A 136,604-nucleotide genomic window follows, 5' to 3' on the forward strand; every position below is an offset into this window, starting at 1 on the left:
TCAATGATTATATCTATGTTAATTTCTTTGTTAAATAAAGAGTATTATTATCAGAAATGCCAATTAATGTTATTTATAAGTTATCTTTTGATTTACTGGAAGTTATATTAATTTGTAGGTGCTAAAATTTATTAAACATGAAGTAAAAATAGAAAAAGAAATGGAGATGCGGGGTATCGATCCTCGTACCTCTCGCATGCTAAGCGAGCGCTCTACCATCTGAGCTACATCCCCATATGTTTTATGTCATTTTGTTTGCTAATCAATATCCCAATTAAGGCAATTTTACTGCATATGTTTGTTGCTTTGAAAAACAACTTAGTGAAAATTAAAGTACCATTTAAGTATAATTCAAAAGTTTTTAATTTGATAAAATTGAAAGAATACATAAAAGATTTATGTGATCTCTCATCAAGGATGATAAGCTTCAGAAATTGTTACAAAAATATAAGTTAGAATTTTGTATGTAAATGTATCATTTTCATAGAGTATTCTTTGTAACTATACATGCTCAAATTCTTAGAAATTATCTCACAGATAATTGAAATCAGATAAAGCCTCTTTTTTTTTAAATCAACCATTAATTTGAATGGAAAGAAACAAATGTATCATATAAATCATATAATGGGCACATTTGGAGAAAATTACTTGCTTTAATCTATTAAGGTAAGTTTAGAGTCGTTCAATTAAGCATGACATAACGACAAAAACATTATAAAATTAGGAGTGTTTACTTTGTTACCAATCACACTCGACATACTACGAGATTAACTATTTTAAAAGTAATAGTGAAAATATTAGGAAAAAATATTTATTACCGAACCAACAAACAAACATTACAAAAAAATTTAGAATTAAGAAACTCAAAAATCTTTAAAAAAAAATTAATGATTTCACCATCTCGGTTAATTTTCTAAAAACCTTTATTATAATATGTAATATATGAGAATTATTGTAACTATGGGTAAGCTATCAAGTGAATTTGAAGATGGTCTCTCATATAGCATATATATCAAGTGAATTATTGTAACTATGCAAGATATATAGTATTTATCTGTAACCCAATTTATGTTTTTCTTTAAAGGAAACATTGATATTATTCAATCACACACACACACACATATATATATATATATATATATATATATATATATATATATATATATATATATATATATATATATATATATATATATATATATATAGTTATTGGTATCACATTCACAACTCCATTCAATTTCTCCAATGTAATTATGACTCAATTTTAACATTGTGTAGTGGTCTATATATATCTCTTGCATATTTGTTCTCTAGGTTTTTTTTTTGGCTTGTGGAGAAACATCGCTCTTTATATTTAAATCTAATATTTTATTTTAAATTACGAAAATCATTGATAATTTCTTGACATAGGATTCCGAACTTTTGTAAGCCAACTTCTTCTATGTTGTATGAGTTTCCTTATTCTTATGGCATTGACTTTTTGAATGAAAATGACATGCTTATCTTAAGGTTTATAGTGGTCAAAAGTGATCAAACATTCACTAATGTTCTCCTACAGCACTCCATTGATTAGGTTAGCTTTTGGTTAGATTCGTGTTCCCTTTAAGCTAGCTTTATGTTACTTCATCATCATGTGCCCAAGTACATTTTATGGGTCAGCAAAATTTGTCTCTACCAAAACCATTCATTCAATCCTCTCCTCTTATGTTCTCCATAGTGTCATCCAATAACTTATGCCCTTTTCTTCTATGTAGGGAAGGATATAGGTTAGGACCATAAGAGGGCTCAAGCCCATCTCAGGATTTTTCCTTTTGTTTTTTAGGATAACATGGTGACATGACCCCTAATTTCATAAAAAAAAAAAAAATTATTATTTGTTTATCTAATTCTGATTAAGAAAACAAAATATATATTTTTTCGTCAATCTTGAAATCCACCCCCAATTTATTTTTAATTTTAAGCCCAATTCAACTCTACTCCCTAGATTCGTCCCTACTTTAATATATATATATATATATATATATATATATATATATATATATATATATATATTAATTTACTGGGTTATATGATAAAATTACAAATTAAAAGGGGATAATGTTAAGTCTTTGTATAAAAAACATCATTTCAAAGTTAGGTCAAACAAGGTTTTAAACCATTAGATTGAAGGTCGCATATGAGAACGCGTTAATTTAAATTGAAGAGTCATTACAAATATAATATTATGTTATACACTTATATGATGAATAAATATTGATAAAACATATAATTATGAATTATCTTTATGGCATGATTTAATAGGTTTGATAACTCATTGAAATCACAATGTTTAGACATTTTAGACTTTTGGTTATTAGTTAATTAGACTTTTTGTAACTACTTTCTGACATTTGGTACTAGAAATTATTTCCGCCCATTTTATTGAAATAAGTAAAAACGTATTTTATCATAACTTATTCCTGTTAAAAAAAATGCATGCAGCACCAATAAATTCATGTAAGATTATCTGTAAAATGACTCCATTAAATTCGTATCGATTATAGAACCACTTATAATTATGAAAGATATTATCACATAAATACATTATTTAGTGAGTTAAAATATTGAATAAATTAATAAAGAATAGTACTTTTAGACTCAAAACCAACACTAACTTTATACAAATTATTATTATTGCTTTTTACTTAAATTGAGAGTTGAGACTTTGTTCTCAAATATAAAACTTGTACTCAACTTTTTAAATGAAGAAAAATGTTAACTTGTTTCCCAAATCAAACAAAATAATTTCGCTTATTCTGAGTGAAACTCAACAACAATTTTAAATTATATATATATATATATATATATATATATATATATATATATATATATATATATATATATATATATATATATATATATATATTAACCCATATTACACAATAATTTAATCAATATAACTGTATAGACCATTTTAAAAATTAGCTCATTGTACAAAATAATTAAATCAATATAATTGTATAAACCATTTAAAAAAAATAATACTTTCATTTTGTACTAGTACTTTTGTTTCATTATTTTCTTTGTTGATCAACATTATTATTTTATATTTTATACTTTTTATAGTTTGTTGCGTTAACAATATCTTTGAAATTCATTGAATAAGTTATTTAAGTATTTATACAAGAATAAGAAGCTTGGAAGAGGCATTGAGATTTTTCAAGAACTTTCAATTTTTTAAAAAAAGTTTGTATTTGTTATTTAATTCTAGTTAATATTATCAATTAATTTGTGCTATTTTATTTTTACTCTTAAATATTGACTGTTTAACTTTTAATCTTTATTTTCTAACATTTATTTATCTTTTACCATTTTCTAACAACTATTTCATCAATTTTCAAAATAAAAAAAATAATAACTGAATAAAAATTTTAAAACTATTTATTGAGTTAATATTAAAATTACTTCAAATTTAATTACATAATTTATGTAAGGCCATTTAAATGTGAACATTATAAATGGATGTTAGTGGAATGACAATTTTTTTATTTATCTTAAAGCTTTTTTTTTTTGTTGGCAAATTGTTCATAAAATGAATTTATTTTAATAAATAATCTTTTTTCAATGTTAATTATAATAACAATGTTAAACACCATAATCAAAATTATTTCACAAACAACAAATGTGTTCTTTTCTTTCTATATTTTGTCTATATTATAATTATCACGAAATTTTCGTTCGATATTTTATTCCAGGTTGTATTATACAAATACGACTAAAATATAGTTAAAAATCGCCTCTATAAATCATTTTTAAGTGAAGAGAAAACTTATTTTTTGTTGAAGAGTTCATTTCTTAACTCAAATGTATCTTATTATATAAGTTTTTACAATTAAGTGGTTTATATAATTTTAAATTTTATATTTTTACAAATTCATAAATTATTTTAATTTTAAAATTTTATAAAGTTATATGAAATTAGCTAAATTATATTATTTTTTAAAATATTACTTATTTAAATAGATAAACTCTTTTCATTTGTTTATTATTATTTTTTAGATTAAATTTATATTTAATTATATATATAAATAATAATATATAACTAATATTATTTTTAAATAAACTTTCGAAATTGTACTTAATTTAGAAATAATTAATAATTTGGAATAATATTTTTAATTTAAAACCAATATAATAAAATATGCTAGGCCTGTTTACTGACAGTTTACAATTAAATCACACGTTTATAAAGCCCAAATAAAATTGAGGCGTCAAGGCCTCAACATACATTTTGAATTTAGACCGGCCCAAATAAATTTCAAGATAACTATATAAGTCCAAATATTTGTTTTGTTCATTAATCAAATTTAGATCACTATATAATATAGTGGTACTTCATAATTCGTACTATTCACTCAAATATTCATAACTTCAGTTGTGGTTAATAAATTTGAGTAATTCAACTTGGGTTAGAAAGTTGATATATCCATCTTTCAAATGGAGACAGTCTTGAGCCATGGTTCGACATTTAGAGAATCCTCATTCTCCTCAATCATGATTATTCTCTCTTGGGAAACGTGCATCATCATCTTCTTTGCTTTAACCTTGTCTATGTCTCATGATTATGATTAGTTCCTTTTGTAAAATGGTTAATTTTTTCACAAAAACAAAAGAGTTCTGAACTCAAAACAAAAACGTAACAATTCTTCAAATATCAACTGGTCAATTACTTAGGGTTAGAGTTTGTCTATGAAGACATGAGTATGGGACATAACGTCATTGGCTCTTTCCTAATACGTAAACAAACACCGGACTCTTAAAACGAACCTCTGGTTTTCTTTTCTTTAGTTTATTTCAGAAGAAAATTAAAGTTGCGACTCTAAAGTCAATTAAATCGATACATCCGCTAGTGAATCGATTTGAAACATGTACGGGTTAATTCAAAAATCCTATTTTAGAGAACTCTATTTTTGGTTCCTCACCTCTTTCCATTTTTTTACGAGATATATAGTAATGTAAGTCAATGGTTCTCTAACACAGCTTGCCTTAACACACGAAAATTGTTTTCTCATAAAAAACAGTGCACGAGTCGAACGTAATATAAAAATCTTTTGTCTCCTACCGCGGGAGCACTTGAGAAAGGTAAGACATTGGATCAATAATTTTTGGATCGCACATACCACCCTTAAAGACCATGTAATTATTTTAGGTTAAACAAAACGAAGGAAAAAAATGTGTACAAAAGTAGAGATTAATAACTCTTCTAATCTATATTTTATTATTTAAAAAAAGGAAAAAAAAAATAAGTTAGATAATTTTCATAAGTATTTTTTAAAAAAGTTCTATATTAAAAATAAATAAATAAAATTATTATATGATTTTTACTAATAAGTTTTTATTTACATAATTTTAAATTTATCATTTTATAAGTTTATAAATTATTTTAATTTTAAAATTTTATACAGTTTTATAAAATTAACTAAATTATATTTATTTTTAAATATTAATTTTTTAAATAGATAATTCTTGTTATTTATTTATTATTATTTTTTAGATTAATTTTATATTTAATTATATATAAAAATAATAATATATAATATATAACTAAAACTTATTTTCAAATAAACTTTCCAAATTTTACTTAATTTATAATTTTTTAATTTAACACCGTTATTATAATAAAATGTGATAGGCCTTCAGCATACATTTTGAAATTGGACCGGCCCAAACAAACAAAATAACTATAAGTCCAATTGACTGTAAATATTTATTTATTTTTGTTCATTAATCAAATTTAGGCCTCCACAATATTTACAGTATAATATAATGGTACTTCATAGTTCATACTATATGTCTTCTTTTCCTTTTTAATTGAGAGTTAAATTGAATATAAATATTAGGTAATTTTTCATATTTTGTAAATAATTATATTTGTTTTGATAGGAAATAATGATAATGAAATGGTCTTTGCTAAAATGAATTTAAATTGTCAAAAAATGATATTTGTTTAGCTAGGAAATAATGTTTTTATTTTTAAAACGGTTAATACTATTTTATTAAAAATTTCAAAAGTGAGAAGGTCAAGAATCAAATCTAGACAAATCCTAGTCAGGTTAAAATATGGCAATCAAAAAAACTCTAAAGAAACATATAAATAGTATTCTTAAAAACAAACAACAAAGATTACAAACGAAAAGAATACAATTAAAAATATATCATAATTACCTCAATCATGGTCTTTATTTTTATATAAACCAGTTGTATCATAAGACTTTCTTCCCCTTCCCCCTTTCTCTTGCGATGTAAGCAGATTAAATTCAAGAAGATGATGAGCCTTGCTTATTCACATTGTGTAATCTTTCTTTGTACGAACCCCGTGCTAATCTGATAGAAATGATTTTTTTTCCAAGATTTCAAGGTTCTTATCTCTGTTGTCCTCTACTTAAATTTTAGAATTCTTGCCTTTGTTTCTTTCAGCATCAGTTTTGGTATCCTTTGCATCAGCATTGGTATCATCTACTTCAACTTGATTAGTTTAAGTATCTTTCTCTCTGATTTCTTTTACTACAGTTTGACTTGTTTGATAATCAACTTCATTTCTTTTTTCTCAACCTTTGTTTCATTAAAATATTTATCATCTTCTTAATTAGAGTCTCCTTTACCTTTTTTTACTTCAATCACATTGCTTTCTTTCTTTTCAGAGTCCTTATTGACTTCAACTTACTGTTTTTTCTCCACATTTTACTCTTTGGTGTTAGACTCTTTTGTTTTATTTTCCTACTTTTTTTTTCCTGCATGTCTTTTCAGTATTCTCTGCTCTTCTTCCTTAGCCTGAACACATTTCATGTTGGCATATTGGAAACTATTGCAAAATGAACACATGTGTGACCTCCGCTCATAAGTGATTTCCATGACAGTATATTTTTCTTTCTTGTCAATCACTGTCATTTTATCTAGAAATGTGCTTCGATGATGCACCTCCATGCTAATTCTAAAAAAAATACTCGTTTCCTTCAATAATTTGGTCCATATATAATGGTCTACCCAATAAACTTACAAAATATTTTAGAGCTTCTACATTATACATGTGTGCAAGAATATTCCAAAGTTTGAACCATATCTATGTTGTTTTCTTAGGTTTGCTTAATATGTTCAAATCTTTAGTCCATCTTTCCAACTTCATGTAGTTGGATTCAATATATATATATATATGTCTATTTTTTCAGAATTTCTCTAGATTTGATCATTCTTGAATTTCAGAAAGTAGAGATCATATACATTTGTTCAAAAAAATTTCAGTTTCTTTCTCTCCTATTGCTTCATAAGTGTCTCTTTAGTGACTAGGAAGGAGACTCTATTATTTCCTTGTAGTTCCCCACCACTACATTTTCTCATTCTTTAACATAATTTTCTTCTATTACAACAGGCAATTTAAATTCAAAAGAAGAATTCAGTATCTCCATTTTTGTTTGTACATTGCCCAAGTAAAAAATTTCTTTTTATGCATGATCTTTAGCCTTTTTCCAAATGTTGTTCTTTCACACCTCATTGATTTTCCATGTATAATTACTTATGATAGTGTATGTCTTCGATTTAGGAGCCTTCATTAATTTCCTCATTGTTGCAACAAACCATTTCACTATCACTTCATATTCATCATTCTTGAGTAATTTTCAGTTTTGGAGATAGCGAATGTTAAGCTAGAATGTTGTGTTTTTCATTTTTTTCTCCTTGTTAAGTACCGTCTCTCCTTTTTAGAATGCATCAGGAGTTTAGTGATTTGATTTTTAAGTCCAAATAAATTGACTCTTTTATTATACTCTATCATCCAAACTCATTCCTTCTTATCCTTGATCTCTACATTATTTTCCAAAAACTTTTTTAGCAGCAATTGAGTCTTTGTTGCTTTCTTGCACTTTTTCATTAATTATTTTTTTAGCTATTCTGTTAATTTTCTTCTCTGCAGTTTCTTTGATTCTTTAATAACAAAGTCTTGCACTTCTTTCGCCTTGTTGTTGCACTTCTTTCGCCTTGTTATTTTTTTTTTTACCCATATTCCAATAAGACTTCAGAACAAGGGTTTAAAGTCAAGGCAACAATCTTAAACAACGAACTTGTTCAAATCATAATCAATGTTTATTGATTTCGCAACTTATAACCCTATAAGATTTTTCTCCGATGTGTCGAACGTGCCATACGTGTTGATCTTTACTCCAACCACGTTTCCCGTAATCGACCACCAAATCAACTGAATCGTGTGATCGTGCTAACTGTGTCGAACGTGTCGATCGTGCTAATTGTGTCGAATGTGTTAGACGTGCCGATAATATTGATTCCGACGCAATTCTTGTGGAATATAAGAATGTACACGTTTTTTAGGGGAGAAAATTTAAGATTCCATTGTTAGAAAATTTTTGCCGAAAATCTCCAAAATATTTATCCCTCTAAGGTTCATGCTTTTTGTAAGACATTCTAGGAAATAATGTTGTTGTAGTGTTCTTTGGCTAAAATGAATTTAAACCACTTAAAAAAAAATGTTTTTTAATCTCCTAATTAATTGATATAGGTTTTGGGTTTAGAACGTCTAATTTGTCACCAAGAACAACTGTGAGGCACCATCTTTTAAATCCTAATCTCTATTTCCCAATATGCATTTTAGTGAATACATAAATATAAAAAGTATCAAATATATTATTTTAAAATTAATATTTTCATTTTTTAATAAAAAAAAAAATCTAAAAAGAGAAATATCCTTTTAGAACTTTGTTTATTAGAAAATGAAATTTTGTTATTGTCATTGCTTAAATAGTGAGCTTTTATTTGTAGTATCCTTACAAGATTAAAGATTTTTATCCATATATTCAAATTTCACTGCTTAACTAAAGAACTATGATTATCATTAGCACAATCATAAGTTATATTACATTTTATTTTTCTTTCTAAAATGTCATTTTTTTAAAAGGGTGGAAAGTGTCAATGTAAATTGTTTATATTTGATATTTATTTAGAAATAAACACTTTAACCGTCGTCGCAGTCGTCATAATCATGGTCAAAGTCGTAGTTATAGTCCTAGACACCTGTTTAAAAATGTCAATTTTAATTATAAAAAACAATAGTTCTACTTGTAAAAAAACATATATATCATTTCAAACAAGCCTTTACAACCTATTTTTTCAAGGAAAAGTATGAACTTTGTAATCTTGCACTAGATTTCACAAGGTTTAATCTATTTTCATTTTAAATCAACTGAAACCTAAGCAATCTCCATTGTGTATCGGCGATCGATTTTGCTTATCTTCTTCCCTACGATCTTTCGCTTCCCCTTTCATATTCATATAATCGTGAGATTCTCGGCACTTGTTGTTAGTTTTTTGGTAAGATTACTCTATTCGAGTTTCTTTGAGTTTGATTATATCTTATACATTCTCCTTCATGTATGTAGTTGAATCAATTTTACTTTTTTTCTCGATTCTATATTTGATTCGATGATCAGATCTTTATCGTGATTTGTATCTATTAAGGTTAACTATGATTTGATTATTTCGTATTTTTTTCTCGTTTATTTAGGTGGTTGATCGTTTCATTGCTCATTCAAGGTACGCAATTATTCATCGTCGTATCATTGAGTAGACATTGTTCCAAAATTTTGTCCAATTTCATTGTTCTCGTATTTGTTAACTACTCTGTGAATTGCTAAATTTCTTTATTTGTTAAGGCTTCGATTAGTTACCTTGTTGTCTATTAAAATGCAAATCAACAACCGAGTCATAACCGTCCTTGTCAAATACTAATATATAGCAACATCAATTTCATATATAGTTTTGGTATAACCATGTAATTATATTTCTATTTTGATTTGGTTAAAAACACTTCTTCTTAATTTACAATCACTTGGGTAGGTACATTATGTATTCTTATTGATTTCATCTATTTTCCCACTATGTTATGTACTAAAAGGTTAATTGTATCTTGGTTATTGATATTTGTTGTTTTATAGTTTGTTTATCCATGGTTGATTATTGTGTGACTATACATATTTGTTTGAAGATAACTTATCTGTTCATTGCATTTTAAATGTCATGTCAGATTTTTTATGTCTTTGTCAACATAATTAAGTTATGAATTTTTAATAATTTTTTATATATTGAAACTCATTAGAATAGTTTAAGTGACATAATTTTTTTTAAAAAGATCAAACATGACAATCTTAAATGGAATGAAAATTAGGACAGTACATGTTAACTTTCTACCATGTACCAAACAAAACAAAGTTTTCTATACATAATTTGTTAACATATTTATTTTAACTACATAGTTTTGTACCTACAACATTATTCATTTCCCCTTCGTATGATTTTTGTTTCTTATATAATTTTCAGGCCTACCATTACCCTGTTCATTCTGATTTAGTAATGCTATGAATTTTATTATAATTATTTCAGCAAATTTTATCACATTTATCAATTAAATAGTCATTGCAAAACATTTTTATTAACTTTTTTTCCTGCTTGGGATATTAACTTTGATTACACCATTTCATCTTCTAAACTAATTAACTTATTTTCATTTATTTTTAGGTCTCCCCTCTTCTAGAAGGATGCCAATATCTCCAACCTTAACTTCCATAGGTATGTTTATACACTTTTCAATTTCAATATTATGTATTTGATCAATAATGCATTCGAATTCTATACATTTAGAAGGTAACCGTCTGAAAAATGTGTTACATTTAACAAATTTTTTAGTTCATTTTAATATATTTTTTAAAAACAATTTAAAATATATAATATTATAACATTTTTATAGACATAAATAAATTTCAGGTGGTTTCACTAATTTATTCCAAAGTTTTGGATCTTAGCTTCAAATTATATAAATATTTATTTCTATCTGTCTTTTTATAGGTCCTCCAAAAGGGGTGACCTTAGATAGAAGAGTTTTATTATATATTCAAAATTTCATAAAATATTTACTTTTAAAAAAAAATCTAAAATTTAGTATGTTTCAAATAACTTTGAAATTATATTTGTATACATCTCCTCGTTTGGTTTGAGGAGGTGGTTATTGAAATTTTTCTTGACATGTTTGATTCATTTTTTTAACTAGTTTTTTACGATTAAATGTTAAAAATATTATTTTTTAAAAAAAATAAATTAGTTTTTAGGGTTAAAAGTCAAAAATATTATTTTAAAAAAAAATAATTAATTTTATATGATTAAATTAAGAGTATTTTTTTATTTTATATAAATGAATGATTAGATTGTTGAAATGATGACAATTTTGAAATAAAATACGCAAGAAAGCAAAAAAATGTCATTTATTTGAAATGTTTTACCCAAAAACTCAAATATCACATTAATTTTAATAGATCAAATCATTATATTTATTAATCAAAATATTAAATTACTCATTATTTAAATATTTGCATAATTTTATTATTAAATAAAATAAAAATATTTAAGTAATACATACTTCCAAATCTTTTTTTTTTTTCAAATCATATCAAAACTTAATTTTTTTTTCTCATTTTCCTTGGAGGCTAATATGTCTGGTGAAAATAAATAAATATTTTTTATCATTATTTTTTAAAAAAAAATTGAAAATCAAAATTTTCCCAGAATTAACAACCAGAGTCCAGCCGGCAAGAGCTTTCCGACATTTTTTTTTTCCAAAAAAAAATATCGGACTCCAAACCTATATATATTCGGCTTTGACTCAAAAAAAAAAAAAAAAAAACCTATCTTTCTTACAAACATATATAAGATAACAAGGGGGGGAAACAAAGCGTAGTGACTACGCCTTCTTCAGCCCAGTTTACTCTTTCTCTTTCATTTTCCGGTCGCCGCCACTCTCCTCCGCCTTCTTCCCCATCAGATGTCTTTTGATCTCGGTGAAAGGCATCATTGGTTACGTCACTTCGCCTTTTGTTTCATGAATCGCGGTCGTTTTTGTTGTTCACGGAAGAATTTGTTTCGTCACTGGACTTGATCAAAGGGTTTTCTTTGTTCAAGTCAAATACCCATTTGATTTCCTTTTCCCCCTCTTTATCTTTATCTTTCTTTTAGAATATTCTTCAATTTTGTCTCTATCGCACTCAATTTTACTTGTTGACTGTAAAGGATCTTCCCGGGGTGTGGGACGTTCTGATTCGACTGTACCAATGGTGAAGAAGACGTCCCGTTTTCCTGGAATGAGATTCTATCCCACTGATGTTGAACTTATTAAGTTCTATCTGAAAAGAAAGATTATGGGGAAACGCCTTCCTGAAGTTATAGCTGAAGTTAATATTTACAAGTTTTCTCCATGGGATCTTCCAGGTATATATATCTGTTTATCATTTGAATTGTCTGATACTGAACTTTAGCTTTCTCAATTGCTTACTATATTATATCTCTTGTGTCTTTAGATAAAGCTCTTTTAAAAACTGGGGATCTTGAATGGCTTTTCTTCTGCCCTAAAGAGATGAAATATGGTACTGGAATTAGGTTTAATCGTGCTGTAGAAGGTGGATACTGGAAATCCACTGGAAGGGATAGGCCTGTTAGGCAAGATGAAGCCGCTGTGGGGATGATAAAGACTCTGGTTTTTCATATAGGACAAGCCCCAAAAGGTGATAGAACTAACTGGGTCATCCACGAATATAGGATTGTAGACCCATTATTGGCTGAAGCTGGGTTTATCCAGGTACTGTTTGAAACTAAACATTTGTATATTATGATGTTTCCTTGTTTGATTATGGTTTTCCTTGAATGCAGGATGCATATGTTTTATGCAAATTGTTTCAGAAAAGTGGGTCTGGCCCCAAAAATGGTGAACAACATGGAGCACCATTCAAAGAGGAAGAATGGGACAGCGATGATGAAGGAGATGATCCCCTTTTGGCATATTACAAAATTTCAGAAAAAGTTCTTCCTGAAGTTCAACGGGGAGAATGCAGTGGTTATGCTACAACTGAGGTTCCTTTACCTGAACCTGCTGTTCAAACCTTTGTTGAGGATGACAGTCTTACTGTCATGATGGGAAATTTTACTGCTGAGGTACAATGAAATATATATAGTTTTGATTCACAAATCATGATTTTATTTGTTGTGAAAGCTTTAACCATTTTTTCTTCTATTTGGGATTTGTTTCTTGATAGATGCCTGGAGGTAATGAAACTAGTGGTGGCGTAGTTCTGGAGGGACCTGTTCTTGAAGATGGCAATGACATCTTTTCCGGGCTAGCCGATTTGGGTGATTGGAGGGGTTTTGATGAAGTAAGCCCATCACCCTTAACCGTGGCCTATGATCATGGTCTTTGTTTAGGTTTGGACGACCTAAAATACCCATTGGAGGATAGTTCTGCACCTTCCCATTAGAGTTCTTCTTTCCTTTTTTTTTTCTTTTCTGAAACAATTATCCATTTGATCTCCCATCTCATCTCATTTATAAATATGCAAATAAATCTTTGAACTGATTCATATGTGTTTTTGAACTCTGTATATTGATGCTCAACATTGACTATTTTTATCATTTTTAATGCTTTTTGGTCATTTTTTAAGTTTTGTCATAATCTTTGAATTTGCTCTATTGTGCTTGAACTTATTACAATATTTACAATTGTGTTAGTAATAGAGATATTTTACTCAAATTTCAGTAAAATTTGATTGATTTTTTTTGTAAAACAGTTATATAATTTTTTTTTATTATTTTTTTTAACTTGTCGTTATGTTACGGACTATTTTAAAATATTTTAAGTTAAAACAATTAATTTACTAAAAATTCAAACAAATAGTAAAAACATATAGATAAAACAATAATTGAAATAAATATAAACGGATGGTAATAATTAAGAAAAACAATAGTTTGAACTTTAAAGGATAAAAATCACTAGACTGGAATAAAATTGGGGGCTAAATTTGAAAAAAGTGAGTCCTAAATGGATGGTCGGAGAGTTGCCACGTCATGTCTTACGGCTCCTGTCCGTTCATCGACGTGGTTATGTCAGTCCCTCACATTTCCACTTTATGCACTTTCCGGTCCCTTTTCTGGTTTTCATTGCCGGTTCAATAGAGATCATCTCTGTAGAAGCTTCTTGCTGTAAATTGAAGACAGGAGATCTCGCTAACAACCAGGATTATGCGAAAAATCCATAAGATCACGTCTCTTCTTTCACTAGGGTTCGCTCGCCGAGCTACTACGTTGCAGAACAATGTCTGTCGTTCATTCTGTGATCAGTCCCATTCAACTTCTCCTAGACGCCCAGGTTATTTCCATTTCTCTTGATATGACTACTGTTTGACGATATCTTCATGTCTCAAACATAATTTAGTTGCTTTAAGGTTTCACAAGCTTTTCCTGTAGTTTAGCAGGCTGTTAGACACATTTAGTTAATGAGCATTGTCAATGTGAAGAAGTTTTCAGCTTGGTTGCTTTGGTTGAGTTGTCATCAAAATAGCGGCCATTTGGTTGATATACAAGTTGAAAGATATATACCATAATGGGTCAACATTAGGGACATATCAAAATGATCAGAAAAATTATGAACATATATCTATTTTCTCAATAAAGAGCTTTCAAATGTGATAATATCTCTCTTAAAGAGGTTGATCTGAACAACTTAAGTATCATAAAATAAAAATACTCAACAATTAGCATGTAATACTGTTAAATAGCAATGTATTTGTAAAGGCAGCTTGACTCTGATGGATATATATGTTATTCGCAAGTTATGATGCTTTGACTTGTTTGTGGTTGGTAGTGGTAAGTGTGTTCAACGGTTTCGTTTTCATTTCAGGACCCTTAATCCAGTACAGGCAACTTGTAGATCAAGGGAAGTTACAGCATGACCCGTATCAGGAAAACGTAGCTATTGATTTGGAAAATCTTCTTGGAAGATTGGAGCAGTATGGGAAGGATATGGAAGAGTATCATGTGTGGTTGAATTTATCTTAATTAAATATTTTACTTGGGGAAAAAATTAATTGGATATGTATTTTATTATTATATTTTGCAAATGTCCAACATGACAGGCTAAATTAGAAAAATGGGAGGAGGCAAGGGAGAATGAGAGGCGCAGGCTATTGATGGAGGAGGCTAAAGTTAAACAACAAGAGGGAATATGGGCATCAATAAAGAAGAATCGGGGTAGACTTATAGATAGATTGGTCTCAAGGTAATGTGTTTTTGTCATTGTACTTTCTCTGAGAATTCTTGCTAGGATGCAACTTAATTTCCTTGTTTGTTTTGAGTTGCTTATGTAAGAATGTTTGTGCAATGAAAAGCTATTAAATATAACTAAAAAAACATCAATGATGACTTAACTAGCTGCTAGCAACATAATGAATGGAAGTGGTACTGAAAATGGATCTAAAAATATAGTGATTATTCCAAGAAGCAGACTAAAAAGACAGAAGGCTCAAAACAAATAAGTCCTGAATGTTTGTAATAGTGTTTTTTATAGGATAGAACCATTTCATTACTCCATATTTTTGCAAAATATGTTTGCAATTGTTACTGTTTGCAAAATATGTTTGCAATCTCCATAATGTTTTTTGCTAAATATTATGGGATCAGATATTCTAAACCTTTGGACATTTGGACTTTATCTTAACCTTTACCCACTTGTATTTGCAATTGATAGTAGTTACATCTACTCAGGGGGAAATCATTCGGTATAGAACCTGGAGTAGGTAGATGGGTATCATATATTATTCGAGAGAAGAAGCTGGATTCACTACTAGGCCGGCGTCCAACTGCTCCTCCAGCCCCCAAGGGACTTTACCTGTATGGAAGTGTTGGAAGTGGTATGTTGCAATATATGTATATGCTTCAGACTATCTGATTTACTTACAGAATACATGGTATGTCCAGAACCAAATTACAAGCTTTGGTGAAAATCTAAAACTTCAATTAAGTTTTAATATATTCACCTTTACATGGATATGGTGGTCCATTGACACTTAGCTATCCTTTGATGGCCAGATATAATTAAAAAAATGTTTCCTGAACTAGTTTTTCTTGGGTAAAGCTTCAAAGAATTATCCCTGTTTGAATCCACCCTGGTCGGGTCTATATATCTCAACATGTGATTTGTATGAGTTGTCATTTCCTTTTGCAGAACGGTCAGGCTCTACTTCCCTGGGTTTCTTGTTTTAAGTTTCTTCACCATTAAGAGAGGGCAAAATATTAATGGAAATTATTTCCGGAACTAGGAATCGATCAGAGATATATACATTCCTTATTATTTCGTTTATGAGATTGATTTATCTTGGTTATGTTTTCTTGTGAGATTCTCCCTTGGTGTTCCTTGTAGCTGTTCCTCATTCTTTTCTGCATTTTCTTCTCTGCTTGGTCATGTTATTGTTCATTAACTGACAGCATTTCTTACTTTATAGGCAAGACGATGCTTATGGATATGTTTTATGGTGCCACCGAAGGAATTATTAAACATAGAAGAAGGTTTCATTTCCATGAGGTGAGATTTTCTTGCATCTACTTGTGACGTCATTACAAGAAATTTGTGTTTCATTGAATGTAGTCTTCTCTTAGATGGATTGTGTTGTCTGATAGTTATGGATTTTTTTTGTCCTATCCAAACTCTGTCACCTTTTGTGTCAAGCATTTGATGAACGTCATCCTTAATTCGAATTTAGAAGTGGTATTGATTCTGCATTTGTTGACTATATAGCTTGCTTATAATTTATTGGTGGTGATGTAGGAGCAACCAAAATAGAGAGAAATTCTATTGGCAGAACATTTATGCATGGGCCTCATATACCTTATAACCTGTGCCATATGCTTTTGAAAATGATCTAACGATCCAAAAACATTTGACTAACTGAATATCTGATAGCCTATTATCATTATTAGTTATTTGGAACTCGATGCCTGTATGATCTGCACAGATTTCAGACCAGACTTTTGTATTACAATTGTTCAGTTATTAACGCCATAGAGACCTAATGAGATCATTGATAAATCTGTTAACATGATTTAAGTGATGTTAGAAATTATGATGATTCTTGATGCTAAGTGTTCCAATGTGCCCGCTCCAGTGGTTTGATTTTAACCAATATACATATGATGGCGAAACCCCCATAGCATGAATAGTACATATCACTTGAAGCTAGTTGAAGAAATTGATGTTGGGCCATTTGGAAAAATAGATTGTTGAAGAAACTCACTATCTAAGTTCTGATGTAATATGTAATTAGGATCTTCTTGTGGACTACACATTTTTTATTCTACTTGGAAGTGGGTGGTGAGAGACAAAGAGTTCAGTTCATAACTCCATATCATTATGTGAATGGGATTTAGGATGGAAAATTTAACAGATAAAGAACAACTATGCTCCAATCAAAATAGTTTTATGTCAAATGTGCTCTCTTTTCCTTTGTTAATGTGTTAACATAATTTTGCAGCCACAAAATTTAACATTTCTTTGTTACAGGCTATGCTGTCAATACATGAACATATGCATAAGATATGGGAGAATCAAATGGAGGAGAAGACTCAGAAATCAGGGATTTCTAGTTGGATCATGAATCTTCCCTTTGATGCAAAAGTTAAGGAGTGGATGGTTGCTGAAGAAAAATATAAAGAAGCAACTCAGATGAAAAATATACTTCCAGAAGTTGCTGATAAATTTCTCATTGATCATCAAGTACACAAAGGAGGTGCCAGCATCTTATGTTTCGATGAGATTCAGGTAAGATTAACAGGGTGATGGTTCATCCATGTCCTGTTATATTCCAGTTGTTCAGTGGCTTGTCCATAAAATCATGTCATTATGCTTGATGCATGTATCATACATGGAACTGGCTGTTTATGATAATCCATATTGAGACGTTTCACAATGAAACTTCTTGATATTCCAAAGTTTTCTATTTGTTCCTTTTTAGATTGTTTTATCATTGGATATAAGGTGTTGACACAGTTACATGATTTGATTATTTTATTTGAGATTGAATTCGTTGATGCTTGCCTAATATTTGTATATTTCAACAAGTTGCTCTAGACCATCTTTTTCTTTTTTTGAAAAATTAATGCCTTGTATTATAAATAAGATATTATGAAGACCACCTCCTCATTCTTGAATTAGTTTAACAGTATAAATATTCTTGGTTTGTATTACAGACAGTTGATGTGTTTGCTATTGTGGCCTTGTCTGGAATTGTAAGCAGATTGTTGAGCACTGGAACTGTTCTTGTGGCAACCAGTAATCGTGCACCTAGTGACTTAAATCAGGTATTTCTGTAATGAAACTTTGTACATCTTTTTTCTGGTATTGTTTCTAGTTTGTTGAGGTGCCAAGTTAAAGAAGGGGAAATGGAGTAGATTGACAATTGACACTCAATCTAAAATATTCATCTAGTTCCTGCAAGTATTATAATGACATGTTTTTTTCAGGATGGTATGCATTGGGAAATCTTTTTCAAGCTTGTTTCCAAATTGGAGGAACATTGTGAAACTGTGCTGATAGGAAGTGAGATTGATTATCGTCGCCATATAGCAAAAACATCTGGTGAAAAAGTGAGAACTTGAACAACTATGTCTTCTGAATTCAGTGCCTTGTATATTGCACTCATTCAACAATTTTCTTGCATGAACGTTATGTGTTTTATCCTTAGATCTATTTCTAGAGAAATGAATGTACAATCATAGGACCCAATGATGACAGGTTTAATGACCCTATTGAATTTCAGAAACCACAGTTATTACCCTTTAACGGGCAAATCCTCATTGTGTCACAATTCTTTCAAGGCCTCATACTATTGTTTAAACACAAGACAATCTATTCTGTCAAATGCGAATACTTTAAAGAAAGATAATCTTGATTACTGGTTGTTATTGTGGTCACAATGAAAATGTGTTTCGAGCCTAAGCAACCTCTTGGGCACCAGCTTCTGCCTGCGCCCTGCGGAAGTGTAGTTTCCAAAACTTTATTGCTGTTAAAAGATTGGTATATATATATCTTATTGGTCCTGAAAAAAGATGCTGTAGAACTATCTTACTTGATTTCAACAAATCTATTCTCTTAATAAAATTGGTATATATATATATATATCTTATGGTGATCTCTTTTATACCAGTTGAATTTGACGAGTAATATGAGAGTCTGATAAATAGGTTCAGCCTTTCAGGATGGAGTAAATGAATGTTCATTAATGACTGCATTTGTAATTTAATTATCAACCAGTTACCATGTGTGTTGAGATGCCAGTTACTTAGAATTACTACTATGTAGCTTATATATGTTCTTGAGTTTATGTATTATTGTAGGTTCGTTACTTTTGGCCACTTGATAGCATTGCTGTAAAGGAGTTTGAGAATGCCTGGAATGAGGTTGTCATGCAATCTGGAGGAGTTATTACCAGGGAAACTATTCCGGTGATGTTTGGCAGGTACTTCTATTCTGAAAGTAAAACTGTAACTGAATGTAACCATTATGAATTAGATCTGATTTTTGCTATCAGAACTCTGGAAGTTCCACAAAGCTGTAATGGAGTAGCAAGGTTCTCATTCGAGTATTTATGTGGAAGACCGGTATGCATGGCTAATGAGTTCTAGTGAAATATTTGGATTGTTGAAATCGAGATGAATAATTTTGTAAATCAATTCTCACACGGGTTAAATTAATGTGTTTAGAATACTAAGAATCTAGTCATTTACTATCTTGAACCTTCAGGTTGGAGCAGCAGATTACATTGCCATATCAAAAAATTACCACACAGTATTTATCACCGACATTCCTATTATGAGCATGCGAATTCGCGATAAGGTGCCATTCTTTTTCTTATTTTTAACTATCTTTAATTTATTTATTTTCCTTTCCCTTCGGGTTCTAATTTTCTTCTCTCATCTGCTCAAAGGTAAAGTGATCAAGTTGTTTGTTTATCATCTGTGATTAAATGACATGAATATTGACAAAGAGTTTTAGAGAATGTTAACTAGTTCTACTATGCATTTCTTTTATATGGAAAAATGAACATTTTGAGAAGACTTAGGACACTGTAGAGTGTATAGGATAGGATAAGAGGAAGAGGGTGAGATTTTAGAGAAATAGGAAAGACTTATATTGATATAGGAGAGAAGATAAACATCACACTATTCATTTCATACCAATAAATGGAGAGTACATGATTTTGCTGAAGACTCAAAGGAAATCCAAGTTTATCTGTGTGGAATTTTTTGAATGGAGAGAGCAAAGAAGTGTTTTTGATATATTATACAAGTGGGAAAGTAATTATCCTTAATTAGGATAAATCAGAATTCTTAAAGTATAGCAACTAATATATTCTAATTTCATCTATTAAGGTAAATCAGAATCCTTATAATATTTCAACTAATTTATTTTAATATATTTAAAAATTAATTAGAGAAAAAAATTAAATCCTTCTGAACTTTTTATTATTATTGTATAAAGATTGTAAAAAGGTGATTCCTTGACAGGCACGAAGATTCATCACACTCATTGATGAGCTATACAATCATCATTGTTCCCTTTACTGTTCTGCAGCTGCGTCTATTGATGAACTATTCCAGGGAACTGAAGAGGGAGCACTTTTTGATCCGGAAAGGTGTGTACTTTAATCTGGTCTATTCATTTAATGACTTTGGTTCATACCTAATGGTTGCTAGTGTGAGTCTTTTATACCATTTATGCATGTAGTTTAGAAAAAATGCACTGCCTTATAAAAACATTGACAAAGACTGAACGATACAAATAGTGATTCTATTGGTAGCGAACTTTGTACTCTGATAGACCAATACATGCCTTTGTATAGGTTATGATAGAGGCATATATGATAAAATCTCTTAGGCTATGATTGGTTCAGGCAAAATTGGAATTGTATTGGGGTCCAATTCCAAATCCTCTTTGTTTGTTTGATGACTTAAAATAAGGAATTGAATGAATATGATTTCTTACGTTTCAATTCCATCATTTCTACTTTAAATTGCAATTCTTTCTCCTTATTGTTCGTTCCAACTATACACATCCATTGTATAAGGAAGTTTATAAAACACTGAACATAATAAATACTAGACTGAAATTAAATAAAGTTGATAAAACCAGACATACTAAACCTAAAATCTGTAGTTATTATTGTCATAAGTAGCTGCTTCTATCAAACTGATGATTTCTTTTTTCTGCTCAACCAGTTTCCAGTTTGAGACCGAGACAGAAGGTGGAAAGCTTCGTAGAGATGTTTTAGCAGTAGGTAACGTGAGTTCAAGTGGTGCACCTGCTGGTATTATCTCTATGCTCTCAGGTCAAGAAGAGATGTTTGCTTTCCGTAGAGCTGTAAGCAGTTTCTTTTCTCCGTGTACTTTTTCAAGCTAGTTATTTTCAATCTTTTATAAGTTCTGTGTTGTTCATATATCATTGTTATCTTAGTTTTCTCTAGATGCTTGGCTTTCTACAAAGAAAAAACTTGAGTAGATTTCATGCATTATCGTTTATGCAGGTCTCTCGCTTGATTGAGATGCAAACACAATTGTATATCGAAGGTGTCAAATGTCTTCATCCCCATTTTAATACAAGGAATTATTCTCATACATTAGCATCATGGTCTCCGCAGACTGTAATTTCAGCCAAGTAACTGTTCTGGTTTAACTGTTGTATTAAAAAAACTCTTTGTATAAATGGGCTTTTGGAAGCACTTCTATATTTGGATTTGAATAATAAAACAACAATAAAGTGGTGTCAAGCTAAGTTGAATTTTCCAGTGGTCAATGTTTCAATTGGCAATTGCCATCCCTTGTTTATTAATTACATGCCTTCATACTTTGATGGAAATCCTTTTAAAAATATATAGATATATTTAGCATAAGGATTCCAAATTTCTTTTTATGTTTTTCTAGAACGCTGAGTTCCGCTTCTCCTTTAGAATGCGATTAATCCCCGCGGGTTAAGTAGGCTAGAAGAGGGGATTCAAAAAACTTGTATGTGCTAAAAAAAATAAAGAGGTAAAACAAGCTGGAGCTAGTAGCGATGAACTGACCTATATGTTATTTACTTGTATAGATTGGGTATCATTTACAGGACTTGTTATACATGCAAGAAATAATTGCAGCATTTTCAGATACAAATGTGCATGGGATAATACCATATATGATCATTTCACCTTTTAGACTAGACCAGAAGGTTTATTCAAACCCTAAATTCTGGAATTACTCCATCACCCTGATGCAGTCCATTGTTAGACAGGTCCTCTAAACCTCTTATCTCCCTTTGCAATCGTGTTGCATTCAGGATTGCATGATCGAGGACTAGAGGATCATCAGGAACATTCTGCAGAAGTTCAAGTAAGACACGTCTATAAACCTGAGCCAACATGACCTCTGGCCTATTAGCAGTTTGATGGTCTTTACAAATGATTGCCACCTTGATTAAGTGTTTACAGACATTCCCCAGCCGAGCCCAGTCACAGTCACAAAGTGAGAATTCTGAACCTGGGTTCAAAATATTATAAGTCACATCCTTGTTTGTCTGAGAAACCACTTTAGCAAAATGGGCATTTGTGTCATTTTCTAAAAGCACATCAGTATCTGGAATTTGCACAGCCTGATACCAAGAGTTGGTGGAAAGGGAAAGGGATGAATTGCCTGGATTTTCTGTCTCCATTTTGTACTGATCAAGCCAGTACAGTGAATGAATTTCTGTTGTCATAATGTGAATCAACCAATCAATTCTCTGCCGATGGCTGGAGATTTTGAATTTTAGTTTTTGATGATAAGCCTCTATTGCAGCATAGAAATCTTGACTTGCTACAGGAAAAACCCTAATGCTATTCATCCATAGTTCTGAAAACCAAATCAAGAACAAAGTATCAGTAAGAATAATACCACCTAAAAGCATGCAACTCAAGGAGAATCAAATAATCCATTTTTTTCATCAAATGAAAACTAAAAGACAGTAGCAATACCTATCCTATTTAACCACTTGGTTCGAAAATAATCCATGAATGCAGACTGATCAACAAATACATGGACGAACTCTTCAACTGAATCAAATGAGTTTTCCCCATTTCTAGTGCAATACAAAACTTGGCCCAAATGTTTAAACATCTCCCTTTGTAGATCAACGTTAGAGCAGCTCTTCAATATGTGTTTTAAACATGCACGTCGGACATGCCAAAGGCAAATTAGAACACAGCATTGGAAAGAATCCCTGAAAATGTGATATCAGAATCTATATAAGTTCATTAAAACTCAATGTGTTACTGGAAAAGAAAGTTGGTCATGAATATCATACCGAACAATGGATACATCAAAAGAAGGATCGTCTACAAAAAATGCATTAGGTCTCCATCTAGAATCCTTTGCCCGGATTCTCTCAACAAGTGGCACCATCCATTTCTGCACACAATGAAGTGCATGATGGGGAGCAACAATCCACGCAACAGGAATTGGATTTCTTGTTGAGTCAAATGTAAGCAAAGAACATATAGGATACTGTTACAAGGTAGATAAATTAGTTATATAGAGTTTATAAACACAATCATGACCCCATTTATAGAAAGTAGAAAATATATATGACCCCATTTTTATTTTCATTTAGATCAGTGTTTTCTTTTCCGGAAGGAGGTTGCACAATCAACATTATTCGGACTGATCTGAGGCATGTCACATGATGAGTATATTAAATGCCCATGATGAGGAGACAAATATAACTCTATTTTTCAATTGTCCAGGTATAAATTCTCCAAGAATGTAGTAGCTTAATTTTGATATGTGAAATAGATGCAAAGTTCTCTACTGGGGTTTGAAACTGGAATTTAAAAACACGCACGAAAAAAAGGTACCTTAAGTTGTTGTTTCAAGCCAAAACCAGAGTGAGAAGCTATGACATTATTACGTCCATAGCGTATCATCTGCTGCAACTGCCAATCAGATTGGATCCCAAGAATAAATGGTTCTGATTCAGACTCCTCTTGAAAAACAAACACATTCTTTTGGTTCCGTTGCACCCACATCTTAATGCTGGATTCATCATTCACATCCAGTTCATGAGATGCACCTTGAGTAAGCCTTTCCATGTTGCGAACATCATTTCTAGTTAGGAAATCATCTCTGTTAATAGGACCACCATGTTTCTGCACCTCCTCCATATGGTGTTGCATAATATTGTCCAAAGACATTCCAACATAAAGCATAGACATCACTTTCATGCGCAATTCCTCTGAAATCCGAGGAGCATACATAGCTCTAGTTCCCACAGCATCCTGGTCCAATAAACCATGGCATGGAGCCCCGGTTTTATCTACATGATCTCTCTGGTTGAAGATGATTAAGGCAATGAGCGGACGATTATACAATTGTTTAACTGTAAAATGGCACATGCATCCTCTCAACATGTGACGCCTCCCTGGACGACTCCCTTTGCCAGATGGAGGCTTGATGTTTGTAACATCAGCAATTCCAGATTCGCTATTGCGGTAGTCTTCTGGCCCATAAGAACACCAATAGCTAGAAGAATTTAGAAAACAAAAAGACAACAATGTCATATCTTCTTCAAAACAACACAGAAAACCTTAAGAAACGAGTAATTAAGGCATATATTACAGTGTATATTCAAGGCAACAATCAACTCTGGGTTTGCTAATGCTCCCTTTAGATCTTTTCCTCTTGGATTCAACCCGAAAACTAGCTGGACACTCTGCATTAACAGATTCTCCTTTTACAAAATCTGCAACTCTAGCGTATGGAATCAGAGCAATATCATCCACTCCCTGTCGACCTCCATCTACTTTAACCCAATCTAAATCAGCTGCTGAAAACTCTTCACTAGTAGGATCTTGTACAGGAAGGTTTAGAATGTCTTCCATCCTAGCAACCTGTTAAAGAAGCGAAATTCAATAACAAGCATAACAGTCGTTTGTGTTGTATTGTATACCTTTGCTTCGGGACCCTTCATTGTTACAGTTCACCGCAGCTTTGCCTAAGAAAAAAGATGATGATGATAGAGGAAAGTGAGGGGAATTAGGGTTGAGTTGAGAAGAAATGAGAATTCAATCTTTATCGATGACAATTGAAGCTATATGATCAACTAATTGATCAATCAGTGATTCATATATGCAATGTTTAATCTTAACTTGTTGTAATAAATACAAGTGATCTTACAGAATTGGATTGATTCTGCCTGTTATTCTGACTCCGATTGAAGTCTGACAACACAAGTATTGAAGATTCCGGCGACCAAACAATTAATTGTTTGATATGTTTTTGTTTTCAAATATCTTTTTATTTATCAATAAAATTATTCTTTTTAATGATATTACTAATTTCATATATTTGTAGGAAGTTAAAGCTCGACTTGAGTTTGATTTTACCAAATTCGAGTCGAGTTCGAACCGGTCCGTTTAATATTCGTCTCGAACTCATATAATACTTGTTCGATATCTTATCAAGATTTTTCGAGTCTAATAATAAATAATATATTTTTTATTATTTAATATTAAAACATAAAATTTTAAAAAAAAATATTTTTTCTTCACAAATATTTACAAATTTAGTTTTAGTTCAAATTTTTTGAGCTTAAAGATAAATAGTTAAGTCGAGCTCGAACTTAAATTTATAAACTCCTTCAAATTCGAGTTCGAGTCGAATTAATAAATATTTAATCAAATCGAGCTCAAATTAAATCATAACTTTTTTTCATACATTACATTAATACGTGTAATATATGAGCCAGTTTGAAAATACAAAAATAGAAATAAAAATTCTGAACATTATTTTATTTAAATTAATCTCAATAATATGTTAAACTAAATAGGTTGTAAAATAAATTAAAAATAAAAAAAATGTCTAAACCCAACTGAGAGTTAGGAGTTTTCAATAAAATGATTAATGTAAATTTATTAATAATTAAATTGTAATATTAAAATAAAATGATATTGTGTCCTTATTCCCTTTTTAATAAAGGATTTAGCTTTAGATGATGCTTGTGATAATGATTTAATAGATGCAATGTCACCATTTAGCTCATATTAATGCACTTTTAAGGTTCATTTAATATAATAAATGCAATTTTCATGTTTTGGTTCATTTCAATGTTAAGTACAATTTTTCTTTATGTAACCTACTTTATAGTTTCCAAGCTTAGAAACAAAATTAATATAAATAAAATAAATATAAGGACCAAAATTGAGTTTTTTTTTGTGTACACAAACACTTCTACATGTTTAAACCATTTTCTTCTTTAAGTTTGGGTATTTAAAAAATTAATAGATAATTGGGGGTTAGAAAGTCTTAACAAAATTGAATTAGCTTATTCCATTTTTAAAAATAATAAAACTATTAATATTTTAATAATTGATTCATAAATATAGAGCTCCAAAAGTTGGATATTTATTCATGTATAATAATTTAATATTAAAATTCAAAAAAAAATAATTAATTAAGCAATTTTTTTAGTTGGTCAGTTATTATATTTTATAAGTTAATTGAGAATAAGTTAAAATTCAAAATTGGGGAAAATATTTTTTTACATGACCCTCCTATTATTGAAATGAGATCCTCAAATCCCACATGTTTCGGTGTTCTTTCTCAGAGTTATGAATATTAAAAAAAAGTTTGTACTGATTTGTCCGCTTTCCCCAGAAGAATAGGGGAATATGAAAAATTAGCCGGAGAGGATCTTCCTACAGTTATTATTGGGTCGAAATGATATTTGTGTTCCCGTCCCAATTTCATCTTAATTATGCTCCGAAAATTAATAAAGATAATTAAATATATAACATCAATCAGTATATTTATTTATTATAATTTTATAAATATTTTAAATTTATTTCTTTATAATATTATTTCTTTATTTTATATATTATCGAAATTCCTCAAACCTAACCAGACAAAAATGGTAGTAAAATAATCTTCGAGTAGAATAGGGCAGAATGGTAAACGCATTTCTCGTTCCGATTTGTAATCCCTAATTTTATAACATATATGATATAACCCAAAAAAAATATTTTGAAATTAGTAATTGTGGAGTATCTTACAATTTTCTCTACATCTGAACAAAAATAAAAATTTTACCTAACCAAAGCAACTTAAAGTAAGAAATTTATAACTACAAACCATATTGTTTATTTTTCATTAAAAATATAAAGGATAGAAAAACTATACATAGATTTGATTTGAAAAGAAAAATGCTGTCAATTTTGTGATTGAGATTCCTTCCTAATATAAACCAGATTAAGAAACACACATAGTTTTAAAAAACAAGTTTATAAAATAAGAATGGTAGTTATCACAAGGCACAAGTTGGGTTGGGTGGTGGGTGGGGACTATGGAAAGAATAGGAGCATTGAATTGAACATCATCATATAACGTATTTTGAGAAAATGAATCTTCTAAGATTTAGGTTCATTGCATGTAAGACTCCTTTTCTTCTTTCTCTCGCTTTCCCATTTCAATAATCAAACCCAATCTGTCCCTACCACCACCACCACTAACACTTGACAATTATCAAAACCAAAAAAGCAAGCTGGCCTCGTTTTCCATATACCATATATCTTCTATAATCTATCTTTCTACCTTCCATCTTCATTCACCTCCTTCTCTCTCTCTTTCTCTATCCGTCTTTTTTTTGCCCTATCTCTTAGGGTTGCAGATGCTCTCATCACCTCTTCAAGCTATCTACGCTTTGTTGTTCTTCGTGATTCTTCTCTTTTTTACTCTCCATAGAGGGTTTTCTGTGTTTGATCAGTTCCTTTGTGGTTTCCAGCTGAACCCATGTCGAAGATCTTTGATTTCAACGGTAAGATGCCTTCTTTTTTATTTAGTATAATCAATTGTATACTTGAAGATCTGGGTTTTACTTTTTAGGCCTTTTTTAGTTGACAGATCTGTTTATTCGATCTTAGATCGTAGATCGTCTATTCACATGATCTAGAGGATGGGTTTTTCTTTGTATGTAATTAGTTGACTGAATTGTTTGATTTCTTCTTCCTTTCAGGAGGAGATGATCTTTTTTGTTCTTGGGGTTCTTCAACATACGCAAAAACTAAGGAATCCACTATCTATTTTCCTCCTCTCAAGAGATCTCGCGTCAACGCCCCTTTCATATTCGAGATCTCGAAGAAAGCTGAATCTTCTATAGATGTACTTCCTGATGCGTGTCTCTTTGAGATCTTCAGACGTCTGCCTGGCCCACAAGAGAGGAGTGTATGCGCATCCATTTCTAAGCGATGGTTAATGATTTTGAGCGAAATCTGCGCCACTAAAACGACACAATCGGCCGAGACTAAGAGAACCTCGATCATCTCTCCATGTTTGAAGGACGAGATACTTAAGTGTGATGATAAGACTGGAGTTGTTTACTCCTGTGGAAAAGAAACAGAGGTTTTCGTTAAAGGAGACGACTATTGTGAGATCGATGGTTACCTTACTCGGAATCTACAAGGGAAGAAAGCTACAGATTTAAGACTTGCTGCTATTGCTGTTGGAGCTACCGGCCATGGAGGGTTGGGGAAGCTTTCTGTTCGTGGAAGCAATGGAGTGACGAATGTCGGCCTTAAGGCAATCGCAATGGGATGTCCTTCTTTGAGGGTTCTTTCCCTGTGGAATTTATCCTCTATTGGAGACCAGGGAATCATCGAGATTGCTCGTGGATGCCCCCAATTGGAGAAGCTGGATCTCTCTCATTGTGCGTCGCTTTCAGACGATTCTCTACTCGCTATAGCGAATAGCTGCCCAAATCTGGTCTCTTTAACTATCGAGTCTTGTCCCAATATAGGTAATGCCGGTTTGCAGGCTATTGGGAATAGCTGTCCCAAACTATCGTCGATTGAGATAAAAAACTGTCCGCTTGTTGGAGATCAAGGAATCACGAGTCTGTTATCATCCTCGTCTGGAAATTTGTTGACGAAGCTGAAACTGCAAGGTTTGAATGTGAGTGACATTTCTCTTGCTGTTATTGGACATTATGGTAAAGCAGTTACTGAATTAGCGCTAGTTGGTCTTCAAAATGTTACCGAAAAGGGTTTCTGGGTAATGGGTAAAGGTCGTGGCTTGGAGAAGCTTAGGTCACTTACGATATCCTCTTGTTCAGGAGTTACTGATTTAGGAATTGAGTCAATGGCCAAAGGCTGCCCGGATTTGAAGCAGTTTTGCCTTAAGAAATCTACACTCTTCTCAGACAATGGATTGGTGTCTTTTGGATCACTCGAGAGTCTGCAACTGGAGGAATGTCACGGGATTAGCCAATATGGGTTTCTCGGACTCCTTTTCAAATGTGCTGAGAAATTGAAGTCTGTCAGTTTCTCAAACTGTTTAGGGTACAAGGATTTTGGAATCGTCCCTCCCATGGCTAAATGGTCGTCCTCCCTTCGTTCTTTGTCCGTTCGTAACTGCCCTGGATTTGGCGATTCTAGCTTGGCTATGTTGGGTAGGACTTGCCCGCAACTCCAAAACGTTTCGATCTCGGGTCTTCATGGGATAACCGACGAGGGTCTTGTCACGGTTCTTGAAAACAATGAAATCGGTCTCAAGAAAGTCGATCTAAGCGGTTGTGTGAATCTGACTGACAAATCGGTCTCTCTATTGACGAAGTTGCATGGTTCCACCCTCGAGGTTCTTAACCTCGACGGTTGCAGGCTTGTGGGTGATTCTGGTTTGGAAGCGGTTGCTGAACATTGTTCGGTTCTTAGCGAACTTGATGTCTCAAAATGTTCCATAACTGACTCCGGAGTGTTGGCTTTGGCTAGGGCAGTTCATTTGAGCTTCAGGATCCTATCTATCTTCGGTTGTTCAATGGTGTCTGAGAAGAGCGTTGGTCCTTTGTTGACGCTGGGCGAGAATCTCATGGGATTAAATGTTAAGCAATGCCGTGGAATAAGTGGAAGTGGGATTGACGCTATTCTGGAGCGTCTATGGAAATGCGACGTTCTCTACTAAATGCGATAATGTCTAGTTAAGTCACGTTAGCTATAGTTTGCAAGTTTACGGTTTGGTTCTTTCTACTTTAGGGAAAAGAAAAAAAGAGTAGTCTTTGCATCCGGTTACCTATATTTTTTCCCAGGAGGAGATATGGCCTGATTTGTTGCGGTTTCTTCGTAAGAGAAGCTGTTTGGAGAATTTTTGCTTGCCCTTTGGAGGGTTTGCTGCATTCTTCTTCATTGGCCAATTTGAGACCTGTGGTTATGACATTAATGGGTAAATGGTTATGGAGTTCTCTCTTTTTCTCTTCTTATATTTAAATTATAATGTCTGGTTATTGATGTTTTTTAGCATAGCCTTGCAATGACTAGTATCATGCTTGGTTAAGTTTTAAAGTTTTCAGTTGCTTCATGCAGCAGCTGTTTCCTAAGTCTTTTCGGTTTGTTTTAGAGTCTTTGTCGGCCATGGTTGCTTCTCATTGTTCAAGCTTGTCTCGGGTTTTCTTGGCTTTGGTTGTGGGGGTCAGCTTCTTTATGTAGTCTGCCCCCTTCCGACTCCTTTTAGGGGTTGTTTTTATGGTGACCAAAGTTTAGGTTTTGCCTGCGTTGTTTCCTTGTCCATGAACTGTAATTACAATGGCCTTGTAATTTATTTTACTACCTGCTTTGTACTCGAACTCTGCTGTTTGTGTAATAATGCAAATGAATAAAATGTGTGTTGTTTGGGTCTTGGCCCTTTGTTAGTGATTAAACTGTTTGTTTTGTTGGATTATGCACTTCATATTGGTCTTTCTTATACTTGTAAGAAATTGGATTATGCACATTATTCTCGTGTGAAGCTAATTCGACGATTAATAGTGTTATATTAGGCCAATTTCTTCTTCTTCGAGCAAATCGCGCCGAATTGGGAATGTTATATTGATATGAAACTATATTACAACAATAAAGGCACAATTCTTTATAGAGTTTCACAAAAATGTTTTCCACTTGGCACCTGAATCCACAAGCTTGATATATGCTTTCTTAAAATCCTCAAAGAACAACTCCTCATTATCAGCATATTTGGAAATCCACCTACAAATATTTCCATTTAAGGTCATTTTAATTCAAATGCTGCTACAAAACCATCATCTTATTACAGCTTTTTTTCCGACTATATATGAAAGGAAAAGCCATGAAAAACATGCCAAATTATCGGCAAACAGCAGTAAAGGAAAAAATACCTTAAACATTCCTTATCATCAACAAGCGATCTATCTGAAGGAAGCCCAATCATGCTTCCCATTCCACCTGCAAAATCGGAAAAAACAAACTATCAGTTGTGTTTCCTGAAAATTTCCGTACAAGAGATAATTTGTTCACCTGAAGATGTCGACCATAGCTTCTGTTGAAGAATTTTAAAATATGAATTATCAAATGTATTTGGGTTTCCAAAACCTTTGCTTCCAAGAGTATGAGCACCAGACAGCACAACAAGTTCTTGAGTACTGCCAAAAGGAATACATACTTGTGGTAAACAAAAAAAAAGAAAAACATCTCAAGAGAAGAAACAAATGAATCGCTGAAACTTACTTGAATCCTTTCTTCTGAAAACTCTGTTTCAGTTCAATGGCATTCAATGATTCTGAAGGAAGTTTATCTTCCTGATCAGGCACCCTATAAAAAAGCATATAAAAGGTGTCTAAAGGTAAAACACTTGAGTCATTTTCTTCGTTGACAACAATTAGTAACTTACAATGCATCTATTCGACCTAATCTAACTGGGATTTTCGGACCACCACACAAGGAAACAGCTTCAGCTCCTGCCACAGCAATCATATCTGCCCACGACACTAAAGGAAAAACACACCACACAAAAAAAATTAAGAAGAAATGTCAAATGGAAGCCTCTATTTGTCCATCATTTTTGTAAGAACTCACCTGGTTTCATCATATCCACTTGTTCTTTAGCTTTCTCTAAAATCTAAACAAAGATGCATCCACTGATGAGAAGTGGTACAAAAGTTGATCAGTCTGGATTATGTTCATGCACAAAATATAAGAACTCGAAAATAGGCACACTTGTCGGACTTAAATATATTATACACGGAAAGGGATTTCATTCAAATGAAAACGTAAAAGTGAGCAAACTTGCCTTGACAGACTTCTTAAGTCCTTTATTTTCTGGTCTGTCTAGTTCATATATTATGGAACCATTCATACCTCCTATAGAAAAAATAAACAAATATCAGATGGTGTATCATTCTTGACAGACAAAGAGTGAAAATTAACACAAAAATCTTTTGAAGATTTCATAATGTAGACCTGTATTTGAATCAATTTCGAAAGTTCCTGCATCATGAAAAACTAAACGAAGTATACCAGCTGCCTTTCCTTTGGTCAGAATCTTCTTTATTTCCTCCACTAGAAAACTATCTCTGAAACTCATATTACCAACCCACAATCAGATTCCAATTAACAAGAACACCATCTTAAACTATGACTAGTTACAAATTCCTAGTTCAGTGAATCTTCAGTTAATAATATATCCAAGTTGAAAAAATAACATGGGAGAAAACCCTAATAATAAAGTTGAAATATTCTGAAAGAATTATTCACGTACTCATCGGCATTAGCAACTGTTCCCATGAACGAATCGTTAAGATGAAGAAAAACTGGAATTATCCCCATTGACATAACCAATCTCCTCCTTTTATGGTCATTTTCTTCTGCAGGTAAAACCGGCAACATTATAAATCGAAAGAAAAACACGGCACGAGATTGCAAAAGAATATGGATATCTAACCAGGAGGAGGAATAGAGGATGCGCAAGAAATCGCCGGAGCAGGTTTTCGAGAAAATTTCAACTTTGATCTGGAATTGGATATGAACGGGAAAAGGTAGAGCTTTAGCTCAGTTGAAGAGAGAAGCAGAGAAGCGTTGTAGATTCCGCCGGTATTCATGGCCAAGGCAGTCAGTCCACTGGTAAGGGATGACAAGTTTCCACTTTTACTTTCTTTCTTTCTTTCTTTCTTTTTTTGGTTTAATAGAAAATGGGATGAAATTAAATCATTTAAATTTGAAATAATTTTATTATTTTATTCTTATAGTCCCAATTTATTTAACTAGGGTGCCAGCTTTTAAAAATTCTTTGAAGATTAACCCAATTCCTAACATATCCTCTTACATCATCCCAATTATTTAATATAATTCTCAAGTTTTTCTTCAATTATTATTAGAAAAAGTATAATTACAATAATTATTATACAACAACAATATGGTGATAATCATAGACTACATAAAATGTTTGGAATAGTCAAAGTAAACACATGTGGTAAAGATTCAACTAAAATCTTCTCCGGATAAGATTTTTTTAGGTCATCACTCTTTTTTACAAGTAGTTAATTTTATTTAGGTCATCACTCCATTTCCCATAAGTCATTGGCAAGATTTACTTAAGTTATCACTCATTTCCATAAATGGTTATTAGAGATTATTCATATTTGGTAGCGGAGATCTTCGCACACACTTTTTTAATATATTTTATAAGAAATTTCTACACAAGTGTTATGTTTTTATCGTTGTGCTTAAACGACTATCTATTTCATAATTTCGTTCCAACGATAATTTTAAAAAAAATGAAAAGTTGTTAGCTTATCTGGAAAAAAAAACACTGGTATATCCATTGAAAAACTAAGAATATAACAAGCCCCATTTTATATCATCAAGGATTAAAACAACCCTGACTATATATAACAACAGATTTACTATCATGATCTGTCCCAAAATTTCACCTCAGAAATATCAAATCTGATATTTTGTTTGTTACTATAGTAAAAAAAAAAGGAGCCCAGTTTTCAGGCCGGGACTTGTATTAGAGAGCTAGTTATACTGTAGTAGCAGAGCATGTTATATAATCAACATTTACACTACTATTAGAAACTTTTTATAAGAAAGTTGAGTCACCAAAGTTACAAAGATAAATTAAGCATATCTAAATGCCTGTATCCCGTATTCCCCCACATCGCCTGCTGTAATAACGTTGATGAAATAGAGCAAACTCTATCCTCTAAAAAGTAAGCTAGAAGAGTTTTTCGAACAGTTCCAGAAGCAAGATAGGAAGTTCATCATACCAGCCTCTGTGGGATGCCCAATATCTCTTACCCTTTTATGTAGAACTCTTAACAGTTCAGTGGAGCTTAAACTTCCATCACGGTTTGTATCAAATATGTGAAAAATTATATCAACCACATTGTCTGTCAAGGAGATGCCGCATACCTGTAAACAACAAACAATTCAGATTGAATTATAAAGGAGGAGGTAGCACAACATCCCAACGCCATGAACCCAATATTTCAATCAAGGGGCTTTCAGTAAGAGTCTAACTTGAGACCTCAAGCACTTAAGTCCAAACTCTTTACACTTAGACTACAGTGGGTGAGTGAGCTTCTTTCCAATTTAAATGTTAAGAAAGTTAAGATGTTTAACCTGGGAAGCAGCCCGCTGGAAATCCTCTCTTGTGAGTAAACCATTTGATTTCCCAAAAGTAAAAAGGGCTAGAGAAAATGACTCCAGGTGTTTTCGTAGATCAGCAAAGCTCTTGAATTCTTCAAATGAAATGCGTATTTTACCAAATTCTGAATCATTGCTCATTTCTTCAACTCGATCAAGCAGCTTGCTTAAATGCTTCATATCAGCCGAAGCAACAATGGATAATGCAAAGTCCTTGGCTGACATAGTCCCGCGTGACTTGTAGTCATAGTGAGCAAATTCTAGCTTCACCATCTTCATCAACATAGAATAGAGAATAAAACAACTTAAGATAACACAAGGCACACACACAAAAAAATAATTGAATTAGGACAATGAAACTATATTTTATTTTTTGTTTTTGCAAAACCAGGTTTTTTTTTTCCTGGAAGAGGCTAGCAAAATAATGTTGGTTAATAATGTTTGGGTATTATAATACCTATGGAATATGCAATCTAATCACTCAAGGGATAAAACAATTCAATATATAATGCACACCTTAAAGAAGAAAACAACAAAGTAGTGCAGAAATTAGTCACTGTCGCATGATGTCCTATATCACTAAAATAGTATGATTTATGTTTCATATCCAAATAGTCATTTTTCTTCATATTTTTTCTTGGTTAAAGTGTAATTATACCTCATCATGAAGAGACTTCAAGAATTGGACAAATTTTCCATATTCGAGATGCTGCTTTCCGTCTTCACCAAAGAAGTACTCAACCAAACCTCCTTCTTCTACTGCTCCGCCAACTTTCATCCCAGGTCGACGCCCATTACTATGGAAAGCCCCTTGTCTATTGTGAGCGCGCATCAATGTCATAATACGCTTGAATTCCTCTCGGTCTATCTCTCTATTGGTGAAGGGAAATAATGAAATCACCAACATGCAGGAGTTGAATACACAAATGAAACAGAGATACAAAATGGAAGAAGGAGCAAGTAAACTCACTTACAGAAGAATAATCTTGAGAAAGTAATGAATACTAGCGATATAAACGTTTTTTTTTTTCCAAACACTCACCCGTTGCAGTCACTGTCGAACATTTTAAAAGCTACGGTAAAGCTTGTCTCTGGGATGCTTAACATTGTAACGAAGAAAATGTACCTGTTACACAAAATTATAAAATATGAGACTAGAAATGAAAATGTCATGGGAGGAAAAGGAAACTTGGGAGAAAGAACTGCTTGAAATCAATTATGCTATGTCCACAACATAACTTACTCTTTAAAGGAAATAAGGCCATCACCGTTCATGTCAAAAAGCATAAATAACTCTGAAGGAGTACAACGTAGGTGTCCAGGACTCCTCTCTCCTCTAAGATATCCATCTCTCACCAGGTTTGATTCAGATGGTGGAAAAACTGGAACAATGGCTCGCATTAGATCATCCGGTGTCATGAAAATATCTCCTTCTGGGGTACGATAAGATGCAAAGTACTCAAAAACCTTCATAAATAAATAAATGTATGAGACATCCATTAAAAGAATATGATGCATAACATATATATTGAAGGCTTTGTCATCGTAGATAAAACAATATTCATGGATATAAAATTAAAATAAAGCATTAAAGTTGCACTTTAATCTCAATATATGCACCTTTTCCGGGGAACTTCTCATCCTTATACGCTTCTCATAGTTGAAGAAAATTTTTCTCCTGTATGTCTCTGCAATGGTGATAAATGATTCATCAAATAGACAATATTGACGAACCAGTTACATAAAATCCTAATGTTTATCAAGTGTGGTCTCAAAGTAAAGGTCATTACAATTACAGTGCTGCGTGTGCCTTTGTCTGCTCACTTTACACAACACAAAAATTCAGATTAAGTAGAAAATATAATCTTTGGAACATAGAATAAGTGTCTCAAGATATTAATACTGTAACTGAAAAGGGACAAAATTTGAAGTTCAACAATAAAATAAATCATTTTTTGGAATTCCCTAACGTCTCTGCCTCAATTAAGCAGAAAACCTTATCTTTGAAAATTTTGATGCAACAGCTATGTTACTACAGGCAACTCTTAAGAACCAACTCGTTACAGTATAAGATAAGATACCAATGAAAGGTTAGGGTTTTACCATTATGGCCATTGTTCATATATATAATTGACAAAGGTATATTGTAGCTCTAAAAAAAGTATACGACTTGAATCTCACTGAAAGTATGAGATTCTAATGTGATGTTTAATAACCCTTAGTTTTCCCAAGTGTTAGAACTTGGCCATTGCATCTCGCAAATGGAACTAGGTGATGATTCTGGAATTGCAGTGTTCACACAGGGAAGGATGATTGTGCATAGCTAACATGCATAAATGTCAATCCAGGTAAGTGGTCAGGGTATTGGACTTAGATCCCTTATCAGAAGATGTATTCAATTTTAATGTGGGGCTTAATAAACGATTAGGGTTTAATAGCTAAGTTTTGACTGTGACGTGGTTCTTCTAAACATTATTACTGCAACGTGATCATGTACCAAGATATCAAATTAGTGTGCACATCATTTACATTTACATTTACATATTGACACCGTAAAAATGCACATTCGACGCCCTAACATTGATCCGTGACTTAACATACATAAATTTCACAAGATCCTAAACCAATTTTCTAAAGAACGAAACATTCTGCATACAGTAACGCCCAAAAAACACAATGAATGTAATTATCACCGCCGCCTATATGAACCAAATTGTATATTATCTAGATTCTAGACCAAAATGACGATAATTCACTGGAGAAACTAGTAAACGTAATACCTGCGAACAGAAATCTGGTATTGGAAGGCTGATCATGATCCAAGCAGGACTCGGCAGTTGAAGTGGCATGCGTTGACCGATTCGCAAGAGGCGAAAATGATTTATCCGATGAAGATGATGCGTATTGATAAGAATAATAACCGATCGTTCCAATGCTGGCGCCTAAGGCAATCTTTGAGAATAATTTATAGAAAGATCTAGATTCTTCTTGAGGAGACTTAAAGTCTACGCCGGAAGCAAGTTCTGGTGGCGGTGAAGCACAGAATGATCGGAATTGAAGCGTTCTGATTGCTGGAATGGATTGAGGAGATCGCCTGATGTTCATCCAAAGAGACATAATGAGTTGTTGAGAGAGAGATCGGATAGAGGGAGCGGGGAGATAATCAAGTCTTCTCTTTTACATGGTTGAGTCGCCGCGCCTTCTTCAGTCAGAGACTACAAAATCTTATCACTAACCACGTTGCGTACAATTTAGGCAATATTTACTTTATAACACTAATATTTCCGCGTCATTATTTTTTTAATAATAAATTATAATTTATTTATTTTTAAAATATTTTAATTAACTTACTCAAATTACCTAAACAATTCAGACTTCTTTTTTTTTTTTTTTATCAAATAATTTTAAAAAATAATAGATGAAACCAGTCAGGCACTATATTTAATAATCATTTTGTAGGTAATCAATTTATTTGATCTTGGATTATTTTTGAGAAATATGGATTATTTTAGGAAAAATTATGTTTAATATTTAGTTTCACATAAGCATATTATTAAAGGTAATTTTATTATTATTATTTATGTACATCATTGGATGTATATGTTTCCTAGAGGATTCGGGGTACCTAAGCCACGGCTGAAACAAAATTCATTTTTTTATTTAATTTAAAAAATAAAGATAAATATATATATAGTATATAAATTCATTATTAGTTAGAAATATTTAAATAATTCAAATTAATCAAAAATTATTTAACTTTCATTTTTATTTATTATATTTCTCATTTCATTAATTAAAATATTAATTTACTTTTTATTTTAAATTATTATTTTTATTTTATCATTATATATTAATATTTTTATTTTAAAAATTACTCAAAAAAATATTTATTTTCTCAAATTTATATATATATATATATATATATATATATATATATATAATCTTATAAACACTTAAATTTTACACTATTCAATTTAAATAAATAAAATACATTAATATTAATTCTAAATTATTTTGAAGAAATATATAATAATAATAATAATAATAATAATAATAAAAGCCTAAGCCATTTGATCCAAACCAAAAAGATTTAGCCAAATGACTAGACCTAAGCTTAAACCCATGCATGTATTAAAACTAGGCACTCCAGGTCCAATGCCAGAATAAAAAGCCCATATGTCCGGTCTGAGATTAAAATAAAATAGTAAGCATCTTTGCAACAACATAAATAAATGGGGAGTCTTCTTGCCAACCTCTCATACAGATTAAATTTTCGATTTCTTTTTCTAAAAAATCGATATATACAAATATATAAATTCTTTTATTTTTATTTGAAACAGAAATTTAAAATTTAGATTTGTGATTTTCTAAAATTAGGAATATACAATAAGTCTCTTCTCTGATACTAGAAAATATGAACTTATATCACAAAACAAAATGAAACAAATTTATAGTTTCAATTTTTTTTTCAAATAAAAAAAATACAGATTTACATATATCTGTTTTTCAGAAAAAGTATTCAAATATTTAAACATGTATGTTCTTCTTTATTTTTTTCGTTATTCCTCCGGGGAAATTGGAGCAAATGACATTAAAGATCCTCTTATTTGCAATCGTGGTCATCATATGATTTTTATTGCGCTGATTACTACTTTATATTTTTTTGACAAAAATACTTTTATCTCATAACGCGATGGGCCTTCACGTTTCGCAAAGGAAAAAAGTTATTTATATAAATACTCAAAAAAAAAATTATTTCGTTATTTTCTTTTCTCTCTTCTCTCTCTACTCCGTCGGATCTCTCTCGCGACGGCGATAGAACTCTAAACGAACACATATACAGATCGACGACTAAAACCCGTTCTAATATCATGTGTTCATCTTATTGTTCATCATACGTATCGATTTATGTTCTTATTTCCACTATTTTCATCTTCAAACCCTAAACCATTAGGTTGTTCTTATTATTATTCATCTTATTGTTCATATTGGTTGTTCATCTTTTCGATGATGATATTTATAGATGGTGCTCTAAATTGGTTCCGTTTCAGGGAAGATTCGTATGATCTCGCGAAGCAGTACCTTCATCACGTGAAGCGGCACGGTGGTCACGCGAAGCGGCACGGGCGTCACGCGAAGGTCCATCGCGTTACGCGAAACGACACGATCGTCACGCATCATGCGTACGTTCTATGGCGGAGTAGTACTTAGATTTGTGTAAAACACCAAATTCGATTTCTATTATTTTTCAGCTTAATGAAGAATGGTTTTCTTTGCTTTGTTTGATTAAAGAATCTGTCATCTGCTCATATTCAGTCCTATTTGTCTGTCTTTCCTTATCAGTTAAGTTCTTAACTATGGTTGAGACTTTTGCTAGGTTTACTTAGTATTTAAGGGATTTAATTTGGATAGATTTAGGTTATACTGAATATTATGAACAAACATTGTATCCTCAACTTCATCAATCTTTTCTTTACTATGTTTTCGTCTCAGTCTATAGGTGTAAATCTCAATCGATTTGAGATTAATTTCAAATAAACTCATTTTCGAATTAAGAATCTATAACTTACAATAATTAAGATTATTTGAAACAATAATTAAGAATCTATAACTTACAATAATTAAGATTATTTGAAACAATAAGGCCTTATAAATTGCTAAAAAAACAATTATCACAAATAACCAAATTTAAGATAATCCAACAATTGGATAACCATCCACTAAACCAGTGAAAAAGATACAACTGAAACAAGTGTATTATTAATCACTTTAAACAGTTGTCTTTATAGGCAATCTTATAACATCAAAAGATACAAAAAAACATTGAACAACGAAAACTTCCAACAAAATCAGAGTCAGAAGGTAAATAAAACGCTCAAGGGATGGCCCTTCGCGTGACGATCGTGCCACTTCGTGTAACGCGACGGCCCTTCGTATGACGATTGTACCACTTCGTGTAATGCGATGGGCCTTCACGTGACGATTGTGCCACTTCACGTAACGCGATGGGCTTTCGCGTGACGATTGTGCTGCTTCGCGTGATCACTATGCCGCTTCGCATAACGCGATAGGCCTTCGCGTGACCACCGTGCTGCTTTGCGTAACACGATAGGCCTTCGCGTGACGACCGTGCCACTTCGCGTGACCATCATTCCGCTTCACGAGATCACACGAATTTTCCATTAAACGGAACCGATTCAGAGCATTATTTCTAAATATGATTATCGAAAAGATGAACAACCAATATGAACAATAAGAACACCCTCATGGTTTAGGGTTTGAAGATGAACATAATGGAAATAAGAACATAAATCGATACGTATGATGAATAATAAGATGAACACATGATATTAAAACGGGTTTTGGTCGTCGATTTGTATATGTGTTCGTGTAGGGTTCCATCGTCGTCGCGAAAGAGAGATCCGACAGAGTAGAGAGAGAAAGGAAAATAACGAAATGAAATTTTTTTTTAGTATTTATATAAAGATTTTTAGTATTTATATAAAGAACTTATTCTCTTCACGAAACGTGAAGGCCCATCGCATTACGCGATGGAGGTATTTTCGTCAAAAAATGCGATGGGGGTATTTTCGTCAAAAAAAATATAAAATGATCACTAGCGCAATAAAAATTATGCGGTGACCACATATGCAAATAAGGGAATCTTTAGGGTCATTTGCTCCAATTTCCCATTCGTCTGCCATACTTTTTTTTCGTTCTCAGTCTGAAAATTATTTTATAGGCGGACGAACCAACATCTTTGATTGAAGTCAACCATCTCGGCTGACCGTTCAGATCAAGGGTTGAGATCCGTCTTTTCCGGTCTTCTTTTTCGACTGAAGTTTATCTCTGATTCTATCTTCTCCGCTGAAGTGAAGAAAAGACGAGGAAGGCGACTATAGAGTATTCGTTGATGTTATCGAAAATGAAAAAGATCAGATTTATCATTTTGTGGAAGATGAGAGGAGGGTGGTCGTCGTTCTTCGTCATCGGATGGGACGTCGACAAGAAGAAAAGAGGGAAAGTGAAAGGGGACTAGGATTTCTAGGAGAAATGAGGAGTCTCTAGGCTGGCTGTTTTATTTTAATTCCAGACCGGACATATGGGCTTTTTATTTTGGCGTTGGGCCTGGAGTGTCGAGTGAAGATCTGTTGTCCCAAGAGACTGTCTCACTTGCTGTCTCAAAGATCAAAACGATGTCATTTTGATAAATGAGACAAATAAAAAATTATATATATGACATAAACCCTAACGGGAAGAATGTCAATTTTACACATCAACTTGTAAGAATGTGTCAAATTTATTTATTAAGTATCAAAATTCTATTTATATATACTAACTTGTTAAAAAGTGTCAATTTTATTTAAAATAACGAAAATGTTAAACACCGTCAATTTTTTCGCCACATGTAATATCCATTTTTTTTTTTAAATTGACATTACTTTAATTATTTTTCAATTTAAATAAAACATTAAATCTTTCTTTATTCATTTTTTCTCTCTCTTTATCTCACAATTATTCATTTTCTTTGAACTTTTCTCTTTCCATTTTCATCTCCATAGGAATGGATTGATTATTTTTCCTAAAATGAAACTAATTAATGAAATTGAGGTTTATTGACCTCTATCTCTCTATACATCATATTATCGTATATTATTTTATCCACTTTTAATTGGAAAGAGAGATAAACACAATCTCTTTATATTATAAACCAAAAATAAATTATATTAAGTTGAGTCTTTATATCTAACCAAACCAAAAAATATATAAAATTAAGAATTGAACTACAATAGGTTCAACTAAAAGGAAATTACATGATTCAAAATTAATAGATTATATTAAATTCACAGTAATTTTTTGTCACACATAATTTATTTTGAATCATGTAATGTCATTTTAGTTGAACTTGTTGTAGTTCAATTATTAATTTTACAGTTTTTTAGATAGTTATAAAGACTCAATTTAATATAGATTATTTTTGATTTATAATATAAAGAGATTATGTTTATATCTCCATTTGAATTAAATTAGGGATAGATGTTGAATGATCTTATTACAAAGATATGGCCTCAATTTCATTTTAGGAAGGGACTTATTTATGCACTCCCTATGCATATTAGAGAGGAGATGAAGAAGGAAATTAAGAAAAAAAATGGATAATTGTGGGATAAGAGAGAAAGAATGGATAAGGACAATTTTTAATGTTTTGTTTAAATGAAAAAATAATCAAAGTAATGACAATATAAAAATAAATAAAAAATATGTGGATATTACATGTGGCAAAAATTTTGACGGTGTTTAATATTTCCGTTATTTCAAATAAATTTGACACTTTTTTACAAGTTAATAGGTATAAATAGAATTTTGATACTTAATAAGTAAATTTGACACCTTCTTACAACTTGGTGTGTAAAATTGGCATTCTTTCCCAAACCCTAACCCCTAAATTCTAAACCTTAAACCTTAAACTCTAAATTTTAAAAAATTATATATATAACATTTTATTTAATATTTAATTTTCTCTTTCCTCTCTCCACTCTCCTATGAGACATCAATTGGGATAGTCTATAGGGAAACCAGATCCGAATTCTTGGAATGCCTAGTAGGCATGGTTTGATCCCAAAATTTATACAATAAAATGGGTAGATTAGTAATATAGTTATCCACAATTATGTTATTTAATTTAATGGAAAAATTTTACTCTAATAATATAGAAAAAAATCATTGGGATCAATATAAATATAAAGAATAAGTACGATTTAAATTTTTTTTCTTATGTATAACTATAAAGTAACAAAACTGCTGTGTAGATCATTTGTCAATCATTCGTTCTTGGTTTGGGACTTTCGCCCCTATCAATCTTATTCGTAGTTGGGAAGGGGAAGGAGTCTAAATCAATGGACATTAATGAACCATCATTGATGGCCGTTGCACATGACATGATCAATTCAACTCAAGGCCCGACGCTAATATAAGTTGCTTACTTGAACTTTAGCGAAGGAAAAAGGCTTCAACTACCGGATAGTTTAAATACTTGAGTTTATGCTTAGGTCTAGCCATTAGGTCTAAGCTTATTTGGTTTGGGTCAAATAGTTTATACTTTGTTTTTTTTATTATATATTTTTCAAAAATAACTTAGAATTAATATAATTTTATTTTTATTTATTTAAATTAGGTAGTCTAAATTTTAATTTGAAGAATTAGATTCATGCAACTATTATACACTTTTTAGCAAAATTATAGTCATCACTAAACCAACAAATTTTAATAATTTTTTTTTTCTGAATAAATTTGAAGTTGAACTCCATGAGTATTTATTTTTTCTATATAATCTTAATGGATTTATTTTCTTTATAAATATATTTGATGTTAATTTAATTATAAAATTTTAATTTTAAAAAAATCAAATCAATTGAATTTTAATATTGTTCAGTATAAACAGTATAATACCGATAACGAAATTGTGGTATACCGTCAATATTCATTATTATCGGTATGTTGCTGTACCGATTCCGATATTTCGGTAAAGAACAATAAGATAATGATAATGATATGACTTTTGTATACTGAAATTTTACTGTATATATAAATAGTTATTGTATATCCCTAATTATACAATCTTTATGTCAGATGCGCGGAAAATTTATTTTTATAACTAACATTAAATTGTCAAGTAATATTTTTAGGCTCCATTTTTTACCATCAAAGTGAGACATTATAGAAACAAAGTTTATGATAAAAAGAGATGACACTGTTAATTTGAAGACCAATTGAACATTATCTCCTTAAAATATGCACAAATTTCAAAATTTGAAATATATATATATATATATATATATATAAATATATATATTAAAGTTGAAGTGTCATAATATTAAAAAAATGATTAGAGGGAATCTAAATTAAAATATCACAAAAAAAATACGGAGAGAAAAGATGACTGAAACCAACGGTGCGGATGAAATCTGAGGCGACTTGTAAGTAGGAAAACCCTAATGTGAGAGGTTTCCATGACACGTTGGACCAAGCGGGGCCCATATTAATGAGAGAGAAAGTTAGATGGTATGTCTGTGACGCAACTGTTTAAAGTTTTTAAAAATAAATAAAAAAATAAAAATAAATAAAAGGATAGAAATTAAAGCTCCTCTTCATGCATTCTTTTCTTTGTTATTATTGTCAAGGTTTCTTTCTTCTTCTCTCTTCACTATCCTCTCCGCCCATCCCTGTACTACATTCTCTCTCTATACTCTCTCTCTTGTAAATTGGCGGTTTCCAGTTCTATCCAGAGGAAGAAGATGATGCCTGCTGCTGATGTTTGGGTGACATCGGCGATGAGTGATGATTCGGCGGTGGTGGAGCTACTTTTGCGGTTAAAACAATCGTCTGAGGCCTTCAAAATCCAGCTATCACTTCTTCCACCGACGAGATGGGGTAACCGTAAGCTTCGATCAACTACGGCGAGGAAGGAGCAAACGGAATCGACTAGGCGCAGTCCGACGACGCCGCTTTCGTGGAGCGGCGGCGGAGCATTAGCTAGCGACTCGTACGACGAGTACGAATCTTCTGATGTTTATTCCGTGAGCAGATCTAAGGTATCTACGTCTTCTTATATATATATATATATACTCTGCTTTCACCTTGTCTTCTAAGTTCTACCTCATCTACTAATCGTCTGATCTATTTCTGCTCGAAGATTATCGATCTCAAACTCCTGAAATTCATCATGATTCATCCTGTCAATGTTCTTATGAATCGATTAGCGAAGATCTAGACGAACGTGTGTTTCGCCTATTATTTCAGTTAGCGATTTGTTCTGCTCCTTCTTTCAACGTGATATATTCTCGTCTTCACTTCAGGCGGCAAATAACTGTTCGGATTGCCGATTCCTCTCTTCCTTTAGCTAATCGAGTTACTCTTCTGAAATCTAAACTCCATCTCATTGATTGAAAATCTCGATTATCGTGGATCTCGAGTTCTACGTCGGCAAAAGCGGTTTCGGCAAAAGCGGTTTCAGGCTGATTGTTTGCCTTTATCGTTTTATTTTACGGTTATGTCCTTTGAGATGATGAGCCAATCCAAATCACGTGGATACTTTGTCCTTGACGGTTGCCGATCTGGCGATTTGTTTCCTTATTAACCGCGCGTTATATAAATTTTGTTTGCTCGTGGATTCTCTCTAGAGCAATTATTTTTCTCATATATTATCAAATAAAATAATTTAAGCTTAGTTTATTTAAAGTTTAAATACTTTATTTTATAAATAATTAAATCATGGTTACAGGATAGGATCTTGTTATACTTTGATATTATATGGTTATTTGGGTTTATATGAAAATAAGAAAAATAAGTATAGATATTTTGATATTTTAAAAATGTTTAAAATGTGTATTTGGGTATTTTATTACATATAGTTTGTTAGAAGATCAATCAAACAAGCCCTAATTATGTTGTCTACGTTCAGACTTCAGATTCAGAAAATTGTTGACTTATTGTACATATATATTCTATTTTGCCATTTAGTTATTATATGTTTTATATTTATATACTTGTTTATTAATTTGTACTTGATAATATTATGAATTATAATTATAATTATAATTTAATTAAAATAATTCTTAACCAAAACTTGATATGGGAAAAGTTTTAGCTACTTTTGAAAATAAAATTTAATTTTGGATGAAGTTGTAGATGAAGCTTTTTAATTAATTTTTTTTTGTCAAATAATATTGGTTATGGAGCTCATGACAGCAAGTGGGTTATTAATCAGCCCATTGACAAAGCACAATGTATTTTTTAACTTTATTTTCTTTCTATTTTGATTTGGTTAAAAAAAAACTTTTTATCCAAAATTAATCTAATCTATTTAAATAATATTGTGGATTATAATATATAAATAATTAATTAAAACAATCCCTAAACCAAACAGCTCACACTTTACTAACACCTTTTTCTTTGTCCGGGAAGAATCTCCTGAATAGTTTATTTTATTTGACGGAAATGCCCTTGTAGAGCAAAATGGGGGCATTTAGTCCATAAAAAGCTTAGGGGTTGTTTGATTTAATTTATTTGGACAAATTGTTTATAAATTATACTCAATATTAATTTCTAACATTCTTTTAAGTTAGTATATAGGTTAATATATTAAAGTTCACTAATATTGTAAAATTATATTATAATTACTTTATCTATCAATTACTCTGAAAAGGGAATTTCAATTGGTCTATTCTTGATTCAATTGGCATCATATGTTCTTACTAACTTTGATGGGATATTTGTTGTTCTCAGGGCGCTTTACACAATGACATTGCTTCTATTTCCTCAAGCAGCAAGAGATCAAGAAAAAATAAGGTAAATCACCTTCTTGTGATGTGAAGGGTAATTGCTAACATAGTTTGTACTCTTTTTGTAATTGATTGTTTTTTTATCTTTGATTTGTGAATTAAACTCGTGATATTAGACTTTTGGCGAGCTTCAGGAAGAGGAGAACTTGCAGTTGAAGGAAAGTATACATTTAAATAAGGTAATAAAAATTAGAGGCTTATTTAAATTACTTGAAAGAATTGAAGCTAAGGGACATATATTGTTTATAAAGGAATTAGAGAACTTGCGGATAAACCTTGAGGAACAGAAAGCCAGAAATGAGAGTTTGAAGAGAATTAAGGTTAACCAATTTCTAATAAATGGTTGATACAAATATTTGAATGTGGTTTGAATGATTATTGTAGTGAAAACATTGCCAATTTTTTCAAGCTTTTCAGAAGACAAAATTGTAACTCATTTCGCAGTTGTATATCTAAGCTATTTTATTTCTTTGTAGAATGACATCTTGTTACAATCAGCCGATAAGACGGAAACAAGAACAGTTGAGGCTTTTGCATTTGAACGTGGAATTGGTGGTAGCCGGACACCACCTTGTTTAGTGAGAAACGAAAACAAGAACACGGATCGGAGGAACTTTATTCTACCTGATCTAAACATGGAGCCTGCTGAAGAGGATGAAGATTAATCAATCTGATGATTTGGTAGTGATTCATGAACTGGAATGAATGTAGCCAATGTGAAAGTAAAGAAATTTATCATGGTTATATATGGCATAAAAAATGTGCATTTTTTTATATGATCAGTTTTTTTGTTGGGTAAAATGAAGCAGAGAGTTTCTCTAATGGTAGTAAGCATAAATTTGCTTACAAATTAATGATATGATATATAATAAACCTATAGAAATCATTTCCTTTTGGTTGCTTCAATATTTTCTAGTAAATTTAAGATTTTGCTAGTGGCTAAACCTAAAGCCTTTTCTTTTAAATTAAGTTAGCAAGAAATATAATATTTTTATTTTAAGTTAAATTAAGATATTATAAATTATCAGAACCGGTGTAAACTGTCAAATTCGCGCCGGTTTTCATTTCTCTTGATCTGGCCGCGCTCTTTCTCTTTCTCTTCTGCGTTTTTCTTCGTCTTCTTCGTGAAGATCTTCTTCTAGCTAGCTGCGCGCGGCATTCTAATGTCTTCTTCTCTGTTGCCTCTTCTTCTGGCCGACTGGACGAGGAGGCGATTAGGTTTTGGCGAGGAGTCATTCGGCTAGGGTTTTGCTGACTGGAGTAGTTCTTCTCCCGCATTAGACCAGCGCCGGCTCGTTTTCCTTCCTTCCAGGTTTCGATATTCTTCTCTCGCATTCCTTCCTTCCAGTTTTTGTTTGTTTCATTGAAACTTGAATGTTGACATGATTGCTAATAATTTTAATTTCTGGATTAGATTACCTTAGATTTATTTTCGTTTTTCAATGTAATTAGTTATCCTTATGAGAATGGACGATGTATTGTTCTAACTAATTTAGGATTGATTGAAATGCATTTGGTTGAGTAGAAGCTGGATTTCCTTTCCGAAATGGATGCCGATAGGTTCTGCCAAATCCTGTTTGCTCACCTGTTGTAGTTCTTAATGTGTGATTATTTGATATCAATCTTTATTTCTAATGCTTCTCCCTTTCTCATCTTTAGTTCTTACTTTGCTCTTAGCATGTTAACTTGTTAAGTGCTCTTCTCTCCTATCCTTGTCTCAAACTCTATTTTCTTTCATTTCAATCATTCACAGCATCAGATTGTAATACTCTATCAAGTTTGTAATCTTCTAATTCAAGGTTTTCAGCCGAAATCAGAGTAGGAAGTGATTAGAGAAAGAGAGGATAAATGACTTCTAACACATTTTCTTCAATGGAAAATTAGGAATAACATCAGATTGTAATACTCTATCAACTTTTTCTCTTTGTTATTGTCTTTTCATTGTTTGTATTTCTGTATGAAGTGTAAAAATATCGCATCTCGTGTTCATAAACTAATAATAATAATAATGCAGTTAGCCTCTTGAGTTTCTGTTTCAGAGTGGTATGAGTTAATTAATGGAAAAGAAGGATTGGCATGTGTATGAGAAAAGAGGACTTGCAGAAGAGGAATTGTTCTCATTAATTTATATAGAGTTCATGATCAGCTATATATAATAATAATAATAATAATAATAATAATAATAATAAAGTCATGAAATAGAGAAATTAATCTAGTATTGGAATTTATTGCTATTTCTATATATGGAAATTACTTGATCAAACAAGGTACGTACTTTTATCTACTCTCATAACTTGATGTTATTCGTAATATAGGAAAAAATCCTACTTCTCTTGTCTTCTTCAATATTCTTTCTTTGTCAGAAGGATAGTGAGCTGGGAAACCATTAATTAAAAAGTGAGGGTGTAACCGGCAAAGAAGGTGGTGGTGGTGGTGATTGTTTTTCTGGAGTAGGTAGAGGATCAACGCAGACAATGGGTGGTGGTGGTGGTGGTGGTGGTGGTAGGTTTGCAGATGGTGGTGGAAGATTTTCAGATGGCGGTGGTAGGTTTCCAGATGGTGGTGGAAGATTTTCAGATGGCGGTGGTAGGTTTCCAGATGGTGGTGGAAGATTTTCAGATGGTGGTGGTTGGTTTTCAGATGGTGGTGGAAGATTTTCAGATGGTGGTGGTAGGTTTTCAGATGGCGATGGAGATGGTGGTAAAAGGTTTTCAGATGGTGGTGGAAGATTTTCAGATGGTGGTGGAAGGTTTTCAGATGGTGGTGGAAGATTTTCAGATGGTGGTGGAAGGTTTTCAGATGGTGGTGGAAGGTTTTCAGATGGTGGTGGAAGGTTTTCAGATGGTGGTGGAAGGTTTTCAGATGGTGGTGGAAGATTTTCAGATGGTGGTGGTAGGTTTTCAGATGGTGATGGAGATGGTGGTGGTGGAAGGTTTCCAGATGGTGGTGGAGATGATGGAAGATTTTCAGATGGTGGTGGTGATGATGGTGAAAGATTTGCTGATGGGGGTGGTTGTTGGTTTCCAGATGGTGGTGGAGATGATGGAAGATTTTCAGATGGTGGTGGTGATGATGGTGAAAGATTTGCTGATGGGGGTGGTGATGATGGTGGAAGATTTTCTGATGGTGGTGATGAGTGTGGGCTGTTAATGAGTGGCAAAGGGGATAACAATGGAGATGAGACTGGTGTTGCAGGTTGTGGAGAATTAGGAGTAGGTGATATTGATGGTGGCGGATAAGATTCATGTATTGGACTGATTGATGGTAATGGAGGTTGGATTACTGCTGTTGGAGGAGGAAAGGATGAAGGTGGAGGCGATTCATGATCAGGTGGTGAAACTGTTGTTGGCGGTTGCGATGGCGGAGTTATTGGTGAAGATGAAGAAGAATAAGGAGAGGAAGAAGGTTGCTCATTTGAAGGTGTTGGCGATTGCGATATTGGTGATTGTGGTGAATTTATTGGCGATGATGAAGAAGAAGGTGTGATGGGTGATGATGATGATGATGATGATGGCGACTGAGAAGGAGATAGGGTTGTTGTTGAGGGTGAAGGTGAAGGTGGCAGTCTTTCAGGTGATATTATTGCTGTTGGTGAGGGGGATGGAGAAGAAGAAGAAGATTGCCCTGAGGGACTTAATTGCGATGGTAATGGAGGAACTGATGATGGCGATGGTGAGATCGGTGAAAAAGGACTAGGCGTTACCACTGGCGGCGATGGCTGACTAGTCGGCGGTGTTACTGGCGTTACCACTGGCGGCGATGGCTGACTAGTCGGCGGCGTTACTGGCGTTACCACTGGCGGCGATGATTGACTAGGCGGGATTACAGGCAACACCGGTGATGATGGTGATGGTGGTGTTAATGTGGGTGCACCATTACACTTACAAACAGTAGGCGGTAGTGAATAAAACCCATCACATTGTCTCCTTGATCTCTGAAAAGGCCTTCCAGAAAAACAATTCCTCCGATCATCAAAATCCGCCGAACTCAAACAAATGGTTGATTCATCCTTAAAATAATTACCATCATAAGTAATATTCTCCAACCTGGGAAGATCACACAACTCATCACCAATCTCTCCAGAAAACATATTCCGACCCAAATTCAACACTTCCAAACTCCTCATCTCCTTCATACTCCCCGGCAAATTCCCAACCAACTGATTAAAACTCAAATCCAACACAGTCAGATTCTTCAACTCCCCCAATTCCTCCGGCAAGCACGACTGAAACCCATTCCTCGACAGTATAATCTGCTTCAATGTCGCCGACATATTCCCCAAGCTCTTAGGAATACAACCCCTCAACTCATTATTCGCAAGCACAATAACAGAAGCCGTCGATTTCCCAAAATTCTCAGGCAATTTCGACGAGAATCTATTATTGTTCAAGAAAATAGCGTCCAGTTCTTTCTCAAACAGCTCCTCCGGCAGCTTCCCCTCGAATTCATTAAACCGAATATCCAAATACTTAAGCTCCGGCAAGCGCAAGACGTGAGTAGGAAACCTACCGGAGAATCGGTTATTGCTGAGATCCAATTCAAATAGGAGTTTCAGGTTTACAAAAGTGTAAGGAACCGTTCCGCAGAAGCGGTTGGAGTTGCCATGGAACAAAGCTAGATCAAATAGTAGGCCTAATTCCTCAGGGAGGTGTCCGGCAATGTTCTGTTGATTGACGTCGATTCCGGCGACAGTTAGTTCGCGTGGGCAGTCGGGTGCAGGTGCACAGAAGATGCCGTTGTAGTTGCATACATTGGATCCAACCCAATTTCTAGTTACGCCATATGGGTCGGATAGGATGACACGCTTCCAAGCTTGCAAGGCAATGTAAGCAAGCTTGAGTTTTGAATTGTCGAATATTAGAGACGGGTCGATCGCGAGTTCATCTTCTTCTCCTGATCGGCCATGGTTATGGGACAAGAGTTGTCTATATAATTTGACTGATTCTACTTCTTTAGTTAGGAAAGATCTGGTAGAGGCTGTTGTTGTTGTTACCATAATAATAATAATAAGAATACATGGTAATAAAAATGAGAAGGAATGGTTTCTAAATTTCATTGCTTTAAAAGAATAGAAAGAGATGGATGTTTGTAGAGTTTGTGTGTGTTGGGGGGTGACATTTATCCTGTTTAGGGAGGAATTTACGTTGGACTAAATTTATTATGTTCTTTAATTTTCACTTTGGTTTGTCAGTTATTCTAAGACAGTAATTAATATGCGTTTCATGGAGTAATGTTCATGAGTTAGTTCTTAATTGATCAAGTGAGGACTTTATTCAATTTTTATTGTCAACTTACGGGCTTGTTTGGTTTAGTTTAAAGACTAAAATATACTCAATTCACATGCTATGCTATTGAAAAGAAGTTAAATTGTGTATATATATATATATATATATATATATATTTATTTGTAGCAAATAGTTCAGAAAAAGCTTACCAATGTGATTAATTCCGTATCCAAACCGATCCAAATAGCTATTTCGGTGGATTGTACTCACTAATCATCAATAACTATCAGATTTTAAATAAATTTATAGTTATTATTAGACAAATAAAAAATTGATTTATTCACTACATTATCTTATCATTATTATAAATATAAAAAAAAATTAACTATAAAAATTATAAAAAAAAGTGAGAAACATTAATTAGAAAAAACATATTAAGAAATAAAGAAAAATGTAAATTGAATTATCTAGATAGGTTTTATAACTGAATCGATTTTATCTCTTTACTCACCTCTGAAACATAACAAATTGCGCAACCAACCAAAAGTTGTATTGAATATAAAAGAGTATAGAGCAGCAGTAATGCATATAAAATATAGTTTACATGAAACAGCTAAAGTAATATGGAAAAAAACATGTAGGATTGTTGCATAAAAAGGGAAAACTATAGTGTAATGAAAATATATATCAACCACCTTCATATTCTTATTCACCCCTAGTTATCCTTGTATTGTAAGACTTGCATTTAGAACATTTCTGAGCAACAATATGATACTTCACCTCTCCACTACATCCACAATCATTGCACAATATCCATACCTGATCATAATAATAATAAATATATCATATTATTGTTTATTTAGTAAAAGTAAGAAAGATATATAATAGTATATATATACCACTTTGTGTGTGTAAGGCGCTGGCATTGGACTTGAAGCAATTTCCAAATCAAATTTCTCCCACACCTTTGACATATCGCAAACCGACTTAGAACAAAGAGGACATGCATACTGATAATGTTCTCGCATCTCCTTCAGACAGTTCTTGTGAATTGTGTGCCCACATGGCATCACGGTTACGTCGTTTCTAGATTCGAATAGATACTGCATATCTTTTGTGTTATTTTATTGATTGGAAATCATCTACAATAGGAAAAAACATTATATACCTCAAAGCAAACCGGGCAATTGTGATGCATTGCTCCTTCAACACAAGGATGACTATTCTTCAAAACAACTGAATAACAGCATCCTGCACTCAATTATTTTTATTTTATTACCAACAAACAACAACCATTTCTATTCAACTCAAATATAGTGTTTGTCTTTTAATCAATTACCGCATTTATAGCAATGAAAGAAATTTTCTCGACCTCCAATCCTGCAACATAAATTATATATCATTTAGTTTATTTAGATATTTTACAACAAAAAACAAATCATAATAAATCACAATTGGGCATTTGGTCTAGTGGTATGATTCTCGCTTAGGGTGCGAGAGGTCCCGAGTTCAATTCTCGGAATGCCCCCAATGTTTTTTTTTCTTTTTTTTTTCAAATAACCCAAGATGGATTATAATGTGTTATATAGAGTATTATTACCTGCATATACCACATCCGGTACAATGATACTGCCTTTTTGATACCTGTAAAAGTGAAGTTAATACAAAGAGAAAACGTTATAAAGTGATGTGATATACTTCAATTGACTCGAGTAAAGCTTAAACATTCAATTTGTTTGCATAAAAACGGAAGAATCTAACTTACGTCGTCATCAAACAGCTTGCATGTTTCGCAGAAGTATCTTCCCATGCACACTCCACAATTAACACAAACTTGACCAACCTGGCAAAAACAGATAACATAATATAAAGTAAGATCTTCGTCAAAACCGGTTTTTATTATAGCTTAAAACATTATGTACTTACATCTTGTTCAGTGTCACAGAGTAAGCATATAACCTGCAAACAAGTCATAATCAAACTCGACAAACCGTTACAGGAGAAGAAGAGCATATACAAACAGAACTATTCACAAAACCTTTTCAACATGGTGCCGTTGAATGTCATGTCTATGCTTCCAGTTAATAGAAATAATGTTCTGCAAAAAGGTAAATGTTTATCCAATATTATTGACAGACAAAGCAAATATTCAGTTGGGATGGATATGAAAAGCACCTTAGCCTCATTATGACAATGATGACAGCCAAAAATTTCGTTGCAGCATGGAGCTCTAATACGACACCTATGGCGATAATGTGGACACCTAGTATAAGCAATCACACAAATTAGAAAAAGAAGAAGAATAGGGTTATCATGTAAAGTAGTTGACAAAGGCAAAACTGTACCCGAATTCCATGCATCCTTTATCAAGAACAACGTTTGCATCTGTATCACATACTGGTTCTTCAATTGGAACAAGCACTCCAGGAGGAAGATCCAAAGAGTTTAGTGAGCCAGAATGATGAAGAGCTGTCTCCGCCATTTAGTATTTAAAATGGAATTCAAGGCCAACTAAGCTCTGGGAATGAGCTCAAAATACCTGCATTTAGCAAGAAGTTAAGGGAAAAGCACAAATCCTACAAAGGCATATTATTTTCCCATCAAACCAGGCTAAAATCCATGAGAATGTTGTTTCTCGCAGGTGGCAGACCAGTTGAACCCAGCAACTACAAAATCTCCAACCAGCAAGACTCCAACAGATCGACTCATCAAACAAATATTTCTACAAGAACCCATAATAACGACTAAAATGAAGCCATTGAGCAACTGCAAGTTCCCAATCTGTGTGGATAGTAACCATTTCATAATCACTTGATTCTACTTGATTCTTGAAGAAGAAGACGAAGAAGAAGAAGTCAGTCCATGTCCATCTACACACAGGACATCACTTTATCTTTACCTATGGTGAAAGCAAATAGATCACAAAATCAAATTTCTTCTAAATGTGATAAAGGGAATGAGAACAGGAAATTTCAGAGACCAGTTGAGTTGATTGTCCATCAAGAACAAGCCTACCTTAATCTGCAGTCTTGAATATGTGCCACCTTCACATCATGAACTTAAAACGAGGAGAAAAGAAAAGAAAACCTATGACCAATAAACTATATGTGCTTCCCATTGGATCTGATATCAGCAAGGTCATTTCGTTTGTGAGTGCTAATTGGACCTAGCATTCACATGCACTTTTAAGTTCCAATTAAGCTTTAACATTGCTTCTGTCAGCCATGATATTGACATGTACAAAGAATGAAGGGGAATTTAACTGAAGATGATCTCTCTGGCAATCTGGCGCTTCTGGAAAGATTGGACTCTCTTTGCAAATGGGAAGAAAGCAACTCCAGACAGAAATCTAGGTGTTGAAGAAGGATAATAGCAAATAAAGCCAAAGAACAAAAAGGATATTAGCAATGAAAGCCATCACGATTCACAATAGTCTCAATAAGGTATTTGGATGGAAGTTGAAGAAATTTGTCTAGTTAGGATAGCACAATTCTGAGTTGTTATTATTATTATTAGTTCTTCCTACAAGAAAGAATCCTATAAAAAGACTTAATCAATTTCACCTGTTAGTGAAGCTGCTATTATTCAACCAATATCAATCACTTAAACATTAGCTTGATGTGTAGAATCCTTAATGCTTAATAGTTCGGCTCTTAATTCACTTTATCTTGATCTCAATTATGCACTTAGTCAAAACTGCAGCTAAGTAATATACTCCAATCCGGTCATCATATAGAATACAAAGAACGATCAAAAACACATCAACAAGCAGTTATTAGTTAAGCAAATCTGAACGAAATATCAGGATTCGTCTGCAATCGCGATCAATTAGACGATAAGGAAATGGAATTCACGTCACAGAACGATTCAATTGCCTTTTGCATACATTATTTCAGAACTTCCAACTTTAGCAAGCAAATAGTAATCAAATCGCAAACAATAAGCATTCTCAGAACTGGAAAGTACAGTTTTATGAGAAAACACAGTTCAATCACGGCATAAGCAGATCAAAGAAGAATAAGAAACGTTTTCTTATAAAAACGAACTTTCGCTAAGAAAACAGACGGATGCTTGATGATTCCGGTGGAATTTTCCGACGACTACAAGCTTCCGTGATGATCTCCAGCGGAGTATATTTGAGATAATTACAGCAACCGTTTATGAGAGAGAAAAGTGGATATTGAAAGTAATGTGACCGAGCTTTTCTTTTATACGGCCACTTAAACTGACTATGACTATGTGGCTTCGAGAAATTGCGCCAAATGTTTGTCCATTTACAAAATTACCCCTTTAAATTAGGATGAGTTGGATTTTGGATAAATATTAAAATACATCCCTTAACTCTTCAAACACTTTAATTTTTCCTTAAACTTTACATTTTATAGATATTTAAGAAAATAAAATTTGTGCTGAGATTCATATATTAGGAAATCGATAATCAAACCTTTTTAAGCACAACAAATCTCAAATATGACAGGACAATAACCCATAATAAAATAAAAATCTAATTATAAAAAAATATTAACTTTTAAATAAATTAAAACAAAACTAGATATATAATTAGACATATCGAAATGATAGGTAGGAAAAAAAGAAAACAAATTGAAATACTCTTTCAAAGTAAGATAAGAGTTGTTCGGGTGGGAAAAGCAATAAAATATTGTAGCCGCTAAAACTTTTTAATTCTATCTATTTCAGTTGAGACTAATTTGATTTTGATTTATTTTAGTTATTTTTTAATTTCTTTTATGAATTTAAAAAAAAAAATCAACTCTATTAAATCAATATATTGTAAATTTATAATCATCATATTATTTAATTATCAACTAAAATACAAAAAAAAAAATATTTTTATTAAATATTTTTTATAATTTATCTTAAGAAAATATCAAAAACTCATTTTCTACTAATAATTTTTTTTTTTCACAACAACTCATAAAAGATTTTAAAAACAAGGTCAAACAAGTCTTGATGTATTTTTAAGACATAAATATAATTTCTACATGTAGCATGATGTTGGGCTAATTAGAAGTTTTATTGGATTTTTTTTGAAAATTAAGTTTTGTTATATTTAAAAATATATATATTTGATAAAAAAAAGGTTATTTAAAATATTAATTGGTTGAATGCTATAATGATATTTTGTATTTAAATTTATAAAATATATAAAAATATTTAGCTAATAATTTGAGTGATTAAATTGCTGAAAATTATTAAAAACTGTTTTTAATAAATTAAAAACCTAAAAAAATCAAATATGTAACAGTTTATGATGAGCTTCATAACATAACTAATTATATATTTTTTTAAATCAACAAAAATTGCTCTGAGCAAATTTATTTATTTTAAATAATGTTTATTTTTATATAAAAAAAAGTCAATATTTTCACCAACAAAATTTAAAAAACACACCACTAAATGGCCCAGTGTAGGATCGGAAATTTTGAACCCGGCACTAAAATACGAACCGAATCGAACACGAAAAAATTATGTTAAGGGCATTTTTTTAATGTCAAAATTGGGTCGATCAGAAATGATCTAAAGTAGACTCGATAACCCGTTTACAAGTTTGGTTGAATTTCGTGTTATTTTTTTATACTCACTTACTCACTCATTTTATCTTATATGAATTTATTTATGATTTAGCTTAATTTTTGTTGTGCTGATGCCATTTTAATTTTAAACAAATATGTGAATTAATTACATCGGTTTGAATTCGAGTTGAATTAGGTAAATTGTGTCAATCAGGACTGGTTTGGGTCAATCACAAATAAACATGTCAAGTTGTTAAAGATTTTGACCCGAATTATTAAATATGTCAATTTTATGTTAGTATTGCTCAATCCGTTAACCTGAAACTGTCTTGAATTGTCACATTGAATCCAATGTAAGAATTGTCACATTTAATCCAATGTAAGAGACCAAAATATTACAAATTTACCGAACATACTTTAAAGTATCACGTTAATTCTGCTTAATTAATTAAAAAATAAGAAGAAAAAATATAAAAGATTGGCATGAGTGAAGTAAGTGATTTCAATCTCAAGAAGGGCCTTTGCCTTACCTTTAATCAAGTAAGCATAATTTAAAAAAGATTAATAGTTTATTAAAATTATTTTTTATAATAAATAAAGACATTGTTAATATACTTAATACATATGGTTTCTATTCCTATTTTTAATAGTAAATAATAAAAGTATTTCTAATACATTTCAATTCCATTTAATATTTGTCTTGTCTAACATCATGAACATATATTATCTTAGCAACTATTTTTTATTTTTCAAATTCAATATTTTTTTTGCTAATGGCAGTGGTAAAAAAATTGTGGGAGGGAAGAAGTAAGAACTTGTACTCTATCTCTCTCTCTATATATATATATAAGCGGTGGCTTCTCAGTTAAGATCGAGAGGAAAAGAGAAGCAGATGACTGTGGTGGCTTATCGGCGGTGCTTATCGGCCGGAACAATGTATATTTTGTCCGGTCACCGTCGATTAAGTTTGATTCCGGCGAGAGACTATTCTCAGTCTGCGATTCGACGTTATAGCATTACATCAACATCATCATTGAGGTCGTCGTCGTCTTCGTCTAGCTCATTGCTATCGAGGTTACTTCGAGAGCCGGATTCACAGGTGAAATCCGTTCTCGATCTCGAGGTTAGCAATAACGCCTCTCTCAAAACCCTAGGTTTTTCACTGGACTGCCTACTCGACTCCTTGAATAATTTCTCCCGCCGCAAAGCTCAACTGGTAATTCCTATTCATTCTTTATATGAAAGATTGATCTGCTCATTACTAGATCGGAGAAGCTTTCATTTCCTTACATCAAAATTTCAATAACTGTTCTGTTTTACATATGCCTCTTTCACATTACAGGTTCTGGAATGGAGATTAGAGAAAATGTTAAATTCCAACGAGAAAGATTACGAACGTTACTCAGAACTGTTACACATGTGTGGAAGAATAAAAAACGTTCCATTTGCTCTACAAGCATTTTCTTCAATGGAAATCCAAGGAATCAAACCAACTTCCGCCAGTTTCAATGCACTCATATCCGCTTGTTTAGCCTCTGGCAATTCACTAACTGCACAAAGCTTGTTCGAGATAATGGAGAGTTCAGATTACTACAAACCTAATTCAGAAACTTTCAACATCTTCGTAGCTGTGTATGCACACTCTGAAAATGAACAACTCATGCTAACATGGCAATCGGCAAGAATAGCTGCAGGATTATCTAACAACACCGAAACATACGAATCTCTCATTTCTGGCTATGTCAAGTCCAAGAATCTAACTGCTGCAGACAGATCCTACGAGGAAATGTTCCTATCGAATGTTGCACCTAACATATCGATATTGGAAAACATGTTTTCGGTTTTCTACTGTCAGAGGAATTTGGTGAAGGCTAAAGAGCATTTGAAATATGTTATGAGTAATGGATGGAAGTTGACACCATTTATGGCTGAGAAACTTGTGAGTCTATATGAAGAAGTTGGAAGAGTGGAGGATATAGAAGAACTGTTAACTACTACTTTGGCGAAATCCTGTGAAGATAGAAATGTTTTAATGACAGTTCAGTTTGGTGTTATAAGGATGTATGCGAAGATGGATAGATTGGATGACCTAGAATGTTCGGTTAACAAGATGTTGAGCCAAGGAATATCGTTCGCGTCTGATGAAGATGTTAACAAAGTTATTAAAGCGTATTTCAGAAGGGCTGCTTTTGATAGACTTGATTTGTTTTTGGATTGTATTAAGCCTTCTTATAAGCTTACTAGATCAACATATGAAGTTTTGAATGCTGGCTACAAAAGAGTGGGTTTAGTTTGTAAGATCGATTGATCGTTTATGCATGATTTGAAACCAACCAACAACAATTTAGTCACAAAATTCAAATTTGAGTGATCTCATTTCAAACAGAAAAAGAGAAAATCTTCCTCAATTGTTTTTCTTCCCTTAACATACATGTCAATAAAACCCGACTACAATAAACTGAACCACTTCTTCCATTTAGCATCCTTTTGTTGCTCGACCCACGAGAGAAAACAGCTATCCAACAAGCAGAAGAAGTTTACATAAAGAAGTTGATATCTCACAGGAACATATCTGAAGTTAGCCACCTGAAGAATAGGCCAGATTCCGCCCTCGATAGCGAGTGCAGGTAGAAAATCTCTCTTGACATCCTCTTTTACTTGACGAAAATCCTTCCCAGATGAAAAACCCATGTAGGTGAAGAAGACAAACAAATCCAATGGCCCAAATATAATACCATCAAGCAAAACTTTATAAGCAACGAATTTAAGAGACTTTGGTTGAAGTTGAACCCTCTTCCTCATAAACATGTCCAGACCTTCATACCTGCAATAAAGAAGATGATAAATGGGCAATTCATTGAACTAAAGAATGGAACTTTTCGATACTAACCAGAAATGACCCACTGGTCCAACAAATCCAAAACCAAACAAGCTTGTGCTAGCTACTCTTCTCCAATTGATCTTGAAATCACCATCTTTTTCCTGTAATCGATCAATAACAGTTCATAATACATGTTTCCCACTTGATCTAATCTGGGTTATCTTTAGTCAATCAAAGGTTACAGTTCATTCTTCATCAAGTCAACGAGTTCAAACATTGATGATCGGGGAAGACTTACAGTGGATTCCTTCTTCTGTCGTAAGGATGCAGAATGAGTAATGGCTTGAGCAGCGATATCGCCGAATCCCCAAATCACGCCGGAGCTAACCATCTGAGTCTTAACTGGATGAACTTGTAAACAGTTCTGGTAACATTTCAACAATCTCATCATCATTCAATCGGCCTCTTTACAAAAGAAATGACGCTTCGTTGTTGTTGTTGTTCGCGACGGAGAGTGACTTATGGTCGTTCTTCCATGAAGTGAATATGGAGGAATTTGTTGAATATGTTCATCCGATTAGGAAATGGAGTAACTTTCTTCGATACGGCTCGACATCATAAGGAACAGGAGATGAGACACGTTTAGGTCGGAATGGGCGGATGATGATGAAGAAGACGATGATGGACTCAAAAGATTTAGCACTACAATACTAGTCACGGCCCACCGGACATTCTAATTATTAATATATATATTTTGTAAGGAATAATAATTTAGATTTTTCCCAAATAAATAGTGTAATAATACTAACCAATAAATGTAAATTATCAAAATAAAAATAATTAATATATTTAACTATATTTTAAAATAAAATACTTGTCTTTTTATATTATTGTCTTAAAATTATTGTTTTTTTTATAAATATATATAAAATTAATTTATACACGATTAATTTTAGTAAAGGTTTAATAAATTTTAGATAAATCATTCTTTTATTAAATAATCTTGTAAAACATGAGAAATTTCATTATAAAATTACGAGAAAAAAAGTATAATTATTTTATTTTTATTTTTATTTATTTTTTTTTTTTTGTTAGAGTTCGTTTTTTAATGACACTTCAAAAAAAAGATTTTTGTGCTCTTACTCCGCAACATCTTGATTATAGTTAGATAATTGAATTTTACATTCATCCAATTATTTTTTCTAAATTTTAAATATATTTCAAGTATAATTTTTTAATTTTAATTTTAAAATAATAAAATAACGTTTCATACTTAATGTCGAAATTGATAGAAAAGAATCTAAAAAAATATTAGTTAAAGAAGTTATATTTAAAAATAAATTTAAATAAGTCTTTAATAAAATATATATTTTTAATTATTTTAAAGATATTTTATATATTTTTTAATTTTTTTAACAATAATTTAGAGTCTTTAAATATAAAAAAAATATAAGAAAAATAAAAGAAAACATGTCCCAGGATGGGCTGGACCGGACTCGAAATGGATCGTCCCTTCTTGAACGCGGTTCGGGAGTGGCTTGGGCGCGATTTAGACTTGGTTTGGCCGAGATTAAGGTGGTTTAGGCCTTGGTCAATGCAGAGCGTGCATATGAACCAAACATAACACGAAGATGACTCAAGCGTAGGGGGTCGAGTTTGGATCGAATTGGGCTTCGTCTTCAACCTTGCCAAAAACAAAACTGTATATTTTGGTTTTTGGCTAGAGGCTCCAACCGCAAAACCAACTACATGTAGAACTTCATCTCACTATTCAGATAATGTCTATAATGTTCAATAGTCCCATTCAATTGTCCGAGGCCTCACTAAAAATGAAAGCTTCATTTTGAAAATTTGATTTTGTGATTTCTGAGTTTTAATTTAAATTATGAGCTTCTAGAAGTTTCATCATACTCATTAGAATTAAAAGATTAATTTTTATTACGTTCACTTTTAGATCAATTTTAAAATCAAAATTCAAAACTTTTTAGAAAAATTTTGAATTTGGGCAAACATGCCTCAAATGGCTCGAGATTGATTTTAAAAACACATAACATTATTTACAAATAATTGTGGTGATTATTGAACTGTCTTTTTTCCGATAGAGCTTAAGAACGACAACTCGATTTTATAAAATTTTAAAGTCGATTGATTCAAATTCATTTCGATTAAAAGTTTGAAAATGATCTCATGAACAAATTCAAACCAATAAATTGAATAATAATGCAGTATAAGAATACAAACTAAAATAAATAATTTTCAATTTTAGTTCATAATATAAATTACAATATGAATGATAACTTACCGTGAGTTGAAGAACATAGACACTTGTTGAAATTTTAGGATGAACAAGAATCGAACTTAAAAGCTCTCTATACAAAATTTTCTAAAACCTTAAAAAAACATAATGGCGAATATTGATGGATGATGATTTATGGCGTGAGACTAGACTTCTTGACTTTGTCTTCACAGTGGATTCTATTTATAGGAGGCCCGAGTCATCAAGTGACTTGAGTCGGTTGAATTTCTAATAAATTATTATTGTTCCTTCAACTTGTTCAACCGAATTCTATCTTCTTGACGAGTAAGACGAACTAAGAATATAGTGACCCCCTTTTGAATCTTCTCTTTTGGTCGAAAAATTATCCAGATGAGTATTCACCAATTTTCAAACATGACGATGTTCTTATTATCTAGACGCGAGGAAGAAGACAAAGGCATGTCTCAAACATGCATTGGGTGTGATCGGTAACGTCTATTTTGGGTGATTCGTGCTTTAAACATTAGTTTTTTTTTTTGTTGGTTATGCGTAAAGTCGACCCAGAGTTTTGGGTTGCCCTGACCCCAAATAAAAAAATATTTTTTGGTGGGATTTGAACCTTTATCCAAATAAAAATTCATTTTCATTTTGAACCACCATGATAAATCTATTTATATTAAAAAAAATTAATAAATTTAACTAAGTTTATTGTTTTTTATTAAATGAGTTGGGCTTACCCTAAGACCTGGATTTTTTTTTTTCTATTTTATTTATTTTATAATATTTTTAAATAAGTATTTTATTTAAACCCTAAATTTTAATTATTTTTATTTGAAATTATGAATACAATATTTATCTAAAATAATTATTTATTTTATTTTTAATTTTCATTTTAATTATTAATATTTTTTAAATAATTATTAATTTTAATATTTATTCTAATTATCTTGAATGAGTGTAATATTTATTCAAGATAATTATTTTATTTTCCTTCTATTCCCGAATAAATCTTCTAGTTTAAAATAAAATAAAATTTAATGACATATAAATTATTGTCAAATTGATGACCTCGTAAACATAGCATTTTTAATATTCCAATTTCTTTGCTAGAAAGTATGTAAGAAAAAGAAAATGAAAATGAAAAAGAAACTTCTAATCGTTTGAATTTTTTTTTTCTGGATTGGCAATAGGGTTTGCTTACGTTTCCTCTTCTCCCACTCAGCATTTGATTTTCAAAATAAAACAAGACCGTTTTACTCATCTATCTACTCTCTCTCTACACACTGATTCAAGCTCCCACCGCCGGACCGATCTACATTTCCGTTTTTTGATGTTTTCCAACGGACCAATCACTTAGGAATCACCGACCAGCTATTATCGTCTCAGATCGCATGTATCGAGGGTAAGTTTGGTTCATTTATCAACATCTTAACACTTTACCAGATATCATTTCTAGTTGATTTCTTTGATATATTCAAATCTGATTCTTTATTGAGCAGCTTCGTTTCATCTGGGCAATTGATTATATTTGATTTTTTTGGGGTAAGTGATTCTAATCCTGAACTAAAGCCCTAGCTCATTTCTGCAGTTTGATGGATTCAATTTGTAGCTTTGCCGCAACTTCGTAGCTTAATTGTGTGTCGTTAACTGTGTTTGTTGATTCAATTTGTCAATTTTGGTTTTAGCTGAGAATCTTATTCATTTTGTAAAGAACTTTGGGTATTAAGCATTTACAGCTGATGGATCTACTTGAGGTAGTTAAGCGGATATAAATCAATACACTGTAAGTCTGTAAACATGATAATTGATTCTTAATACTTACTATACCTTTAAGAGGTCTAGATCTGATGCAATACATTTTTCTGAACTTGATGCTTTTTCTCAGATTTCTTATATAGGTTTTCCCTAATTTATGTTAATAACTGTGATGTTTGAATTAAACTTTCTGGGATCTCAAGAATTTGGCATATCTCAAGCAGCTTGCTTGTGGTGCTGCTTCAGGGAGGTATTGCTTGTGTTTCACAGTTTTACGGCACAAACCTTTCTCCACCATAAACTTTCATAACTTTTATATGAAATCAGTAATTTCTAACCATTTTCTTTAAATTTGGAACTTTAAATTTATTACGTTGTTTTTTCATTGATTTTTTGTGTGTTGGAAACCATAGTGTTTTTCCATAGAAAATAATTGGTATTGTTCCCTTCTGAATTTGCGTGGACTGTAATTTGTGCCACATTCTGATTTTTTTTCCTGTTATATGAAAAGATACTGATATGAACTCGAAAGCGCACGCGGAAAAACCTTGATGTCAAGAGAGTTCAGGTTATGCAGGTTTGTCTCTCCATCCAACAACTATGGGAAGTGACAAGTCAAATGTTACTCCATCTGAAGGCGTCAACAGTGGCCCTTCAAGAGTGCGGCCACTGCATGGGTATAGTGCACAATGAATAAAATGATTTTGTTTCTGTTCTTTTGGATTGTCATTGCATGTTTTACCACAACACTGGCACTTATTCCTTGAATGCTTGAACTAACTACTCAATTTGACTTAATCTCCTCGGAGTGTGATTTTCTTGAGTCCCAAGATAATGCAAATAGAATGTCTTCTTATTGAATTAAGTCAAGGTTTTGGTTTTGAGTGCCAAGATAATCCTGTACTATGCTCAGTAATTAAGTCAAGTTTAATTAAAATGTCTTCTTATTAAATTATGTAATCATCTACTATTAAGTGCATTCCATGGGTCTTACTTTCTATAACTTTATACAAGAAACTTGTGTTTTCTAAAAGATGTCATACATTAGCTTTCTTCCTTGGTATATTTGTCTTCTGTGAGAAAATGGGTAGAGGAACAAAAATTTATTCTTTTGAGCTGGTTCTTTAAGATCCTCATCTAACTGTACAAGAACATCTAATTGATTCTTCATTCCATGATTATTGTTAAATTAGTGTATTTTTTTTTCTTAGGAGGACTAGTGGTCCTGCAAGGCGTTCGACTAAGGGACAATGGACATCAGAGGAGGTAAATCATGATGGCTTATAAAATTTAGATAAGGAATTTACGGGTTGAATACTTTTCTCTTGCTCAATGATGTTTCTTTCATCAGCTGCCTATTCTGTACTTGGTAGATATTATGCATACGTAGTTTATCTTTCCTTTCCATTAATTAGACATTCCTTTTGGACATAATGTTCTTGGCCTGAAAGTCCTTATGAGTCCAAAACATGATGTTGACTACAGACTTAACCGGAACCAGTTGGAGTACATAGGTCTCGTGGTTAGTTACACAGCAAGAAAGAACAATTGGAAAATTTATCTTCTATCCAAATCCTATGGTATCCTTGAAAAGGTCCTAAATATATTAAAGAAAAACTGTAGTTCCATAGGATCCTGACCTCACCTATTTCAGGTTTCACAGTGTATCTTGCATCATTAAGAATTCATGATAATATGCTTTGGCTTGCTAGCATTTGGTATAGTGTTGATGATGAAGACTTATATGGCAGTGGGTAATGACTTGTCTCTGAGCAATAGAGTATATACACTCTCAGTGTAATTTAATACTTCTTGATTCTCTCTATTTGTCCTTCGGTATATTTATTTATCATGGATACTGTAAATTCATATGTCCAGTTCATTCTATTGTAGTTGATGTGTCTATCAGTTATAGAAGGTTAATTAGCAGGATACTCAGTTGTACTTGTGTATCTTCTTGAAAAACTTTGAAGCTTATTTCATCTGCTAATATGTTTAAAGCTTTTGTTTATTTGTTTATTGAAATGGCATGGTAAATTTCACACAACGGATGTTTACTTACCTTGTATTGTAATTTGTTTTTTTATTGAAATTCCTAACAAGATGAATATATATTTTCATTCAGGATGAAGTTCTCAAGAATGCTGTTCAGCGATTTAAGGGGAAAAATTGGAAAAAGATAGGTAAATTTTTCTGATCAAGATATCTAAGAGGAAAAGGATAAGGAAACCTTAGAGGAGGCAACATGTTCCTCCATGTTTAATTTGTGCAAGATTTGCATCTAGTTCTTTATTATTATCGATATGAGGTAGGCATGTTATGTTGCAGTTTCTTGAGTAAATGTGGCTTGCTATAAAATGAAGGGCTTGTAGTTTAAATTCTGGTGGCATGTATATTAGGACTTGTAGAAACACTTATTTATTTAATTATTTATTCTTTCTATAGCTGAGTGTTTCAAGGATCGGACCGATGTTCAATGTCTGCATAGATGGCAAAAAGTCCTGAACCCAGAGCTAGTTAAAGGTCCTTGGTCCAAAGAGGTTTGTTGTTATATTCCCTTTATCCCACTTTACGTCCATAGTTAGCAAAAAAATTCCTATATTTTTTTTGAATGCATGAAACTAGCATTACCCCCACAGCCATGACCTCCACTTCAAGGCGTTCACAAATTTTTTCAAGAACATTTAAGTTAATCATACCCTTAGCTCAAGTGGATAGAGTTAGGACTGTATCAAGGTAAAAAACACCTTGATTTGTGTGGGAGACCATGGCGGTGGGATACTTGGCCAAGGACAGGGAATAAAGAATAAACCTTGGTCTGAAAAAAAAAACAAAAAAACATATAAGCAACTCATGCTTATAAACTTATAAAATTCCTAAACTTCAAATGAAATGACAACTAAGAAAATATTTGCCCGACCTTGGCAAGGGAACGGCTGAAGATAGTTGGTGCTTGTATTCACCCAAAAATGGTACAAAATGAGTAGGTTTGGTGTACTATTTAAATTAAAATTTGGGTACATTATTATTCTGCCAACAAATTCATAGGAAGATGAGATTATTGTCGCGATGGTGGACCTTCACGGACCAAAAAAATGGTCCACAATTGCACAAAGTTTACCTGGGCGTATTGGGAAGCAATGCCGAGAAAGGTACGATTAGGGAAAAGTTCAATATGTGTTGCCTTGAAGATTTCTTCTACACTTTGTCTTCGACATCGTCCTTTGCTTATAATGATTTGTCCTTGTATTTTTTTTCTTTCTTTCTTCACCCTCTCTTGTTTTCTGCAAATTGTTTAGGAACGTTTCTTGCGTTCCACTCTCGATTTCAATAAAAAGTTGACCTTTTTTCAAAAAATATTGTCCTTGGATTTGTATTAGAAGTCAACTTGCATAATATATCCACATGGGTGGTATTTGGTGAACATATATTACCTTCTAGCTATTGTTGATATACGAAGTATACATACAAATGATGCTAATAAGTAAGAATATTGATGTCAGTGAAATTAACTTGGAGGCCAAAGTTAGTTTGCAACTAAGACTGAGAATGGGGAGGAATTGGGTTGCTTTGAGCATTAGTTTGACAGTCAACTCATAAGTAGTCAATCATATTTTGGCATTATTTAAACTCTTTGCCAAATATGCATCATTTTGTTTCCTGTTGTCTAAGTAAACCATCCGGTTAAATGTTAATGGAATAGGACTACTTTTGACTAACAGAGCAGTGTTGAACAGTTTTCTTTTTAATACATTTCACTGTTATGTGTATTTTCCATATATTCACAACAAATAACTTCTGTATAGGGCATAATCAACTCAATCCAAGTATTAACAAGGAGACATGGACTCAAACAGAAGAATTATATGCCTTCTAGCTATTGTTGATATATGAAGTATACATACAAATGATACTAAGAAGTTAGAATATTTGCCGCCAGTGAAAATTAACTTGGTGGCCAAAGTTAGTTTGCAACTAAGATTGAGAATGAGGAGGAATTGGGTTGCTTTGAGTAGCAGTTTTACAGTCAACTCATAAGTAGTCAGTCATATTTTGGTATTATTTAAACTTTTTGCCTATTGTGCATCATTTTTTGTCCTTTTGTCTAAGTAAACCTTCTGGTTTAGTGTTTATGGAATAGGACTATTTTTTACTAGCAGAGCAGTGATGAACAGTTTTCTTCTTAGTACATATCTCTGTTATGTGAAATTCTCCCTGTTTTTATACATGTGTTCCATATATATTCACAACAAATAACTTCTGTATAGGTGGCATAATCATCTCAATCCAAGTATTAACAAGGAGGCATGGACTCAAGAAGAAGAATTGAGCCTAATTCAAGCACACCAAATTTATGGGAATAAGTGGGCTGAGCTGACAAAGCATTTACCAGGAAGGTATGCTTACAATTTTACAAATAAGTTTATGTAACATTTTCTGATGTTTCAACAATGTAGAGCTATGCATACTTGCAGTACCTCTTTCTCTTTGTTCTAGCTTGCTTTAACATTTTCTTATGTTTCAAAAAAATATTTCTATTCTAAATGGTCATCTTTCTTTATTGTTTCATGTTGAAATTTCTTCTTCTTCACTATTATCATGGTTTCTACTACTTGGCTTGTATTTGTAGGACGGACAACGCAATTAAAAATCATTGGAATAGTTCTGTTAAAAAGAAGCTGGACACATATATGGCCTCAGGCTTACTTGCACAATTTCAAGGCTTGCCTCATGTCACTAACCCCAACCGCCCAATACCTTCATCTTCTTCAACTATGCAACAAAGCAGTGGAGATGATACTGTTCATAGAGATGTAATAGAAGGAGATGAAATCTCAGAATGTAGTCAAGGATCTACTATTGTTGGTTCTTCTCATCCTGAAAGTGCTATGTCCAATGCGCTGTTGCTTAAAAGGGATGAATACCAATTGAAAGAAGAGATGGTCCATTCCAATGACCCAAACCAAAGCACAGCATCATTTTCTGAGCAATACCAACCATCACTTCATGAAGTTGCTCTTATCATGGAAGCAGTAGATTGGGAAACTTGCGAAAATAAAGACTGGCAGATTGATTTAGATGAGTTGCCAAATATATCTTCATTGAACTTAGGGCAAGCTTCATCATCTGCATTATTGATGCATCCAACAGCTGAAAATAGGACCAATGACTTGCCTTTTCCATTAGAAACTTGTGTTGGTACAGATACAATGCCTTCTGTGGGACATGAAAATTCTGAGCACTTGTTGAGATGTGAAGATGGCGGCTGCCTCTCGGTATCTTTCCCTGAGACGAAGATGCAAACAAACATTTCCTCCATAGATACCCATCCTAATGCATCTTCAGATGTAATGCTATATCAGCAACTTAACTGTCAGAACCCTCAAATTGTAGGATCTATGCCTTCTGCATCTTCTTGTCCATCTAGCTCTGAATCTTTCGGTGTGCCTTTGTTAGTTCCTTGTTTTGATGATGCCCCTTTCTTTGATGGAGGACTTCAGCAGTTTGATGGCCTTTCACATGGAAATCATGGGGAAGAAATCATGTCATGTCCAACTGGTAGTTTAGTCTACACCAATGATTCCATCAATTCTCCTGCTAATGGTGCAGGCAATTCATCTGTTCAAGATTTTTCATATCATCAGAACGGCTCATTCAGACTAGTTCCTGACAGTGATTATACTTTAACACCCGCTGATGCATCTTCTTTGTCAGAATACCCAACCATGAAAATGGAGCAACAAGGTGCAGGAGGCAATTACATGAAGAGCCTCCAGCCAGATAAAGGAGGTTTATTTTATGAACCTCCTCGTTTTCCAAGTTTGGACATTCCTTTTGTGAGTTGCGATCTTATACAGACTGGTATTGATTCACTGCAAGAGTATAGCCCACTTGGCATCAGACAACTGATGATGTCATCCATGAACTGCCTTACACCATTTAGATTGTGGGATTCACCATCCAGAGATGATAGTCCAGATGCTGTTCTTAAAAGTGCAGCCAAAACTTTCTCTTGCACACCATCTATACTGAAAAAACGAACGCGTGATTTGATATCACCTATATCAGAAAATAGATGCGAGAAAAAACTCGAAAGTTTCCTGAATCATGAGTCACTTTCAAGCATAGCCAGAGACCTCTCTCGTTTAGATGTTATTATTGACTCATCAGGGAATTATAGGCCGTTGGTTTTGTCTCCATCAATAAACAAGAGAGGACAGTCGAAGGATACTACTGAAAACAAAGAAAATCTCCATCATGCTCCTCAAATGGGTAAAGAAGAGATTGAAGCTACTGGTGTGACTGCAGAGAAGAAGGTAAACAAAATGCATGTGATTATCCAATTTTATGTATTACATATCTTCCAGTTCTTTCCGTACTTTTTTTTTTCCTTTTCTGTGTAATATCTAGTTGTTTTTTGTATGTGGTGCTTAATCTTCAAGTATCTACTTGTATCATGTTTCGGTGTCCAATTTTTACCAATGAAATTGAATTAATGGAACTAAGGAAACTTCTTACTTTATCAGATGCAACTGCCAGCTGGTGTCCTGACTGAGCAGCATACAAACAATAAAGCTTCCAAAGAAGGTGAACCAATTACTGACGCAGAGGATACTCCACACATCATTGCTTCTTTGAACGAATTACATGATGCTCCCAAAAGCTCCCTAAGGATTACAGCAAACGAAGATAAGAACATGTAAGAGTCAGAAAATTCAATTTACTTGTCATTTAAATGCGGTGTTTCTTGATATTTACTTCAAGAAGAAAAATCCTCCCAATTAATTAAAACTGTTAGGAGTCTAATAATGGATTCCATGTTATTTAAGTTGGGCTTGTTTTATTTGTGAAGATAGTTTTACTTTTGTTGCATGACTTCATTACCTGAAAATCATTGATGAAAACAGGTAATAAAATGCCCTATCATTTTGATATAAAATGTAAATTTGAAGAGTCTTTCACATTTCAAAGTTACTACTAGTCTTCTCATCATACCTATGGCTCTCAATGCTTTGAACTGTCATATCTGATTAAACTGGATGATTTTCTTATTGCTTTGACAACAGATTTAGTGAAACACCTTTCAAATTAAGTATTGATTCTCCATCTGCTTGGAAATCTCCTTGGTTCATTAACACTTTTGTGCCAGGCCCAAGAGTTGACACAGATATTACAATTGAGGTATCGCATTTTTTTGTGCGTTTAATCAGAATATAGTTTTTCTTTTTATATATTTATATGAATCTTCTTTTGCTTTTCTTTCTCCCTGGTCATAATTATTCTACAGGATATAGGATATTTTGTGAGCCCTGGGGAGAGGAGTTATGATGCCATTGGACTAATGAAACAACTGAGTGAGCATACTGCATCCGCATTTGCTGATGCCCAAGAAGTCCTTGGAGATGAGACTCCTGAATCAATTTTGAAGGAGAGGATGTCTATTGACTCAGATCGTGAGAATAATTGCATGGTATGTATGAATCAGTAATTTTACATATGTTCAAGAATGTAGGATTGATTATAGGAAAGAAGCTTATTTTGCTTACTTAAATTGTTTTGTTTCTTCATCTTGTGTCGGGCTCAATTTCTTCCTTAACTTCCAAAAATAGCTTAAATTACACCTAGTTGTAATATATTTTTTGTTAAGTTCTTGCTATACACTACAGGAGAAAAAAAATGATTTTGTCTAGAGATGATTTATAAACTTAATGAACTAACAAAAAAACGAGCTGACTGGGGACTGGGGAGTGATATCAGCTAATTTATAAAATTGAGCAAGCAAAACGAGCTGAGGTTAAGTTCAGGAAACAAAATGAGTCTGTTGTGCAAGTTTAGTAAGCAAAACGAGCTTGTTTCCTTGATTAACATGAAGAAAAAGAAGAGTACCATGCCTTACATTTCAAAAGCAATATAATTTTTTTTTTGTATAATTGTCTTTCTCTTATAGTTTGACAAATCTATTCTTAATTTTAGTCCTATAATCAATCATCTGTCAACTGCATCCACTACAGATCAATTAGCTTATTTTGAATCATTTTAGGGTATATCTTCAAGTGTTCAATGTTTAGGCCTTAGTATATCTTAATTTTAGTTCTAGAACTGCCTATAAGGAGGAAAATTACAAATCAATCTCCTTAATAATCTACCGAATGATATTTGTTATTTTGTGGTCTTAGATAATTTCATTGTATTGTGATTGAATTTTTGTCTTACAATTAGCTCTTATTTCTAAAACATTTGCAGTTGGAAAGACGTGTACTGGATTTTAGTGAATGTGGGACGCCTGGAAAGCGAAAAGAAAGCCAACGACGTGTACTACATCCATCTTCTGCTGCTTCTACAAGCTTCTCTTGTAGTCCAACTTCTTACCTCCTCAAGTCTTACAGGTAGCTCTTTTTGGTTCTTAAAAGGAACGGTTCACTCTCCTACTGCCTGCCTGTCTGTCTGAATCCATCCCCTTGTAAAATTTCAAATACCAAAAGGGGATGATGATCTGTTTTATCCTAAATTTATCCTATAATACTTACTTGCCTACCCTACAAAGAAAAGACCTAGCTGCCGTATGAATCATGATGATTCATTATTATTGTGTGTATATTTTGCCGACATCTGATATATATTATATGTATTGTATAAGAAGAGTTGAATGTAGACTATCTTTGGTTTGGGACATGTATATTTATTTTGTTTTGTACAAGGAAACTTGAATTGTAAACCTTGTGAGAAAGATACTAAAAGATGTATGGTTTTTAGCTGAAGTTCAGGTCTGGGTTATCATTTATGGGGGCGCGTCTGGATGAAAAACGTTTTGTGCTTATTTGGAGGTGGAATTTATAAGACTGGTTACGGAATTAAACCCTCTTTAATAGTTCTCCTGATCAATATTCATTGAAATTTTGAGAGTAGTTACAAATGCTATCTCATCAATTAGGATACTTTTTGTATTGGAGTGCTGGATCTATTGGAAAACTCTGCTGCATGTCGTCGTGAAACAAATATGAAACTTCCCAAATAATGTCGATGGATTGAAAGAAGAATCGGACGAAGATACTCCTTTCTTCCATTATGGTTTTTATTTGAACACTCTTTTAAACCTATTTGAACTTTGTAATGGCTCTAATTTATCTTATTCAACAAACATTTTGAAAACATATGTTTGGATGACATACATCTATTGCATTAAAGTGGTCATCCAATTATTCTAATCAGTTGATAAAACAACTGAATTATTTTGTTACTTTTTGGAAAACAGGAAATCACAAGGAAATAATGATCAACATACAGGTAATATTTTAATTTATTTTAATCATATCATTAACTCGCTATTTCTTTTTTTTTTTTTATCATCATCATAAATGGAGTTTTGTTTGCTCGAGTGTCACCTCTAGAGTTTATTAATTTTTATTTGATTATGGTTCAAATTTCAACAAAAAAACAATCTTTTTAATTAAAAAAAATTATTTTTTAACTAAAATTATGGTCGCCCAATTTTTGGAGCCTAACTAACAATTAATGTCGTATATATGAACTTATTTGTACAAAGGATTAAAGAAATATTCTTTTGATTTTATTACCTAACTTTATCAGAGTCTCTTATGTAACACTTTATTGGATGGTTTTTAATAAATTGTTACTTTTTATGAGTAAAAAATAAAGTATTTGATTATTATATATTAATTAATAATGACACCAAAATATATAATTAATAATATTGATGGATTAATCAAATCATATTATATATCAATTCTCTTCCAATTGTGTGAGATCAATAATGGGTCTTGAATTGTAATCCAAGAAAGATTGATGAATATCTATTGGATTCGACACTTCGTAACAAATCATACCATCGGCTCCCACAGTCCACAGAATGATCGCAAGCACGACAATGGCGCTCTACAAGAGAAACACCCGAAAACAAAAAAAAAGTTTGATAATCAGTTAAATGGTTAAATCTATCATTTTATTTGCGATCAAAATATATACCTGAGCTGCTAAGACGAAGATAGTCATGTATCGACAAATTGTTAAATGAAAGAAAATGAATATCTTGAATTGCTTGTGTTGATCATCTATGTACTCCACTATTTTCTACAACAAATTGAAAATATTGATATTTAATTAGTATTAGTATAAATATTAAGAAATTTAAAGTATTATTAATATTTAATTATACCATTTCCCAATTAATCTTGAAATATATAGTGACAATGATGGCAGCTTGGATTGAGAGAAGACAAACCATCAATAAAATGTACTTCAAAACAAAAACAAAAATAAAAATTGTTAAAGAGAATTCATTTAATCAAAATATAATATAATTGGTTAAAGAAAGAGTATTTGTTGAAGGATGATACAATGGCAAGAATGTACTTGGTCAAGTAGTGAGCAACTATGTAGCCTGAGAGAGTAATCAAGCACACTGATATTCCAACTCCTAGACAAACCAGGATGAACCTTAAACAAACAAACCCAGATCAAGAAACAAACCCAGATCAAGAATTCAAGTTAAACCCATATCAAGAATTCAGTTTAAAGTTAAACCCAGATCAAGAATTCAGTTTAAAGTTAAACCCAGATCAGGAATTCAAGTTTAGAGAGTAGTTATGGGGATTTACCAGGGCTTTGGAAGAGATGAAGGCGAAGGGATATGAAGAAGAAAATTGAACCAAATCTTGAGCAGCCAAAGAGAATAGATGATCATTATAGCTCCAAACACGTTTACTAATACATTTACACTTCTCATAGTATTGTATATGTACCATTTGTTGATACAATAACCCATCTTTCTTATTGATCGTGATCAAATTAATCGCAATTCTTCTTGATGTTTAATTTCTATTCCTCTAAATATACCCACTTGAGTGAAGAAAGAAAGAAAGAAGGGTAAGTTGGCATCACATTTCTTTGAATGTTAGGTTTAAATATAATTCATTATCATCAACAACAGCCGTACCTACTTATTAGCCACGCAATATTAAATTCCAAAGAACATGTATCTATCCATTTATAAAACATGTCAACACTACTAATGACTAATCAAATTAAATAAATATATAATATTGACCACGGAATGAAAAGTCATTTTCTCATTATTTTCTATATTTTAAAAAATATTTTGATTCAATTTATTATATCTTTGTAATTTTCTTCTTCAATTATATGATTTTTTTAATTATTTGAGTTGTTGATGTGAATTGTTATGTGCTTCAACTTTTATAATCTCAATTATTTATATTCATTTTGTATATTGATGATCCTTTTTAGAGTAATTATTAGAATGGATTTTTATTTGAAAACAGCTTATCTTCCAACAATTTATATGACTATCTTGGTTTATTTATAAATTATTTAACATCTAAATTTTAATTTAATTTTTTAAAATTATTTTATAATATATACAAATGAATTTTGTAGATTAAAATTTTTAAGAATAAACACATTAAAATGAATAAATTTTAATATAAAATTTTAATTAAATATTTAATAAAAATATTTGATAACATTTGAGTAGTAATGTTTTTATATTTTTTATTTTAAAAATCATATAGAAAGATAATTTATCATATTAATATTTTTTAAATATAATAAAAACAATACCCTCACGGATGTTAGAAATATATTGACATTCTCAATCACTACGTTGTATAAGTATTTATTTAAACATAATAGACATATATAATCTTAAATTAAGAGCATATTAATTAATAATGTTTATAAAAAAAATGGTCTGCCCTCAGATCTAGAGAAAGATAAATAAAAATCCAATATATGTTTGATATCCAAAAATAATAAAAATAACAACCAACTGATTCTTCAATAAAACCAAGAAAGATGTATCAGTATAAGAACTTCTCACAAAGCAAGGATCAACTACCTTTACCCATATCAGAATATCAATCCAGCTTTATTCTGTCCAAATCCGTCATTACACCCTCAAGCTGCCATCCAAAAATCAAAGTTATATATAATTTAATCGCTATTATGAAAACAACCAAATTTAGTTTCGAATTATTCACATGCCTTTACTATCTGCCTCAAAAAGTAGTCCCCGTATCGCTTAGCTGGTCTTGACTCGATAACATGAACCATGTCCTGCAAGGATGCACATGTATCATCATTATTAACAACAACTGTATCATAAACAAACAAAAAAACAAAAAAACAAAAAATTCCAACTTACATCAACAATGTAGAAATCAATGTCAGCATTCGAAATGATTTTCCCATCAGTGTTTACAGCATGGGTCTTGTGTTTATAGGTCATTAAAATTGTCCTGTAAATTTAAAATTACGTTAAAATTTTCCTTCTAAATTACTCTCGTCATAGTGAAATCAATCAATATATTCGAACCTTAGGGATGATTCATCCACTTCCAGGTATGTGGCAAGCTTTCCCAGGGAGATCGACGAGTAAACTTTCAAAAAGGTCCTTAATCCTGATAACAATTGCTGTTGCTTCACTTCATAAAGGAATAGCTTCAACTGAAGCCTGTAAGCATCCTGCGAGAAAAAGATATAATGTGTTAACAGACCAATATAAAATGAAACGAACCAAATTCAATCCTCTCATATACCTGGTTGTAATTCACAAGTGGCTCTTCAAAGCTAGGTGTGGATGGAGTAATAAATTTGGGGCATGCATAAGAGAAGAGTTCGTCGTAAAGAGCAAATGCTTCTTCATCGTATCTCTGCATTCTCAACATTTTTTCCCCATACTTCTCTCGCAATTGAGAGTTCACAGTCTCGTCTACAAGCTTCACTTGAGGACAAAGGGAGAGACTAACAGTGAGCAATGCATACATCTGCTCGTTCTTTTTCAGTATCTGCTCATACTGGGATGATTTTTGGTGGTACTGTTTTGTCTTGTAGATGTACAAAAGGATCTTGCTGAATTCACGGATTGAATCTACATACCTACAATAGTGCACAGAAAAAGGAAATTCATTGCTGATATCAATTCATGAACTGAACAAATTACCTGAATCAGCTTGAATAAATGTACCTTCGCAACATAAGATTGGCAAATCCATAATGATATATGGTGGTGATATGGCTTCCAATAACACTGGTGTAGACACCTTGTTGACTGATGTCAATTGGCATTAAGCATTTAAGACCGGTGTAATAGTCACCCAGCAAACAATGGACTCGTAACAAACCTATCATACTGAAATATCCCAACACTTTCAGCACATTGCTTCCGCCACTATAATCATATCCATCAGTAGCAGTGAATTGTTCTTGGCCTTCTTCCTTCTCCTGCTCTAGAATTTGAATGATCGAGGATTTTTCCACAAGTGCTTGCAAGTAATTGAGCACACCATACACATTCCAAGCCTGGTGAAATGTCAAAGGCCATAGGAGTGAGTAATTGCCATTAATTCTTATATCAAATCATTCAAGTGAAATACCAGAATCCCCCTAGTTTGATGCTTATTAACATTCTTAAAATATCAGATAAAGAGCATTTTGGTCAATATGAATACTTCCATAAAAAAATTGTCCTAAATTAGAATAGCACAATGGTTTTGTTTGCTTGCCAAATAAAAACTTCTTTAGAATGAACAAAGTTATTCATTTAACTAATTTGTGTAACGTTTCTTTTAAGCCAAATTTTCAGATATCTTATAGAAGACCATATTTAATAACAAAATCTGTTCATTTTCTTGTTCAATAACACAGGGTGGAAGAATCCATCCATTGCCAAGATTATAGTTATTAAGAGTGTTATATAGAAAATATGTCAATTCAATCACCAAAATCTTCTAACCCTTTTTAAACATAAATGGGTTCATAGCCACAATAATCATCTTCTCAGTCCAAAATACCCAGCAAATTGATGAAGAAATCAGATGGTGCTTCAGATGCAACATTCTGATATACCTTGAACTAGATTTATGTACAAATCTTGAAATTACATGAATAAGAGAGCTAGAATTTGAGAACGAAGATAAGATAAGAGCTCTTAGCAAGCTAAGGAGCAATTGAATTAATGGAGGAAGATAGAACCCTAACTGCTAGGGAGAATACAGTCAGGAAGAAGAGAGTGAAACTTTAATAAGAGTATTAACCAAATTTATTTCGTAACAAATAATATTCTATTTATATACTGTTACTGTATTAATAACCCCACTTTATTCGCGCCATTTATCCTAACCGATAGGCTTATTAACCCCGCGTACTTCAACTATACCATCTATACCATTAGGTTTCCCAACCGTCTACTTCCGCCATAGGGAATTAGCCCTAAAACCCTTTCCCCTTGTATAACATACAGTATGCACAAAATATTTCAACATATAACAGTACTCTAGATGCAGAATGCATCCTGTGATTTGTATCCGCATATACACAAATACTGATCAGGTCAATTCATGTGAAACTTGATAGTTTCAAATAATGCATTTACACAAATTAGGTCCATTACCTGATCATGCTGCTTCAGAAGCGTAATCTCCTGCTCAGTCTTGCTCTTCATCTTAGCCCGATACTGACAGAATGACTGGAACTGGTAAACAAATTCGTCCACCATATCCCATAGCCACTGGTTTGGCAACTGCATATTCACAACTCCATGCAAAACAACCTAATTTTCCCCCAAAACAAACACAAATTATAATTCAGAACATCAGAAACATAAGAAACATCACGTTTAAAGAATCAAACAAAGGAAACCTGGAATAGACTGCAGTAATTGTCCCAGGAATCAATCCTCTGCTTAAGAGTTGGCGACAATCTAGCATAGAGATGACGGAACCACATTTCACGGTAAAGTAAGCAGAAAACGTGGTCATTGTCGACATAGGGAGCCACAGCTTCGACAGATGGCCAAGGAGTCTCCTTGAACATTCGATCACTGAGTGTTTGGAACGAGGTTTCGTACATTTGATGAATCTCGTACACATTCTTCTCTCTGATGTGCCGATAGAGGTGAACAACGAATGACTTCACGGAATCAGGAACAAAGTTTGGGTCGTATCCCAACGTATCCGCCTGAGGCTGTTGCTGATAACCTCCTGCACCGGCAGCATCATCGTAGTCATAGGAAGCCGCCATGTTGATTATCTCAGAAATCAGTTCTTCTGATGCAGAAGAGCCAGAGAGAAAGAAAGATTGATGTGCTTAGTGATTAGGGTTTATCCAGTCTCATTTCAACGAATATGGGCCGGACCGAATCGCGCAAAGAAAATCTTATAAAAATTTTATTTTATCAAATATAATATACTTCTATTTCAATTTTACCAAAAAAAAACATTAAATTTATAATTTATTATAAATTTAAAAATAAATAATATTTGATATAATAATTTTTATTTTTATTTATAGAATAAATTAATTTTTATTAAATTCAAATAAGGTTTTATATATTTTAAATTAAATTATAAAATAATATAAAAAAAATTAAAATAATTAAAATAATTGTGTGTTAAATGATATGACTATTTATAATAATTAAAATTTTATTGAAAAAAATTTGAAACAATCTTGTAATTTTTTTTAATATAACTGAAAATATGTTTAATATGAGTAGTCGTGTAAATATCCGATCAAATTTGAATAAACTAAATTCGAATTTTATTTTCGGTTTTTAATCGAATTTTAAACTAATTTAAATTCAAATACGGTTTTAAATTTTTTTTAGTCAAAAACAGAATTATTTTTTATTATTTATTTAATTAAATATTTTATTATATATTATAATTTAGTACAGTGATGAGTGATGCGACGTGAAAGGTTAGTTCTTAATTTGAAATAATAATAATAATAATAATAATAATAATAATTTATATAATATATTATATAATTAAAAAATTGAATTATTTGAATTCGGTTCGGATTTATTATAATTTATTCGAATTTGATTCGATTTTTAAATTGGTTAAAAAAATAATTCAAAGAACTCGAACCAGAAACTCTGGTTAAAAATAATAATTCAAATAACTCGAACTGGGAACTCGAATAATCCAAAAATTGAACCGATGCACACCTCAAATCATGAGTGATGAAGTAGAACAAGTCAAACAAAAGAATTAAACATTGTCGAAAAATCCTTACAAAATATTCTGATGAACAAATAAAATGACCGAAGTGCAGTAAAAATCGAAAAAATGTTCATGTTTACTTAAATGATAAAAAAAAATAATGAAAATAATAATTATGAGAGGGTCTCTAACTAAATATATGTTTTAATAGTTCTTTATTAAAAAAAAATCATATATATATTAAAAAAATACCCAACTTTGATGATAATATATATATATATATATAAATAAACATCCAACTTATACTTATAGTAATAATTTCATGAACTTAAAGACCTTTTATTTTTAATGTTATAAAATTAAGACTTATTTTTTTTATTAAGCTAGCACAAATAAAGAGTCATATCTCTTACTTAAATAACTTTAGAAAATTCTGTTTTTCAAGTTTTAAGTATGATAAAATATGAGATTTAGATAAAAAAAAAATATATATTTGAGTAACCTATTGAATTATAAACTTATAATTTCTTTATATATAATTTAAAAAAAAAAAAACTCCTTATCTAATTATAAAAACACAATCAACCTCAAAACCATTACTTTTTGGTTTGTTTAAACATAATGGTACAAAACCGACACAAATTCGAGTTGACTAAGAATCTTAATTGTTCTATAATTTGTAATATAATATAACATGGATAATGAGAAGAAAGAAATGAGTATGATTAAATTGAATGATAAAAGTACATGAGCAAAACAAAGCAAAGCATTAAAAGACAACTTCTTCCCCATCTTCATAATTAGGAAAAGCAACACATTTGAAAACTTTGCAGTTTGAGCAAAGAACATATCCCATCTGCACCATAATAAACATTGAAATTGAAAGTGGATTCTTCAAATGGGAAATTGGACAAAATGATCCTAAAAATAGTTTTAAATTCTCTGATGCGCAAACGACCATTTTAAAATATTATGACGAAATTACCTCGTTTTAAAATATTCTGACGAAATTATTCCGCCGCGTAATGCAAAGGGTAGGATCATCTCACGAAGGAAAAGCAGGTGAAAAGTTCAAAATACTTTCGCAGGATCGTCACGTGAAGGCACGGTCGTTCTGGACTTTTAACCGACTTTCTTTCGCGAGACGATCCTGCTCTTTACGTAACGCGGTAATTTCGTTATAATATTTTGAAGTGGTCATTTGCACAATTATATTTCCTGTGCATCTAAGGGCAAAGTAATTTAGTCAAATTTCCCCTTCTATTTACAAATTTAAGGTTATTTAGATGAAGAAGAACAACTTACAGCTCTGCAAGTAGGGCATCGTCTATATATTCGATTGGTTGCAGATTTGACATTCGTCTTCTTACCTTCACAGAACTCACAAAGAAGCCAACCTGTTCCTTTACAAGGTTCACACGCAATTCCTGCTTCCATCTTTTCAATTTCAAACAACAAAGCAAAGCAAAGCAAAGCAAAAGCATCATCCAATCATGAATGGTGAAATCCTTCATTATTAGTAATAAACGATTTACAGATCAAGTACCTGCGGAAGAACTAGCCGGAAAGGTGTGCAGCGCACAATCTGAAGTAAACGGCCGCCGCTGCTGACAGGTATTAATGAATCAATCGATCGAATTCTCGGTGAATTCACCTTCATCATTGTCATTGTGGTTGAAAAAGCGGCATCCATCATTTCAAACTCTTTCGCACCAATTTCTTCTTCTTCTTCCTCACGCCTCTAGTCTGCAACCATACTTATTTCTTACTTCTGCAACCATACTTATTTCTTACTTCTCTCCACGCCACTCAATTCCTTCTCTATCTCATGAATTATTTTTTTTATCTTGTTATAAAATATATATTTTAAATAAATTTATATAAAAAAAATTGCTCAAACAAATATATGAAATTAAGACTCATTTACCAAAAAAAAACAACAACAATAAGTCTAAACATCTCAAATAATCGATGAATACACTATATAAACAAAGATAAAAACAATAAAACTAAAACTCAATTACAAAAAACGAAAAGAAATATTAATTAGATCCTAATTTTCCGAGATTATTGAGGAAACAAACAATAAGCTAACATCTCAAATAAGTGATAAATAACATATCATTTCACATAAAAACATCAAAATTAAGACTCAATTACCAAAAAAAAATATATATGTTAGATCTTAATTTTCCGAGGTGATATATGAAACGAACAATAAGCCAACATCTCAAATAATTGATAAATAACATATCGTTTCACTTCAATATGGTATAAACAAAGATAAAAACATGCGAATAAAAAATTAGTTAAGCCAACATCTCAAACAAATCGATAAATTTCATGGATCATGAAACCTAATATAATAACATATCACTTGTTGAATATGGTACTTTGAGAACATCCTATCAAAGTTTGTATTAGAGGAAGTTATTAGATTAATTGTATGATTCAATTCCAATTCCAATCATTCATAAATTCTTAAATAGTTTACAAGTAAGTATCCAATAATTTAAGAAAAACTCAAACTTTACAATATTGAATGAAACGAAAGAAAACTAATAAAGTGATACTCAAACTTTACAATATTGAATGAAACGAAAGAAAACTAATAAAGTGATACTCAAACTTTACAATATTGAATGAAACGAAAGAAAACTCGTCAAGTGATACTCAAACTTTATACAACAGCAGCAGCAGCTCTTTATCTCTTCACAAGATCAAGAAGATGATGCTTCCTCCACAACCCTACAATCAGTCATTTGCTGTCTCAAACAAAGAACAGTCTTTCTTCTAATTAACCAGTTCAAGAAGAAGAAGAAGAAGAAGAAGTCATCCTGCAACAAAATCATCATCTTTAAGCATACAATTTTAACATGAAGATTTCAGTTCATAAACTAGATATATATATATATATATATATATATATATATATATATATATATATATATATATATATATATATATATATATATATATATATATATGGATTTCAGTTGAAGGGTGCTGTTGATTCAAATGATACTGAAAATTCTCAATTCTCATATTTCTCCATTATAGAATCAATCTATACAAAATAGATATTGGTGAGAATGAAGGTGATTTAATTACTTACCCGTGAGAGGAAGTGGAATCTAGGGCTGCGTCCATGCGGTTGTAAATATCAGAGAATCGTCCAGTCTTTAAAGGTCTTGGCTTTATAGGTTTCTTCCGCAACCCAAAAATCTCTTGAACTAGAGGGACATGAACCAGTACAAGTTTCCAAGCCAAATACCAACCTAAAAATAAAGCCACACACCATAATCAATCAGAATCAGAATCAGATAGATGAGATAAATTGATTGCTTATTTACAAAGAGAAGAATTACCCAGAAGGATTAGTGAAAGAACAAATGAGATGGCAGTCATGGGGCGAATGAGAAATAGGTTAAGATAGTCCAAGGAAGAAGATACAGACGCCATTCAATTGAAGCAAGTGTGTTTGCTCTTTCTTTGTCACCTGCAAACTGACAACGGCGGCAGTAGAAGATGAAAAGCGTAGCTGCTCCGGTCAAGTCGGTTTCCGATGAGTCCGGATGAAGAAGATCACCGCCCTTCTAGGGATTTCAGCGTATTTGCCCTATTAGGAAGAAGAAGAAGAAGGGCTTTTCAAAAGAAAATAAAAAATAGAAAAGAAGAATGTGATTAATTTTAAATTAACCTCAATTTTGAAGAGATTTCATTTTATCCCCCCTCAATCTTTATAAATATATGTCTAATTAAATTATATTCTCGTCTAAACTCATATTTAATATTTTCAAAAAAATAATAAAATTTTGTTTATTGGTTGGATTTTCTTTATTCAAGTTCATCAATTAAAATATTTGAATTTTATTATTTTTTAAGTAAATTCAAAATCTATCCGAATTTGATTTTTTTTAAAATTTTATTGTCAAATCAATATTAAATTCTATTAATTTAATATATAAAAAATATATAATTGTTTAATTATATTTAATAAAATATATAATAGAAAATTAATTAATTTAATTTGTAGTTTCATTTTAAAGTTAATATCAACTTAAAATAAAATTGAAAAGCTTATTAAATTCAAATTCATTTAAAATTTGATTCAAAACTGAAAATAAAATTAATTAAGACCAAATATTGAATGTTTATAAATGGATTACTTTATTTATAATAAAAAAAAAATATTTATCAATTAATGATTATTTATATAACTTAAAAGCTATGTTTATATTAAACCTAACTTAATATTAATCCTTATTAAAATGCAATTAAAAACAACTTTAGAATTACAGACTTTCATCTTTTATTAGAATAACCAAGACTAGTACAACCAAACTTACAAACTTGGAGAAAACTTATTTTATTGTAGGCAGAAGCTTAAGAAGTTGAACACAAAGAGATGCAAAATGCATAATAATAATAATAATAAATAATAATAAAAGATTACTTGAACAATGCACAACACAATACAAACCCTAAATCATTAATTTTTCATCTTCTTCACTCCACATTTTCTTCTTTCTCACTTAAGGTATTTATCAAACCAGTCACTTGCTTCTTTCACCATAAAACAAGTCATTTGATGTCCAATTTCAGGCTCAGCTACCACCTTCATTTTTTATACAATCAAATCAATCAAATATTTCTACCCAAGCAACTGTATTGAGTGTTAAAGTTCATATACCAATTATAATAAATAAATAAAAAAAAGCAGTCTTAATACCAAGTCTTGAACATAAGAGGATAATCATAAAACTATGTTAAATTGGTGTTGTTTTGAATTAAGTGTGGATTTTCATAACAAGTGAAAAGTAGGATACCTTGAATCTGTCAGGACAAGAAAATTCCTTGTAAACCTCCTTAGCTCTTTCGCATGGAATTTCAACTCCTTTTAATGGGCATCTAGGATCTTCTTTACCTTCATTGTCACAATTAATTCAAATTTATGTTTTCAATATAATTACCTTCATAGTTTTACCAGTATACATTTTACATTACATTTCAAAAGAGTTGGTCTTACCTTTCAAAATCAGCAGAGGGCGTGGGGCAATTATAGGAACTGTATGAGGTGCATCAAACTGAGAAGCCAACCCAGGAGCAATTCTATCCCATACCTTCATGGACAATAGAAACAAAGTAAAATTAAGCATGTTTGTATTACATAGAGGAAATGCAAAGAACTCGCACTTGTAACATGTTTTATGATGGTAGAATTCTAGTTTATCTGCGAGAAATAAAAGATGAACAAGGGACTAGTGAAGAGAACTTGCCTTTTTCACCACTTCCTTATCAATTTCGCTCTTTCCCAAGTCAATTCGAGCAGCTGAATCCCAAGTACAAAACATTTTAGTGTGTTCAGGTTACAGATACTCTCCTAGTTAGAGCTGGTTTCATCATGGGTTATTTCCAAATAATCATCATCATGCCACAAATCATTTCAATAATCAACTCACTCAGTACATCAATCAAAATACCAAAATATCTGTACTTTAATTTTTAAATGCAAAAGGATATTTCAGTAATTTAACCCAAATACCCAAGATCAAACAAGCTCTTAAAGGAAAAGAGGAAAAAAAAATATATATATATATGGATTAATAAGATTTCTTCTTCCTGACCTTCAAATAATGGCTTGATACTGCTTACCCGAGCATGCCAGCTATCGTTATCTATGGCCCATTGGAACCCCTGAGTGTGTACACAAAACAGTTAGGTACTTCACCACACAATCAAATTTCAATCATTCCGAACTAATTTACTCTTATGTCAAGGATATATTAAACAACAAAAACCTGAACACCAATAATAGGGACAACAACTGAATAGCGGTTATCAGCAACAGCAGCAAACCAAGCATGCATTCCTGCAGTTAAGAAAAATGCTCATATGAATCTCTCTGAAGAGAAATGAAACAATGATTTTATCAGCCTGACCTCCCAGTGATTCACCGGTGATTCCTATCCTAAAGGGATCTATATCATCCCTTCCTGTAAGATAGTCAGCTAATTTTACCAAATCCCAGGCCTGCATCACTCAAAATGTAATATGAGTAGAGAAGAAAACCTGAATGAGTAATAAATCAATTAAGAGAAGATGAGGAAAGGATTACCGTATCATAGATGAAGGGCATTGTATCGCCATTTTTCCATGCTGATACAAGGGCCTATAAGAGAACAAAATAATCAATTGGGAACATAATTGTGCTATTACATAGGATCTTTCCATATTTCATTACACTATGACTATCAAAAGGTGATAAATTTTTTAATCCAAAATTATCTTGGCCTAATAAAATTTTATTTGTGAAAAGATTCACTTAGTCGTGCTCATCTAACCACTGGGTCTGCAACAAAAAGATTAGTGATGGGAAAACATTACTATTGTTGGATAATCAGCTCATAGACCATTAACAAAAATAAAATTAAATAAAAATTGTTTTTAAGTAGAACAACTAAATGAGCAGTCAAAGCATACATCTCTATAAGTAGTCAAACTATCAGCCCGTTCCCCATGGTAGCGAGAATCAATGGCAACAGCTACATATCCACGTGAAGCATAGGCCTGGAACAATTTAAAAACTGAGAAACTCATATAAATGTTGAGTTTAAAGGCGGTAGAAAAACACTCATGCATGAAACAACTACCTCAAGCAATGGCCTTAGCCACTCTTTGCACTTGTGAGTGCTGTGCAGAAAAACAATAGCTGGCCTTCGTTGCTGAGAGCTTTCTTTCATACTTATGAGGAGCACTGGGAGGCGTCCTTGCGTTCCCTCCTAGTTGAATAGAAGATAGAAATAGTCAGTAAGATACATCAGCAGCATAAGAGAAGCTATAATTGATCAGAAAATTCTATCAGTTAAGAGTGAATCATTTCAGTACCCTTGATTAACTATGATAAATAGACTAGATTTGTCCACTCAGGCACAAATAAGAATCAACAGAAACCTTTTTTCCTTGATTAAATTCCTCTGTTTGAATTCTATGGAACAAACCAACAATGTATAGTATGAAGCAGGAAACCAGGTAGAGTTCCTCACCTCCGTTAACAAGTAAAAGTTTTCCTCTTTAAGTACATCTTTAAGATTTGAGATTTCTGCTTTTAGGCAGGACTCCATTGCCTGGTTCATGTTCAATGAGTTAAATGAGATTGGAGATGGCAACTTATACCGATTTTCAAATAATTATCCAAAAGATGTCGTTCTTTACCTCACTTCTAGTTGGTTTTGGATTCTCTTGGTACATAGGATCCACCACTGGTTTGCCCAATTCTATAGTCAGCGGTACTGAAGTATTCCACCAAATAGAAGATGTCCAGATAAAGAAGAAGCAATGAAATTCATCATTCAGACACAAAAGCGAAAACTACCACACCACAATTATACAGTTTTTAACGAGGGACAGAACTCGAATATCTACCATAAACAGATAAAATCACCATATAAGAATGAGTTATAGCATAATGATGAATGGAGCAAAAACTACACTATAACTAAAACGACTACCCTGTTTTAAATCAGCAATCTATGAAGGCAATACAATTTGTTATCATTCAAACCAATATCCTTACAAATGAGTTTAACAACATCATTATAAAAGTTAGAAAAAAAGCCTTGAAGTTAAATCATAACATGCCGATTCAATGCAATTGTATGCACAATTCAGATTTGATACAAGCATTCTCTTGAGATCATTGCAAGGAAAATGAATCTTCCAATCATAGAGAATCAAAACCTATACTAAACAGTCTCAATTGCTTCGTTCAATGAGCGGTTATTCATCGTTACTAAAATTACAAAACATATTTAAAGTAACTTTGAGTTTGAGTTTTGACATATATGAGTTATTATCAACCTATATTTTACCAACGAGACTTAGAAATCTTCAAATCTAAAATTCTCGGATTCATTCAGAAATGGATACATTGAAAGACTGGACTGAGAGTGAGAGTGTGTTTGACCTTCGGCAGTTCGTCGACTGCGTAGGACCTGGAGGAAATCGGAACGGAGCTTGGCGGCATCTTTCAAGGACTCCATCTTCAAGCTGTTCTTCGGTAATCTGCTGAAATTGAGGATCATGGACAAAGAAGAAGAAGAAGAAGAAGAGCAGGTGAATTTATAATTGAGTTGTACGTTTGAAGGAAAATGCGAATAGAATAAAGAAACCATGTCAACGAAGAAGATAGGAAATTACGTAATCGTAACCAAATGAAGAAGAAGAAGGTGACGACGATTATGATTGATTAAGAAATCGATACTCTTTCTTTACTCTCTTTCCTTTCGCTTTCTCTCACTTGGATTTTTCTTTCTCTCACCTACTTTCATTTTTTTTTTTACCTGCTGCAGGGCACCGTTTGTTTTACAAGGCCAAGGCGCCGTCGTCCACCGCCCATTAATAGGATATAGGGTCCTATATCGCAGCCTCGTCCGATTGCTTCCAAACGTGTCCTTAATTGGATTGATTTTATAAAATTATAAGTGGTTAAGAATTGAGGCCTTTATTAGCCAGCTTGTTCATCAATGCTCATCAATGTGTTTTTTTTTAACAAATAAATATATAAGAAACAGTTTTGTTTTTTAAAATAATTTATTTTCTTTAAAATACCAACAATTATTATACCTACACTTCAATTTAAAATATAATAAAACATAAAATATTTTATCACTTAGGCCTGGTTCTCTTTGGGTTTTTTAAAAAACCTATCCCAAAACAATTTTCCAATCAATCACTTCTCAACAATCACATCACTCATTTCATTAACCAAAATACTAAAATACCCTCTATTTTAAATTATTATTTTTTATTTTATTCATATATATCAATACCCTTTAAATATTTTTACCAAAAATAATCATCACTTCCTCAAAATCATCACCAATCATTACTTTTTTCCCTCTATAGGTTTTTTCAAAAACCCCAATCCGAACAAGGCCTTAAATTAGATTTATTATAATACAAATATAAATTTAGATTTTAAATAAATAAATAATTTAATTTAATATATTATAACTTAATTAGTTTAACTGATAGCAAAGGAAAAGATCCCACTTTTAAAATTAAAAGTTTTCGATTTGAGTTATTACCTTTATATAATAAACTTGAATATTGAGTTCGTGTAAAATAGTTAAATTGTACAAAATTAATGTGATGATAGTGACTATGTTGAATTGTTAATAGCTACTATGGACCAGTGTAAACCTCTTTCAAGAGAATAAATTATTTGTAAAATATTTTCATGTATTTAATATAAAATAGTATCTTTTAAGTCTGAGCAAATTTAATTCAAGTCACAAATCAAGAGAATTTTCTATTGTAAAATATAAACATATTTTTTTCTTAAATCGACCATATAATAATTAAATTTAACTTGTATATAATTCAAAGTGTCAATTATCAAACAAAAATTGATCCAAATTTTTTCATTTTTTGAAAAAATTAAAATCAAAGAAAAAAACATTTTTTCAAAACAATATTAATAATAAAAATCTATATAGCATTTATCTAAAAATTTGTTTCAAAATATATTTTTTACTTTAAAAAAATTAATAAATTCAATCAAATTTTCTTATCACATAAAAATTATATTAAATTGTTTTTTATTTTAACAAATTTTAAAAATAATTATAAATTTAATTATGGCAAAATAAGATTTTCTAAAAACACTCCCTATTTTATTTTTGTACGGGTGAAATCATTCAACTGGTGGTTACAACCTCAACTTCAACCACCACCCGGGACGAATTTAGCCTAGGGCCGAGGCAGGCTTAAGCCCTCCTGAAAAAAAAAAAATACTCCTTAATCTTTAATTTGTTTTAAAATGAAAAATATACTTAATATAATATAATATATATATATAATAAAATAAAATATAACATTTCTATGTATATATATACCTTAATCTTTTTTTTGATTATAATATAAGATAATATACTATTCTAATAAAAAAAAAAAATTGAATAAATAAAAGAAATATTATATTGAATTAATATAATATAATAAAAGAAATATTATAAGGAAATTAATATAATATAATAATGATATAATATAATATAATATACTAATGATATTATCACAATTTGTATAGTATTATAATAATATCTTACATATATTTTATCTTATATTTTAACACTTTTCATATATCTTCTTTATCTTAGATTTTATTCTACTAATTCTCTATTCTCTAATTATTTCATCAAAATTCTCATATTTTTTTTTTTAAATTTCAGAATAGGTAAAAAAAATTTCTTTTTAATTGTATTCTTTTAATTCTCTTCATAATTTTCATGTTCTTAATTGATATAATCGTTAATTTAATTATGTATATAAAATTATAACTATTTTATGTATGTTTGATAATGCAGAATTTGGAGAACTTATCAGGTTATAATTATTTAATTTTTTCTTACACTTTTTCATCATCATACTTTAATTTTTCGATTGAATGTTACTTAAGTTTTTTTTAATGTTTTTTCAACCTTATATTCAATTGTTCAATAAAATATACTTATTTATGTATATAAAAAATAGAACACCAATATGCTGCAAAAAAAATAGAAAGACATTGATATCTTAATTTTTTAAAAAAGATAGATCGCCAAATTAGTAAAGGTTCTCCAACTACATCTACGGTCTCTACAATCCAAAATTCATCTCCTAGTAAATCTTTAAACCCAAAAAAATCATCGACTCATTTAATAGTCATGATATTTGTAAGTTTGCAATGAAATTTTACCTTGAAGATTTTACCGATCAAAATATTATTAACTTTGAAATGTGAATTGGTACATCATAAACTTGATGTGATGTCAAATTTGAAGGTTTTTACACTTGTTGAGTTGTATTAACAATTGACCGAGAGTGGGTGATCACAAGTTGATGTTATGTTGACTAAATTGATTATTGTTTTAACATTGCATGTTTTTACCACTATTATTGAGCGAACATTTTCAACAAATGAAGAATGTGAAGACGGAACTTCGCAATAAAATGAATATGATTTTCTTACTCAACTTATTTAAACATTTTAATATTTTTAATATATATATATATATATATAATTTATTAAATTAAACTCTAGCCCACCTAACTTAAAATCCTGAATCCGTCCCCGACCACCACCTTTAAAAACATAAATGGATGTTATGCATTAGTATTCAACTGTAACGACTTCTTTTATGGGTTTTATACAAAAATTTCCATTAAATAACAAATGTGACAAAGTTGTGTCTACACTTTCGAAGCCTAACAATAACTACGGTTGTTTAACTTTATCCTCAAACTTCTTTTTAGACTCTAAGTGTTGCCATAATGATTTAAGTATCGTTTTAATATTATATTACAATGTTTGTACTTGTATTTATCATTACATTTTATGTCTTCAATTTCAATTATATTTGACTATACTTATATCTTTTATGTCTCTTAGGTATATGTAATAAATTATCATTCTCTATTAAGTAACCTATTTAAATAATTGGGATCTCATTTGAATCTAAAGAAACTTGAACATTAACAGAATTTGCTGCAAAACTATAATCAACCCTACTTAAAACAAGAACATGATATACTAGTGAAAATATAAACATATTCTAAAAACAATTATACATATATATATGGTATTTTTGACAAACAAAATTTAAATCTAGCACTAAAATACCTAGATTGAAATCAACAATATCTAAAATAAAAAGGGAAAATAATGAACATGGTATCATAATGAATATATATAAATATATGCTAAAACATTTATGATGAAAAAGAACATGATATGATAATAAATATATACTAAAAATAGAAGAAAAAAAATTACCATGTGAAGTGAAAACCAACTAAGATGATAACAAGATAACAAAGGTAAGGAGGGGGAGAGTGGGGAATAGTGTTAGAGTTTATTTATTTATTATTGATCTCCAATGGTTAAGTTTGGTGTGTTTTATACTCTTGTTTTATATTATTTATTATTACTTGTTTTGAAACAATTATCAATTAAAAAAAAGTTAGAAAAAGAATAATAGAAAAGAGAAAAAAAAGAGAAAACATTAAAAATAATATGAAAATAAAGAAATGTATGGTGGGACTGAGGATTAGGGTTAAAGCAAGGAATATGAAAACTAGGAAAAAAGCCACAAGAAAAACAATGTTTACAAAGAGGAGGGGATCAAGATTAGAGAATAGGTAGGCAGCTTATGTTTTAATTTTAGGGTTTGAAATATAAGTTCACGAAAGCTAGATTCGATAATTTCGAACTCGAATCAAATATATATCACTGAGTAACCCATTCATTTGCATTTCTACCTACAATTATGATATTCACTTTAATTAAAATAATTTTAACCAAAAATTAAATCTTACATTTAGTCTTATAAATAACATTTAAAAATTAAATCTTACATTTAGTCTTATAAATAACATTTAACTATCAAAGTATATGTATTAATAAATAAATAATTAATTAAAAAAAATGGAACAACTTGGATGAATCCATAAACTAAGAATCCCTTCTTATTATACCCTAACACAAAAATACTTATTTTCAGCCTTAATGAGATTCTGTGTTTGAGTTCATTAGACGACAAATTATGCGTCTAATTAAATTGTTAAGTGTATTTGTAGACATAATTAATCCATTGTTACATTTTTTTTTTAAAACAAATATGATAGTAGGAATGTTTTATACCAATAATGACTCTATAAATTGCAAGAAATTAAAAATTAAGTTGAAAGAGAGTTACAAATAAGCCCCAAGACCTGGTGAGTGCTGAGATAAAGGCTAAAGCCCTAGCGAGTTCGATCTCGTTTTGGGAACCAGACAATCAAAGATTTATAGATTTTGATAGCATTTTCGGCTGAAATGGAATTGAAATCGGAATCTTATACATTTCAGTTTGGATGGTGCTGGACTGTTTGCGATGGGAGTTGTTAAACCCTTTGTTCCCTCTTTCTCTCTCTCTTTCTCCCTCCCCTAAAGCCAGTTTTTCTCACATATAACCACAGATATAGATACATTAATGAGATGGATTGTTAGTGCAGGATGAACAAAGGCGACGATGTTGATTGGTGTTCTATGCAATGATTCTTTGTTATTTCGGCATGGAAAGCTTTTATAATGTTGGGCGGAAGTGATTCAGGAACAGTTCATTCTACTCCCATGTCCAAGTCACCCGAATCATTAGTCAGGATTGATGCTATATCTATAGACCTTACCGGTTCTATGGATAAGTGCGACGCCCCTGTGAAATGCACTCATTTCTCGATACGGTAAGCCTCTTATTATTAAAGGGTTTTGATTTCAATCGTTTTTTACAAGCTTAGTTAGCTTTCAGTAGAAAATAAATGTTCTTCCTGTATAATTTAGCATATAGTGTAGATTGCTATAGTTTTAGCTTTTGTCAAAGTCCTATTATTTTGATTCAATAAGTCTCATGTTGTTTAGACAGTGATTAACATACATATTTCTGGTTTTCTTTATGAAAATTCTCTATTTATGACCCAGAGGATATGTTGCTGAAATGCGGAAAAAGGATGTCAAGACTTGTTTTCCATTTCCCGTGGATTGTAATCATGATAAGCTGAACGAGTTGGCAAACAAAATCCTTCCTCCATTACATGCTCCCAAGTTCAGGTGGTGGCGCTGCCAAAACTGTTTGCAAGGGATCGGTGCAAAGGGTACTGCAGAAGAGACTGGATTGGTTGCTGAATGTTGCAAAAGAGGATACGTGATCAGTAATTCTAATGTAGATGGTTCTACCGCAGTTAAGAAAAATGTTTCGCAGATTGGTAAGTCGGAAAGAAGTAAAGCTGATGTCAGTGCTTCTGAGAAGGTTAATGGCCTCCAAAATCACATATTTTTGCCTAGTCTTACCAAGCAAAAGAAGCATGCTGTTGAATCTGCCACGACTATGGGTATACATCATTCCTATCTATGTTAACGTCTAGTATTTCCTAAACATTTTCACAGATTTACTGAAATTATTTATGTTTTGACTATAATTCTCTTATGCTTACTATAGCTACATTTTCCATACTCATTATTTACAAGTTGCAATTATATTATTGTTGTTTCAGTTTATGGAACTTCCTTCAAAGGGGCAAAATCTGGTAGCTTGATTGAATTTTGTGAGCCAAGCCACAGAAATCGTGACACTGGTGATGGTAGGATCCCCGAATTCTTGCAATCCAGTTCTCCTGTAATTTGTCAGACAGGAAATCTTAACTTTGCCAAAAGTAAGCAGTTATGTGATCCAGTAAATCATCAGGCACATGAAATAGATGGTGTGACTAATGAGGGTTCTGATATTTGGAGGGGAAGGGTAACTGGTATTCCTGCTGGAGTGATGGAAGAGCTTGATAATTCATCATCTGAAACTAATGCAGTCTTAGAAGGAACTAAAAAAAGGTATGGTCCGAATCATGATAGTTCAAACGTCTCTAAACGTCAAAGGGCTCGAAAAGTGAGGCTTTTGACTGAATTGCTGGGTTCAAAAGAGAATGAAGAAGATGGTCAAAAAGCAAGAAATGTATCTTGTAGATTGTTGGCGGATGCATCTGTAGCAACAGGTTCAGTTCCCACAACACAACATAAAGTTACTTCAGATGGACATCCTAATAAAGTTTTGGGCAATCCTAAAGGAAAAAGGAAAATGCCTAAAGAGAAAGATCGAAAAACCATAGAGTTGACAGACAAAGTTACTAAAAAGGTCAGAGTATCCAAAGAAGATGCCGAAAGTCTTACAATGAGCATTGAAAATGAAACAACTGAATCTGTTTCCGAAGGAGATGATTCTGCCGGTGCCAGCATGCAACCTACTGTGAATCACCTGTTTACACAGCATAAAAGTTATAGATCTCCTATTCTAAGTAAAAAGAACATAAAGCCACCTCAGCTTGATGATTCGGTTTCCTCGATGTCTTATAGTAAACAGGTTATAGACAAATGTTATCAAGGGAAATCAAGAGATTCAGAGAGATACCATGTCGATTCTCTTAGTGGTTTTTCCAAATTAGCAAATGATGCTCCAACGTGTTCCAACAGAAAGCCATATGTAACTAAGAAGAAAAATAAACTGCAACAAGCTGGATCTGGCCAGGTTTTCTCAGTGCTGGAGAGAAATTGCAATTTTTTAGATGGTCCGGATGTGAGACAAGGTATCAAGGTCTTGGGAAATGTTCCTAAACCATTAAAGCTTCAGTCTTCTAATGATTTGACAATGAGAAGACATCTAGGCATTCCTCCTGAAAACTGTATGACTAGGAAACAGCAAGATGGATGTTTTACTGTTCAAAGCAGAGATGGTGGGGATAATCTTTTGCCTCGGCCTTCAAGAGAAGATCAGAGAGGCAAAAGTGCTATGTATATTGGAGAGTCAAGTGTTTCAAGTAAATCTATAGTGGAATCCAGGAAACAATTACTTTGTGAGCTCAATGAGCAATCTGCGAAAAATACAAGATTCCATCTTCATGAGATGCAAAATTCTGTAGCTCATGCTGATATTGGTGGCCCGCCTCAACATTTATATTTGGTAAGAGCTTCTTATCGTAGATGCTACTATTGAGTCTCATAATTTATTAAGAACTGTTATGCATGACACATTCTGGCAAGCGAAGACCCATAATGAACTTTCAACAACTTTAAACTTAGTTTTGTTATAAATGAACTTAGAATTTGTGCAATAAATTGAAACTAACCCTTAATTTTAACAATAAAATATAAATCAACCTTTTTAACGGTTTGAAACTAATTCCTTTAACTTTCTTTTGAATGACCAGATTTTCCATCGTTAATGTTAGGAAGACCAATGGAAGTTTACTTTGTTAATAAAAGTTTATTTTGAAAACTCAATGATTATTTTGAAGTGAAATTGAGTTTAGAATTCAAAATTTATATCTTGCGCAAGTTCATGGTTCAGTTTGGGTTTTTGGCTCGAGTTTGACATTGGTTCAATGATAGTTCCCTTCAAATGTTTTTCAATTATCACCCATTCGACATCTTATATGTTTCTCTTTTCAAAATTTTGTTTCATTTTTTCCTGCTTTTTTTTTTTTAATTAAAGGAGAACTAACATGACACCCCACAGTCATGGTTCCCCGCTTAAACTCAAAGACCCGTGACTTTTTAGTCTCATAAGCCGACTCTTACCACTGGGCTACTTTGGTGGGATGGATATTTTTTTTCCTGTTTTTTCTTCTTTGCTTTTTAGATCAAAGAGTTGAATAGTTTCCAAAATTTTCTCTGACTATTCATATTCTTATATATTTTTCCGGGTTGAGGAGTATGTGGATACAAATACATGAAACTTTTGTAGTCGAATTCTTTTAATTTAGTTTCATAGATTCATGTAGCACTTCTTGTGCTTTGGGTCTACGTGAGATCTAATTTGCTGATTCTTCTTTTGTAGTTTGTTGGATTTCAATGTTATGCTTTGGTTCTTGAATCTATTTCCGTTAGAATATTAAAGTGAAATTATTTGGTGTTCTTAGCAGGGAAATAAAAAGTTAACTCGAGCTCACCTACAGTTCATACTAATAATTGAAACAATTATAAGACTCCTAATCTGAGATCAAAAGACAAATCATCTGACCCATACTTCCAATATCGTTCCGAGGATCCGTGTTTCATACATTAACCATTTTTCTTGATTTGGTTACCACCTAAATTAGATATTGGTGGGATTTAGATAGTTGTTTTTAGGTGTAGCACCGCCACTTTCTAGAGGTATGAATGAAGATCATCATAGCTCAATTAGCCTGCATTAAATTGTTGATTTTTCTAATTATTGGAATTCGGGTTTTCTTCTTGCTTTAATGGCTCTACACCTTTTGCATTTTTTTGTTGTTAAATAACATGTTTACAATGATCTTGCAGGACTTTTCTGGTCCTAGAGTACACGAGGAATCCACCAGAAAGATGCAGGAACAAGGAAACGATGACATTCCCATGGAGATAGTTGAGCTTCTCGCAAGAAAACAGTATGAAAGGCGTTGTCATGAGGCCGAAAGAAACCACGTGTTGACAGAGAGAATGAATCACATGAGAAATTCAGAACAAATGTATTATCCCAGAGCACATATCAATGGAGGGTTGGAATCTTCACAAGAGGATAATAACAATCCCTTAATGGTAAAACCTCCTCCATATGGAATGGACCAAAACATGAGTAGACTTGTTCAACAAAATGATAATAACAGTCTCTATGAGCAGCAAAATAGGAGCTTGTTAAATCCAAGGCAAATGAATGGAAACATGGAGTTTTCTGTTTACGGTGGTTCTTCATCAAAAGCCAAAGAGAAGATATCTGATCCCCGATCAGTTGTAAAATGGAGTGGTGATATGTCTAGTTTGGAATCTCACTACCAACACCATAACGGTAATTGGCCCAATCCAAACTGTCTGCCTTCCGGTTACAGAATACCCCAAAAATATCCAACTCAGTCGGACAATTTTGATCGTAAAGGAAAAAAGGCTCGAAATCTAGACCTGAATTTCTCAAACCTAGAACCCCAGATAATGGATTTCCATTATCAATCCTTCAGAAACACATCATCGGCCATTGATCTGAACAAAAACGCAGGAGGCTCTCTAGATCTACATGCAAACGAAACCATACCTGCCATGCAATTACTCAGCCTCATGGATGCAAGAACAAGGTCAAGCATGGATCATCATCAAAAGTCCAACCTTCAATCTCGACCGTTGTTTCCTTGCAATCTGCATCCGGCCGCGCACGATCATCTGTTCCCGTACGATCACGATCCTGTATGTCCTGGGAAATTTTGCGCTTGCTCCTCTAATGCTGCCATTCTTCAAAATGGCGGGTCTCAAAGGGGGGGAAATCATTATAGCGGTCAAGTTTCATTTGGCTCTCAAGAACGTCGCAACCCTAAGCCGCCACTCTTATCTGTAAATCCTGTTCGGGCCAAGCTGAAAGGACCTGTAGTGGATTCAGATATTATGACATCATCATTGCCAATACAGCACCATACTAATTTAGATGATCACAACACAAGTTCTTCTATTCCGCGTATTAGAAGTAACTACGAAAATCGTAACCTCTGCACTGTTAATCGCAACCCTGCCGACTTCACTTCACCAGGACCGGGAAATATGTATATGATAAGTGGCAAGGATCTCAAAATAGGACACAACAACAACAACAAGAAGCCACAAAGGGTGCCGAAAACGATCTACTACTCAAAAGAACACTCTCATCACCAAAGGTAACTAACTCTTTTCTAAACAAACTGACATGATTGCATTTTGGGTCTTATTATTATGTTAAAATTTTGAGCAGCTAAATGAGCCATACAAAGACAGACAGACAGAAGAACTCACAACCAACAGAATACAGCTCCAAATTCATGAACCATTGCTCAGAAAATTGAAAGCAGCAGCCTTTGTGTCTGAAAATTTTAGCTGTATATATATTTCATATATGCTTGTGTGATTTCATATATGTTTTTCATCCAGACTCTGGAATGAGCTGAAAGAAATAAAGGGAGTTGAAAGTTACAAGATAATTTAAGATTGAATTAATTAATTAATGAATGAATGGTGTTATGTAATCATAGATAGAGATCTTTGGAGGCAACTTAATTCCTTATATAAAAATAAATTAAACTCTTTTGGATTTTCATTTTATGAGTCATTTTTATGTGTAATCAATCTATAATCTTTATAGATCATTTTATCCATCTAAATTTATTACTTATTCAATTTGTTTTGATTCCATAAATATATGACTATTGTTTTAGAAAGTTATCATGATCTCATGTTTAAGGTTTTTATTTCAATTTAAGTTCTAAATTATGTTTATATTTCATGATAATTCAAATGTCATGAGTTCGATTTCTTCAAGAAACAAATTAAGCTAGTTCTCGTAATTAATAATAATAAAAAATTATATTAATAATAATAAATAAATAAATTGTGAGGAAATTGATGTTTGAAAAATGCCAAAAATATGAATGGAGTAAAATGAGAAAAAAACAAGAGGGTCTGTGTACTATTGCCTCCTCCATTATCATGTCTATCCATGGTGGGGTGCTGTCAGTTATCACTGCTCTGCGCACTTTCAATGACAAATTTTGTATTTTTCCCTTATTTTTTTTTATATATAATGAAACTAATTATTTATTTCTAATATAAAAAGAAAAGAAATTTTAAATAAATAATAAATAAAATAAAAATACAAGCACCCAACAGTTGGCGTACTGTAGTTATTACTACTGTTGACCAAACCACTTTTGACTAAACAAAACATACATGAAAATGACACAACCATGTCCGTTGAATCACAGCCGTTGATTCATTTCTACTGCTCAACCTGCACAACCAAATCAGGCCGTCCAATCTCCTCAAGTGTTTTCAATAACTGTGCACCTTTCCTCCTCCCTCTAGCAGTACAATCGCCGCTTTGAAGCGCTAACTCCACCGCCTTCGCCACCCACTCCGGCGCCTCCGCCGGTTCATCTCCACCGCCACCGCCGCCGTCGTTGGCGCAGAAAATGACGGCGAGAACGCTAATCGCGTATTCTTTACCTCTGGCTGTTGTTATTTTTCCCATTACATCTACCATTATAGGCACTGCTAAAGCGTGGGCTCTAACTTCTGCAGCTCCTTCTGCTACCGTACAGAGAAGTTCTAACGCCGCTAAAGCTCTCTCCGCCGCCGGAATCTCCATCGCCGATAGCGATTCTATTATACTTGCTGCCGCTCCACTCTCGACTGCCACACTCCGATTCCCCTCCGCCAAACAAAGTGCTAAAAGTACCTGGAAACCAATTTTTTTAATTTACATTTTTTTTTTAAATTGATGATTTCTCATTATTTTCAATTAAAATAAATACATTAATTATAATTATTTAGTACATTTTTTTAATAAATAATAATAATAAAATAGAGGACATCCTAATTGAACAAAATATCTTAAATCAGGGTGGCTTAAAACTTTTTTTTGGGTGGGAATAAACATAAATTTTGTTGTTTTTTTTATAAATTAGAGAAATAAATAATAAATTAATTAAAAAAAAAATTATATCATGTTTTTACTATAAATATAATAACAATAATTTCAGTTTGGACTTCAGCAAACCCATAAAAATAATAACAATAATTTCAGGTTGGACTTTAACAAATTCGAACCTTAACATTAATTCATCTCTAACCCAATAGACTAAATTGTTACGAGTTTAACAAGCACACTCAAACCTAACATAGATCTGTCCCTAACCTAATACACCAAAATGTCACAAATTTAATGAGTCAATCCAAACCCTAACCTAACATAGATCTGAATGTTACGAGTTTAATGAGTTCACCCAAACCCAATCATAGATCCGTACCTAACTTAATACACCAAAATGTCACAAATTTAATTAGTCTACCCGAGCCCTAACCCTAACATATATTCTAATGTTACGAGTTTAATGAGCTCACACCGAATCTATCATAGATTTCGAGTTTAACAAAGAGATAATGATAAAGATATTATGGCAGTTCTACATAATTAAAAAAGAAAAAAATGGAACTGGTTGAAAATATAATAATTTAAACTAAAAAAATAAAAATATGTAATTTCGATTTAAATAAAATGTTTAATGCAAACAGATATATATATATACCTTGGTGGCTGATTTGGCAGCCGGCGTGTGTGTGTCTTTAAGGGAGTCGAGCACCGCCACCATAACTGCAACTGGGCAGGCAGAGTGAGCGTCATCATCGGCGACCGCCGGAGGATTTGGAACAAGAGATCGCTCGAGCATATGAATAGCCTTGAACCGGTCTGATTCTGAACCGGAACTGAGCTGGATTTCGACAACATAAAAGAGTTCTTTAAGATCCGTAAGTGGGATCGGTTCCGGCAAAGGAATTGGGTTATAATTAACGGGTTTGTTAATCGGGTCGGAATTGGTGGTGGTGGAGACGGTGGTTGTGGAATTGAAGAAGACGGGTGAATTAGTGAGAGGAAATCTCCATTGTGTGAAGCTCTGTGAAGTGTTTGAAGAAGATGATGATTCGGATTCCGATTGCGGCGGCGGCGGCGGTGGCGGCGGAAGAAGGTGGTTTGATGAGTGAGGCTGCTGCTGCGGCGGCGGAGTGAAATGGGTAAGGGGACGAGATGGAGAAGATGGAGTGGTTGGACTGAGAACGGTTCGAGCACAATGACGAAACAACCCGCAAGAAAATAACGGGCGTGGGGCGGTTTTCAGCTTCGATTGCTGCTGCTGTGCCTTCATTGTTTCAATGAAGAAGAAGAAGTAGAGAGAGAGATTAGAGAGAGAAACAGATTCCGTTCTTTTCTTTCAACAGTTGAATAGAGGAGGAGGAGACTCACAAATTAAAATGGTGCAATCATTTTCCAGACAAAAAAAATAAAATAATCAAATTTAATTAATATATCTGTTTCAATTATTTTAACTATTTACTCCTAAATAAAAATATTTTAAATCAAATATTATAAAAATTACCCTGATAACCATAATTATAAATTCATATTTTTGTTACTTTTTCTTAACTAAGGCAGTTGTTTTTTCAGAATTCCAGCTTCATTCAGATGATTTAATCACTCTTTTTATATATATTTAAATATTTAATTTATTTTTAAAAAACAAAAAATATTTTTTTACTATTAATCATAAAAAACTAATTTTTAAAAAATTTAATCAAACATATTTTAAAGATGAAAAAAAAAACAATAACCACTGCATCAAACTAGTCCTAAGACAAAATTTGTTATAAAATATTATTTATTATATTTCAAAAAAAAAGTTAAAATAATTATAAAAAATAATATAAATCACATATAAATTATTGAAATAATCTAGAAAGAATAATAAATAATGATGAACGATGATTTTAAGAGAGTGTGAATGTTTTTTTAATAAAAAACTTAAAAGATATTAATATTTATAAATAAAATAAAATATAATAATTTAAAATAAAATATATTTTGATATTTTGGTTAATGAATTAATTGATTTGATTGATAAGAGAGTGATTCGAATAAAATAATATTTAATTTATTTTAGATTATTAGAATAACCCTACACCAAATAAAGCCTAACCTAAAACATTACCAAAAATCTGATTTTACATTGAGTTTGAAGAAAACAATTATAATTCCTCACTAATTTTTTTTAATCTAAATTACTCTAGTTGGAATTATTTTTCTCAAATATAAATGAAGATTTTATTTTAATAATCTGATAAACAAAATTAAATATATAATATCATTAATATATTTATTTATTTTTTATAAAAGTTAGTACAATTTTATCATATAATTTTTATTTTATAAAGAATATAATATAAACTGTATCTCCTAACTTTTAAAAACCGTACACAACAATAATAGTAATAAAAATTATTTGAAATAAAACGAGATAGAACATTAAATATAAACTAAGATCTTTAAACTCATTAAAATAACTTAAATAGTAAAAGTGGTTTTAAACCTTAAGTTGGAGTGTATAATTGATGTAGAAGTGGTTATTCTATGATTAATTTGGTATTTACCTTTATCATAAATATCATTTTCAGGCTAAATTAACGCCAATCGCTTTAAAGTTAATTTAAAAGAAATAAAAATAAACTTCCAAATAAAGAAAAAAAAAAAAAAAAAGTGAGATTCTCTTGAAAATTGAAAAGAGGTAAATATAATAGACAGATAGAATGAGTATGGTGCACTCAATTCCTTACTTTCTCTCAAATCTCACTTTTATTTTCAATATATAAGGTAAGGTCTTGTTTGTTTTATTTATTTATTAATGTATTAGGGTTTTAAGATTGAGAATGATAATTTAATTAGTTAATAATAAATGGTGGTCGCCGGCGGCAACATAGAGCTATTTCTCCTTACATTCCTCCATGGATCCTTCTTATCGTGCGCACTTCTTGCGATAATCTCAATCGCCTTGATATCTCTTTTCATCGCGTTTTCAATCACTCTATTCTCCATTGTTTTAATCGATTCTTATCACATTCTATCTTCATCCTTCTGCTCCTCTCTTCTATCCTTAATTAGACCTAATCTCCATTTGGCTTTCGTCATCATCGTCTTCAACCTCCTTCGATTTGCTCTTATCGCGTCTGCTTCAATTTCTAACCCTAATTTTCTCAAACAGATTCGAGCTAAGTTCAATGACGATGCTCTCTATCTTCTTCATCAAATCAAGAACTTCGCTGATTCCTGAGATCATTCAGATCTATCCGCACGCACAAACTGTGGCTATGTTTTGATGATGAATTTGAATTTGTAATTCAAAATTTATTTAATTAATTTTCTTTCTCTTTTAATTGTTTATAAATATCTGATTGTATTAGTTAGAAGAATGTGATTACATTGAAATTTAAAATTAACAAGAAAGAATGTATTTGATTCTATAATTCATTTAATTAATTCAAATGTATCTTTTAATGTTTGTATAAAAAATATATTTGTTTGTTTATTTTTATAAAAAAATAAATTTAAATAAAAAATTAGTTAATTTATTCTAAAATTAATTAAATATATGAAGAGGGAAAGATGGAGAAATTTGAGAGTTAGTTCAATATAATTATAGGAAAATTTGAAGATGTTTTAATTGCAAAAAGTGTCAGCCACTTTGCGAATGCTGTAGCGATTGTGAACGTCTCGCGATATAGACAATTTCGTTCAAAAATAAAATAAAAGTGTCACTTTTTTTTAAGGTCATTTCATCGTATGGAATATATATATATATATATATATATATGGATGAATGTTAGTGTAAAAGTATAATGTAGTAACTTAATAATAATTTTTTTTTAAATGATTTAAAATTGTATGAAAAATATTATTTCATTTATTTACTTTTTATTTTTAAAAGTTTAATAAATAATTTACTTTCATTTTTATTTTATATCAAATAAAAATAAAATAATATTTACTATTTATCTTATTAATTTTTAAAAGTGATTATAATATTAATTATGACAATTATATTAAAAATAAAGAAGGTATGTATAAATTTGTAATTTTAACCAAACAAACAAGAGCAATTGAATATATATTTTATCTATGTCACTAACTGTGACACATTACGCGTGTTACACGAGAATGCAAGATTTCATTTTAGACCCTAATTTATAAGTATTGCGCATTTTGTATCTTTAACTCTCAATATGCACAAATTCACAATCAACCACTTTTAGTAGCTATTATAATTTAGTTATATTAAAAATATATAATGGTTTTATATTATAATTAATAAAATTAATTTAGTCTAATTAGTTAAATTAAATGTCAGAATAATATAATATTATAGTCACATATTCAAACACTATTATTGTAATAGAAGTCAAGTTGGATAGATCTAGAGTAATTATTTTTATGTATATATTATTGTTCATATTTTATTGCAATAAGTTGGTCTTGGTTATATTTTAAAAAAGTGTAAGGATTTATTTGTTCCTATATATAAGTCTGAAGGACTATTTAAATTTTGTTCCATCAATATTCCTGACAACTTGAATATTTAGTTTTCTCCGGCCAGTCCTTGGAAATTACCGACTGAAAGCAAGAAGAGAGTCTGCCGGAGAAGATCGGAGAGCAGCCTCTTAATGGAGAATAACATGCACGAAGAGAAAACGGAAGTGAGAGAAGCTCTTCTACTAGATCAGGGCTCTAAGAAGGGCGGTTTTCGAACCATTCCTTTCATCATAGGTTTGAACTTACTCTTTTCCTCCATCGATTATCGTTCGATCGCTTGCTCTTCCTCTTTCTGCTTCCAGTTTTGTGTAATTCAATTAGTATGATTTTCAGCTAACGAGACATTCGAAAAAGTTGCCAGTTATGGACTGTCATCGAACATGATAACCTACTTGATGAATGAATACCATTTGGAGATGATTTCTAGCTCCAATATTCTCTATTTATGGTCCGCCGCTACCAATTTATTCCCCGTAATCGGTGCATACTTCTCCGATTCCCTTGTTGGCCGATACCGGATGATCGCCTATGGCTGCATTTTCAGCTTCCTGGTAAATATATATACACATATGCGTTCCCTTCGTTTGATTATTTGAAATTGTCTGAATCTGAGTTAATTTGTATGTTTCGCAACTCATGATCTTGAGTTTTTCTCTCCATTACTGAAATGTCAGAGTAGTGTGCTGCTATGCTAATAGGTTTAGTGAATTCGAACGAATTGACTTACAAGATCTTCCAATTTTATTATTAACGATATGATAGGGAACAGTAATTTTGTGGCTGACGACTATGATTCCACAAGCAAGGCCTACTCCATGTGTAGATTCATCCAACAACTCATGTATCTCCCCAACAATCTTTCAACTCATGTTTTTGTGTTCTTCGTTCTTGCTCATGTCCATTGGAGCTGGGGGTATCCGGTCGGCTTCAATGGCCTTCGGCGCAGATCAGCTCCAAGATGATGCACAGAACTTGAACAGAACAGGTGCCATGGAGACGTACATAAACTGGTACAATGCTACCTCCGCATTGTCAGTTGTGATTGCGATGACATTTATTGTGTATATTCAAGATAACTTGGGATGGAAAATTGGCTTTGGGGTTCCTTTCGTGCTCATGTTCTTATCAGCCCTTTCTTTTTTCTTGGCTTCCTCTTTGTATGTGAAATCAAAGCCGAATTCCAGCTTGATCACAGGGTTTATTCAAGTGATTGTAGCTTCTTTCAAGAAGAGAAATCTTCCTTTTCCATCAATTGAAAAGGATTTGTTGTATCACCACGATATGAATTCTATACTAGCCGTTCCTAGCGAGAAAATAAGGTACACATTTATGATTTGTCCATTCTCATTATTTTCATATTTGTTCTAAGATTTCTCGCCCTTAGTTCTAAGAAAGCATCCATTCCTTAAAAAGATGTTGTGCCCTTAGTTCTAAGAAAGCATCCATTCCTTAAAAAGATGATCGATCTTGAGACCTCAACCTCTCAAGTTCAAACTCTTTACACTTGAGTTAGTTTGGTGGTTTGGGTGATAGACCATCATTAGTTTTCTTTCATATGTTTTAGAATCCAAATTTCAATTGTAAAAAGGCATTTAAGGAGAAATGATTCTCATTAATGATTGGTTCTTGGACGTAGGTTTTTGAACAAATCTTGTATGATCGAAGATCCAAATGAGGACCTTAGTCCAAACGGAAGTGCATCAAATCCATGGACCCTTTGCACTGTGGATCAAGTGGAAGCCTTGAAGAAACTAATCATGCTAATCCCTCTTTGGTCCACAGGGATCATCCTGTCTGTAAATTTCAGCCAACCATCATTCCCAGTCTTGCAGGCTGGTTCAATGGACAGACGCATCACACAAAATTTCCAAATACCAGCCGCATCCTTCTCCATATTCATGATCATTTCCATGGTTGCTTGGATATTGCTATACGACCGCGTACTCATTCCAGTAGCATCTTATATTCTAGGAAGGCCTGCACGGTTGACCCCCATTACTAGGATGGGACTAGGGATATTCATATCATTCTTATCCATGGTTGTGGCAGCTTACGTGGAGAGTGTGAGGCGATCTCTTGCAATACAAGAAGGGCTTGTGGATAATCCGAAAGGTATGGTTCCAATGTCCGCGTTTTGGCTATTGCCTCATAGCGTGTTGATGGGTGTGGGGGAGGCACTCAATATGTTGGCTCAGATGGAGCTGTATATGTGTGAGTTGCCTAGAGGTATGACTAGCATTGCGGCTAATCTTTCAACCATTTCCATGGGTTTAGGTGGAGTATTAGCTAGCCTTATAATGACTAGCATTGATGGGATTACCAAAGGAGGAGGAAATGAGAGTTGGATCTCTAGTAATATTAACAAAGGTCACTATGATTACTTTTATTGGGTTCTTGCTGGCCTTAGTTTGATTAATGTTTTCTATTTTATGGTTTGTAGTAGGCATTATTATGCCTCTATAAGAATGAATTGAAAGTTTTACATAAGACTTGAAAAAAATTTAAAAGTTTGAGAAAATTTCTATGTCGAATTCTGTGAGAGCTTGATTGGAGGCTTGAGATTGATTGTTTTTCCTTATGTTTGATCGGGATCGGGATGTTATTTATAGCCTTCATAAGTTAGTTGAAGCAACAAGTGAATCGAAGGTCGTTAATGACTTTTTTCAGCTTTGAATCAAATGGTTTAGTTGAGTATCGGCGATGTTTATATGTTCGTCGTGAGAAAGGAGAATATCCTCGGTCGCGCACGCGTGTCTGGGTGCTCTATTACCATCCAACATTTCGTCTGCGTATGAGCCTCGGGCATTAGCCAATCCTGTGTGATGCGAAAACGCTTGTTTTTTTATTAAAGTGGGCTACGCGGTATGTCCTTACCCTTTGGATAAGGGTCCACGTGTTGAATCGAATGGGTCCATGTGTTGAATCGAATGGTTGCGTGAACTGTTAGACTTTATTCATGGTTTTGGTCACACTTGATAAATAACGTTTCTTAAGTCCCCTTTAAAAGGGGAATTTGAGCAATAAAGGGGGAATTTGTGCAAATGACCATAAAAATGACTTTAAATGCGTCGGTGGTCACCCCATAATTTTAATTGCGTTGGTGACCCCTTTATATTTTTTTGACGAAAATATCCCCGAGAAAACGTTCTTTATATATACTCAATTTTTTTTTTCATTTCGTTATTTTTCTTTCTCTCTCTTTTCTCCACTCCGCATTCTCTCTCTCAAAGGCGACAAAACTCTAAACGAACACATCATACAGATCGACGACTAAAATCTGTTATAATATCATGTGTTCATCATATGGATCGATTTATGTTTTATTTCCATTATGTTCATCTTCAAACCCTAAATCATGAGTTGTTCTTATTGTTCATCTTGTTTATATTGGTTGTTAATCTCGTCGATTATGATATTTGCAGATGATGTTCTGAATCGGTTCCGTTTTAGGGAAGATTCGTGTGATCTCGCAAAGCGGCACGATGGTCACGCGAAACGGCACAATCGTCACGCGAAGCGATGAGAATTTCCTTATCAAAAAGTTTTCCCTGTTTACCCGTGTCTGTAATGTTAGGCGTTTTGTTTTACCTTCTAACTCGGTTTTTGTTGGAAGTTTCGTTGTTCAATGTTCTTTGCATCTTTTGATATTCTAAGATTATTTAGAAAGACAACTGTTTAAGGTGATTAATAATACATTTGTTTCTGTTGTATCTTTTTCACTGATTTTAGTTGATGATTATCTAATTGTTGGATTATCTTAAATTTGGTTCTTTGTGACAATTGTTTTTTTGAGCAATTTATAAAGTCTTTTTGTTTTAAATAATCTTAATTACTGTAAATTATAGATTCTTAATTCAAAAATGAGTTTATTTGAAATTAATCTCAAATCGAATGAGATTTACACCTATAGATTGAGACGTAAACAAAGTAGAGAAAAGATTGATAGAGTTGAAGATATTGTTCATAATATTCAGCGAATCAGCATAACCCTAAACCTATTCAAATAAAATCCCTTAAATACTAAATAAATCCTAGCAAAAGTCTCAACCATGGTTAAGAACTTAATTGATAAGACAAAACCGACAAATAGGCCTGAATATGAGTAGATGAAATCTATATATATATAATGATGCTTAATTTTTAAAGTGTCCGGATTGCCGGGTCGAGAGCTGTGGTTAATTTGGATACTTGGGTCGGATTGTGGGTTGACCCGTTTTTAAATTTAAAACGGTTAAAAATAAAATTAGAAATGCTAGAGGTATGTTTCGAACTTGCAACCTATCAAAACAAGTATAACTCTTTAACCAACTAGGCTACAAAGACTTTATATTATAAATTTAACACCAAATTTGATAAACGCGGGACGTTTTAATATTAATATAAGTTCAACTTTTTAACTAACTAATATATATATATATAATGATGCTTAATTTTTAAAGTGTCCGGATTGCCGGGTCGAGAGCTGTGGTTAATTTGGATACTTGGGTCGGATTGTGGGTTAACCCGTTTTTAAATTTAAAACGGTTAAAAATAAAATTAAAAATGCTAGAGGTATGTTTCGAATTTGCAACCTATCAAAACAAGTATAACTCTTTAACCAACTAGGCTACAAAGACTTTATATTTTAAATTCAACACCAAATTTGATAAACGCGGCACGTTTTAATATTAATATAAGTTTAACTTTTTAACTAACTAATATATAATGATGTTGAATAAATGGATACTTGGGTCGGATTGTGGGTTGACCCACCCATAAATTTAAAACGGTTAAAAATAAAATTAAAAATGTTATCCGTAATTTTTTTCACGGTTTTTTATATTATTACTCGTGCAAATGCACGGGCTAAATGCTAGTATTCTTTAATCAAACAAAAAAAGAAAATCATTTTTCATTCAGCTGAAAAATAATAGGAATCGAATTTGGTATTTTACACCAATCTTAAATCATCATTAAGTATGATCAAAATACTAGCATGAAATTGAACCACCAACAATAGAAGAAGAAAATTAGTTAATTCAAATTGTTTATCAAATCAGTAAAACTGAAAACTAGCCAATTGGCTTTAGCTGCAACAACCTCTCTAAGTACAACTCCGCCATAGCAAATAAATAGATCAGCACTATCAAGTTTTTGCGAAGCGCCACGATGGTCACGCGAAGTGGTACGATCATCACGCGAAGCGGCACAATCGTTACGCGAAGTGCACGATCGTGCCCTTCGCGAGACGAGTGTGCCCTTCGCGAGAAAGTACCGCCCAACTAGAGAAGGGCCCCCATCGCGAGAAGGGACGAGCTTTCGCGAGAATGATATCAAACAACGAATCAAATTATCATCATCGACAAGATGAACAAAATGAACAAAATCATCTGAATTCATTTAAATAAATAATAAAAACAACAAACAGATCGAGGAAGAAGAGTATCAGTTCTCACAATGCTCTTGCTCGTTGTGCTCATGGTGGTGTCCGTCGAAGATCGTCGCCGTGGTTGTCCGTCGTTTAGAGAAAATAGCGGGAAGAGAGAGAAGGAGAACAAGAAGAAGAGAAATAAAAAAAGGCCGAAATTATATTAAATAGTAATGGTATTATGAACTTTTCACACTTTTTCTCCTTGCGTGACAAGATGACCCATCGCGATAAGGGTATTTTTGTCATAAAAATATAAATTGGTCATCAACGCAATTAAAATTATGCGGTGACCAGCGACGCATTTAAGGCATTTTTAGGGTCATTTGCTCAAATTTCCCGTTTGAAATTTGTTTTTTATTTTTATTTTATCATACGAAATATATAAAATTATTTTAATAGACATAATATTTTATTTTGTCTATTTTATTTTATTATTTATAATGATATTTTTTTTAATTTATAAATAATTAATTTATGATTAAATGGATACAATATTTATTTTAATTTATTTAATTTATTTTAACATTTTAAAAATTAGTTTGGGATAAAATGAATACCAACATTTATCTTTTATTTTATTTATTTTGATCATTATTTTTAATTATTGAGGTTAATTACTATAATAATTTTCACGATTAATTCTTTAATTTTAGTTTGGCCTTATTTTAATTATTTTGAATTTATTTACTTAAAAATAATTATTTAAAATTTATAAATTGAGGGTAACATTTTAGTGTTTACAAATATATATTTTTATTTAAAAAGTTTAATATAATTTACGAATAATTAAAAAAATTAAAAAAATAATGTTATGTTTTAAACAAAATATTTAATTTGTTTAAAACAAGTTAAATGAAAATAGGTAAAACAAATTCCCCTCTTTTAGTCTAGCGATAATAAGATGTGAATACTAACATAGGTTCCTAGGTTCGAGCCCGTGCAAATTTTGCGTCTGGTTAAATGGTTCAGTGTTTGCGGGCTACAGACTTAATTCATTGTCTCAATTTTTTTATCTCTCTTCTAGCCTAGCGGCAATAAAAATGTGGATACTAACCCTAAGTTACTGAGAGCCCGTCGGACGATAAATTCTGCGTCTAGTTAAATGGTTAAGTGTGTTTACGGGCTACATACTTAATTCGTTGTCCCATTTTTATCCATTTTCTAGCCTAACATCATTAAAAGGTGAATACTAACCCTAAGTTCTTAGGTTCGAGTCCGTCAGTCGACAAGTTCTGCGCCTAGTAAAATGATTAGGTGTGTTTGCGGTCTATATATTTAATTAGTTGTCTCATTTATTTTAAAATCTATTAAATATAAAAAATTAGATTAATATGTTATAGAATTTTGAAAAGAAGTGATATATTTTTAAAAGAAAAATATATATATAAATATACATGCATGTTATCTTAAAAATACAATAAAAGAAAAAATAATGATTGTAATTATTTTTTTTTTAAATGGTCTAAAAGTTCTTAATAATATTATTTATTTGAATTATTTATTTTTATTTTATATTAAATTAAAATAAAATAATTTTTACTTTTTATTTTATCAATTTTAAAAGTGATTATAATTATGACACTTATATTAAAAAAATAATAAAGATTTTTATAATTTTAACCGAACAAACAAGCGCATTAAATATATAAGTATAAAGGACTATTTAAATTTTGTTCCTATATATGAATATAGTTTTCTCCGGCCATTCCTTGGAAATTACCGACTGAAAGCAAGCGGTTAATACTCGAGGCTAGTGGTTGAGTCTGCCGGAGAAGAAGAGTCTGCCGGAGAAGAACGGAGAGTCCGCCGGAGAAGATCGGAGAAGAGCCTCTTAATGGATAATAACATGCACGAAGAGAAAACGGAAGTGAGAGAAGCTCTTCTACTAGATCAGGGCTCTAACACTAAGAAGGGCGGTTTTCGAACCATTCCTTTCATCATAGGTTTGAACTTACTCTTCTCCTCCATCGATCATCGTTCGATCGCTTGCTTGCTCTTCTTCTTTTTGTTTACAGTTTTGTGTAATTCAATTAGTATGATTTTCAGCTAACGAGACATTCGAAAGAGTTGCCAGTTATGGACTGTCATCGAACATGATAACCTACCTGATGAATGAATACCATTTGGAGATGATTTCTAGCTCCAATATTCTCTATTGTTGGTCCGCCACTACCAATTTATTCCTCGTAATCGGTGCGTACTTCTCCGATTCCCTTGTTGGCCGTTACCGGATGATCGCTTATGGCTGCATTTTCAGCTTCCTGGTAAGTTGTATAGATTTGTTATTGTCTGAATCTTAGTTGATTTGTATGTTTCGCAACTCATGATCTTGAGTTTTTCTCAGAGTAACTGTAGCCTGTAGGGTGCTGCTAATAGGTATAGTAATTTCGAACGAGCTGACTTACAAGATCTTCCTATGATAGGGAACAGTAATTTTGTGGCTGACGGCTATGATTCCACAAGCAAGACCTACTCCATGTGTAGATTCATCCAACAATTGTATCTCCCCAACAATCAATCAACTCATGTTTTTGTGCTCTTCGTTCTTGCTCATGTCCATTGGAGCTGGGGGTATCCGGTCGGCTTCAATGGCCTTCGGCGCAGATCAGCTCCAAGATGATGCACAGAGCTTGAACAGAACAGGTGCCATGGAGACTTACATAAACTGGTACAATGCTACCTCCGCATTGTCAGTTGTGATTGCGATGACATTTATTGTGTATATTCAAGATAACTTGGGCTGGAAAATTGGCTTTGGGGTTCCTTTCGTGCTCATGTTCTTATCAGCCCTTTCTTTCTTCTGGGCTTCCTCTTTGTATGTGAAATCAAAGCCGAATTCCAGCTTGATCACAGGGTTTATTCAAGTGATCGTAGCTTCTTTCAAGAAGAGAAATCTTTCTTTGCCATCCAATGAAAAGGATTTGTTGTATCACCACGATATGAATTCTATACTATCCGTTCCTAGCGAGAAAATAAGGTACACATTTATGATTTGTCCATTCTATTGTCTAGATGCAATTAATTTGATACTCATTATTTTCATATTTGGTCATTGTTCTAAGATTGTTTGCCCTTAGTTCTAAGAAAGCATCCATTCCTTAAGATGCTGTAAGTGGGGATTGATCTTGAGACCTCAAACTCTCAAGTTCAATCTTTTTTACACTTGAGCTAGTTTGGTGATTTGGGTGATAGACCAGCATTAGTTTTCTTTCATATATGTGTTCAACTCATCCAAATTTCAATAGTAAAAAGGCATTTAAGGAGAAGTGATTATAATTAATGATTGGTTCTTGGATGTAGGTTTTTGAACAAATCTTGTATGATCGAAGATCCAAATGAGGACCTTATTAGTCCAAACGGAAGTGCATTAAATCCATGGACCCTTTGCACTGTGGATCAAGTGGAAGCCTTGAAGAAACTAATCATGCTAATCCCTCTTTGGTCCACAGGGATCCTCCTGTCTGTAAATGTCAGCCAACCATCATTCCCAGTCTTGCAGGCCGGTTCAATGGACAGACGCATCACACAAAATTTTGAAATACCAGCCGCATCCTTCTCCTTATTCATGATCATTTCCTTGGTGGCTTGGGTATTGCTATACGACCGCATTCTCATTCCAGTAGCATCTTATATTCTAGGAAGGCCTGCACGGTTGAGCCCCATCACTAGGATGGGACTAGGGATATTCATATCATTCTTATCCGTGGTTGTGGCAGCTTACGTGGAGAGTGTGAGGCGATCTGTTGCAATAAAAGAAGGGCTTGTGGATAATCCGAAAGGTATGGTTCCAATGTCTGCGTTTTGGCTATTGCCTCAACACATGTTGATGGGTGTGGCGGAGGCACTCAATATGGTGGCTCAGATAGAGCTGTATATGTGTGAGTTGCCTAGAGGTATGACTAGCATTGCGGCTAATCTTTCAACCATTTCCATGGGTTTAGGTGGAATATTAGCTAGCTTTATAATGAATAACATTGATGGGATTACCAAAGCAGGAGGAAATGAGAGTTGGGTCTCTAGTAATATTAACAAAGGTCACTATGATTACTTTTATTGGGTTCTTGCTGGCCTTAGTTTGGTTAATGTTTTCTATTTTATGGTTTGTAGTAGGCAATATTATGCCTTTACAAGAGTGAATTGAAAGAGATAATTTTTTTTTTTATTATCTTAAATAGTTATGTAAGAACTGTAACATGACAAAATAAAGGGGAATAATATTCATGTATATCATAACGAATTTTTGTTTGTTCATACCATATTTATTTTTATTCATTATTTTAAAATAATAAAATTTAATTTACATTTTCAAAAGCATTAATCAAACAAATTATACATTTTGAGAAGCGTTATTGATAAAGTTCGTTAATAAAAATAAATGTTAAAAAATATTAATTTTAAAAAAAATAAATTATTGTTAGTATCCTTTAAAATGTCTAGTTTGATTAAAGGTTCTGAAAATATAATATATATTAATTATTGAAAAATGACACTTCTAAGTGCATTTTAATTATAAATTTTATTAATACAAATTTGTAGACACTCATTTTTCACACAAAATTTTATAGTTTATGCTTTTCATAAATCTGAGTCTATAAAATTTTCTTGAATTCATTCACGGACTCATTGCACGATTTATATTAAAGACGATTATTTTTTAAAACAATTGAGTTTTTGAAAATAATTGATTTTGGATTCTTAATAAAGTTAAGGTAGTAATTTGTCTATGTTACAACACTTAGAGAAGTTATTATACTTAAAATATTCAAGGTTTTATTTAATTAATTACCTTGGGTATTTATAAAAAATAAAAATTAAAAAAATTATTTACAAAATATATATTAGCGTTTTTTATAAAATTTCGTTAGGTATATTTTGTTTTCTTTTAATTAGATTAGTTTGTTAGATTAGTTAGATTAGATTTTGCAATTTGATTAAGTTAGTTAGTATTTTATTATAATTATAATTGTTCCTTAGAAATAGGAATAATTAATAATAATACAATTGTTTTTTTTAATTGTTTGTTTTAATTTTATTTCTTTTGTAGGATAAAGGGAAATGGGTCAATCCAAGATCCACATGCAAGATCCGGATCAGATTTGTGAATAGAGATAGGAAGATCCAAATCAAAGGCAAATCAACCCGAAGTAAGGCCAAGGAAAGGATCCAATTGACGGATCCGACCGGTCACCCGACTAATGGACCGACCCATGCCCAAGATTCGACCCATGAAATCAAATGTTAAAAGAGTAAGGTGAAGGCAACGGTCATCTTTTTGATGGTGACAACCACAAATCTTGAAATGACGATTCTATCATGTGCGGTCAAAAGAAAATAAAAGAAGTTGCTAAAAAAGAGGAGGAAGTGGCAAGACAAAAAGTTTCAACGGGTGTAGAAGAAAAGATTGAAGACTTGATTATTTTTTAATTATAAAATTAAAATGACCAAGTATTACATCATTATTAAATAAAGATTAAATCTCATTGGACTGAAAACTTGATTTAGTGACATGTCAAGTGGAGATTCCTCCATTATTTTAAACATTTGTAAATGTTTAAAATAGTTTTCTTTCCAACGGTCAAGTTTGTTAAATGGGCCTTTGGGCCCTAGGGTTTCATAGCTTTGCCTATAAATACCTCTCTTAACACCCTAGCAAAAGGACTTCAACTTTCGACCTTCAATCTTCACCTTCTTCTCTCTCTTTAAACATTAGGCTGCCGAATTAGACCCTACTTTTCTAAAAAAACCTAAGCAAGAGGGTTTTCATTTTTTTTGCAAGGATATAAAGAGTAACCCTTTGTAAGCTCTTTTTCCTTTCTTTTGTTTATTTAAATTTGAATTTGAATTTTACTTTCATTTGATTTTTATTTTCTTTGTACTTTATATTATGCATGATTTCCTTTAAATTTATTGTTTTGATAGGCCTGTAGGTTTTATTTATGTACCTTAATCATGTAAATAAGTAGAATAGAAATAACATGTAAATAAATAAATAAAAAAGCAGAAAAAGTTTTCAAAAATACTACCAAAATAAAAAAAAATGTAAAATTTGCCTTATTTTGCATAGTTGATTTTTTTATTCTTTTAAGTAACTAGATCTAAGGTTTTTTTTTATTTATATAAATGTTTAATTGTATTATTATAATTTTTTTGCAAAGTTTCACGTTAATTGGGATCCATTTGGATCACCAAATAATTTTTTTAGCTAGGATTAGGTGGAAAAACCAAAAAAACAGCAAGTTATTCTACAAGTAGACGCATGTTCTTCAGCCTTCCAGCACTTCTCCTAGGGTCTCGGCGCTTTCCAGACGACGCTTGCTCTGCTCCAGCTGCTGCTGAATCAGACTTCTGACGCTTCGCAGGCGACGCTTGCTGCAGTCTTCAACTTTTTTATTTTTTTATTTGTTTATTTTTTTTATTTCTGCATTTTAGATTTAGGTTTATTTTTTGTTGACATTTTTTTTTATTAGTTAAGAGTTTGTGGCTTGTTTGATCCTAGGTTAGAAAAAAAAATTAAAATTAAATCCTAACTAAAATTGAACTTAGCCCAAACTTAGACATAGAATTTTCTTTAGACATAGGACTTTTTTTATTTTATTTATTATTTTATTATTTTATTATTATTTTTATTATTATTTTTATTTAAATAAAAAAACCCCAAAATACCAAAATAGTAAAATTTTAGACCTTTAAATAATTCACTAAAGTTTCTTAAAAATTAATCTAGACTTAGGCCAATTAATTTTTGATTAATAACTTGCCTAGTTTTGATTTTTAGGATAACTTTATGTGTGAATTATTTGCTCTCGTTTTCTTTTATCTTTGCTTATTTGTTTATCTCATGCAAACTCATTGAATGCTTAAAATGGAAAAATTCTAAAATGTAAAGCGTAAGAATGTTTAAAGAAGTGCCAAAATTAATTAGTAGAGACCTTAGGGGCGTTGTGGGACATAGCGTCTAAGAAACCCTTTCTCACACGTAACCAAACGCCGAACTCACATCTCTTAAATTCCTAATTTTTGAAATTAGGTGGCGACTCTCTAGTCGTGAGGTTAATTAATACTGAAAAAAAGTTAAAAAAGGCCTATGACATACTTCCCATTAAAAAACTCCCAATCTCTCCCAGATTCGACGAGAAGGTAAGATATGGAGTTGTCTATAAAGCCTCGTTTTTAAAACTTAAATTTTTTCAACATTAAAATTAATTCCCCTCACGTTTTCAAAAAAATAAATTTTTTAAAGAGTGCCCAGAATTTTCAAACTAGTTGATCAAAAGTCTTTTTTCTAAAAAAATCGATCACAAAATTTTATTTTTCTAAATAAGAAATAAAATAAACTTATTTAATATAGGAGGAATTGTCAAATTGTGACTGTTTTCTTTATTGAGGGTTAATTGAGATTTCACATATATTTTTTTATAGTCCTTTATCGTTAAAGTCCTTTATCGTTAAAGTTATACAAACACTCGTTTTTTTTTAAACGTCGTTAACATATTTTTTATTATTATTTATAAATAAAGAATTTTTGACTATTAATTAATTGAAATAATCGCTGAAATTTGATAATTAAATTAGATCTTTTATAAATATTACATAGAACTTAAGGTTTCAAAGTTTTTGTACAATTTTACATCAATTGACCCAAATATAAGAAGTTCAATTTTGATGTTTAAGAAAATAGGTCTGAAATCTCATTGCATTTGTATATGAAATAAGATTAATTTATAAATTCATTTAATTAGAGGAGAGAATGTTAAAATAAATTCTTAAATTATGAATCTTTTGAATAATTCTTTAATTATTTTTTTTGAATTTCATAGTTTTAAAAGTTAAAAAATAATATAATGAATTACCTTCCCATTTTTTTTTTTTTATATATTAGTCATTTTAAGGCAATATTTTTTTTTTAATAATATATATTTAATAATATTTTTTTTCTAAAATTAAAATTAATATATATATATAAATAAATAAGAGTAATAATAGATAAGGCTAATTGCAAGGGAAATTTGACGAAATCACTGATAATGTGTGAAATTCGAAAAATGATCCACTTTTTATAAAAAATACAAAAACGACACTTTTGATCTACGAAATGTCCGTCTTACCCCAGACTGTCCCTTTATACACATATTACATATTACGCGTATTATGTAATATGCATAATTACACATATTATGCAGGGTCGGCCCTGGGTTAAGCCCGGCAAGCCCTCGGGCTAGAGCAATCCACTCTCCAGGGCAACCCATTTATTAAAAATAGTAATGTTTTAATTAAATATATTGTAATTTTGAACATAAAATATTGTAGTCTAGTGGTTCTATATAAAAACTTAGAACCTTTATTTGGTTTTGGGTTCAAATCTCATCAAAACCATTTTTTAACTCGACCTAGGGTAACAAAAAATATCGAGCTTTTTTCTAACGGGGACGACTAGGGCAACCCAAAACTCGAGGCTGGCTCTGATATTATGCATATTACATAATACACATAATATGTAAGATTCGTATTTCATAATACGCATATTATAAAATATGCGCAATATGTAAACCTCCTCATTTGGGATTCTCATTCTAAAAAAACGTTCTGACTCACGACTTTCTCTCTCTCCAACTCTAAAAATCCTATCCCTCTCTTCCGCTCCTTTTGCCACAACTCTCCGTTCAAGATCAGAAGCTGTCATGACTCTCCGTTCGTTCAAAACAAGTTGCTGCCACGACTCTCCGTTCGTTCAAGATCAATAACTGTCACGACTCTCCATTCGCTCAAGATCGGCAGCTAAAGATCCACGACTTTTCGTTCTCAAATGGGTATGTAAATATTAATTTATATATATATTTATGTGATTAATTATAGTGTCATTAAAAGACAATTAACAAAATCGTCACTTAAAATCCTAGTTCCGGGATAGTTGGGTTAGCGTCGATGGTACTGAGAAAAAAATGATGTATTGGTTTAATCTTAATTAATTAATTTGATCAAATTAATATTTAATTAAGAAAAAAATAATTTTAGAATTATAAAAATAATTTAATTTTAAAAGGTTGATAATAGAGTGTTTTATTATCCTGGAAAAAGGTTTTCGCTTTATATCCTCCGTGACTCTTAAAAAAAGGTCTTTACTTCATCAATTTTTTTTTACCATTTTATTAAAAAATTAATTTTATTACGTTTTATTTAACTAAATATTTTTCAAGTTCTAGACATATATTGATTTTCGATATTTGTAATTTTAAAATATTATTTAAATATTAATACCTGCTATCTAAAAAAATATCATAATAGGATATTAGAATTTAAAAATAAATTTAAACCGACCTTTTATATTGTTTTCATATTGTTTTAAAATAGTTTAGGGCTTCTGATCGTTACAAATAATTAAAAGTAAAAGCCCCAAACAAACAGGCCATTGGCCAAATATTCGAGCTACAAAATGGGTCAGACTTGCGGGATTGAGCTTGATTTTTCCCGAAGTCAACAGTATGGATGCCTAGTCAACATTAAGACCAATTCTCGGTCGCGTGCGGAATTCTTGGTCGGAGAGAGTGTTTGGTTGGTTTTCTCGATCAAAACCATATCCTGCTGAATTCATCGGTCGGATGTTAGACCTGGTTGGTTTTCTCGGTCAAAAACCAAGCCTTGATAAAATTTCTCAATCGTCCTCAACCTCCAACCGAGATGTTTGTGAAGGTTTTGAGATTTTGCTAGGAGCCTCTGTTTGTTGATCTAGGGGTATGGGGAGCTTCGTTTTCCCATGTAGGACATGTTCGACATCATCCAAATATCTCATTCAACTAGGAAGAAGACGTTGAATAGAGCTTCAACAACTTTTGGGTCAAAATGGGATTTGGATTTTAAAGCTTTGATTTGACATTTAGAGCCTAATAATAATTCCTTATGCTTATTAGAATTAGGAATGATATAAACCATAATATTAAGATTGACTTTTAATTTGAATCAATTTAAAAACTAAACTTTTGATTTTTAAACAAACAAACCTTGATAAATTGATTAATATTGATTCAAAAATATTCGTAACATCATTTAGAATGTGTCAAGAGTCTTTTGGGATCGATGCTCTTGAGCTATAGTTCAAAAACAGAAACCAGGTTTTAATTTTTTTAAAATTAAATTTGGATATTTTTTATTCAACTTGATTTGTTCCAATTGATTTTAATAAAAAGTTAAAATGGTCTTGGGATTAAATACAAATCAAGAGATTGAATGATCGGGCAATATTGATGATTGGTTGAACTGAGAAATAATTCTTTTAGTTTGAATTCACAAGTTAAATTAGAATGCGAATTGAAGTTTACGGCGAGTCTAAGTCACTCTTAAACTATTAATGAAGCTTTTTCTTGATACAGAATTAAGTTTTACATAAGATTTTAAAAATAATTAAAATTTTAAAAAAATTCGATGACAGATTTTGTGAGAACTTGATTGGAGGCTTGAGATTGATTGTATTTCCGTCAATTTTGTCGGGATGTTATAGCCTTCATAAGTCAGTTAAAGCAATAAGTGGATTGAATTTGAGACAAAAGTCATTAATGATGTTTGGTTTTGATCGTCTTCATCCATTTAGATCATAATTAGGTCTATGCTGGTAAGTGAAAGAATCACCAAGTTAGGGTGGTAATTTCAACTTTGAATCAAGTGGATTGGTTGAGTATGAGCCCGAGTTCCACTTTTTAGAAATTTAAAAGTTTCGGCAATATTTATATGTTTGTCACGAGGAAGGAGATGATCCTAGATTGCAGACGCACGTCTGAGCGTTCCGTCTCCGTTAGCGTCTAATGTTTCGTCTGCGTCTGAGCTAACGACATTACCTCGGGCAGGTTGTGTGATGCAAAAGCGCTTGGTTTTCATCAAGTGGGCAACGCGGTAAGTCTCTACCCATTGGATAAAATGAATGCAATATTCACCTCAAATTAATTTGTTTAATTTATTTCGGTAATTATTTTAATTAATCAGGATTAATTAATACAATTATTATTTATTCTAATTAATTTTTTAATTTTCGTTTGACTTTATTTTAATTATTTTGAATTTATTAAAATAATTATTTAAAATTTATAAATTAAAGTGCTAACATTTTAGGACTTACAAATATATTTTTTATTTAAAAAATAATATAATTTAATAATAATTAAAAGAAAATGTTATGTTTTAAACAAATATTTTATTTGCTTAAAACAAGTTAAATGAAAATAGCCAATCAAAACAAAAGAGGTTACATAAAAAAAATATTTTTTTTTGTTTTTATAAAAAGATAAATTTAAATAAAAAAATTCAATTGATTTATTTTAAAATCTGTTAAATAAAAAAATTGATTAATATGTTATAGAACTTTGAAAAGGAGTGATTTATTTTTAAAAGTACAAATAAAAAATATAAAAATATGCATGAACGTTATTGTAAATGTATATAGACATATCTTTATCTTAAAAATATAATAAAAGAAAGATAATGGTGGTAATTATTTTTATTTTTTAAAATGATTTTAAAATGATTTTAAAAAATCTGAAAAATATTATTTATTTTATTATAAAAAGTTTAATTAAATTGAATTATTAATTTTTTTATTTTATATCAAATTAAAATAATTTTTATTTTATTTTATTAATTTTAAAAGTGATTATAATTATGATACTTATATTAAACAAAACAAAAAAAAATTATAATTTTAACCGAACAATGAATATATTCTCTCTCACAATTGTGACACATTTCATTACACATTACGCGTGTAACACAAAGAATAATTTAAGTTTTCAGTTTAGACCCTAATTTATAAGTATTGCGCATTTTGTATCCTTAACTCTCAATGTTTGACAATGTACTCCATTTAGACATGCATTCCTTTTGTCACCAAATAAATAAACAACTAAATCTAAATCTAAAAGGAATAATCCATCACTTTTAGTAACTTAGGGATGAGGTATATTTTAGGTAATATTAAAAAATTATAATAGTTTTATATTATAATTAATAGAATGTGGAATCTAAAATTGAGACTTTTATTGTAATCAATTTTTAAATCAAATAAATTTGTCATTACTTATTATTAAAACCATATAAAGTAATATTTTAATTTAATAGTAGTTAATTATTATTTACATATCATTTATAAATAAATAAATCAATTAATATCAATAATTTAATTATCGAATTTAAATAAGAGTTTGGACTAACTATTTTTTAAAATTTGGTAGTCAAAACTTTTTATTTATTAGTTAAATTAGTTTCATTAATATTTTATTTATTTATTTATAAATGTCACATATATAATATCATAATAGTTAACGGCATTAAAATACAAAAACTAACCCTCAATTTGATTAATTAAATATGATGTCATAGAACTCAAGTTGGATCAATCATTATTTTTATGTATATTATTGTTCATATTTTATTGCAAAATATTGGTCTTTGTTATAGTTTTAAAAAGTGTAAGGAGTTATTTGTTCCTATATATAAGTATGAAGGACTATTTAAATTTTGTTCTTATATATAGTTTTCTCCGGCCATTCATTGGAAATTACCGACTGAAAGCAAGCGGTTAATACTCGAGGCTAGTGGCTGAGTCTGCCGGAGAAGAACGGAGAGTCTGCCGGAGAATAACGGAGAGTCTTCCGGAGAAGATCGGAGAGTCTGCCGGAGAAGATCGGAGAGCAGTCTCTTAATGGATAATAACATGCACGAAGAGAAAACGGAAGTGAGAGAAGCTCTTCTACTCGATCAGGGCTCTAATCGCGTATTCTTTACCTCTGGCTGTTGTTATTTTTCCCATTACATCTACCATTATAGGCACTGCTAAAGCGTGGGCTCTAACTTCTGCAGCTCCTTCTGCTACCGTACAGAGAAGTTCTAACGCCGCTAAAGCTCTCTCCGCCGCCGGAATCTCCATCGCCGATAGCGATTCTATTATACTTGCTGCCGCTCCACTCTCTACTGCCACACTCCGATTCCCCTCCGCCAAACATAGTGCTAAAAGTACCTGGAAACCAATTTTTTTAATTTACATCTTTTATTTATTAAATTGATGATTTCTCATTCATTTTCAAATAAAATAAATACATTAATTATAATTATTTAGTACATTTATTTAATAAATAATAATAATAAAATAGAGGACATCCTAATTGAAAAAATATCTTAAATCAGGGTGGCTTAAAACTTTTTTTTGGGTGGGCCAGGAAAATTAGGAATAAGATTGGTAGATAAACATAAATTTTGTTATTATTATTTTTTTTATAAATTAGAGAAATAAATAATAAATTAATTTTAAAAAAAGAGTTATATCAAGTTTTTACTATAAAAATAATAACAATAATTTCAGTTTGGACTTCAGCAAACCCATAAAAATAATAACAATAATTTTAGGTTGGACTTCAGCAAATTCGAAGCTAAACATAAATTCATCCCTAACCTAATAGACTAAATTGTTACTAATTTAATAAGCACACCCAAACCTAACATAGGTCTGTCCCTAACTTAATACACCAAAATGTCACAAATTTAATGAGTCAATCCGAGCCCTAACCCTAACATAGATTTGAATGTTACGAATTTAATGAGTTCACCCGAACCCAAACATAGATTCGTATTTAACTTAATACACCCAAATGTCACAAATTTAATTAGTCTACCCGAGCTCTAACCCTAACATAAATCCGAATGTTACGAGTTGAATGAGCTCACCCCGAGCCTAACATAGATCTCGAGTTTAACAAAAGAGATAATGATAAGATATTATGGTAATTCTTCATAATTAAAAAGAAAAAAATGGAACTGGTTGAAAATATAACAATTTAAACTAAAAATATAAAAATAGGTAATTTCGATTTAAATAAAATGTTTAATTCAAACAGATATATATACCTTGGTGGCTGATTTGGCAGCCGGCGTGTGTGTGTCTTTAAGGGAGTCGAGCACCGCCACCATAACTGCAACTGGGCAGGCAGAGTGAGCGTCATCATCGGCGACCGCCGGAGGATTTGGAACAAGAGATCGCTCGAGCATATGAATAGCCTTGAACCGGTCTGATTCTGAACCGGAACTGAGCTGGATTTCGACAACATAAAAGAGTTCTTTAAGATCCGTAAGTGGGATCGGTTCCGGCAAAGGAATTGGGTTATAATTAACGGGTTTGTTAATCGGGTCGGAATTGGTGGTGGTGGAGACGGTGGTTGTGGAATTGAAGAAGACGGGTGAATTAGTGAGAGGAAATCTCCATTGTGTGAAGCTCTGTGAAGTGTTTGAAGAAGATGATGATTCGGATTCCGATTGCGGCGGCGGTGGAGGCGGCGGAGGAAGGTGGTTTGATGAGTGAGGCTGCGGCGGCGGCGGCGGAGTGAAATGGGTAAGGGGACGAGATGGAGAAGATGGAGTGGTTGGACTGAGAACGGTTCGAGCACAATGACGAAACAACCCGCAGGAAAATAACGGGCGTGGGGCGGTTTTCAGCTTCGATTGCTGCTGCTGTGCCTTCATTGTTTCAACGAAGAAGAAGAAGTAGAGAGAGAGATTAGAGAGAGAAACAGATTCCGTTCTTTTCTTTCAACAGTTGAATAGAGGAGGAGGAGACTCACTAATTAAAATGGTGCAATCATTTTCCAGACAAAAAAAATAAAATAATCAAATTTAATTAATATATCTGTTTCAATTATTTTAACTATTTACTCCTAAATAAAAATATTTTAAACCAAATATTATAAAAATTACCCTGATAACCATAATTATAAATTCATATTTTTGTTACTTTTTCTTAACTAAGGCAGTTGTTTTTTCAGAATTCCAGCTTCATTCAGATGATTTAATCACTCTTTTTATATATATTTAAATATTTAATTTATTTTTAAAATAATCAAACATATTTTAAAGAAGAAAAAAAAAACAATAACCACTGCATCAAACTAGCCCTAAGACAAAATTTGTTATAAAATATTATTTATTATATTTCAAAAAAAAGTTAAAATAATTATAAAAAATAATATAAATCACATATAAATTATTAAAATAATCTAGAAAGAATAATAAATAACGATGAACGATGATTTTGAGAAAGTGTGAATGTTTTTTTAATAAAAAACTTAAAAGATATTAATATTTATAAATAAAATGAAAAATAATAATTTAAAATAAAACATATTTTGATATTTTGGTTAATGAATTAATTGATTTGATTGATAAGAGAGTGATTCGAATAAAGTAATATTTAATTTATTTTAGATTATTAGAATAACCCTAAACCAAATAAAGCCTAACCTAAAACATTACCAAAAATCTGATTTTACATTGGGTTTGAAGGAAACAATTATAATTCCTCACTAATTTTTTTTAATCTAAATTACTATAGTTGGAATTATTTTTCTCAAATATAAATGAAGATTTTATTTTAATCATCTGATAAACAAAATTAAATATATAATATCACTAATATATTTATTTATTTTTTATATTTTATAAAAGTTAGTACAATTTTATCATATAATTTTTATTTTATAAAGAATATAATATAAACTGTATCTCCTAACTTTTAAAAACCGTACACAACAATAATAGTAATAAAAATTATTTGAAATAAAACGAGATAGAACATTAAATATAAACTAAGATCTTTAAAGTCATTAAAATAACTTAAATAGTAAAAGTGGTTTTAAACCTTAAGTTGGAGTGTATAATTGATGTAGAAGTGGTTATTCTATGATTAATTTGGTATTTACCTTTATCATAAATATCATTTTCAGGCTAAATTAACGCCAATCCTTTAAAGTTAATTTAAAAGAAATAAAAATAAACTTCCAAATAAAGAAAACAAAAAAAGTGAGATTCTCTTGAAAATTGAAAAGAGGTAAATATAATAGACAGATAGAATGAGTATGGTGCACTCAATTCCTTACTTTCTCTCAAATCTCACTTTTATTTTGAATATATAAGGTAAGGTCTTGTTTGTTTTTTTATGTATTAATGTATTAGGGTTTTAAGATTGAGAATGAGAATTTAATTAGTTAATAATAAATGGTGGTCGCCGGCGGCAACATAGAGTTATTTCTCCTTACATTCCTCCATGGATCCTTCTTATCGTGCGCACTTCTTGCGATAATCTCAACCGCCTTGATATCTCTTTTCATCGCGTTTTCAATCACTCTATTCTCCATTGTTTTAATCGATTCTTATCACATTCTATCTTCATCCTTTTGCTCCTCTCTTCTATCCTTAATTAGACCTAATCTCCATTTGGCTTTCGTCATCATCGTCTTCAACCTCCTTCGATTTGCTCTTATCGCGTCTGCTTCAATTTCTAACCCTAATTTTCTCAAACAGATTCGAGCTAAGTTCAATGACGATGCTCTCTATCTTCTTCATCAAATCAAGAACTTCGCTGATTCCTGAGATCATTCAGATCCATCCGCACGCACAAACTGTGGCTATATTTTGATTAATTTGAATTTGAATTTGTAATTCAAAATTTATTTAATTATTTTTCTTTCTCTTTTAATTGTTTATAAATATCTAATTGCATTAGTTAGAAGAATGTGATTACATTGAAATTTAAAATTAAGAAGAAAGAATGTATTTGATTCTATAATTGATTTAATTAATTCAAATGTATCTTTTAATGTTTGTATAAAATGTATATTAAAAGTTGATTTATTATATACTCGGTAAATATATGAGGATTTAAAAAGTTAAATTTAAATAAAAAATTTAGTTGATTTATTTTAAAATTCGTGGAGTGATAAATAAAAAAATTTGGAATGAGAATGACGTGTTAATACATTATTGGCTGAAAAAATATAAAAAATGAAAACAAAAATAGAGAGAAAAAATTTATTAAATTTTAAACGAATCAAATTATTTTAATTCTCTCTCAAATTATCTCTCCCTATTTCTCTTTCCCAAATATATATGATTTATTTTTAAAAGTATAAATAATAAAAAAAAAAATATAGATATGCATGAATGTTATTGTAAAAGTATATATGTAGTAACTTAAAATATAATAAAAGAAAATGAATGATTGTAATTTTTTTTAAATGATCTAAAAATTTATGAAAAATATTATTTATTTATTTAAAAAGTTTAATTAATTAAATTACTTTCATTTTTATTTTATATCAAATAAAAATAAAATAATATTTATTTTTTTATCTTATTAATTTTTAAAAGTGATTATAATATTAATTATGACAATTATATTAAAAATAAAGAAGGTAGTTATAAATTTGTAATTTTAACCAAACAAACAAGAGCAATTGAATATACATTACGCGTGTTACACGAGAATGCAAGATTTCATTTTAGACCCTAATTTATAAGTATTGCGCATTTTGTATCTTTAACTCTCAATATGCACAAATTCACAATCAACCACTTTTAGTAGCTATTATAATTTAGTTATATTAAAAATATATAATGATTTTATATTATAATTAATAAAATTAATTTAGTCTAATTAGTTAAATGTCAAAATAATATATTATACTCACAAGTCAAGTTGGATAGATCTAGAGTAATTATTTTTATGTATATTATTGTTCATATTTTATTGCAATAAGTTGGATAGATCTAGAGTAATTTAGTTATATTTTAAAAAAGTGTAAGGAGTTATTTGCTCCTACATATAAGTATGAAGGACTATTTAAATTTTATTCTTATATATAGTTTTCTCCGGCCATTCATTGGAAATTACCGACTGAAAGCAAGCGGTTGATACTCGAGGCTAGTGGCTGAGTCTGCCGGAGAAGATCGGAGAGTCTGACGGAGAAGATCGGAGAGCAGTCTCTTAATGGATAATAACATGCACGAAGAGAAAACGGAAGTGAGAGAAGCTCTTCTACTCGATCAGGGCTCTAAGAAGGGCGGTTTTCGAACCATTCCTTTCATCATAGGTTTGAACTTACTCTCCTCCATCGATTATCGTTCGCTCACTTGATCTTCTTCTTCTTTCTGTTTCCAGTTTTGTTTAATTCAATTAGTATGATTTTCAGCTAACGAGACATTCGAAAAGGTTGCCAGTTTTGGACTGTCATCGAACATGATAACCTACTTGATGAATGAATACCATTTGGAGATGATTTCTAGCTCCAATATTCTCTATTGTTGGTCCGTCGCTACCAATATTTTCCCCTTAATCGGTGCGTACTTCTCCGATTCCTTTGTTGGCCGTTACCGGATGATCGCTTATGGCTGCATTTTCAGTTTCCTGGTAAGTGGTATAGATTTGTTATTGTCTGAATCTGAGTTGATTTGTATGTCTCGCAACTCATGATCCTAAGTTTTTTTCTTCATTACTGAAATCTCAGAGTAGGTGCTTCTAATAAGTATAGTAATTTCGAACGAACTGACTTACAAGATCTTCCAATTTTATTATTATCGATATGATAGGGAACAGTAATTTTGTGGTTGACGACTATGATTCCACAAGCAAGGCCTACTCCATGTGTAGATTCATCCAACGACAACTTATGTATCTCCCCAACAATCTTTCAACTCATGTTTTTGTGCTCTTCGTTCTTGCTCATGTCCATTGGAGCTGGGGGTATCCGGTCGGCTTCAATGGCCTTCGGCGCAGATCAGCTCCAAGATGACGCACAGAGCTTGAACAGAACAGGTGCCATGGAGACTTACATAAACTGGTACAGTGCTACCTCCGCATTGTCAGTTGTGATTGCGATGACATTTATTGTGTATATTCAAGATAACTTGGGCTGGAAAATTGGCTTTGGGGTTCCTTTAGTGCTCATGTTCTTGTCAGCCCTTTCGTTCTTCTTGGCTTCCTCTTTGTATGTGAAATCAAAGCCGAATTCCAGCTTGATCACAGGGTTGATTCAAGTGATAGTAGCTTCTTTCAAGAAGAGAAATCTTTCATTGCCATCAAATGAAAATGATTTGTTGTATCACCACGATATGAATTCTGTACTAACCTTTCCTAGTGAGAAAATAAGGTACACATTTATGATTTGTTCATTCTATTGTCTACATGCAATTAAAGGGCATTTAAGGATAAGTGATTCTCATTAATGATTGGTTCTTGGACTAGGTTTTTGAACAAATCTTGTATGATTGAAGATCCAAATGAGGACCTTAGTCCAAACGGAAGTGCATCAAATCCATGGACCCTTTGCACTGTGGATCAAGTAGAAGCCTTGAAGAAACTAATCATGCTAATCCCTCTTTGGTCCACAGGAATCCTCATGTCAGTAAATATCAGTCAACCGTCATTCCCAGTCCTGCAAGCCGGTTCAATGGACAGACACATCACACAAAATTTTCAAATACCAGCCGCAACCTTCTCCATGTTCACGATCATTTCCTTGGTGGCTTGGGTATTGCTATACGACCGCATACTCATTCCAGTGGCATCTTATATTCTAGGAAGGCCTGCACGGTTGAGCCCCATCACTAGGATGGGACTAGGGATATTCATGTCATTCTTATCTGTGGTTGTGGCAGCTTACGTGGAGAGTGTGAGGCGATCTGTTGCAATAAAAGAAGGGCTTGTGGATAATCCGAAAGGTATGGTTCCAATGTCTGCGTTTTGGCTATTGCCTCAACACATGTTGATGGGTGTGGCGGAGGCACTCAATATGGTGGCTCAGATAGAGCTGTATATGTGTGAGTTGCCTAGAGGTATGACTAGCATTGCGGCTAATCTTTCAACCATTTCCATGGGTTTAGGCGGAATATTAGCTAGCTTTATAATGAATACCATTGATGGGATTACCAAAGGAGGAGGAAATGAGAGTTGGGTCTCTAGTAATATTAACAAAGGTCACTATGATTACTTTTATTGGGTTCTTGCTGGCCTTAGTTTGATTAATGTTTTATATTTTATGGTTTGTAGTAGGCATTATTATGCCTTTACAAGAATGAATTGAAAGAGAGTTTTTCTCTCTTAAATAGATATGTAAGAACTGTAAATGACAAAATAAAGAACATGTATAAATAAGTCAGCATTTTAATTATAAATTTTATTAGTACAAATTTTATTTTTCGAAAAAGAAAAGAAAAAAACTTCAATTAATATAAACTTGGTATCATTTGTAAATAAATAAATAAAATTATATCATTAATGAATTTGACTATGAATTATTTGAAATAATTGCTAATATTTGTAGTGAAATTAGTGAAAAAAGATTTTTTAATTTATATATATCAAATAAATAATAAGTTAAATGTTTGTATAACTTTAACTCTTAGTTTCAAATTGTGATGTTTAATCGGAGATCTTAAAATCCAATTGACTAGAATAAAAAGTATATTTAAAATAATTTGTCTGAAATCTCAATTAATCTTCTAAGACAATATATATATATATATATATATTTTTAATATCCGAATGTATTAAAAAATATATATATAAATTGTCATCGTCTCTCTCTCCTGTAGCATGCATATTTGTTCATAATTGTAATCACATATACTTTCTAGATGGCTGCTCTAAGACGGATTACCATCAAATCGCGCATGAATCGATAGTTATTAGCGTTGAAGTTCATAACAATCATTTGTCTCACTGAATCAACGCCGTTCCCGTTTCGATCTGTTTCCACAAGGATTCATCATTTAGCAATGCCGTCACGCCATGGTTTCTACGAATTACGTGTTTTTCCTCCCTTTCAGTGATTCTCTGGATTAGTAAAATCCATTTCCTGCGACTTTTCTGTTTTTAATCAGGTACACAACCTCTTAAACATGATGAATCGTATTCAGGTCTCCTTGCGTTTCACATGAATTGATTTAGGGTAGGGATTCTTTTTAACTGAATTATTAAGTATTATTGTCCGATTCCCTTGGACTCTTCAATTCTTTAAGTTTGTCCAGAAACTGCAATTTCTAAATGTATATACTGGATGTGACTGACTTCGATGCAGAATGAGATCCCATCTTAACTTGTTGAAACAATTTCATTTCAGACTTGTTAAAGGTTCAAACATTTTGTATGCAATTCGGATTGGATTTGAAAGTTTTTCTCTACTATGGGCCAAGAATTTTGGCATCTATTCAAGTTTGAAGCCAAGAGAGTTCTATGGATTGTTGGTACTGTTTTTGCTGTTGTCATCTTGGTTCAGCATTTTGAGGTTCCATATGGTGTTATAATGTCTTTCTTCCCCAGTGGAAAAACAGAAGCTACTAATACATTCTCAATGAGCTATGACTCTACTAATCTGACAAATGTTAACACTGATGATTCTGTTCGTGATGAACAACTCAATGCAACCCACATTTCAGAAAGAAATAATGAATACATAAACGGATCTAGTGATGCTGTTTCCCCAGCATTTCCATCTATAGTATCTCCAGAAGCTTTACCACCCAATTCGAATGCGAATCTCGATAGTAGCTCATTAAATTCGGACAGTTATTCCTCTATAGAAAATGCCCCTTCTCCAATGAGTCAATCGTTTGAAAAGAAAATGTCAGATGTTGTGTCGATTGCTGAAATGAGAGCCTTGTTGTTTGAGAGCCGTTCTTCATTGTTCTCAACGGTTAGTATCTATTTTTTAGTCATTTTTGTTGTTGTTGGAGAAAAAAGGCTTTTCTTTTCTTGGCACACTTGCAGAAACCGGGATGGTCTTCCATGGTGGATAACAATTTGACAGAGGTGAAGTCACAAATAGTGAACTCACAGAATCTGGAAAGTAATTCTGAACTCTATGCTCCACTTTTTCGAAATGTTTCAATGTTCATAAGGTTAGCTAGATTGCTGTTAAAACCACTGTTTTCACTATAAAGTATGAACTTGTGATTATTTCCATGTTCTTGCAGGAGTTATGATTTAATGGAAAAGATTCTTAAGGTTTACATATATAAAGAAGGAGAAAAACCCATCTTCCATCATCCAGTAATGAAGGGAATATATTCCTCAGAGGGTTGGTTCATGAAGTTACTAACAGCTAGTAACAAATTCGTCACCAGAAATCCAAACAAATCCCACTTATTCTACTTACCTTTTAGCTCTAGAATGCTTGAAGAAACATTATATATTCCAGAATCTAACAGTAAAGATAATCTGATTCAACATCTTAAAGAATATCTGGATTTGATTGTCACAAAATACGATTTCTGGAATAGAACGGGTGGAGCTGATCATTTCCTTGTTGCATGCCATGACTGGGTATGTATATATATATATACTATGCATGTTTTCTTGATGCAGCTGATTTCAATCAAGAATGCTGATCATTTTGGCTGTGTTTGAAATGTGAATAAAAGTTTGAACTTATTTGGATAATTTGAAGATTTGTTTCAGGCACCAATGGAAACAATGGATTTGATGGCAAATTGCATAAGAGCTCTCTGCAATGCTGATCTGAAAGAAGGTTTGTGAAAGTATAGAGAAGAAGAAACTGTATTATTGAACAAAGAAGTCTCTCAAACTGTTACAAGAAAAAGTCCATTATATATAAAATAACTGCTATTTCCAACTAATTAACAGTTATTTTATTTGTACAAGGTTTTGTATTTGGAAAAGACGTTTCTCTACCTGAAACAAATGTTCGAAATCCTCAAAAGCCACTAAAAGCACTTGGGGGACATCCTCCTCCTCAAAGGCCAATTCTGGCATTCTTTGCAGGAAGAGTACACGGTTATCTTCGCACTCTTTTGTTACAGCATTGGGAAAATAAAGATCCCGATATGAAAATCTATGGGAGAATGCGAAGAAAAGAGGGACAGATGAACTATGTTGAACACATGAAGAGCAGCAAGTATTGTATATGTCCAAAAGGGTATGAAGTGAACAGCCCTCGAGTGGTAGAAGCGATATTCTATGAGTGTGTCCCGGTTATCATATCTGACAATTTTGTTCCTCCTTTTTTCGAGATATTGAATTGGGAATCTATTGCGGTTTTTGTGGCTGAGAAGGAAGTAGCTAATTTGAAGAGAATACTGGTGTCTATTCCTGAAAAGAGATATTTGGAGATGCATGAAATGGTAAAGAAGGTACAAAAACATTTTCTTTGGCATAGTATTCCTGAGAAGTATGATATATTCCATATGATTCTTCATTCTATTTGGTTCAATAGAGTTCTCCTAATGACCACTCCCACTTGACCATTCTATTTAGAGAATTCTTTTCAGCTATCTCCATTTGAAAACACCATTCCATTCAAATATCTCATTTGGGTGTAGATAATTTGATGAAATTCAGTTTTAGAAATATGGTGTCTATGGACTTAGATACACATAAAACAAATGTGTCTGCTATATAACTGCTCTTCCATGAGGAGGCGAGTCCGGTTGGGCTGGGTGAGAGCTTACAGAATTCGTACCGACGAGACTACAAGCCTAGCTTTGGATCATCGTTGTGAGGCATTTGAAGGCGGTGCAATTTTTGTAACGGTCTTTAACCCAAATTCAAATCCATATCCATATACAAAAGTGATTGTATATGCACACTATTGAACTCAATTCTCATTTTATTTGTAAGTACTTACACTTATATGCTTCAATTATGGTGTTATTGTTAAGTTGCTTCAATTTAAGTTTATTTCAGGTTATCCAAATTCAAATCCATATTACATTTTTTGTTTTCTTTTTTAACGGATTTATTACTAGAGAAGAAAAAATAAAATAATAAATAAGAAAATAACGTAAAAAATTTTAAATGTCAATAAGATCGAAAAATTTTAATTATGTACCTGCCATCTTTTACGAATTGAGACGAACACGTGTAACATAAATCCTTTAAGACGATCGTATTATAACTTTTTCCTTCGAAAATTCTTTTATTTCATTTTTTTTTTATTGAAAAATGATGAAAATGAACTAAACGCACGTTCCCGTCGTATGGCAATAGTAGTATAAATAAGCAAGAGAGAGCATTATTTTCGCGCGCTATGAAGTCTCTTCTTCCGCTTCATCTCTCACCATTCGTTTCTTCGTTAATGAAATCTCAATAATAATAATAAACTGTACATTTTTCTCATATCATTCATTCGCATGTCGTTACGTCGTCTTCTCCGTCTGATTCAAACCATACGAAACTTCAAATGGGACCTCAATCGAATTCTCAGATGAAAATTGTCCATGGCATGGGTGGCTTCGTCCTTGAAGATGTTCCTCATCTCTCTGATTACATCCCCAATCTACCGGTATGCATTCTCCATCTCTCTCTCCATTAACTCGATTTGAGAAGGAAACTTTAGCGCGATAAGCAATCAATCTCTTCTCTCTTGTAGTTTTTCGATAATTTCATAGAATATTATGCTTAATGAAGCCAAATGTGGCTTGCTAAAAGGATTCTGATTCAGTTTCAGCTCTAATTAGTTGAACACAATAAATTAAGATTTTGTGTCCAATGATTCCATACTTGTTTATATTTTACTGTCTATACTTATAACAGTGAATTTTGTCCACATGAATCCTGAAATTTATAGATCATCGATATGAAGAAACTTGGATCCATCAATCATCCTATTTGGAAATGAGTATGATCTTTGTTTATAACCATATAGATAAATAGAAACTCAAATATAAGGCATTTCAAAATAAGCCTAATTGAACAGGTTTCAGTGAATACATGGAGGTCCAACTTTGGTTCATTATAAAGAATTCTTACCTTTGTTTATTTCTCTATTTTTTCCCCTACTTATCCTTGAGTTTTTGGCATTTGATGTATGGCAGACATTTAATAATCCATTGCAGTTTAATCCTGCATACGCAGTCGCGAAGTAAGTAAACCTTACTTACATTAAAATTTCAAGCTAGCTGAAACCTAGTGACATTAAGTTCTTATTACCTTGATATTATGCGCGTTTCTTGTAGGCAGTATTTTGTAAATTTTGATGATAGCGTTGCTGAGAAGGTGACTGTTTTCCTTATTATAGATAAAAGATTCTCCATTATTATAGATGACTGTTTTTTGTAAGACAGTTCTTTAACCCTTGAACAGATTATTGCCCGTCCAAATAGTCCAAGAGGGACACATTTTCGACGTGCTGGGCCTAGACAGAAGGTAAATAGTCCCTTTCTCGAATAGTATGCCTATTCTGTCTAGCTTTATTTTGATAAACTAATTGCTGTAGCTCATAACAGGTGTATTTTAGTTCAGATGATGTCCATGCTTGTATTGTCACATGTGGTGGCTTGTGCCCTGGTTTGAACACTGTGATCAGAGAAATTGTATGTGGTCTCCATCATATGTATGGTGTGACCAAAGTCCTTGGTATAGAAGTGAGTGAACAGGGGACATATTTTTTTGGTTATGTTCTTGATTTTTCAGTTTCTTTCTGATTGATTACTTAATGTTTGTTTGTATTCTAAGGGAGGATACAGGGGGTTCTATGCACGAAATACTAATCATTTGACCCCAAGGTCTGTCAATGACATCCATAAACGTGGCGGAACTATCATTGGTACATCGAGGGGAGGGCATGACGCTATTAAAATAGTTGATAGCATTCAAGACCGCGGAATTAATCAGGTCATGTAAAATCATTATCATTTCATGTGGAGTGGATACAGACAAGCACATTATAGTTAAATTTTCTTCTTTAAATTATGGATCAGGTTTATGTGATTGGAGGTGATGGAACTCAGAAAGGAGCAGCTTTGATCTTTGAGGTTTATTTTTATTTTATTTTTGTCTTGCTACAGCATGCTGCATTACACATCTAAACATTTCAGGAGTAAAAAAATTATTACTCTACATTTACAATGCTTAATTATAAATTCAAAGTTATTATTAATTGGTTCATGTTGTAATGAAATTCTCACAGTACATTGGTAATTAGAAAACTTTAGTTCATTTCTATGCTTATTAGACTGACTGATGCCACTGAAAGAAAATAAACTTCTAGCAGCAGCATGCACTGGTTTTAGATATGAAGCCAATTTTGACCAATTTAATTGATAAATGTGTTGAACTAAATAAGTCATATGCCTTATATGCAGGAAGTTAGAAGGCGTGGTCTGAAAGTTGTAGTTGCTGGTATTCCCAAAACAATCGATAATGACATACCGGTACCCTAGCCATCCATCAAATATCCCATTTAAGTTCAAGTTAATGTTCCACTAATTTTATTTTTCTGATTTAGGTTATTGATAGATCATTTGGCTTTGATACTGCTGTTGAAGAAGCTCAACGTGCGATAAATGCTGCCCATGTCGAGGCTAAAAGTGCTGAAAACGGTGTTGGTGTGGTGAAGTTAATGGGTCGCTATAGTGGTACAACACTGAATCCATCATGCATATTATTATTTAGCATTTCCTTTTGTTTATTTAATGATAATTTTTCAGCAACTTAAAAAATGCTATTTGTTGTTGCAGGATTCATTGCAATGTATGCTACACTTGCTAGCCGTGATGTAGACTGCTGCTTGATTCCAGAATCACCTTTCTACTTAGAAGGCAAAGGTGGGATGTTTGAATTTGTTGAAAAGCGTTTAATAGAAAACGGGCATATGGTTATAGTGATAGCTGAAGGAGCGGGACAGGAGTTAGTTTCTGAGAGTTTGCAGTCTGTGGAGCAGAAAGATGCTTCTGGTAAC

At 31.9% G+C, this 136,604-nt stretch overlaps 26 protein-coding genes and 2 non-coding genes across 36 annotated transcripts in view; 14 read left to right on the forward strand and 14 right to left on the reverse strand.

Annotated features, from left to right (window-relative positions):
• Positions 1-161: 161 nt before the first annotated feature.
• Positions 162-234, reverse strand: TRNAA-AGC. The gene has a single exon. It is a non-coding gene; the product is annotated as a tRNA-Ala (tRNA).
• Positions 235-11,723: 11,489 nt separating this feature from the next.
• LOC124945890 (NAC domain-containing protein 82-like) lies at positions 11,724-13,482 on the forward strand. The gene is made up of 4 exons (XM_047486411.1): positions 11,724-12,297; positions 12,387-12,664; positions 12,736-13,017; positions 13,119-13,482. The coding sequence occupies exons 1-4, from the start codon at positions 12,141-12,143 to the stop codon at positions 13,335-13,337; spliced, it is 936 nt and encodes a 311-aa protein (XP_047342367.1). The 5' UTR covers positions 11,724-12,140; the 3' UTR covers positions 13,338-13,482.
• Positions 13,483-14,006: 524 nt separating this feature from the next.
• On the forward strand, positions 14,007-21,715 carry LOC124945823 (AFG1-like ATPase). The gene is made up of 14 exons (XM_047486325.1): positions 14,007-14,224; positions 14,756-14,892; positions 14,991-15,133; positions 15,619-15,764; positions 16,356-16,435; positions 17,411-17,668; positions 18,097-18,207; positions 18,370-18,492; positions 19,243-19,364; positions 19,437-19,506; positions 19,649-19,741; positions 20,413-20,540; positions 21,124-21,265; positions 21,429-21,715. Exons 1-14 carry the CDS (start codon positions 14,098-14,100, stop codon positions 21,561-21,563), a joined length of 1,815 nt encoding a protein of 604 aa, XP_047342281.1. The 5' UTR covers positions 14,007-14,097; the 3' UTR covers positions 21,564-21,715.
• Positions 21,716-21,949: 234 nt separating this feature from the next.
• LOC124946046 lies at positions 21,950-25,074 on the reverse strand. Its single transcript, XM_047486602.1, has 6 exons — positions 24,860-25,074; positions 24,529-24,800; positions 23,769-24,432; positions 23,219-23,418; positions 22,890-23,134; positions 21,950-22,767 (listed from the first exon to the last, which is right to left on the reverse strand). Exons 1-6 carry the CDS (start codon positions 24,878-24,880, stop codon positions 22,115-22,117), a joined length of 2,055 nt encoding a protein of 684 aa, XP_047342558.1. The 5' UTR covers positions 24,881-25,074; the 3' UTR covers positions 21,950-22,114.
• Positions 25,075-27,527: 2,453 nt separating this feature from the next.
• LOC124945470 (EIN3-binding F-box protein 1) lies at positions 27,528-30,570 on the forward strand. The gene is made up of 2 exons (XM_047485916.1): positions 27,528-27,721; positions 27,920-30,570. Exons 1-2 carry the CDS (start codon positions 27,697-27,699, stop codon positions 29,857-29,859), a joined length of 1,965 nt encoding a protein of 654 aa, XP_047341872.1. The 5' UTR covers positions 27,528-27,696; the 3' UTR covers positions 29,860-30,570.
• Positions 30,571-30,713: 143 nt separating this feature from the next.
• Positions 30,714-32,838, reverse strand: LOC124945021 (putative L-ascorbate peroxidase 6). Its single transcript, XM_047485385.1, has 10 exons — positions 32,626-32,838; positions 32,443-32,548; positions 32,145-32,257; positions 31,975-32,045; positions 31,761-31,803; positions 31,576-31,672; positions 31,413-31,496; positions 31,203-31,327; positions 31,064-31,130; positions 30,714-30,914 (listed from the first exon to the last, which is right to left on the reverse strand). The coding sequence occupies exons 1-10, from the start codon at positions 32,780-32,782 to the stop codon at positions 30,809-30,811; spliced, it is 969 nt and encodes a 322-aa protein (XP_047341341.1). The 5' UTR covers positions 32,783-32,838; the 3' UTR covers positions 30,714-30,808.
• A 775-nt stretch (positions 32,839-33,613) lies between these two features.
• Positions 33,614-36,103, reverse strand: LOC124945020 (calcium uptake protein, mitochondrial). The gene is made up of 6 exons (XM_047485384.1): positions 35,952-36,103; positions 35,575-35,798; positions 35,374-35,457; positions 34,990-35,203; positions 34,308-34,604; positions 33,614-34,097 (listed from the first exon to the last, which is right to left on the reverse strand). The coding sequence occupies exons 1-6, from the start codon at positions 35,970-35,972 to the stop codon at positions 33,882-33,884; spliced, it is 1,056 nt and encodes a 351-aa protein (XP_047341340.1). The 5' UTR covers positions 35,973-36,103; the 3' UTR covers positions 33,614-33,881.
• An 8,385-nt stretch (positions 36,104-44,488) lies between these two features.
• On the forward strand, positions 44,489-47,569 carry LOC124945983. 2 transcript variants are annotated; one of them, XM_047486526.1, is made up of 5 exons: positions 44,489-44,923; positions 46,617-46,679; positions 46,789-46,851; positions 46,924-46,992; positions 47,149-47,569. In XM_047486526.1, the coding sequence occupies exons 1-5, from the start codon at positions 44,627-44,629 to the stop codon at positions 47,335-47,337; spliced, it is 681 nt and encodes a 226-aa protein (XP_047342482.1). In that variant the 5' UTR covers positions 44,489-44,626; the 3' UTR covers positions 47,338-47,569. The 2 variants fall into 2 exon arrangements, with proteins under 2 accessions (XP_047342482.1, XP_047342483.1); XM_047486527.1 differs by lacking the exon at positions 46,924-46,992.
• Positions 47,570-47,723: 154 nt separating this feature from the next.
• LOC124945365 (loricrin-like) lies at positions 47,724-51,849 on the forward strand. Its single transcript, XM_047485791.1, has 2 exons — positions 47,724-47,984; positions 49,039-51,849. The coding sequence occupies exon 2, from the start codon at positions 49,147-49,149 to the stop codon at positions 49,909-49,911; it is 765 nt and encodes a 254-aa protein (XP_047341747.1). The 5' UTR covers positions 47,724-47,984; positions 49,039-49,146; the 3' UTR covers positions 49,912-51,849.
• LOC124910071 (leucine-rich repeat extensin-like protein 3) lies at positions 50,217-51,668 on the reverse strand (the record flags this gene model as incomplete). The annotated part of the gene is made up of 1 exon (XM_047450694.1): positions 50,217-51,668. A coding segment is annotated over exon 1 (1,452 nt), but the record flags the coding sequence as incomplete, so codon positions are not given.
• Positions 51,850-52,458: 609 nt separating the features above from the next.
• On the reverse strand, positions 52,459-56,180 carry LOC124945364 (probable E3 ubiquitin-protein ligase RZFP34). 5 transcript variants are annotated; one of them, XM_047485788.1, is made up of 11 exons: positions 55,963-56,180; positions 54,243-55,246; positions 54,073-54,160; positions 53,936-53,995; positions 53,824-53,856; positions 53,663-53,740; positions 53,498-53,541; positions 53,237-53,277; positions 53,066-53,148; positions 52,797-53,000; positions 52,459-52,716 (listed from the first exon to the last, which is right to left on the reverse strand). In XM_047485788.1, the coding sequence occupies exons 2-11, from the start codon at positions 54,377-54,379 to the stop codon at positions 52,603-52,605; spliced, it is 882 nt and encodes a 293-aa protein (XP_047341744.1). In that variant the 5' UTR covers positions 54,380-55,246; positions 55,963-56,180; the 3' UTR covers positions 52,459-52,602. The 5 variants fall into 5 exon arrangements, with proteins under 5 accessions (XP_047341744.1, XP_047341741.1, XP_047341743.1 ...); XM_047485785.1 differs by having other exon boundaries at positions 55,944-56,180; XM_047485787.1 differs by lacking the exon at positions 55,963-56,180 and adding an exon at positions 55,461-55,890.
• On the forward strand, positions 53,354-53,425 carry TRNAP-AGG. Its single transcript has one exon. It is a non-coding gene; the product is annotated as a tRNA-Pro (tRNA).
• Positions 56,181-58,270: 2,090 nt separating the features above from the next.
• On the forward strand, positions 58,271-59,758 carry LOC124946170 (pentatricopeptide repeat-containing protein At2g30780-like). The gene is made up of 2 exons (XM_047486740.1): positions 58,271-58,647; positions 58,774-59,758. The coding sequence occupies exons 1-2, from the start codon at positions 58,324-58,326 to the stop codon at positions 59,737-59,739; spliced, it is 1,290 nt and encodes a 429-aa protein (XP_047342696.1). The 5' UTR covers positions 58,271-58,323; the 3' UTR covers positions 59,740-59,758.
• A 16-nt stretch (positions 59,759-59,774) lies between these two features.
• On the reverse strand, positions 59,775-60,953 carry LOC124946171 (protein Mpv17-like). Its single transcript, XM_047486741.1, has 3 exons — positions 60,551-60,953; positions 60,322-60,413; positions 59,775-60,255 (listed from the first exon to the last, which is right to left on the reverse strand). Exons 1-3 carry the CDS (start codon positions 60,704-60,706, stop codon positions 59,880-59,882), a joined length of 624 nt encoding a protein of 207 aa, XP_047342697.1. The 5' UTR covers positions 60,707-60,953; the 3' UTR covers positions 59,775-59,879.
• Positions 60,954-63,721: 2,768 nt separating this feature from the next.
• On the forward strand, positions 63,722-73,028 carry LOC124944636 (transcription factor MYB3R-1). 3 transcript variants are annotated; one of them, XM_047484939.1, is made up of 13 exons: positions 63,722-63,911; positions 64,009-64,051; positions 64,776-64,941; positions 65,476-65,530; positions 66,390-66,447; positions 66,710-66,804; positions 67,313-67,416; positions 68,533-68,661; positions 68,895-70,581; positions 70,792-70,964; positions 71,332-71,446; positions 71,553-71,735; positions 72,509-73,028. In XM_047484939.1, the coding sequence occupies exons 3-13, from the start codon at positions 64,865-64,867 to the stop codon at positions 72,653-72,655; spliced, it is 2,823 nt and encodes a 940-aa protein (XP_047340895.1). In that variant the 5' UTR covers positions 63,722-63,911; positions 64,009-64,051; positions 64,776-64,864; the 3' UTR covers positions 72,656-73,028. The 3 variants fall into 3 exon arrangements, with proteins under 3 accessions (XP_047340895.1, XP_047340897.1, XP_047340896.1); XM_047484941.1 differs by having other exon boundaries at positions 64,833-64,941; XM_047484940.1 differs by lacking the exon at positions 64,009-64,051.
• Positions 73,029-73,962: 934 nt separating this feature from the next.
• LOC124910468 (tetraspanin-18-like) lies at positions 73,963-75,115 on the reverse strand. The gene is made up of 5 exons (XM_047451109.1): positions 74,881-75,115; positions 74,620-74,719; positions 74,439-74,519; positions 74,249-74,353; positions 73,963-74,158 (listed from the first exon to the last, which is right to left on the reverse strand). The coding sequence occupies exons 1-5, from the start codon at positions 75,045-75,047 to the stop codon at positions 74,006-74,008; spliced, it is 606 nt and encodes a 201-aa protein (XP_047307065.1). The 5' UTR covers positions 75,048-75,115; the 3' UTR covers positions 73,963-74,005.
• An 890-nt stretch (positions 75,116-76,005) lies between these two features.
• On the reverse strand, positions 76,006-79,426 carry LOC124910202 (eukaryotic translation initiation factor 3 subunit L). The gene is made up of 8 exons (XM_047450813.1): positions 78,941-79,426; positions 78,693-78,851; positions 77,268-77,602; positions 76,840-77,179; positions 76,617-76,765; positions 76,446-76,539; positions 76,286-76,357; positions 76,006-76,203 (listed from the first exon to the last, which is right to left on the reverse strand). The coding sequence occupies exons 1-8, from the start codon at positions 79,319-79,321 to the stop codon at positions 76,159-76,161; spliced, it is 1,575 nt and encodes a 524-aa protein (XP_047306769.1). The 5' UTR covers positions 79,322-79,426; the 3' UTR covers positions 76,006-76,158.
• A 1,455-nt stretch (positions 79,427-80,881) lies between these two features.
• Positions 80,882-82,076, reverse strand: LOC124910634. Its single transcript, XM_047451305.1, has 3 exons — positions 81,794-82,076; positions 81,553-81,684; positions 80,882-81,103 (listed from the first exon to the last, which is right to left on the reverse strand). The coding sequence occupies exons 1-3, from the start codon at positions 81,941-81,943 to the stop codon at positions 81,017-81,019; spliced, it is 369 nt and encodes a 122-aa protein (XP_047307261.1). The 5' UTR covers positions 81,944-82,076; the 3' UTR covers positions 80,882-81,016.
• A 1,255-nt stretch (positions 82,077-83,331) lies between these two features.
• LOC124910561 lies at positions 83,332-83,869 on the reverse strand. The gene is made up of 2 exons (XM_047451227.1): positions 83,616-83,869; positions 83,332-83,525 (listed from the first exon to the last, which is right to left on the reverse strand). Exons 1-2 carry the CDS (start codon positions 83,707-83,709, stop codon positions 83,359-83,361), a joined length of 261 nt encoding a protein of 86 aa, XP_047307183.1. The 5' UTR covers positions 83,710-83,869; the 3' UTR covers positions 83,332-83,358.
• Positions 83,870-84,578: 709 nt separating this feature from the next.
• LOC124944960 (putative hydrolase YtaP) lies at positions 84,579-88,594 on the reverse strand. Of its 2 annotated transcripts, XM_047485310.1 has the most exons (14): positions 88,447-88,594; positions 88,214-88,314; positions 87,463-87,539; positions 87,294-87,374; positions 86,901-87,029; positions 86,731-86,817; positions 86,366-86,419; positions 86,190-86,280; positions 86,049-86,119; positions 85,875-85,944; positions 85,527-85,579; positions 85,277-85,370; positions 85,077-85,174; positions 84,579-84,865 (listed from the first exon to the last, which is right to left on the reverse strand). In XM_047485310.1, the coding sequence occupies exons 2-14, from the start codon at positions 88,287-88,289 to the stop codon at positions 84,779-84,781; spliced, it is 1,068 nt and encodes a 355-aa protein (XP_047341266.1). In that variant the 5' UTR covers positions 88,290-88,314; positions 88,447-88,594; the 3' UTR covers positions 84,579-84,778. The 2 variants fall into 2 exon arrangements, with proteins under 2 accessions (XP_047341266.1, XP_047341265.1); XM_047485309.1 differs by lacking the exon at positions 88,447-88,594 and having other exon boundaries at positions 88,214-88,421.
• A 4,379-nt stretch (positions 88,595-92,973) lies between these two features.
• LOC124944686 (protein EMBRYONIC FLOWER 1-like) lies at positions 92,974-98,880 on the forward strand. The gene is made up of 5 exons (XM_047485012.1): positions 92,974-93,510; positions 93,746-94,155; positions 94,318-95,771; positions 97,115-98,466; positions 98,541-98,880. Exons 1-5 carry the CDS (start codon positions 93,359-93,361, stop codon positions 98,542-98,544), a joined length of 3,372 nt encoding a protein of 1,123 aa, XP_047340968.1. The 5' UTR covers positions 92,974-93,358; the 3' UTR covers positions 98,545-98,880.
• A 518-nt stretch (positions 98,881-99,398) lies between these two features.
• On the reverse strand, positions 99,399-101,562 carry LOC124944462 (protein SCAR). Its single transcript, XM_047484718.1, is given in 4 exon segments — positions 99,399-100,019; positions 100,870-101,121; positions 101,157-101,192; positions 101,194-101,562. Coding segments are annotated over 4 exon segments (1,038 nt in total). The 5' UTR covers positions 101,485-101,562; the 3' UTR covers positions 99,399-99,560.
• A 3,229-nt stretch (positions 101,563-104,791) lies between these two features.
• LOC124944461 (protein NRT1/ PTR FAMILY 1.2-like) lies at positions 104,792-107,193 on the forward strand. The gene is made up of 4 exons (XM_047484717.1): positions 104,792-104,930; positions 105,030-105,247; positions 105,459-106,015; positions 106,333-107,193. The coding sequence occupies exons 1-4, from the start codon at positions 104,828-104,830 to the stop codon at positions 107,168-107,170; spliced, it is 1,716 nt and encodes a 571-aa protein (XP_047340673.1). The 5' UTR covers positions 104,792-104,827; the 3' UTR covers positions 107,171-107,193.
• Positions 107,194-111,888: 4,695 nt separating this feature from the next.
• On the forward strand, positions 111,889-114,305 carry LOC124944460 (protein NRT1/ PTR FAMILY 1.2-like). The gene is made up of 4 exons (XM_047484716.1): positions 111,889-112,049; positions 112,153-112,370; positions 112,530-113,083; positions 113,407-114,305. Exons 1-4 carry the CDS (start codon positions 111,941-111,943, stop codon positions 114,245-114,247), a joined length of 1,722 nt encoding a protein of 573 aa, XP_047340672.1. The 5' UTR covers positions 111,889-111,940; the 3' UTR covers positions 114,248-114,305.
• Positions 114,306-122,836: 8,531 nt separating this feature from the next.
• LOC124910072 (U-box domain-containing protein 25-like) lies at positions 122,837-124,599 on the reverse strand. Its single transcript, XM_047450695.1, has 2 exons — positions 123,988-124,599; positions 122,837-123,103 (listed from the first exon to the last, which is right to left on the reverse strand). The coding sequence occupies exons 1-2, from the start codon at positions 124,597-124,599 to the stop codon at positions 122,837-122,839; spliced, it is 879 nt and encodes a 292-aa protein (XP_047306651.1).
• A 3,924-nt stretch (positions 124,600-128,523) lies between these two features.
• On the forward strand, positions 128,524-131,889 carry LOC124910074 (protein NRT1/ PTR FAMILY 1.2-like). The gene is made up of 5 exons (XM_047450696.1): positions 128,524-129,056; positions 129,152-129,860; positions 131,184-131,600; positions 131,675-131,788; positions 131,881-131,889. The coding sequence occupies exons 1-5, from the start codon at positions 128,524-128,526 to the stop codon at positions 131,887-131,889; spliced, it is 1,782 nt and encodes a 593-aa protein (XP_047306652.1).
• Positions 131,870-133,173, forward strand: LOC124945591 (probable glycosyltransferase At5g03795). The gene is made up of 3 exons (XM_047486053.1): positions 131,870-132,229; positions 132,365-132,434; positions 132,569-133,173. The coding sequence occupies exons 1-3, from the start codon at positions 131,894-131,896 to the stop codon at positions 133,165-133,167; spliced, it is 1,005 nt and encodes a 334-aa protein (XP_047342009.1). The 5' UTR covers positions 131,870-131,893; the 3' UTR covers positions 133,168-133,173.
• Positions 133,174-133,962: 789 nt separating this feature from the next.
• Positions 133,963-136,604, forward strand: part of LOC124945593 (ATP-dependent 6-phosphofructokinase 6-like) — a 3,565-nt gene continuing 923 nt past the window's right edge. The window contains exons 1-10 of the mRNA XM_047486056.1: positions 133,963-134,207; positions 134,740-134,786; positions 134,881-134,920; positions 135,008-135,070; positions 135,151-135,288; positions 135,380-135,538; positions 135,625-135,678; positions 136,009-136,077; positions 136,152-136,281; positions 136,384-136,604. The exon at positions 136,384-136,604 is cut by the window's right edge and continues 45 nt beyond it. Coding sequence (XP_047342012.1) covers positions 134,106-134,207; positions 134,740-134,786; positions 134,881-134,920; positions 135,008-135,070; positions 135,151-135,288; positions 135,380-135,538; positions 135,625-135,678; positions 136,009-136,077; positions 136,152-136,281; positions 136,384-136,604 — 1,023 coding nt within the window. The 5' untranslated portion in view covers positions 133,963-134,105. The remainder of the gene's footprint in view (positions 134,208-134,739; positions 134,787-134,880; positions 134,921-135,007; positions 135,071-135,150; positions 135,289-135,379; positions 135,539-135,624; positions 135,679-136,008; positions 136,078-136,151; positions 136,282-136,383) is intronic.

Source organism: Impatiens glandulifera, chromosome 7 (assembly GCF_907164915.1).
Source record: "Impatiens glandulifera chromosome 7, dImpGla2.1, whole genome shotgun sequence".
NCBI lineage: Eukaryota > Viridiplantae > Streptophyta > Magnoliopsida > Ericales > Balsaminaceae > Impatiens > Impatiens glandulifera.

Excerpts from the sequence above, each read along its gene's own strand:
- LOC124945890 (XM_047486411.1), top strand. The coding sequence starts at position 12,141 with ATGGTGAAGAAGACGTCCCGTTTTCCTGGAATGAGATTCTATCCCACT. Across the intron at positions 12,298-12,386 it reads TTCTCCATGGGATCTTCCAG|ATAAAGCTCTTTTAAAAACT; the intron begins GTATATATATCT and ends TTGTGTCTTTAG. Across the intron at positions 12,665-12,735 it reads CTGAAGCTGGGTTTATCCAG|GATGCATATGTTTTATGCAA; the intron begins GTACTGTTTGAA and ends CCTTGAATGCAG.
- LOC124945823 (XM_047486325.1), top strand. The coding sequence starts at position 14,098 with ATGCGAAAAATCCATAAGATCACGTCTCTTCTTTCACTAGGGTTCGCT. Across the intron at positions 17,669-18,096 it reads TATGTTTCGATGAGATTCAG|ACAGTTGATGTGTTTGCTAT; the intron begins GTAAGATTAACA and ends TTTGTATTACAG. Across the intron at positions 18,208-18,369 it reads CACCTAGTGACTTAAATCAG|GATGGTATGCATTGGGAAAT; the intron begins GTATTTCTGTAA and ends TGTTTTTTTCAG.
- LOC124946046 (XM_047486602.1), bottom strand. The coding sequence starts at position 24,880 with ATGAAGGGTCCCGAAGCAAAG. Across the intron at positions 23,135-23,218 it reads TTTGATGTATCCATTGTTCG|GGATTCTTTCCAATGCTGTG; the intron begins GTATGATATTCA and ends TCACATTTTCAG. Across the intron at positions 22,768-22,889 it reads CAAGTGGTTAAATAGGATAG|AACTATGGATGAATAGCATT; the intron begins GTATTGCTACTG and ends TTTGGTTTTCAG.
- LOC124945470 (XM_047485916.1), top strand. The coding sequence starts at position 27,697 with ATGTCGAAGATCTTTGATTTCAACG. Across the intron at positions 27,722-27,919 it reads GAAGATCTTTGATTTCAACG|GAGGAGATGATCTTTTTTGT; the intron begins GTAAGATGCCTT and ends TCTTCCTTTCAG.
- LOC124945021 (XM_047485385.1), bottom strand. The coding sequence starts at position 32,782 with ATGAATACCGGCGGAATCTACAACGCTTCTCTGCTTCTCTCTTCAACT. Across the intron at positions 32,549-32,625 it reads ATCCTCTATTCCTCCTCCTG|AAGAAAATGACCATAAAAGG; the intron begins GTTAGATATCCA and ends TTTTACCTGCAG. Across the intron at positions 31,804-31,974 it reads GACTTAAGAAGTCTGTCAAG|ATTTTAGAGAAAGCTAAAGA; the intron begins GCAAGTTTGCTC and ends ATCTTTGTTTAG.
- LOC124945020 (XM_047485384.1), bottom strand. The coding sequence starts at position 35,972 with ATGAGAAGTTCCCCGGAAAAG. Across the intron at positions 35,204-35,373 it reads TTCGACAGTGACTGCAACGG|AGAGATAGACCGAGAGGAAT; the intron begins GTGAGTGTTTGG and ends CTTCACCAATAG. Across the intron at positions 34,605-34,989 it reads TGAAGTCTCTTCATGATGAG|ATGGTGAAGCTAGAATTTGC; the intron begins GTATAATTACAC and ends ATGTTGATGAAG.
- LOC124945983 (XM_047486526.1), top strand. The coding sequence starts at position 44,627 with ATGATGCCTGCTGCTGATGTTTGGGTGACATCGGCGATGAGTGATGAT. Across the intron at positions 46,852-46,923 it reads AAAGTATACATTTAAATAAG|GAATTAGAGAACTTGCGGAT; the intron begins GTAATAAAAATT and ends TTGTTTATAAAG. Across the intron at positions 46,993-47,148 it reads AGAGTTTGAAGAGAATTAAG|AATGACATCTTGTTACAATC; the intron begins GTTAACCAATTT and ends ATTTCTTTGTAG.
- LOC124945365 (XM_047485791.1), top strand. The coding sequence starts at position 49,147 with ATGGGTGGTGGTGGTGGTGGTGGTGGTGGTAGGTTTGCAGATGGTGGT.
- LOC124945364 (XM_047485788.1), bottom strand. The coding sequence starts at position 54,379 with ATGGCGGAGACAGCTCTTCATCATTCTGGCTCACTAAACTCTTTGGAT. Across the intron at positions 53,857-53,935 it reads AACGGCACCATGTTGAAAAG|GTTATATGCTTACTCTGTGA; the intron begins GTTTTGTGAATA and ends ACTTGTTTGCAG. Across the intron at positions 52,717-52,796 it reads CGCCTTACACACACAAAGTG|GTATGGATATTGTGCAATGA; the intron begins GTATATATATAC and ends TATTATGATCAG.
- LOC124946170 (XM_047486740.1), top strand. The coding sequence starts at position 58,324 with ATGACTGTGGTGGCTTATCGGCGGTGCTTATCGGCCGGAACAATGTAT. Across the intron at positions 58,648-58,773 it reads CCCGCCGCAAAGCTCAACTG|GTTCTGGAATGGAGATTAGA; the intron begins GTAATTCCTATT and ends TTCACATTACAG.
- LOC124946171 (XM_047486741.1), bottom strand. The coding sequence starts at position 60,706 with ATGATGATGAGATTGTTGAAATGTTACCAGAACTGTTTACAAGTTCAT. Across the intron at positions 60,414-60,550 it reads GACAGAAGAAGGAATCCACT|GAAAAAGATGGTGATTTCAA; the intron begins GTAAGTCTTCCC and ends GATCGATTACAG. Across the intron at positions 60,256-60,321 it reads GGACCAGTGGGTCATTTCTG|GTATGAAGGTCTGGACATGT; the intron begins GTTAGTATCGAA and ends TCTTTATTGCAG.
- LOC124944636 (XM_047484939.1), top strand. The coding sequence starts at position 64,865 with ATGGGAAGTGACAAGTCAAATGTTACTCCATCTGAAGGCGTCAACAGT. Across the intron at positions 65,531-66,389 it reads GACAATGGACATCAGAGGAG|GATGAAGTTCTCAAGAATGC; the intron begins GTAAATCATGAT and ends ATTTTCATTCAG. Across the intron at positions 71,736-72,508 it reads ATCGTGAGAATAATTGCATG|TTGGAAAGACGTGTACTGGA; the intron begins GTATGTATGAAT and ends AAACATTTGCAG.
- LOC124910468 (XM_047451109.1), bottom strand. The coding sequence starts at position 75,047 with ATGGGTTATTGTATCAACAAATGGTACATATACAATACTATGAGAAGT. Across the intron at positions 74,720-74,880 it reads TCATCTCTTCCAAAGCCCTG|GTTCATCCTGGTTTGTCTAG; the intron begins GTAAATCCCCAT and ends TGTTTGTTTAAG. Across the intron at positions 74,520-74,619 it reads CCAAGTACATTCTTGCCATT|TACATTTTATTGATGGTTTG; the intron begins GTATCATCCTTC and ends TTTGTTTTGAAG.
- LOC124910202 (XM_047450813.1), bottom strand. The coding sequence starts at position 79,321 with ATGGCGGCTTCCTATGACTACGATGATGCTGCCGGTGCAGGAGGTTAT. Across the intron at positions 77,603-78,692 it reads TTCTGAAGCAGCATGATCAG|GCTTGGAATGTGTATGGTGT; the intron begins GTAATGGACCTA and ends ACATTTCACCAG. Across the intron at positions 76,766-76,839 it reads CACTTGTGAATTACAACCAG|GATGCTTACAGGCTTCAGTT; the intron begins GTATATGAGAGG and ends TTTTTCTCGCAG.
- LOC124910634 (XM_047451305.1), bottom strand. The coding sequence starts at position 81,943 with ATGATGGATGCCGCTTTTTCAACCACAATGACAATGATGAAGGTGAAT. Across the intron at positions 81,685-81,793 it reads TCCGGCTAGTTCTTCCGCAG|ATGGAAGCAGGAATTGCGTG; the intron begins GTACTTGATCTG and ends GAAATTGAAAAG. Across the intron at positions 81,104-81,552 it reads GATGCCCTACTTGCAGAGCT|ATGGGATATGTTCTTTGCTC; the intron begins GTAAGTTGTTCT and ends ATTATGGTGCAG.
- LOC124910561 (XM_047451227.1), bottom strand. The coding sequence starts at position 83,709 with ATGGCGTCTGTATCTTCTTCCTTGGACTATCTTAACCTATTTCTCATT. Across the intron at positions 83,526-83,615 it reads TCTTTCACTAATCCTTCTGG|GTTGGTATTTGGCTTGGAAA; the intron begins GTAATTCTTCTC and ends CTTTATTTTTAG.
- LOC124944960 (XM_047485309.1), bottom strand. The coding sequence starts at position 88,421 with ATGGTTTCTTTATTCTATTCGCATTTTCCTTCAAACGTACAACTCAAT. Across the intron at positions 85,580-85,874 it reads TATCAAGCCATTATTTGAAG|CTGCTCGAATTGACTTGGGA; the intron begins GTCAGGAAGAAG and ends CTTGGGATTCAG. Across the intron at positions 85,371-85,526 it reads ATAAGGAAGTGGTGAAAAAG|GTATGGGATAGAATTGCTCC; the intron begins GCAAGTTCTCTT and ends TTGTCCATGAAG.
- LOC124944686 (XM_047485012.1), top strand. The coding sequence starts at position 93,359 with ATGTTGGGCGGAAGTGATTCAGGAACAGTTCATTCTACTCCCATGTCC. Across the intron at positions 94,156-94,317 it reads TGAATCTGCCACGACTATGG|TTTATGGAACTTCCTTCAAA; the intron begins GTATACATCATT and ends TTGTTGTTTCAG. Across the intron at positions 95,772-97,114 it reads CGCCTCAACATTTATATTTG|GACTTTTCTGGTCCTAGAGT; the intron begins GTAAGAGCTTCT and ends ATGATCTTGCAG.
- LOC124944461 (XM_047484717.1), top strand. The coding sequence starts at position 104,828 with ATGGAGAATAACATGCACGAAGAGAAAACGGAAGTGAGAGAAGCTCTT. Across the intron at positions 105,248-105,458 it reads GCTGCATTTTCAGCTTCCTG|GGAACAGTAATTTTGTGGCT; the intron begins GTAAATATATAT and ends ACGATATGATAG. Across the intron at positions 106,016-106,332 it reads GTTCCTAGCGAGAAAATAAG|GTTTTTGAACAAATCTTGTA; the intron begins GTACACATTTAT and ends TCTTGGACGTAG.
- LOC124944460 (XM_047484716.1), top strand. The coding sequence starts at position 111,941 with ATGGATAATAACATGCACGAAGAGAAAACGGAAGTGAGAGAAGCTCTT. Across the intron at positions 112,050-112,152 it reads AACCATTCCTTTCATCATAG|CTAACGAGACATTCGAAAGA; the intron begins GTTTGAACTTAC and ends TATGATTTTCAG. Across the intron at positions 112,371-112,529 it reads GCTGCATTTTCAGCTTCCTG|GGAACAGTAATTTTGTGGCT; the intron begins GTAAGTTGTATA and ends TTCCTATGATAG.
- LOC124910072 (XM_047450695.1), bottom strand. The coding sequence starts at position 124,599 with ATGAAGGCACAGCAGCAGCAATCGAAGCTGAAAACCGCCCCACGCCCG. Across the intron at positions 123,104-123,987 it reads CTGCCAAATCAGCCACCAAG|GTACTTTTAGCACTATGTTT; the intron begins GTATATATATCT and ends ATTGGTTTCCAG.
- LOC124910074 (XM_047450696.1), top strand. The coding sequence starts at position 128,524 with ATGATTCCACAAGCAAGGCCTACTCCATGTGTAGATTCATCCAACGAC. Across the intron at positions 129,057-129,151 it reads TTTCCTAGTGAGAAAATAAG|GTTTTTGAACAAATCTTGTA; the intron begins GTACACATTTAT and ends TTCTTGGACTAG. Across the intron at positions 131,601-131,674 it reads GTTCTTCATTGTTCTCAACG|AAACCGGGATGGTCTTCCAT; the intron begins GTTAGTATCTAT and ends GCACACTTGCAG.
- LOC124945591 (XM_047486053.1), top strand. The coding sequence starts at position 131,894 with ATGGAAAAGATTCTTAAGGTTTACATATATAAAGAAGGAGAAAAACCC. Across the intron at positions 132,230-132,364 it reads TTGTTGCATGCCATGACTGG|GCACCAATGGAAACAATGGA; the intron begins GTATGTATATAT and ends GATTTGTTTCAG. Across the intron at positions 132,435-132,568 it reads CAATGCTGATCTGAAAGAAG|GTTTTGTATTTGGAAAAGAC; the intron begins GTTTGTGAAAGT and ends TATTTGTACAAG.